The sequence below is a fragment of the Cryptomeria japonica genome, chromosome 8, assembly GCF_030272615.1.
Source record: "Cryptomeria japonica chromosome 8, Sugi_1.0, whole genome shotgun sequence".
In the NCBI taxonomy this organism is placed as follows: Eukaryota; Viridiplantae; Streptophyta; class Pinopsida; order Cupressales; family Cupressaceae; genus Cryptomeria; species Cryptomeria japonica.
In genome coordinates this window covers 190,083,040-190,227,218 of record NC_081412.1, presented here as the reverse complement: position 1 = coordinate 190,227,218, position 144,179 = coordinate 190,083,040, and the positions used below count along the sequence as shown (strand labels likewise).

Genomic DNA, 144,179 nt, shown 5'->3' with positions numbered 1-144,179 from the left:
GGATGAATCTTGAGAGGGGTTTGGGGTGAAGTTTACAAAAAGGGAATTGTGGATTTGATTTTGAATATTTTAATTTCATTTGGGTTTTCATCTTGGAGGCTTTCTAGTTCATTTGATTTGTCGTTCTTGCGAGAAACATGCTTCAATTTCATAGTCGAATCTTTGTTTTTGATTAAGGAAAAAGCAGGTTTTGAAGGGGCCCCGAAACCCTTTACAATCAAAACTTAAACAACATAAACAATAAAAGCGATGAGAAACAGAAAAGAACAGAACCACAAAAAACCATCGAAAAACCAGAGAAAACCCAAAAAGCCCCATTAAGCCAACAGGCCTTCCAGAATTCAGATTTTTTCTAGGGCTTTTGCCAGGGTGTTGCTAATTTCGTGCAGCTCTTTGATGTTGTCTTTGAGGTTAGGGGGATCCTTTGCGGAAGTAGCCACAACTTTCTTGACACTGGCCCTGGTTCTCTTCGCAATACCGCCCACCGGAGTAGCATCACCACTTCCAGTCTGGATGGTCTCATCATCCAAGTCAAGATCCACAACCAAATTCGGAGTGCAGGTATGATCAAAGACTGTGGCGATGTCCTCCAGGTTTTTAGTGACAGCAAAGAGGATACTTGGGATAACGCCCATCAGATTTTTCATTGCTTCTTTTCCCTCTTCCAGCAATTTTACCTTATTCTCCATTTCTTGCTTCCATTTAATCTGCTCTTTGTTTTCATCCTCCCTCTTCTCATCCGAGTTTATTCCCTTTTTTCCAGGTTTTTCAAGATCTCATTGGTCCATCTATCGTAATCCATTCTCGCCTCAGAGTGTTTCTTGAGGTTATCCAAGATAAGGCCTTTACCAGCACATTCCTTATCCTCGCTATCCCTATCCTTGGTCAGGTCCTTCTCAGAATCTTTGTTTGTTTCCTTCTCTGAATTCACTTTGGTTTCCTCGTTATCCTTGAGATCCACTTCTTCCATCAGATGGTTGTTGTCCTTACCAAGGCAATCGCTGAGGATAGGGCTTTCATGACCAGGCTCATTATCCCCACTTTCTTCCTCATTACCCAGCTCCTTGTCTTTCCAGCTATCTTCACCGTTGGAGTCGTCCATCTCCATTTTGCTGCTTTCCTTAAATATTTCCTCTGTTTCCAACCCAGGAACACTTTTCCTTTTTTTGTTGGAGGATGCCTTCTCCTTGCTGGTTTCTCCCTCTTCCATCTTTCTCTTGCCCGGAGAGGTGGAAATCCTCTTATTTTCCAACAGGGTGAGGGTTTTGCAATGCTCGTAGATGAGCAGCAAAAGCCCGCAATGGAGAATCAAGTTGGAAGGGTTATTCCTGTGTTTATTGAGGGACCTGGAGAGGGACCGAAAAAGTTAGTAGGGCAGGGATGCCTTTTTGTCGTGTCTGAAATGGTTTAAGAGCACAAAGTGGTAGGTGTGGGACTTGGAGTATCGGCCTTCAACCATGATGTATTCCATAATTGCATTCAGAACCCAGCCCCACAGCTTCTTGATGTTTGCAGCTTTGTAGTAGCCCCCAGTGGCTTTGCCAATTTTAACCCTCTCTTTCTCTTTTCACGGGAACAGATTGATCGCGTTGTTGGAGAATTTAAGGTCTCGAAAGAAATTAAGCCCAGTGTGGGGCATGTAGGTCATAGTGGATATGAGCCCAGTGTCTAGCTTAAACTTAACTCCATAAATTTTAAAATAGCCATTAGACCAGTTTTCAAAAATCTTAGAAATAGCTAGGTTAACCCTACCTTTGTCATAGTCCACAAGCTTCTCCATGAAGCTGGTGAGAGAGTCCTCCATTTTTGCCCATACTTTTGGCATCGCATTCCAAGTCGACATATTATCTAGTTCTTCCCGCCTTAGGTCTCCTCCCATCTTCGTATACGGGCTATCTACTCTGTTTCTCTGCAAATTAAAACCTTCTTTCCCGATGTTGCTCAAGTTTTTGAACTGAGTAACCCACAAAGCGTGCGTCAGATTATTAAAGGTTGTTGAAGGTCTGCCGCAATGCTAAGTAATGATGGCCTTTCCAACAAGGCATAAATGATACTTTTTACTTGTCATGATTAAATTGTCCTTCTCTCCCCATATAACGGTCCTTTCTAAGGAACTCTTTAATGTTTAAATTGAGATCCTCCTTGTGCAAAATCATTTGGGAATCAAAGTTAACACAAGAATTCGCTAAACAATCCACAACACTGTTTTGTTCTCTGAAAGCATGTTGAATAATAATTTCTTTGAAACTTGCAATGATCTCCCTAGCTTTCATGATGATATTTTCAATAGACCAAGAAGGCTCTGATTCCCCCTTTAAACACTTAATGATATTAAGTGAATCTCCCTCGAGCCATAATTTATCATAATTTAGATTTTTAGCTATAATTGAGGTGTTTAGGGTGGCAGAGGCTTCGACAAAATGGCTAGTTTGATTCCCCAGAGGTTCAGCCACTGCCTTAAGACAACTTCCAGCAAAATTCCTAACAATGCCCCCGTATCCAGCTTTACTCGGATTCCCTTTAGAAGCCCCATCAAAGTTATCCTTAATCCATCCCTGAGGAGGAAAGCACTAGACCAAACCTTCTCTTCCAGTCTCCTTGCTAGAAGTAGTGGTAGAAAAGTTCCACCTGTCTTTAAAATCATCTTTAGCAGCAGGTCCCTGATCAGTGCAATAGAGGCATTCAAAAATACTTCTAAAGATTTTATCAGCAACCACTTTAGGAATAGCCCTTTTATCCCTAAAAATCCTGTTGTTGCGCTCTTTCCAGATATTCCAGATAACAATCGATAGAGTAAGTCTCCAAGTCTAAACAATTTTAGGATTAGAATTAGGGCAATGCCATTGCTGCCAAGAGTCCCCAAGGGAGTTCGGGAAAACCCAGCTCAGGTTCCACCTGGTTAGGATGATTTTCCAGATATCCTGGCTAAAAGTGCATTGGTTGAGAATGTGGCAAGCCGTCTCTTCTTCCCTGCAGCAAAGAGAGCACCTATTAGGAAAAATAATACCTCTTTTATGAAGATTGTCTAGGGTTAATACCTTATTTTGGATGAAAATCCAGAAGAAGATATTGACCTTTGGAACTAACTTCTTGTTCCAAACTTTAGCCCAGATGGGAATTTCTTCCACCGGGTCATTGTGAATAGCCACAACAGAGGAAACAGAATAAATCCCATCCAGGGTTTCCCTCCATATCAATCTGTCATCTTTGTTGTCTCTAGGGATTTTAGCAGAGAGAGCAATCTGAAGGAACTTGAGCCCCGGACACTGCTAGCTAAAATCAATCCAGTTCCCATTTATCCAGTAATCTCTGACCTTTTCACCATACCTTCTTTTGAACTAGTCTTTCCAATCTTTAAGGATTGGAATTTCCTCCAAAGTTTTATCCAGGATCCATCTATCTTCCCAAAATTTTATTCTCCTCCCATCCCCAAGGTTCCAAGTTCTACTAGCAGTAGCCCAGCTTTTAGCAGATTGCACAGCATTCCATATAGCAGATCCTTCAACAGTGAAAGAGTTATCATAGAATTCTTCCTCAGAAGGTTGTATATAGAGATATTTGTTTTTCCAGATAGAGTTTCATTCTCTTTCCTCCCCTTTGAATCTCCATATTTGTTTGGCTAATAAAGCTTTGTTCATAGAACCAATGTTCCTTAAACCTAGCCCACTTGAGGCCTTAGGGGAACAGATTTTATTCTAGGCAATAAGGGGAATTCTATTTTTGACTTCCACTCCCGACCAAATGAATTTTTTTTGGATTCTTTCAATGGCTTCCGTAAACTTTGTGGAGATTTTGAACAAGCTAAGAGCATACACAGGAAGGTTTTAGAGAGTGGCTTTGAGCAGAGTGATTTTGCCCGCTTGACTAAGGATAGCCCCTTTCCAACAAGCAAGTTTTAGGTTAATTTTGTCTATCAGCTTGTTCTAAAAGGAGTCCTCGGGCTTAAAACACAAAGGAAGCCCTAGATAAGTAGAGGGAAACTCAAAGATATTGCAGCCAAGAATTCTTTCAATCCTTAGTTGCCTTTGGATCGAGGTATTGATGAAAAATAGAGAACTTTTATCCCAATTGATTTTTTGGCCAGAGGCAGATTCATAAGTATTCAGAATATTCTTCATATTATTAGCTTCCATGATGGTGGCTTCCCCCATAGTAATAGAGTCATCAACGAATTGTTCATGAGAACAGACAACATTGGAAGAAGAAGGTTTCAGACCCTTAAGATTGTCGTCTTCCACATTTTTGAGAATGAATCTGCCCAGGCATTCAGCAAGTATGGTGAATAGGATAGGGGATATGGGGTCCCCCTGTCTAAGACCTCTAGAGCTTTTGAAGAAACTGGATGGGGAACCATTGACAATAACAGCAGAGGAGGAAGTTTCCATAAGTTGAGCAGAGTTGAATAACTTTGTAACCAAAACCAAACGCTTTCATGATCCTAAGGAGAAACTGCCAATTCACTCTATCAAAAGCTTTAGCCATGTCTAACTTTAGGAAGAATCCCTAGTTATTCGCCACTTTCAGGGAGTGGATATTTTCATGAATGGAGATAATGGAATCCAAAATCTATCTTTCGGGGACAAAGCCATTCTGCTGGACAGAGATAATCCTAGGGAGAATTTCCAACAACCTGGAAGTCAGAACCTTGGATAAAATCTTGTAAACAGAGTTACACAGGCTAATAGGTCTAAACTTGTTAAGAGAATCAGCTCCAGGGATCTTTGGGATAAGGACTATGAAGGTAGCGTTTAGTTCCTTGAGAAGTCTTTTGGAGCCAAAGAATTCTTTAACACCATTGCATATGTTTGCCTCCACTATGTGCCAAAAATTTTGGAAGAAAAACATAGGGAAGTTGTCTGATCCAGGGGATTTATCGCCCTGAAAGGAGAACACTGCCTTTTTTATTTCTAGATTAGAGGGAATATGGGATAAGAGGTGGTTATCAACTTCCATCAGGATAGAAGGAATAGCTTGTAAAAGGGTGTTTTGATTGTTGAAATCCAGGTTATCCACTTCGCCCAGCAGGGTACTGAAATTCTCGACAGCTTCCTTCCTAATGTCGCAATCCTCTGTTAGGATACCTTTATTCCAGGATAATCTAGATATTTTGTTGGCTGCCCTATGCTTAAGAGCAGTTAAGTGAAAGAAGTGGGTGTTTTTGTCGCCTTCCTTCAGGAACAAGGCTCTGGATCTTTGTCTCCAGAAAGTCTCTTCATTAGAGATGATGGTGTGGTATTTAGATAAAAGATTATTTTTAGCCATCCTAAGATCTTCAGTTAGCCCAACCTCTTGGATTCTTTCTTGAACATCCTTAATTTCAACTTTGACTTGAATTTTTCTCTTGAATATGTCCCCAAAAATCTCTTTGTTCCAGGTTTTAATTTTAGCTTTTAGAATGTTGAGCTTTTTAGCAATTCTAAAAAGAGCCTTACCCTCCACTTCAGAATTCCACCATTCAGCAATACAAGCTTCCAAAGAAGGATGGGAGAGCCAAGCTTTTTCAAATCTGAAAGGGAAGTTTCTCTTGGCCGAAAAAGAATTGGCAGTGAAGGAGATGGGGTAATGGTCTGACCCAATTTTGATAACGGAAGCAAGGGAGCAGCTATACCTAGAAAACCAGTCAAGAGAGATTAAAGATCTATCAAAGTTAACTTGAATCAGATCGACTCTGGTTCTTCTATTGGTCCAGGTGTAGTTGATACCCTGAAGATCCACGTCAATAAGAGCTTGGTCATTAATGAAGTCCATAAGGTCTTGTTTCCCATCAAATTGTAAAGGGATACCTCCCATCTTCTCTTCATCTTTGAGCAGAGTATTGAAGTCTCCCATAATAATCCAGCTTTGATCAGCAAACTGGAGTCTATCAGTTGCAAGGCTTTTCCAGTATTTAGCTCTCCCAGATTTGGTATTAGGAGCGTAGACATTAGATAACACCCAAATAAAGTTGTCCTTAATATGCTCAAGTTGAACTGAGTTCCTATTAAAAGCAGAGATGATTTCCTTTCCTATTATAGTTTTTTTGTTCCAACAAATCGCAGTTCCTCCAGAAGCTCCCTTTGAGTTAGATCCTATTGTAGACACCTAAAAATGGTCAACGCTTGTGGGATCATACTTTATCATTTGCGCATTGCCTCATTTTAGGTTTTTGCGTCGCATTAACATTTCTCCTATGTCACGCACTTGGTCTTTATCATTTGCGAGCATCGAGTCCTTCTTCTGCATTCTTCAGTTTTTCTCGCTTTCGAATTAGGTCTTGTCGATAGCAATCTTTGATCATGATTTTGGTCAATCTTGTCAATCTCTTATCAACTTGTCAATCTCATCAATTTTGCGATCGATTTGTCATCGATCCTTGTCCTCTTCAATCATGTCAATTGGTGCATATCAATTTGGTCTCTTTATCAATATTGGTCAATTTGTCAATCAATCTCAATTGTTTATCAATCAAATCATTCAGAATCATGATCAAATCGAATCTACATCAATTATCTTTTGTCAAGACCTAATTGTCGTATTTGCATTTCTAATTCATCTTCCAAGGTTTTATGATTTATTCATTTAATCCTGTTTGTCATTTCCCCCTCTAGGGTTATTAAATTATTTATTTATCCTAAGTCTTCTTATCACAATTAAATATTTATTTAATTGGCTAATTAATTCCCCCTCTTTTTGTGAATTAATTAATGAATGAAAAATTATTAATTAATTCACCTAATTTTCTAATTTCATCAATTTCTAATTTCCTAATTTCCACATCATTTCTAATTTTCTAATTTCTAATTTTCTAAATTTCCTAATTCTTAATTTCCACCTATTTTCTAATTTCCTAATTTTAATTTCCACCTAATTAATTTGTCTCTAGTTCTCCCTATTTTTGTGCTTCATGCGTCATACTCTTGACATAGCAAGATGTCATAAGGTTCTAGTTCTCTAAGCTTTGCATTGGCAATATGTCATAATTCATGACATAGAAGGTGTCATAACCTTCTTCTTTTCACTAAATTTTGCCATTTTGAAATCAATTGCTTCTAATATCCATTTCATGCTAATTTGATATTTTTTCCAATTTTTCTATAAATTGGATGATCTTCATCAATCAAAGATAATTGGTTATTACTTTGTTGAAATAATCACTTTGTCAAAACAATCACATTTCGAGTACTCTTGATCAACCATCTTGTCTACTTGCTTTCAATCATGTGTGTGCACTTGTAGGTGAGATCCACAACAAAAACTATTTGAAGAGGAAAGAAGAACAATGGAGCCGCATGAAGGAAGCATTCAGATCTACATATGGTTTGCATAGTATTTACTTTTGAGTGTTTTATCTTTATGTCTCTATTGAATGTGTTTAGGATAGATCATTACTTTTAAGCTTTCGTGATTGAGCTAATGAATAGTATGTTTATATTTGTTTGTGATGATTTCCTATTTCCTATGCTACACCTATGACTCCATTTTCCTTGAAAATTCTAATCTTTTCAACTTTTTCTTTAGACATCTTGGTTTCCTGAACAAGGACCACATTCGGTTTATGATCTCTGATGATGTTTCGTAACACATCATGCTTATGAGGGGTGTTCAACCCTCTAATATTCCAGGATATTATCTTCATACTTTAACTAGGGATAGGGCTGACTCAATGGAACACTGTGTTCCATTAGCTCGGTTCTTCCAGCTTTCTTGTTCCCTTTGATGTTTTAGGGATGGCCTTCCCTGCTTTTTATTCTGACTTCCAACATTTGCCTTTTTCTTGATCTTGCTTCTAGTTGAGATTCCTCCATTGAGTTGCTCCTTGTTCAATTTTCCTTCTCTCGAACCGGGTATCCAGAGATTCCCTTCCAGCATATCCACACTTTGAGAAGGGGTATTACAGAGGAGAGGCTTTGGGCTTCCATTAGTTACAAGCAATAAGGGCTTAGTATCAAAAGGGTCTTGAGCTTCATTAAATTTTTCCTCGACCAATTTAGAGAGTGAAGAGGCTGGAATGGTTTCTTCCTTTTCCTGACTAACTGATCCATCCTCCTAGTCCTGAATGGTTTCTTCCTTCCCCTGACTAACAGATCCATTCTCCTAGTCCTCTAGGTTTTTTTAATTGTTCGACTCAGTTCCTTGCTCTGCTTCTTTAGAGCTCTCTAGTAGGTCGTCGGAGCAAACACAATCTTGTTTATCATTACTACTACTTACAATCCTCTTGACTTCATTCATAAGATCCGTTACATCCTTATCTTGGTTACACTCGGTTGTTGATGAGTCTCCTTTTTTATTTATTGTTTGCCAGATCTTTTTGTTCTTGGTATTGCTATCAGTCTTGATTTCCTTGCATTTCTTGAGCAGACATGATTTTGTCCAATGCCCCGATTTTTTGCAGTGGAAACAGGCAAACGGTAGAGATTCATAATCAATAGCTTGGGACCATTTTCCTAGTTTAGATATGATATCTATGGATTGAGGCATATCTGTCATTTGATTAACATTTACGCAGATGCGAGCAAAGACTAACCTTGATTTAGTCACCGTCATCGGTCAATCGATAGGAGTTCTCCAAAGGATTTCACAATGCCCTTGAAAACTTCCTCATTCTAGTATTCCAACAGAAGACCCGGGAGGCGCGTCCAGACTGGCGCAGAAACAAAGAAGGATTCATCAAGGACGAGATTCAGGGCCCATTTCTGAAGAACCGGGGATGACTTGCCAAACATCCAGGGGCCTTCGCAAAGAGCTTTATTCATGTCTTCTTCATAATTGAAAGCGAAGGTAAAAAACACTCTAGGCAACACTGCCACTTCCACTTGTCCTTTTACAAGCCATTTTCTCCTTATGAAATTCCTAACATCATCAATGTTAGGCCTAATGCCAGAGAATCATCCCACTAATGTCATAGATAGGCCAGCTATAGTCATATCAACCACTTTGTTTGGAACGGAAATAGCAACCAGTCCAGAGGCGGGGTCTGAAATATTTGTTACTTCCAGAAGCCCAGATTTAGCCAGCAGCTTCACCCCAAAGAGCGAAGACCATTTTTTGCCTTTACCTCTATCGTGTGGGTCCTCGGGGTTTGAATCTTTAGCCTCTCCTAGTTTTTCTTTTTCCTTGTCCTCTTCTAACCCTTGAGATGCCTGACCTCCTGCCTGATTGCCAGTTCCAATCCTAGAAGAACTGCAATCTCTAGGAATTCCGCCTTCCCCAGGAATTCCACCATTTCCCAATTTGAAATTTGGGATTCCATCATAGTCCAATCTTTGTTACCCAAGTTGGATTTCTTGATTTTATTTTGTTTAAAATAATTTTTTATTGAATATAATGAAAATAAACGTTATTTTATGTTTTTATGGTATTTTAAAAGTTTTGGAAATGTTCTGGGTTCTTTCTTTGTTGTTGTGTTGAACAGTTGATTTGGGTGCTCTCATTTCACTCATATTTTTGGTGTTTGATGTCTTTTTAATTGATTTTTGGTGTTTTATATGATCCAATTACATTTATGAGTAGGAAACTCACCCATCTCAAATGGGTTTTTATTAGTTTTTGCATTTTTGGTTGTTTGGGTGTTGAGATTTGATCCCCAAGTCAACCCAAGTATGCAGTCCTAATTTTGTTGCAAATGCGCTATAATAAAGTGAAAATACACAAAAATATGTTGAAAATTCACCAAAATATGATAAAAAAATCTTTAAAATACTTAACATATGCGACACTTCATGGGGCAAAAGCGCTAATTCACTATTAATGCTCTTTATATCAGTTTTGGGAGTCCAAGTTAGCTCGGGTTGGTCCAAAGGGTTGCTTTTGGGTTTGTAACTCTTTGATGCATATTTATAGAGGTTGAATGATTGTTTGTGACTGTTTCATGTGTCCCATTTTAGTTGCATGTGTTTGTTCATTGATTCTACATTTATGAAGATGTTTTGAGAGCATTTGGATAAAGGAAATATTTGTGGATCAGAAGTGATGTTATGGTTCAGATTATGTCATGGAGCCAATGATTTATGATTCTATGATGTCATCATGTATGGATTTTTTTATTTGGATTGGTGTTTATAGGCTCGATCCCATTCTTTTGATGTTAATGAATCAGTGGCTATGTAAATGTTAAGAACCTTAGAGAATGTAAGTTAGATGTTAGAGTTTATTTCCGCTTGTGTTTAATGTTATGCAATCATGTTAAAAAGTTATATGCATATTCCTTAGGTTTTTAATGTGAGGTTGTATCTCTCTAATAAAAAATCATCTCTCAGATGTTAGATAGGATTTTAGTTGGCCTAATTCTCTAAGGTTTCTTGGTAGGCATTACAGTCATTGGTAGGATAAAATTGATAACTCAATGATGAATGAATAGTACCAAACAGGTACTAAGAGGGGGGGTGAATCAGTACAGGCAAAATACTGTCCAAAACCGGTTTGACAGCAAATACTCCAAATGACTGGCAAGCAGTGACACTGGTTGAAATAGAGTGCAACCAGTAAGACCTAGAACAACTAAAACAATCATAACCCAGTTACTCACTTAGCTTTCCTCTTAGCTCAATACTATAGTACCATTACACCCTCATGCATGAACAGGTAAACTATCATCAGATCTTCACAATAGTCAGTTCAATATGTTTTATAGATAGGCATAAAACACAGAACCATCATATGCTTAACAGGTAATAACAAAGCATCACAAGATAAAAGCATCACACATGACACACATATTTTTCACATGGAAACCCAACTAGGAAAAACTATGGTGGGGATGAATACCCACAAGCTACTTTTTGAACTCTTTAGAAGTCTGCTCTGTTAGGAGCCTTGTCCGGTTAAAGACATTACAATAGGTTCTACTAGGAACCGATCCTGTTAGGGATCACTCGGTTAAGGGTTAAACTCAGTTAGGGTTACCTTGTTAGAGGATTTCAAGAACACAATAGCTAAAGGATCTCCAGAGCTCTATAGCTTCCCAGAACTCAATAACTTCGAGTTACCCTGTTAAAGGATTTGTATCAAGTCGATTAAAGCTACCCTATTAAGGGATTCACAACTGTTGAAGTGGTTAAAGATCAATAGAAATTACAATGATCTGATAACAACACTCAATGCTAATGTAGATCCATTTTGGCTCCTCTTCACCTTCTGCACATTCACTTGGTAGGTATCTCTTCTCTCTTTTGTTCTGGCAAGAATCATGTATCACTTCCCTTGGATACACACATACAACTTTAGAAAGAAACAAAACATCGACTTTATAGGAAACAGACAGGTCGGTAGCAAAAAACCTAAACCCTAAACCTGTTAGGTTAAGCAATTCAAATGGTTCAATCCTGACCGTTGAATCATACTGCATTAAATGCAACAATCTTGAATCAATCTCAAGACATTCTCCATCGTCCATTATCCACTGATTTCATGGCAGCTGATAACCCATCACGCGTTATCACCATTTAACAAACTTCGCACATTCCCAAGGTAGATAGGGATAGTCTTCTTCATGCAAGATCCTTCACGCGCACAGGGCTTACGTGGCAACACGATTTGTTCTCTGTTATACTACTAACTCATCACACAGGGATCATCGATTGAGTCACACAGGCTTGAGGTACTCCAACTGGAAATCCTGAAGTGGAAACTACCTACCAACCGCTAGTCATACAATGCTTCCATGTGCCGGTTCCCGTAACTACATGTCGGTTCACCTTGAACAAATATACCACTTCACTTTGGCATTTATACCGGTTCACACATATGTCGGTTCTCTCTTCCCACATATCACATATGCCGGTTCACTTCATATCACATATTGACATCAATGACAACATACAATATCATTATGTCCTTATACCGGTTCACATAATGCCAACAATCTCCCCCTTTGGCATTGATGACAATATACAAAGATATCTCTCCGTTTCACATCTTCTCCCCCATTTTCTGCATATATCTTTTCCACTTCACTCCTTCTCCCCCTTTGACAACAATGCCAAAGTGGAGGCACAAGCATCACTGTTCCATTATGCTACTCCCCCTGAGGAGTAGCATCCTTCAACACATCAATCAACAAAAATTTGACTATGCAATACCTGATTGATGTGGAACAAATAATTTTAGTTCAACTCCTGAAGGGGCAGTACCCCCAATTCACCTCTTAAATGCACAAATGTAGTCTTTGGGAGAGGCTTGGTGAATATGTTTGCTAACTGCTCCTTACTGGAAACATGTTCCAGTGCAATCTCTTCATTCTGAACCTTTTCCCTCAAGAAATGATACTTAAGCTCAAAATGCTTGGTTCTAGAATGTAAATCTGGATTCTTTGAAATATTGATAGCACTTGTGTTATCACAGAATATACTTATCGGTTCAGATACAGGGATTTTCAAGCCATTTAAAACATGCTTCATCCAGATTGTCTAAGTGCAGTTCATGAAAGCTGCAACATACTCTGCTTCCATTGTAGACTAAGAGATACAACTCTGCTTTTTACTCATCCATGAGACCAGTCTACCACCAAGAAAGAATGCACCACTGGTTGTGCTTTCCCGGTCATCCACATTACCTGCCCAATCAACATCTGTGAATACTTTCAGAATGAAATCATTGTTGTATGGGTACCACAATCCATAGTCAATTGTTCCCTTCAGATACCTAAGAATCCACTTGACTGCAACCAAGTGGGATTCTCTTGGACTTTTCTAGAACCTTGCAGTAATGCCAACTGCATGTGCAATATCCAGTCTGCTATGCACTACATAATGCAACTTACCAATCATTGATCAGTATTCTTTCTCATCAACCAGTGCAGAATCATCCTCTTTTGACAATTTGCAACCAGTCACCATCGATGTACCAACTAGTTTGCTATCTTCCATGCCAAAGGTCTTCAACACCTCTTTGACATATTTGGACTGAGTGATAAAGATTCCATCTTTCATCTGCTGAATCTGCAGTCCAATAAAGAACTTAATCTCCCCTATGAGTGAGATCTCAAACTCTTTCTTCATCTCATCAGCAAACTCATGAATCATCTTGTCATCTCCACCAAAGATAATGTCATCAACAAAAACCTCACAGATCAGGATCTGATCTCCTTCAGACTTCAAGTAGATATTACTATCTTCACTTGTTCTCTCAAATCCAATCATCACAAGATGAGAATGTAGACGTTCATACCATGCTCTAGGTGCCTGCTTTAGACCATATAAAGCTTTATGTAGCCTGCATAGCATATCACTATCTTCAGATAGGGAAAACCCATCTGGTTGCTCTATATACACCTCCTCTTCAAGTACACCATTTAGGAATGCAGATTTTAAATCCATTTGATATACCTTGAATCCTTTAAAAGCTGCATATGCAAGAAGCATACGAACTCCTTCCAATCTGGCTACGAGAGCAAAGGTTTCTCCATAGTCTTCTCCTTCTTCTTAAGCATATCCTTTGCACACGAATCTGGCTTTATTCCTAATCACTGTGCCATCCTCATTCAACTTGTTTCTGAACACCCATTTGGTGTCAATGACATTTTTATGCTCTGGTCTGGGTACCAAGGACCATGTACTATTTTTCTCTATCTGGTCAAGTTCCTCTTCCATTGCCTTGATCCAGTCTTCATCTTTATGAGCCTCTTTGAATGATTTAGGCTCAAATTCAGAGATCATACATGAGTTTTCTTTTATCTTTCTTCTTGTAAGGATTCCTGCATCCTTATCTCCTATGATCTGCTTAGGATCATGATTTAGCTTGACATACCGAGGATGGTCTTTACTGGTTCTTCTTGCTTTTCCTCTTCATCCTCATCTTCATCAGTATCAGCATTCACCGGTTCAGGAACACTATTACTGGTACTTGGTTGACTGACAACCGGTTCCCAGAAGGTTGCAATCGGTTCATTTATAGCTTGCTCACTGCCGGTTTCCTCAGTTTTCTCAGAGGATTCATCAACTCTTACATTGATACTTTCCATAATTCTCTGAGTCCTATTGTTGTAACACTTGAGAGCTTTACTCTTGGTGGAATATCCTAGGAATATTCTGTCATCACATTTAGCTTCAAATTTGCCCTGATGTTCACTCCTCTTGATGTAACATTTGCTACCAAATTCCCCAAAGTAGCTAACCACGGGTGTCTTACCGGTCCAATACTCATAAGGAGTTTTGTCCTTACCTTTCTTGATGAGTACCCGGTTCATTGTGTAGACTGCAGTGCTCACTACTTCTCTCCAAAAGGTGTGGGCTACCTTTCCTTGAATCAACATGGTTCTAGCTGCTTCAACCACAGTCTGATTATTCCTCTCTGCTAGGCCATTCTGCTATGGAGTTCGGGGGGCAGACAGTTGCCTCTTGATGCCAAATTCTTCACATTACTTGTTGAATTCACCGGAAGTGAATTCCCCTCCTTGATCAGTTCTGAGACACTTGATCCTTTTACCGCTTTCCTTCTCCACTAATGCTCTGAAAGCTTTGAATTTCACAAAGGCTTCAGACTCATCTTTCAAGAATGTGACCCACATCATTCTTGAGCAGTCATCAGTGAGAATCATGAAGTACCTATCACCCTGCACACTCCTAGTTTTCATAGGACCACACAAATCAGTATGCACAAGATCAAGCAAGTTGTCAGCAGTGAAAGATTTACCTTTAAAGGTTGAGGAAGACATTTTCCCCAATTGACACTCTCTGCACAAGGTATTATCCGGTTTGCTTAGCACCGGCAACCCTTTAACTGCCTTGATCTTACTAGCCTTCACAATGTTATCAAAGTTTACATGGCAGAGTCTCCTATGCCATATCCAACTATCATCAAACTTAGCCATAAGACATGTACTTATATTTGAATTCAAATGAAATAGGTTACCTTTCATCTGCCTTTGACCATGCATGGTGCATCATTGCCAAAGCGAACCACACCACCATCATACTCCTCCAAGGATAGAAACTTGCTCCGGTCACCTGTCATATGGTGAGAACAGCCACTGTCAATGATCCACTCATTGGAATTATCAAACCGGGAGACAAGAGCCTTCTTGTCAGCCACATCTTCCTTTACAACAACAAACACAATGTCTTCATTCTCTTCATCTTCTGATTCCTCATCTGTGACACCTCCATCAACTGCCACAAAACAGTTTCTCTGGTTTCCTCCTTTGAATTTCCTGAACCTTTCTGGTTTGTCCTTGTTATCGCCATTAGGACAGTTTATAGCAATATGTCCTATCCGGTTACAAGAAAACCATTTCAAAGGTAGCTTACCTTTGTATTTACCGGTTCCTTTAGGAAGCTTCCTGGCAAGGAGAGCTCCAAATGCCATCAAAATCCCCTCATCATTCATTTCTCTACTTTGTCTAGGTTCACCACTAGTGCTAGCTTCTTTTCCTTTTTTGGATGGTATAGCAGAGGCTTTAAATGCTGATTCGGTCTTTTTAACACTGCCATTAAAACTATTTAGCTCATAGGTTGTCAACTTGGCTATGATGGAGTCTAAGGATATCTTAGTCTTGTCTATTGATCTCAGCTCCTAAATAGCAGCAACCCTTATTGCATAGACCGGCAACAGGGATCTCAGGACTTTGCTTACCACAGTGGAATCTTCTATTTTACCACCTGCACTCTTGATTTCTCCAACAACTGTTTTGATTCTTATTCCATACTGCTAGATGGTCTCACCTTCAACCATCCGCATATCTTCAAACTTCCTCTTAGGCTTTCTTCCTTAGCCTGTTTTACATGTTCATCACCACCATAGATATTTTCAAGAGCATCCCATACCTCTTTGGGATTTACCTTGTCCTGAACATCAATAAACTCAATGCCAGATAGACTACTAATAAGGGCTTCCATGACTTGCCCATTTTCTTGTATCTCTCTCTTTTGGTCATCGGTGAGAGCACCGGTAGGGACAACATAGACATTCTCAACATAACTCCAGTGTTGAGCACCCATGCTTCTGATGAATATCTTCATCCTATCTTTCCATATACCAAAATTCTCCCTATTAAACTTTGGACCTTCCCTCTTCATCATTTGACTGGGATCTTTACCTCAAGCGGTTAAGCTTACAACACAGAGGACCTAGAGTGCTCTGATACCAATTGATAACTCAATGATGAACGAATAGTACCAAACCGGTACTGAGAGGGGGGGGTGAATCAGTACAGGCAAAATACTGTCCAAAACCAGTTTGACAACAAATACTCTAAATGACTGGCAAGCAATGACATTGGTTGAAACAGAGTGCAACCGGTAAGACCCAGAACAACTAAAACAATCATAAATTAGTTGCTCACTTATCTTTCCTCTTAGCTCAATACTATAGTACCATTACACCCTCATGCATGAATAGGTAAACTATCATCAGATCTTCACAATAGTCAGTTCAATATGTTTTATAGACAAACATAAAACACAAAACCATCATATGCTTAACAAGTAATAACAAAGCATCACAAGATAAAAGCATCACACATGACACACATATTTTCCACGTGGAAACCCAACTAGGAAAAACCACGATGGGGATGAATACCCACAAGCTGCTTTTTGAACTCTTTAGAAGTCCGCTCTGTTAGGAGCCTTGTCCGGTTAAAGACATTACAATAGGTTCTTCTAGGAACCAATCCTGTTAGGGATCACCCGGTTAAGGGATGGCTATAATACCCGATTAAGGGTTAAATAGGGTTACCTTGTTAGAGGATTTCAAGAACTCAATAGCTAAAGGATCTCCAGAGCTCTATAGCTTCCCAGAACTCAATAACTTCGAGTTACCTTGTTAAAGGATTTGTATCAAGCCGGTTAAGGCTACCCGGTTAAGGGATTTCACAACTATTGAAGTGGTTAAAGATCAACAGGAATTACAATGATCTAATAACAACACTCAATGCTAATGCAGATCCATTTTGGCTCCTCTTCACCTTCTGCACATTCACTTGGCAGGTATCTCTTCTCTCTTTTGGTCTGGCAAGAATCATGTATCACTTCCCTTGGATACACACATACAACTTTTGCCAACAACTTTAGAAAGAAACACAACATCGAATTTATAGGAAACAGACAGGTTGGTAGCAAAAAACCTAAACCCTAAACCTGTTAGGTTAAGCAATTCAAACAGTTCAATCCTGACCGTTGAATCATACTGCATTAAATGCAATAATCTTGTATCGATCTCAAGACATTCTCCATCATCCATTATCCACCGATTTCATGGCGGCTGATAACCCATCACGCGTTATCACTGTTTAACAAACTTCGCACATTCCCAAGGTAGATAGGGATAGTCTTCTTCATGCAAGATCCTTCACGCGCACAGGGCTTACGTGGCAACACAATATGTTCTTCGTTATACTGCTAACTCGTCACACAGGGATCACCGATTGAGTCACACAGGCTTGAGGTACTCCAATCGGAAATCCTGAAGTGGAAACTACCTACCAACCGGTAGTCATACAATGCTTCCATGTGCCAGTTCCCATAACTACATGCCAGTTCACCTTGAACAAATATACCACTTCACTTTGGCATTTATACTAGTTCACACATGCCAATTCTCTCTTCCCACATATCACATATGCCGGTTCACTTCATATCACATATGCCGGTTCACTTCATATCACATATTGACATCAATGACAACATACACTATCATTATGTCCTTATACCGGTTCACATAATGCCAACAAAAATAGATGCTTGAGATGATGAGGACTATGAAGATCTAGATGGATGCTTTTGAAGAAATCCCAAAAAGAATCTCTAACCTTAGAAACAATAAAAGTGAAAAAGAATAAGAAGTTGGCCTTGCCAAGGAAAGCGAAAGTTAAATAGATGATAATGAATAATGGATGTTGAAGGCAATATTAAATATTGGTTTAAGAAAATTAGAGAAAATATTGTAAATCATGCTAGTCATCTAAACCCTAAAGAATTGATGGATCGGATAATTATTTTAGGTTACAATTTTAAGTATAAAGATATAGAAGGCTCGTATGAGGTAAAATTTGTTAAAACTAAATTGAAAGGTTGTGTTTCCATTTGGTAGAAAGAAGGATAGTTGGAAAGAAATGAGAAATGTAAGTCTAGTGATGGAAATGGGACATGACAGTTAATAAATTAAAATTTAAGTCCATTCCTGTAAATTATCAATTGCAGTTGCTAAAAGAATTGCATAACCAAAGAAAAGGGATATGATTATGAAAGACTCCACTAAATAATAATATAAGCTAACAACATATCTTGGGCATCATTTTGATGGAGCAAAGAAAGTAGAAAATAACTTGGCATAGCATTATATTGTAATATATTTCAATTTTTGTAATTGTTCATTTGTTATCAAAAGACTAAGGCTTGATATATTAGAAGATCATTGTGACATATTTTAATTATGGTGAGACTATAATGAACAAAGAACCTATCATTATTTTGTGTTTCATTAAGTTTGGTTGTGTATTTATTCAATTGTTTGCATGGTTGGATAATCCTTCATTAGAACCTCTAGTTGTGAGGACCTTGAGTACCTTTATACGTACTCCATACAACACTCTCTTGTTACAAGATTCATGCAACACTTCCTTTTTAAGATTCATGCAACACTTATTCAAATTTTATCTATGGAAGTTGTCCCCTTGGCAACACTTACCCCAAAAAAAAAAAATTAAATTACATTCACTGATAGTATGTTTATTATTAGATATTTATATTAATATTTTGATGTATAAATAATTTCAATTTTTTTAAAAAGGTGTAAAAATTTATTAATCAACAAAAATCAGTACAAAGCAATATGAGCCAACAAGCTCAATAATAGGCCAACAACAAAGAAGAAGACAACCAACCATAAGAACACCGTCAAACCCCCAAATAACATCTCATATCCCCCATAATCAACTCTTATAATAATTGAGAGTACTTTGTAGATAAATGTCCCCAGTCTTAAACATTCCACATTCCCAACTGTTTGGATTCTCATTTCACCAAATAATCTGCTACCTTATTAAATCCCTAAAGAATGTGACAGAGGGTAACAAACTCTAGACATCCACAAAGTCACAATTTGATTGACCACAAAGGCTAGTTGCTAGTTTGATCCGTCCACCTGTCGCTTATTCAACATATCAATCACAACTCGTGAATCAAATTCACATATGACATTTCTCCAACCAAGAGCACAACTTATTTCTAGAGCATGAAGGACAACAAGAGCTTTCATAAACTTGATAGTATGATGATCTCAATACAAAAAAAAAGAACAACTGGATCATCCCACAATTATCTTGGCCAACTTCACCAATCCCAACATGCCCAAGATTACCCCTAAAAGAACCATCAATATTTATCTTCAACACATCAACGAGGGGCGACCAACAACCATCCCAATAGACCTTGTTCTTGGCCTATTGATCCACCCTGTAAGAGGGGGACCTCATATCACAACTTGCCAAACCCAACCTTTGAATGGAAACCAAAGCACCCAGATCCACATGTGTAGACATATCACATTTTTCTAATAAGATTTCTTGAAGAACAATAATAATTTGCATCCATAATCGATGACTCGACTATTTTTTGATCTTATAAAACCCTTTTTTTCCTTTCCAACTAGATTTTCCAAAGAATAAAAGAATGACCTATGTTCCAAGCAATGTGCATAAAATGAGTTTTAGCTAGGGAATTCCCTAAAAAGACTCCAAAACTCAACCAAGGACGAAGCATGAAAACAATCCTTGTTCTGCACCCCCACTATAAATGCTAAGTTTTCCTAGAGAAGGGGCACATGAAGAAAACATGTGAAGAGAATTCCTCAATGTTATTGCATAGGAACACACATAGAAAGACCCTGAAATCCTGTTTTTCTCAAAACATCCTAGGCGAGACATCTATTCTAAATAACCAACCACGTGATGAAGTTACATTTAGGCCAAGAGAAAAAATTTCACACATGTTTTTGCCAAGAAACCTTAGTTCTCCCATAAATATACCTATCAAGCACCTGATAACCTAAAGGAACCAAGAATTTTCCTTTCGGATTCAAGATCCAAACAAGAATATCTCTCCCCTCTAAGAAGTTACAAGCTTTGCCAACAAAAACCTTTCCAAGTTCTTGGCAGTCCTCCTCCACTGGAGGCCACTAATGAAGTTATTTCTATCTAAACACTTCAACATAACCCAAATTCTAAGAAGTTTTATTGTCTTCCACCTTACTCCAACTTGATTCAGGAAAATTGTTACACAAAGATCACATATGTGGATACATAGACAATATAGGAGGGGCCCTATTGATGCAGAAAGTCTTGGAGCTTGGTTCAATACACCTTCTTGAATGACTTGTCCTACTCAACCCTTAAACTACTCAAGTCCTTCCTATGGCACTTAGTAGGGGTTATGATAATGAGACCTCCAAGGTATAAACCTTCTTGGCTTGCCTCCTAGGTATAGCCAATGGTTTCTGGACAATCAACTCCACTCCTTGAGGTTGCCACCTCAAGCACTCACACTCTTCTTCAGGCTCTAACCACTCTTGCAAGGATCTCAAAACACAACCACCCCCAATGGGTTCCCAATGCATCTATCAGGTGTCTTTGAGGTATTTTTAGGCTTCAGGCTCACAAAGCCCATCGCTTTAGCTTCCTAACCTTTATAGGTCTCTACCGGTTCCAAAATAGGCCTAATTGCATTAGCCCTCCCTTGGCGGTTTTAGGGTCTTAGTTTGCAAAAGTCCCAAAAAAGGCTAGAAATAAATCATGGATTCGTGTACCCTTTTGGAAGTTACAGACAATACTGGAAAAGTGCATATGGGTTATCCATACAAGTGGGGTTTCCAATGCTGCACTATTTTGAAGGGTTTAGGCCTCACCGGGTGACTTGGCAAGATGGGACTAAAACTCTTCACTAGTCAAATCTCTCGCTCCAAAAAAATTGGGAATCTTCAAGGGAACTTAGAGGTATTTTCATTCATGTGTCACTTGGTCCTTCACCAATCCCCATGTGCTCATAAAACACACTTTTCTTGTTGTCCTAACTCACCTACTCCCAGCAGTGAGCCTAGGGCTTCATTGTTTCTCCTCCTCAAGGACATGCAAAACCACAAATACTATCTTAAAGCTATGTACATGCCCTAACCTAGCATTCTTAGTGATTTCAATAGGTGCCATCAAAGAATCCCTAGGTTAGAGTCATTTCTTGCTCTTAAACCCTACTTGCAAGGGTTTTGCTCCTAGTTGCAAGGAATGGAAGAAATCTCTACAACCTAGGAAAATCAAACCTGAAAATCAACCTTAAAGAAGAAAATTATGATGAACACTCAGAATTGCAATGAATTTACACCATCTAGTCCATACTAGACCGTACAAGCAATGAAAACAAGAGTAAAATTATCAAAAACTGGTGGAAACAAGGTTGCTTCACAAACCAAAAGCTTGCTCTTGCATTTCCAATTATCCAACCCATACAATTAAGTGAATTTTGGATTTTATGCTCTTGTTTCAATTGGTTCAACTAACTTTTAATGCCTATAACCAAAAATGCAACTTTTGCAAGAAATTGCAAAATGTTGCTCAGCAACATTTTACAACTTTTGGCTCCATGATGCAATTTTGCATTCTAATGTATTTTAAGACCCCTTGAGGTCCTTAAACACCCTATAAGACCTAGAAACAACACAATTGACCCCTAATACATGAATACATTCATCTGGAGTACTTTACCTGTGAACTACCTAAGCATCTCACTTCTTAGGCTATCAGCATCGTGAACACAATTTGACTCAAACCAAAACTTGGACAACTCAACCATGGCTCTATTGAGTCCTAAATGGTTGGTCCATTATTAAATCACAAAGATAACACACAAAATTAAAAGAAAACAAATATTTCATACTTGGAGTGTTAGGTGCCCTACACCATACTCCCCTGGGACAAAGAACTGAAGTCTCTTGAGTTATAAGGTTTGCAATCTCCACTCCATGCTGAAGTATATCTACCTCTGACATCCACATGGCATCCGAATTAGGTAACCCTTTCCACTTGACAAGATAGTTCTTGTAGACCCCTTTCCTTGTCTTTTTCACTATCTTGGTATCCAAGATACTCTCTAACTCAACAAGTTGACTAGGTGGCAAATCCTTTATCCAATCTTCATGAACCGGTGATGGCATGTCTATCTAATTTGTTGGTGACTCTGCCTTTTATGGGTAGAGATCACATACATTAAAGATAGGAGATATCCTCAAGGTAGGAGGAAGTTCAACCTCATATGCATTCTGCCCATACTTGTGCACCACCTTGAGAGGTCCAATTTTCTTCATCATGAGCTTGATAGGCTGCCCTTTTGGAAGTCTCCCCTTCATAAGGTATGCCAACACTAAGTCTCCTACTTTAAATTGTACTTTCCTCCTTTTTTTATCAGCTTGAACCTTGTACTTCTCGGATTTTTGTTGTAAGGACTGCCTTACTTTATCATGCACCTCTTTAATACCTTCTGCAAAGTTCTCCCCTTGTGCACTCTTGGGTGCCATTGAACTGAGATCTCCGAGATCTAATATGCCCCTAGGATGGAATCCATACACTATCTCAAAAGGACTTTTACCTGTGTTGCGGTTCATTGAGTTATTATATGCATATTTTGCCTGTCCAAGTACTAGATCCCAAGTTTGCCCATGTTGTTTTGTAAGACATCTTAACAAGTTACCCAATGACCGATTGACTACCTCTATCTGACCATCTGATTGAGGATGATAGGTAGATGAAAAAGATAACTTGGTGGCCAACTTCCTCCAAAGTGTCCTCCAAAAGTGGCTCAAAAACTTCACATCTCTATCACTAACAATGTTGATCGGAAGACCATGAATTATGACTATCTCCTTGAAGAAGATGCCTGCAATATAGGTGGCATCATTGGTGCTCTTGTAAGGTATGAAATGTGCCATTTTTCTGAACCTATCTACCACCACATACACACTATAAAATCCTCTTGGTGTCCTAGGCAAGCCTAGCACAAAATCCATGCTCAAACATTTCCAAGGCCTCTAAGGTATGACCAAGGGTTGATATAGACCTCCATTACTTGAGGTTCCTTTTGCTATTTGGCAGATGGTACATTGCTCTACAAACCTTCTCACTTCTGATTGCAACTTGGGCCAATAATAAAACCTACCAACTTGATCCAAAGTCTTATCAATGGCAAAATGACCTCCTAGACCTCCTTGATGCTTCTCTTGGATAATATTTTGCCTCATAGAACATTGAGGTATGAAAAGAAGATGTCCTTTGAATAGAAAACCCTCTTGTATCATGTATTTTGAATAAGAGACATGTGAGGTGTTAGAAAAATCAGTACAAACATTATATATCTTTGCAAAATCCTTATCATCCTTATACAGGTCTTTTAACTCACTCAAACCCACACTTTGCAATTGTATCTCTTGCATAGTCATGACTCTCCTACTTAGTGCATCAACTACTTTTTTGGTTATCCCTTTCTTGTGTTTGATAGTGAATGTATAGGATTGTAAGTACTCAACCCACTTTAGGTGTCTTTGGTTCAACTTCTCTTGTCCATTGAGGAAACTAAGGGCATGGTTGTCAGGGCAACAGATAGTGACACCATTTTTTCAATGCTTGAACCATTTCATACAACTCCAAGTCATATGTGGAGTACCTTTTCTTAGCTTCATTTAACTTTTCTGAGAATAAAGTTATGGGATGTCCCTCTTGGCTTAAAAATGCCCCTATCACCCTTTGGCTTGCATCACATTCTACTGTAAAAAACTGATTGAAATCAGGAAATCTAAGGGTTGGCAGCTCTGCTATCTTGGTTTTCAACATCTCAAACCCCTTATTGGCTTCCTATGTCCACTTAAAATGACACTTAATCCCTCCTTTAATGGTATTGAGAATAGGAGCACAAACATGGCTAAAGTTTCTCACAAACTTCTTATAAAATGATGTCATTTCATGAAAGAGTCTAACTTCACTTATGCCCCTAGGGATAGGCCGATTAATTATTTCTTCTACCTTACTTGGATCCATCTTTAAACATCCATGAGAAATAACAATACCAAGGTATACCAGCTTTGTTTTCAAAAACTCACATTTTTCAAGGTTAGTCTTGAGTTGAGCCCCCTTCAACTTCTTCAAAACCATCTCCAAATGCTTGAGGTGTTCCTCGTTGGACCTGTTGTAGATCAAAATGTCATCAAGATACGCAATAATAAATCTACCAATAAACTCAACTAAGACTTCATTCACGAGCCTTTGGAAGGTACTAGGTGCATTGGTGAGGCCAAATGACATCACCAACCACTCATATAGGCTTGCATTGGTTCTAAAGGCTGTCTTCCATTCATCTCTAGATCTGATTCTGATATGATGATAACCAGACTTCAAGTCCACCTTTGTGAAGTAGCTTGCACCTCCTAGATTGTCCAATAGGTCCTCAATCCTTGGCATGGGAAACCGGTGCCTTATAGTAATCTTGTTGATTGCCCTAGAGTTTGTGCACATTCTCCATTTGACTCCCTTTTTAGGCACTAACACGGTAGGAACAACACATGGAATCAACTCTTCTTGATAAACCCTTTGTCCAAGAGTTTTTGCACTTGTTTGGCGATCTCTTCATTTTGACTAGGTGTCATTTTGTAGGCAGCTTTGTTTGGCAAATTGGCCCCTAGTATTAAGTCTATATGATGATTCACATCTCTCATTGGAGGAAAATAATCAGGCATGTCATCCCCTATCACTTCTGCATATTGTTTGAGTAGACCTTGCACCTCTTAATGCACTTCACTCATTGGATCTGCCTTAGCTTCCTCTTTAGGCTTCAACACTATAGCATGGCCTTGATGACCTTCTTGTTTCAACACTTTGAGAAACTCTTTACCTCTCATCAACATCACAGTTGAGCTTGTTTTCTTTTCTTCCTTTGGATCAGGTAGTGGATCCATTTGATACTTCTTCCCATTCTTGGTGATGAGATAGTTGTTCTTTCCCCATCACGAGTAGCTCTCACATCATATTGCCATGGATGGCCCAACAACAAATGACAAGCATCCATAGGCAATATGTCACATAGTAATCTGTCCTTATACTCACCAATTTAAAAATCCACCCATGCTTTTTCATCAACCAAGACATGCTGACCCTGGTTGAGCCATGATACCTTGTAAGGAGTGGGATGAGGTAATATTTTCAGTTTGAGTTTGTCCACCATTTCAACTGAGACAATATTCTCAGTGGAACTTGAATCTACAATCACCTTACAAATCTTCCCATGTGACCTACAAGTGGTCCTAAACAAACTTTTCCTCTGTGGTGGCTCTTGAGCTTGGGGTATCTTGAGCATTGTTCTCCTCATCATCAAGTTTTCTCCATCTGTCATTGGCCCTACCTTGCTGATTGAAGAAGTTACACTCTGAGTGTCCTCCTCTTGCAACAATTGAGTTCGTCTTTCCCCCATGTATGAGCTTGTTGAGCTTGAGGCTTTTCCTGGGCACTTACTCATGGTATGCCCAACTTGATTGCAATGATAACACATGTTGGTGAAGATTGTGTTTCCTCTTCCCGAGTTTCCAAACCTGCCCCTAAAATTGCTCCTTCTTTTATAGGATCCTCTAAATGCTCCTCTTTGAGAGTCCCTGCTGCCTTCTTGGCCTTGTTGCCCTTCATTTCTTGGTGATTGCTACCCTCTACCAAAGCTTCCTCTTCCTCTGAAGTTCTTACATCCCCTATGTTTCTGATTTTGTTCACTCCTCCTTTTGATCTTCTCTTCTGCCCTTAGGGCCAACTGAAAACACTTATGGACAGTGTCTGGCGTGAGGATACTTATCTCATCTTGAATATTCTGTCTAAGGCCATTCATGTACATGGCCAACTTCTCCACTTCATTCTCATGCTTCCCAGCCCTCAAACTAAGTTTATGAAATTCCTCAGTGTATGCATTGACATCTAACTCCCTTTGTTTTAGATTTTGCAGTCTCTTATGGATTTGAACTTCATAATCTCCTGGAAGGAATTGTGCCTTAAGTCTGATCTTCATACTCTCCCATGAAGTTATCTTCTTCTTGCCTTCTTGTATCCTTTCTTCTTGCATCATATTCCACCAAACCAATGTTGATCCTCTCAATCTTGATTTGGCCACATTGACTCTTTTCTCTTCTGCTACCTCTTTATAATCAAAGCGATTATTGAGAGCCTCTATCCAATCTAGCAACTCTTCTCCATTGAGGTTTCCTCAATAGGTGGGTAATCCATCCAAGTTGTCTTTAGAAATGGATTTGACAGCATCCAAGAATAGCTTTTGGTCTTGAGGCATGACTATTGTTGTTGGTTCCTCTCCATCTTCCACTTCTTCATCAATCTCATCACCCCATTCTGTCTTAACCTTCCCCTTCTCCTTCTTAACCTCTCTGGTTCCTCTACTTCCTTTTGCATCCTTCAATCCTTCTATCATCTCTGCCACCAACTATCGGATGGCTTTTGGAGTCATTGCCTTTGGAGGCATTGAACTTGCTTCTGATTCTTCACAATCTGACATACACCAAATCTTTCAAAGAATGGCTCTGATACCACTCTGATGCAGAGAGTCTTGGAGCTTGGTTTAATACACCTTCTTGAATGACTTGTCCTACTCAACCCTTCAACTAATCAAGTCCTTCCTGTGGCACTTAGTAGGGGTTATGATAATGAGACCTCCAAGGTCTGAACCTTCTTGACTTTCCTCCTAGGTATAGCCAATGGTTTCTGGACAATCAACTCCACTCTTTGAGGTTGCCACCTCAAGCACTCACACTCTTCTTCGAGCTACAACCACTCCTGCAAGGATCTCAACAGACAACCACCCCCAATGGGTTCCCAATGCATCTATCAGGTTTCTTTGAGGTATTTTGAGGCTTTAGTCTCACAAAACTCATTGCTTTAGCTTCCTAACCTTTCTAGGTCTCTACCGGTTCCAAAATAGGCCTAATTGCATTAGCCCTCCCTTGGCGGTTTTAGGGTCTTAGTTTGCAAAATTCCCAAACAAGGATATAAATAAGTCATGGATTCGAGTACCCTTTTGGAAGTTACAAATAATACTGGAAAAGTGCATCTGGGTTATCCGTACAAGTGGGGTTTCCAATGTTGCACTATTTTGAAGGGTTTAGGCCTCACCGGGTGACTTGGCAGGATGGGACTAAAACTCTTCACCAGTCAAATCTCCTTCTCCAAACAATTTGGGAATATTCAAGGGCACTCAGAGGTCTTTTCATTCACGTGTCACTTGGTCCTACACCAATCCCCATGTGATCATAAAACACACTTTTCTTGCTATCCTAACTCACCTACTCCCAGCGGTGAGCCTAAGGCTTCATTGTTTCTCCTCCTCAAGGACCTGCAAAACCACAAATCCTATCCTAAAGCTATGTATAGACCTTAAACCATCATTCTTAGTGATTTCAATAGGTTCCATCAAAGAATGCCTAGGTTAGAGCCATTTCTTGCTCTTAAACCCTACTTGCAAGGGTTTTGCTCCTAGTTGCAAAGAATGGAAGAAATCTCTACAACCTAGGACAACCAAACCTGCAAATCAATCTTAAAGAAGACAATTATAATTAACACTCAAAATTATAATGAATTTACACCATCTAGCCCATACTGGATCGTACAAGCAATGAAAACAAGAGTAAAACTGTCAAAAATCGGTGGAAACAAGGTTGCTTCACAAACCAAAAGCTTGCTCTTGCATTTCCAATCCTCCAACCCGTACAATGAAGTTAATTTTGGATTTTATGCTCTTGTTTTAGTTGGTTCAACCAAATTTTAACGCCTATAACCAAAAATGCAACTTTTGCAAGAAATTGTAAAATGTTGCTCAACAACTTTTTACAACTTTTGGCTCCAGGATGCAATTTTGCATTCTAATGTATTTTAAGATTCCCGAAGGTCCTCAAACACCCCAGAAGACCTAAAAACAAAACAATTGACCCCTAATACATGAATACATTCATCTGGAGTACTTTACCTGTGAACTACCTAAGCATCTCACTTCTCAGGCTGTCAACATCCTGAACACAATTTGACTCAAACCAAAACTTGGACAACTCAACCATGGCTCTACTGAGTCCTAAATGGTTGGTCCATTATTACATCACAAATATAACACACAAAATTAAAAGAAAACAAATATTTCATACTTGGAGTGTTAGGTGCCCTGCACCACCTATCCTAGGAGTCGCTAGAATAAAGCCTTTATGCCTCTGTTATGGATCCAAAATAGACCTTGCTTAATTGATTTAGTGCCTCTTTTGAGGGTGCTCCAAATCACAAATATTTTTCCCTCGAGGCTACAATGAGGAACATCATTTCTCTTCACTCCAATTAGATATTTCATAGTAAAGATCCTAGCCTAATCTTGGTCCCGATGACAACACCACCGCTAATAGAGTTTAGCCACCAAGGCCTGGCCATTGAGACTTATCTATCAAAGATCCGAACCCCCTTCTTGCCTCGGTCTATAAACAAAATCCCACTTGAATAAACTCCATTTTTCAACAAGTTACTAGCCCATAATAATTGTTGGGAGAGGACATCAATTTATGAATGAAGATAAAAGGATGTGCCTACACAAAATACCTATATAAAGGGATAGCCTAAATTATTGAATTTAGAAGAGTCACCCTCCTAATAGTAGAAAGCCATTCGCAAGTCCAATGAGTAACTTTATTCTGGAGCTTATCCAAAGTTTTATTCCAAAATTTGCAAGGAAAAGAGCCTATAGCAATGGGGATACCAAGGTACACAAAAGGAAGAGCACCAATTTGGAATCTAAGAATCCAAGCAATCTTGGTTTGGATAGTGTCAGGGTTGTTAAAATAATATGGAAGACTTGTCCTCATTCATCCTTTGCCTATATGCCACCAAGTAAATACCCAACACCCTTCTTTGATTGACTACCTCATTAACTCTTGCAAATCCTTATCAAAGCGCTATCATCCACAAATCGTAAATGATAAAGGCACCTTTCCGCCCCAATTTTAGCCCTAAATCGACCCTTGCCTCGCATTAGACTTTATAAATCTCATCAATCCTTTGGCTATTAAAATAAATAATTAAGGTGTAAGAGGACCCCCTTGGCAAAGACCCCAAGAAGCTCCAAATAGCTCATAGAGCTCACTATTAATGAGAACACAAAATGAGGAGGAGGTGACACAACTCATGACCAATTTGATCTACTCTTTGTTGAACCAAAAAGCTTCCAAAACCTTATGCAAAAGAATCAATTGACATGATCATAAGCTTTGGCCATGTCGAGCTTTATAAACATAGCCTTCTCTTTGGAGGTTGCCATGGAATGAATAGCCTTTATTGCAATCACAGCCCAATCCAAAATTTGTCTACCACAACAAAACCACCTCGCTCCTTTAAAATTAAAGAGCTAAGCCATGAATTAAAACTCTCAACAATCAACTTAGTAATAATTTTGTCTACATACAACATTGCAAAAATAAATGAATCTAAAAAGATCCAAATAATCAACCACTTCTCTTTTTGGAACAAGAGTATGAAACACAACACTCATGGATTTCAACATTTATTTATTCCTTTGAGATTCTATAACCACTTATAGAAGGTCCAATTTGATAATATCCCAAAACTCCTGATAAAACTCAATTGGAAAACCATTAGGTCCAAGAGATTTCCCTTTTTCATGTGGAACAGAATCCCCTATGATTCATCCAAAGTGATAGGATTGTTCAATGAATCATTCATCTAATTAGAAAGCAACGAGGGAATGCTCTCTAGAATAAGGTCTAATTCTTCCCTTGCCAGAGGGGTGTCCTTAGTAAACAAAGTGGATTAGTTATAAACAATCTCTCTTGAAATCAACCCGAAAGAATAGAATTGATTTCCTTCAGAGGACCCGAGAGAGATAATGAGATTCCCTTGCCTCCTATCCTTAACAGAGTTATGGAAAAAGTTAGTGTTTCTATCTCCTTCATATAACCCATCAATATGAGACATTTGCTTCCAAAAGATTTCTTAACACAACTCTTTGTCCTCCATATCCTTCATAGTTGTTGCTTCTAGTTGAGAAGATTCTTTTGTTAGACCATGGTTTTGGATTTGATAAGTTATGTCATCGAGACGAGTTTAGGTAGTTGCTCTAGCCATGAAAATATTGTCATAACACAATCTATTCCATCTTTTATCATATACTTAACATATTGAAGCCTCTTGGTGAATGAAAAAATGTTGTCCCAAACGTAGAATTCCCTTTGAACCACCAATTTATAGACTCCTATATAGAAGAGTCACAAAGCCTCATAAATTGAAATTTGAAAGATGTTTTTTTAGAGGTTTCAAAGAAAGTAGTTGAAAGTTTGATAGGCCACTGATCTAAGCATTTCTAGTCAATAATCTCTAAGCTGGGATTCCAACTATCACCAACCCCAAAATTAGACACAAGGAACCTATCTAACCTCTCAGAGACAGCATCAACATCCCACCTCATATTATCCCAAGTAAACAACCTTGTAGATGGCTTTTATGTCTACCAAGTTTAATAGATCTATATTGTCCCTTAAGAGTCTAGAAGAATACTCAAGCTTAACATCACCCCCCTTTTTTCCTCCATACTTAAAACAATATTAAAAACCCTTGCTAGGATTTGAGGAAGATATGGGGCTAACCATCTTGATACGAGACTAGAGAAAAAATTTCCTAAGAGATTAGTCAAAGCATAAACATTGTTGAGGAGATTAACTTCGCCTAATTTCATACTTGAGGTGACCATAGACATCAATGACCTACTGGCAATCCACCACACTAGAACAATTTTGCATGGATCCCAAAGATAAGCTACAACACCCGAACTACCTTGAGCCCCAATGCATCAGCTCGACCTCTACCCCAAATCTTGGGCACCAAACTCAACATGCCTTCCATAGACATCTTTGTCTCCTGGATGAAGACTATATCTAGAGAATGAATTTGGATCAAATCTCAAATATATTTTTGTTTGGGGATGCTATTCAAACCCCTTACATTCAATGAAAGAACTATCATTTTTTGGACGAAGAAAAATGGGAGTCAATTGTTTTCATTGAACCAAACTCAACCAACGTCTCACCAATTAAATTCACCTTTTCCTAATCTTTCCTCCTACCCACTTTAGGAGGATTTTAGGAGCACCCTTTTTGAGGATTTGTTGCTATAATCCCAACATAGGTAGGGTTCCCTTAATTTTATTAGCACCTTGAGAATCCTTCTCCAAATTAGTCGTTGAACTGGCTAGACCTAGACAATCTTTCACTTATTTGCACCCGCTTACATCTCCAATACATCAAAAGTCAACAAGGGAATATATGTGTCTATTTAAGCATCTAGGCCTCCATCTTGTGACCAACAGGAAGAATATTGTCCTTCTAAACAACAATTTGTTTCATCCCCATAGGTGCCTGACCAACAGGCATACCTACAATAGCCTCATCTAACCATTCTAAATCTTCAAGCACATCAAATTTGTTAAACACCTCATCAGTCTGCCTATCCTTTAAAGTTCTCTTATGTATTCTTCCCTTGTTTAAGTTCTTGACCAAGATAAATCCCTCTTTATCGTCCATCATAGGTGCTTTCCCTTTTTTTTGTTTAGGAATTCGTCTAGGCAACCCATTATTTGAAGGCCCTGTAGGATTAGATTTAGGACACATCTATTGCAAATGACCATATTCATGATAGATCTGACAATGAATGGAAGAGTTTCATAATCAATTTGCTGGATCCAAGAAGTGGATCTCAATTGAATTTCCATAGAGTCTAGTAAAGGCTTGCTTAAATATATTTCAATACAAACACATGCATAAGTGATTACCTTTTTGCCCATAGTTTATTGCAACAAGCCCACTGGCTTACCAAGAAACAATACTATTGAGTGAAAAATGTCTCCAAACTTCCAACGGGAACCACGAAAGTCTCACCCAAACTGGAATCCTTGAAGGAAGCTCCTCCATAAGGTTGAACCCAACATGCCATGATTGAATGAAAAGTCCAACTTGATTGTAAAATTATGACCCCCCTTCAAAGGCCTTGTTTCTATTTGAAATACACGAAGAAACCACTAGAATATAGTTGTTAGTGGTCATCATCACTTCAATTTCGCCCTCTCGGTTCCATGTGTGGTGAGACCATGATTCCACTAAGGGGAGTGAAACCCATATGCCCATGAACTTACAAATCAAGGTGTGACTGGACAAATAATTGACGTCCTCCTCTCCAGTTTCCAGTCGAATCACAAGCACAAGCCTGTGCTCACTCTTAGCAAGATACCCATTCATCTTTGAAGGCCGAAAACCGCCATTAAGATAAACACTTTCCCCCGACTAGGGTTAGTCAACCCAATGCCCAAATTTTATTGCATGATAGGGGATGAAATAACCCCTAACATCACATCTTTAAAGGGGAGATTTTATTTCAATGTAGAACCTTCATGCAGAGCCATGCATGCCTTATGGAGAAAAAAGAAAAATATAGGGAACCCTACACCTCAAATTGAAAAAACTACCACCTAGATGAAAAAACCCTCTCAAATCCACACACAACTAAAAGGAACTACCCCTGCTCGACTAGGATCATCACCCATCACAACCCCAAGCTGCAAAACACAACCAAGAAAACCCTAAACTCTTGTAGCAAAACCCCCAACCACCTAATACACAAAACACCTCGACCACACAAGGTTGAAAGACCCCTTATCACACCTACTGTACACTCAATACCCACGCAAAGGCTCTCGTACAACCAATCGACCCTAGCACAAGCCACAACTCCCATCCACAACCATACTTTGCAGCCAATTTGAATCCAATGATTGCCAAATTTAAAATAAAAAATAGAACTTTATAATTTTAGTGTAGAAGCCTCTCAACCTCAAAAAACAAGAAAAGAAGCCTGGGAGGAAAGAGTGTGCATTTTTTGAACCTCAGGTAAACTGAAAACAGAAAAAACAATTCATTTTCGAGTGTGTCTCTTTCAAGGACAACAGTGGCAATTATGTAAACACCTTGGCAGTCAGTTCTTAGGATAATTTATTCAGTGAGGGGATTGTGGAGAAGTTGTGGGTACTCATCATCACATTGCATAGGAAAAGAGCTGAAATGCAAAAGTTAGTTTGTAAGGTGGTCTATCCCATAAACTATATTTTGCCTCATAGACGTTAAAATAATTTCTTTTTTTCTTTCTTTTTGATATACTCATTTGGGAAAAAAAAATACAAAGTTAAAAAGTCTAAAAACAAAAATCTTATGAAATATTGCAATCTGCCCCATAAGCATATAAAATATAAAATAAAACAAGGAATTTCAACCCTTCCAACATTTAACTCATCAAGGATTCTTGAGATGATTTAATTTTAACGCGCTCGAGATTCTCGTAATTGAAAAACGAAAAATTGGCGGTAAGCGGCCCCAGGAGTTCTATGAGTATTTTCTCATAAATTTGTTAGCCTCCTTTGCTCTTTATCGATTTTAAAAATCCTGGATTTTGACTACCCATTCTCTTGCACGGTAATGTAATACGGCTTTCCCCCCTCTATTCCTTCTTCATCAGTTATTATTAAGGATTGTATTTTACAAATTTTCATGGTTTTACAGGGGAAGTGGAGGTTTTCAACTATACAGAAATCTAATACTGCTGCGAGGGTTTTAAGGTAAGCTCAGGTTTTAATTTTTAAGGTGCTATATCTTAACCAATGTTATGGGATGCCTAGGTTTGGGCTACATTTTTTAGTTATAAACCTGGTTTCAGAGTAATGTACCTTTTTTTTTGGTATGTTTTTTAAAAATTGTTTCTTCTCTTTTTTCGGGTAGCTATCTGCTTAGTTTCCACGATTTGGGGGAATCGTTTCCATTAATTTCACTTAAAACTTGCATCCAAACTCATCTTTTGGAGTGTGCCTAACACAGCATACCCCGCGCATAAATTTGGATACTATATCCCGCGCTGTAAATTTGGATCTCCAGTTTGAAAGTCTTTTTGCTTTTATTACTTGGGTTCATTCTATTTGAGGTAGAATATGCCACACCACATGTAGGTTGTAGTTTTAGATACCTTATTGTTTGATTGCAAGAAATGTGACTGGAGGCTTGTGATTCATATTTCTGGTACTGAAAATGGTTTTGAGCTGCCAAGCGGTCATATCTAGTTGCAAGTGAATTTTGATTATTTTATATATTAATCAACATGAGATTTTCACAGTCCATGATAACAAACAAGAGAATTTCTGGTAAAATTTTGTGATTTTTGTTATTGAACAAATATAAATATTTTGGATCACACTCTATTATCCATTATCAGAGTAAAAAATAGGTAAAGTGAGGATCCCAAGACTAGACCTGTATGGTATGTGATGGCAAGAGTATGTAGAAACCAGGAAATAAAATAAAATAAAGTAAATTAAAGAAAGGTTATGGGAAGTTTTATATATTGTTGAAATCTACCAGGTTTTTTTTGCAGTATTTATTTGTTGGGTGTTGACTCATCATTTAGGTTGTTTAGGCATTGCTAAGTATGACTTATATAATGTACTAATTTATGAAATAGAGAAATGACCATGATTGATGAATCTTTTAAGTTGTCTTGGTTAACTTCTTATAATATTACTATTTATGTCTAATAATGTGTCTTGAGCTAAAATTGCCTGAACCCTATTTCCTGCCATGCCGTCATCTTGATTTCCAATTTCTTGTTTCTGGCAACTGTGCTTTATTTTGCAGTATTTGTTAGTTGAGTGTTGACTCATCATTTGGGTTGTTGGTCATTGCTAAGTCTGAATTATATAATGTACTGATGTTTGAAACCTAGCAATGACCATGATTGATGAATCTCTTAAGTTTTCTTGGTTAACTTTTTATAATATTACTTTTATGTCTAATAATGTGTCTTGAGTTAAAAATGCCTAACCCTGTTTCATGCCATGTTGTCATCTTGTTTTCCAATTTCTTGTTTATGTCAACTGTGCTTTTTGCGGTTAGGAGACTTTGGACTTGGGTTAAGCTGTTATATGTGTCTGCCATTTTGTCACAAACAAAACAACAGTGGCTTTGTATGTTGGCAATAGGTTTTGGTCTGGACAGACATGGATGCCATGGTGGTGGACTCAGATTCTTATCCTCTCCAGAGAAAACAAGCTGATTACATGTGCCAGGTTTTTTATTGTTCATCTTATCATTTTCTGTTTTGCTTGATCTTTAAGTGTCTTGTGCATAAATTTGTGTTTTTTGATTTCCAGGATGAAAGATACTTATTACGCATGCAGAAGTACAAGGGGCAACAGTACAGCCATCTATACTATTCTCGTCTTCACAAGTTTAAGGAGTTTCTAAATGGTCTTGTTAAGAAACGGTGGCCCAATTTACCAGGTATGATTTATAGATTGACCAACTCTTATTTGTTTTATGTAGCAATATTTGACCACATGCTGATGTAAAATTGATTATGAATTTCTTACCACCAACCAAAAGGAAAAAATAAGTTTATTCTCAGCAAAAAATTTACAGGTTCCCCATGCATACTTTTCGGGCTTCAGGATTGTGGACTTTATCACGTTGAATGATAGCCAATTTAGGAGCCTGATGCAAGGATCTTAAGACCATGAGGCATGCCACAAAAGATTGTTTGTGATTATACGCAGTGTTGCCAGGCTGAGACTTGGAGTAGACTCAGCAGGCTGATTTTTGAATTGGATTTGCTACCCAAAAAATCAGAACAGAACAAAGCTAAATACTAAATATTAAGAATTCCCAACAATGATTTCTAGAAAGTTTTTATAAGGACCAGTGTTACAGACCTGGACTTGGCACAGACTTGGGAGGCCTTATTTGGCACTGCTTGGACTAGGCTCAGACTTGGACTCAGATGAATTGTCAAGTACTTGCAAAATCCTGCAATCCTTGTTCCACTTGATAAAATGTAGAAATGCTAAGGTAAAACTAAATTGCAATCCATCAGGAAACATTGATTTTTTTTTTTTGAAAATTTTGATGACTCAGTACCTTACTCTTAGTAATGTTGAAGTCACTTGAGAAGAGAGTGCATTTTTCATGTCCAGATACACCAGTTTGTGTGACAACTTCTGACTCACTCATGGCTTATAAACATTTGTAGCTCATGAACAGTCTGGTCAGAAAGCATTCGAACAAATCAAAATGGAGATGTAATAGCATTTCTGTACCAAGTCCAATGTGCTGTATGTATTCTGTGTTTCTTTAGAATGCTATCCGTGAGCACAATTCAGGAAGTATTCCTTCCAATTGTGTCATACTGTGTTACTGGTTCGCTGGCAGCAGACCCTGGGTCTCGGTCCAGTCTGACCCGGGTTTTGTGTGTGGATCTGGTCCCCTGTGGGGTTGGGCAGGGTCCTGCCCACCACCTGTACCTTCCCAGACAAATGCGGGTGAACCTGGGCAGAATTCGGGTGGCTAATGCATAGAACTGGCAAATTTCTCTGGAACTTGCCTGCAAGTAAATGGCGGCCGTGAAAAAACCCATGAGTGCTTAGTGATTTTTAAAACTGTGGGTAAACTATTAGACAGATGACAGATGCTGTAGGGGCCTGTAAGAGGCCTTTTTTTATATTTGTAAGCTGCCATGAATCTCACGTTAACAATAACCGGCTCTGCAACCACTGTGCATGTAAGCTGCCCTCCTGCAGACTCCATTAAAGAGACATCCTTCTCATCTAATGGTACACTTCATGAATTTCAGATACCATTAATGTTTAATACCTTTCTGAGATGGATAATAAAAAATTAAAATCAAAGGATTAAGAGACAATGTGCAGCTGTTAAGGCTCAGGCTGTGGAATCAGAAAATCTACTTTTTCCTGTCAAATAGTTGTAGATTGGAGATATCTATGATTATTATCCTTGTATTTCAATAAATAGAAATAGGGATTGATAGGGTGTCTAGTTGGGCATGAAGACCAAATAAATAAATATGGTTCTTGTGCACATAATATAAACATCTGAGTTACTGTATGGTTACGTAATAGGCCTTGTTATATGTTTCCTTGAACCCCTCCAGTGACAATTTTTGTGGTTCTTATATTTTGTCACTGCGCACATCATCTAATATGGATAGTGATGATGAAATTTTTGACGACCCATATGATATTTGATAAATGATGGCTGATTGTTGACACTGACATTACTATTTTTGAACTTTAATAAATATCATGAATTCGAGTATGACTAATATTTGACTATTAATGTGGTGTTGTATTTTGAACTTAATTATGGCTGCAAATATGTATATATCTCTGATTTTTATATGTTTTTGTATGGACGGACCCAAAACGAACCTAACCGCATACAATCTGTGTGAAATTTGTGTGAAATCAATGAATAGAGCACAAAGAATGGTAGGGATTCATAGAAGGATATTTGTTGGTAGACACCTTTGTTGTTTGTGTTACAAATTGTAAGGTCCAAAGTTTGAATTCAGCCTGTATTTATTTAGTTTTAGCAAGCATATTTGTGTTGAATATCCTTTAGGTGGTTCATATACTAGGTAATGGTTTAATGACAATTGTTCACTTTACAAATCCTTCCAACATTGGCTTATGAAACTTTAAATTCAAAAAATGCAGTTATTCATAGCATTTTAGAGTTGTTGGCTTTGCCAAAGGATTAGAGTGATAGGGATGATAAGGGCTCCTTATGTGCAAAAAATACTTTGGGCAATCGTGGTGCTTTTCTGCCTTGATTGCTTATCATATTAACTAGAAGTAGTGCAGTTAGAGCGAGAGCCACGAGCCCAATATGCCTTTACCATTTTGCTTAATCAATTGCAGGATATGCATATGTTTGTTTATGTTTCAAGTAGCATGTATTTAAACATAGTAACATTAAGTTGATTATATTGACTAAAAATATTTTGCACAAAATGATCCATAACGGATTCATGTTCACATTCTATGAAGTACACCTTCATTCCCACATGGTAATCTATCACAATTAATAACAACTCTCATTTCTCCATTTTCTTCTCAAAAACACAAAAACCAGGAAATTTCATTGAAACTCCATTTAAATAGCTTCGATTTTCACTAAAAATTGAAATTCATGAAATCAAAATTCAAAGAGTACCCTTTTGGAAAGAAAGTGCCCAACACCCTCTTTTTGACTTAAAATACACGTTTCGATCATTTTTAGAAAATTTTGGCATTATAACCCTGTTTTTGGAAAATTTCTACAACTAAATTCTAGTCTATCAATTTTGATAAAATGAGAAGCATTGAAGAATATTAATTCTCTAATGATTCCAATCTAACCTTTCCATATTCAAAATATGGAGCATATGCAAAGAACTAATTTAAATACCTCAATTTTAGCAAAAGATTCGAATGAGAAGTTCTCCACACATGATCCACAAATGCTTGAATGACTGCATGCACATGTTCCCCTTCCCATTCCTAATCAGAAGCAGCTGATCTCATGCAATTTGGTTTCCAAATGCTATCCCAATCAACAAATCAATTTTCCTCCAAAGGAGGCTTTTCACCATGCCCATTTTTCTCCCAAAATGCTAAGTATCAAAATGAACAACTTTTTTTCTATTTAACCACCATTTCCAATTTTACTCTTTGAAATAAAATAAAATAAAACATTTATTTTTTTCCCAAATTGATTACAAATAATCCTAATTTTGCCCAACATAAACAGGCATAAATTAAATCATCATTTAGCATTTAGCATTTAATTTTACAATATGAAACCAAATTAGGTTATTTAAATTCTAAATTTATGGAAAACATGAATTCAACCAAAATATCAAATCATGCAGTTATTGGGTGTTCACATAGGGTCGTGGTTCTAGAATTATACCAATCATCAACATTCGGGGCAAATTATGGAAATAATATAATAGGAAACTATACTCGAACTAAGTACAATGGGTAAGGCTACACGGTTATGGTCAACGTGTCATCTCCCATATAACCACTGTTGGGGTATAACTTAGACTTGTGGAGCCAGGTGAAAAAGTACCCTATACTTGTAACCATAGATGCACTACGTTTTCAGCGAGTTGCTGAATTTTCAAAAACTCGCGAGTTTTTGGCTTAGGCGAGTAATAATGCCATTGACTTGCCGCCAAAACTTCTCGAGTTTTTGGCGATTACTCAGCCAGTCTATTTAAAAGAGGCCCAAACACGTCAAAAGTTATATTTCATGTATATATTGGTAGGATGTTTGAGAGTGGTTTCAGATCTCAAGGAGTTATAATGCAAATTCTAGGTTTTAGAAGATCTTTTAAATTTTTAGATAGTCAAATTTCAGTAATCAGTAGACCCTTGTCAACATTCTCTCTCTCTCTCTCTCTCTTTCTCTCTTTCTCTCTCTTTATATATATATATATATCACTTCATCTGCTTCGAATTTTAGACCTATCTATCTCCCTATCACTCATCCTCTATCCCCTCTCTCTACCACTCTATCTCATTCTTTGCTCTCTCCCTCAAGATCTAGACCTATTGCTCCACGCCTTGCTCTCTCACCCTCAGACCCTTGCGAGGGGTGCTACCCTCAACCTCATTTTGGCAAGGCGGAGGAGCCATATCAGACTCCTAGGACTAGACCCTCAAGTTCTATCTCGCCCCTATTTTTCGCTAAGCTGGGAAGAGGAAGATGTAAAATGTTTTGATGTAATATTTACTTTTAGTTTTACAAAAACAATTTGCTATTTCATTTTGTTTCAGTTTGTCAACCATCAACATTCCACAAGAGGATGCCATTTTGTACCCAATTTGCATTTGAATCAATCAAATATATCTAGGCTCAGCATGTTTCTTTTGTGTACTCATTTATTGACTCATTGGATGCATCTCCTCATTGAATTTAAAAAAAAAGATATAATTCTAATAAAATTTAAGCAATTTTTTAAGTTGCCGAGTTTTCACCTTTTTTTTTTTTGGGCCTGTTGGTGTTTGTTTTATCATCTACCAAACATTAGGATAGGATACCCGAAGGCATTCTATCCTCTCTTGAAAAATTCCAAGGTCTATATGTGCGAACAAGCAACTGTAGTGGAATAGCTTCTTGGGTAGTGTATGCTGAAAATCTCAAGGGGGACTTACGTTTAACAACTGTCTTGAACTGCTGGACTTAGATGGATTTAGCAATTTTAGGCTCTTCTTTTTTTTATAGATTTTCCAAGATTTAGACTTTCGAAAAGGAGAAAAGAGATAGGGTTCAGGAAAGCTAATCTAATCCTACAAACTTCGGAGATAGTATCAATCGGGTGCTCTCGAGAAACCAAACTTTGCTTCGCCACGCTAGGGACAACTACACAAAGCTGGTGCAATCTTCAATGGATTGTGCTTATGATTAAGATGTTGGGATGCACAGAGGATGGGCTCAGACTAACTTTGCACGGTGAAATGGAAATCATCCATTCACCAAAAGTATGAGCGGAGGTACACCATCAATTGACACTTATCAAATCCTTCATTCAAATTAACAACAATGAAAGCAAATCTAGATTAATTTTAACTAAGTGTTGAGGAAATTGAAACTATGCAAATCATTCAAACAATAGGGATTACAAAGCAAGCGCACATGCAATATATTATTTGGAAATCACCTTACGCAATAATACATCAAAAACCTCACACTCTCCAAATGAGAGGAGGTAGCCTTATACAGTTTTCAAGAATAAATGAACGATCGAGATCAAACAGTGATCAAGGGCCAAGATTGAAAGTTATAAACCCTAATTAGGGTTTCCCAAAACACTATCAGCTTGAATGAATAAGAAAGTGACACATGACACAACTGCTAATCTCACTGGGGTGAGCGCCTACTTTCCTCCTTCGTAGATTCGATGTACTTGGACACAATAAGCCTGACTTTCTCCATCGTGACACTTGACAAATTGCTAATTTGGAAGTCGATGATGTCCACATCATCGGTACATGTGGCGAGGATGCTTCCCACTCAACCGCCTGAGCAAGAAAGTTTTCATCAATGAAGAGAAAGTTTGCAATTTTTGAAAGATCGCCTTTGTCAATCATCCCTGAATCCTTAAAGAAGCTTGACTGAATCCTGGCTCTTAGGTTCTTTGCCTGCAAGTGTTTCTCCCTTATACTCTCTTTCTTCCAAATCTTGGATGTTACACGAAACACCTTGCTCAAAATCTCCTCGACACTCTCCTCGGTCTCGAAGCACTTAGTCTCGGATTTCTTCAAAACTTCAATCCGGGTGACCAAGGCATAATACCATGTGCCGAAGTCGTACCTGTCTCCGGCCTGTATGATACCTGCATCTACTAGGCTTCTCTTCGACAAGCCTCGGATAACCTTCAGATGTGGGAGTATTTCATCCTGAATTTCCTCCACATCCTCCCAATTGGTGGCTAGATCTTGGATATGGTTGACAAGTGAAGAAGCCGACTCATGTGCTGACACTAAAGTCTCTACCAGTATATCTGCACATGCTGAGGCATCTGAAATCCACTCCTTAGCCTGTGTGAATGTTCCCTTCATATCCTCATAATCCTTCATTGATTCTTGCTGAAGAGGCCGTGGAGGGGTAACCGGGATCTCATGGTTGAGTGGCCTGGTGAGATGGAGAACATACTTTCTCCATTGCTGGTTCTCTTCTTCGACCTTCTTCCTCTTTTCTTTCTCATGGGCCAGACTTGTCTTCAGAGCGTTGCAAGAGTCGTCGAAATACTGGACCTCTTGGTCTTGGGTGGGCTTGCCCAGCTCTATGGTAGTGATCTTGTAGTCATCTGCAGCGACGTTGTCCCTAGTTTTTCCTTCTTTAGGCATTGCTATCTGGGCTGTCCTGTATCCTGCATTGTCTCTCTGGATTAAGGAAAACTTTCTGGTGGGCTTAGGCGGTTTAGCTACAACTGGCTCATTTGCCTTCTCTAGAAATGCTGCTGTAATTTCCTCAGAATAGGCCTCCTTGGGGACCTTGGCTTTTATTCTTTCCCTTAGCCAATCCGGGATAGTTGACTGCTCCATGGTGTTTTGGTCAAATCCATCATCTGTCCCTCTCGGGCAAAGAAACGGGACTCGGACTCGGCAAGGCCGACTCGGACTCGGACTTGGGACTCGGCGTTAGACTCGGCTCTAGACTCGGGAAAGTGAAAAACTCAAGAAATTTAGAGATTTTTAAAGATTTAAAACATGTTTCAGACATCCTTTATTGAATACACCTTAAAGACACAATAACATCATCAATCTTGGCTCATTTGATTACATACACAAGCATACAACAATCACATAAGCATAAATGCAAATTGTAGCTGAAGGAAATAACAAACATAGATATATAAATATTGTCAAATGTATACAATATTACAAAACTCATGGAATAAAAAATCCATGTCATCATATGATCATCATCAAATGTTTCATACAAATACCAAAGGTAAATACAACTACAAGCCTATGGCTCAGAGGAGCCTGCATGGCAGCACCCTCTGGCCTCGACCCCCTGTGAAGGCGTCTAAGGTAGGTCCTGGATGATTGGACAGCCATGGCCACTCCTCGTGACACCATGCCATGCTCACCAACATCAGGAACATCCGTGTCACTATCTGCCTTTGAATCTCTTGTTTGTGCTCGTGCTCTCCGCTCCTCCTCTGCCATGGCTACAATCTCAGCCTCTATATCTACCTGGTCGATCCAATCAGTGTTAGACTCGGAGGTTAATTTTTCCCTACTTCTATCGACGTAGTTTCCCCCCATATTTTTTGACGGGGGTTTGGGGGCAGCGCCCCTAAGGTGGGGTCAAGGGGCAGCACCCCTTGCGCGCTCCCTCTCGCGATACAGGGCGGGGTCGAGGGGTAGCGCCCCGTGAGGCCAAAAAAACTTATTATTTAATAAAGGCGTCAGGTGTTATTTTTCTATTGGCTGACATGTTGTAACCATAATTTTTCTCATTCTCAGGTGGAGGTTGTAGTGAACAAAGACGAGACCATTCATTTTAAAAAAACTTTTTAAAATTTTTTTATTTGTCATTTTACTTAACCCAGGCAGTAGTCGAGTTTGGGGCTCAGGACTCGTCGAGTTTGGCTAGTTTGAGCCAAACTCGCCAACTCGGCGAGCATGACTCGGACTCGGACTTGCCAAGTTTAGGCGATTCATGGCGATTCTCGTTTCTATGCTCTCGGGTTCGCAGGTATGCCATCCAAGAAGATTGTAGGCGCTTCTATTTGCTCTTTGTCCGGACTTTGGACAACTTCCTTTATTACTTCTTCAACTGAAGGAGAAGGCATTCTCTCTTCATCATCAACCATGCGTATGTTCATCCCTGTTCTTCAACTGGATTCTGGTCGGGCACAATAGAAGCGACACTTAGGATGGACTGGCCTTTGCTGGACTCCCTTCTTTCTCCTATGATCTTCTTTCCTGTAATTTTTACAGAGCTCTCAACTAACTCCTTCCTCTTTCGAGACCCAACACTTTTTGGATTCCAGGCATTACCTGCAGAAGTACAAGGATTGGAGGGCAAAGAGTCATCCACTCCCATCAGTTCATAGGTCAAGGTCACACCTTTGGACTTTAATTGCTTTGTCCTTTTAGATGTCCACCACTTGGAATACTCAACCACTGTCCTCATGAGGTCGGCTAGATCTGACTTTTCTCCCTCCGTCCAATCTATCAAAACCAATGGTTCATTCTTCATTTTTTCGAAGCCCGGCTGTCGAAGCTCAAGGCTATCATCTACTTGGTCAGCTACTTTGAATATCTCGGTTGCTCTTACCATGCTTAAAGGAATTCTCGACCAAAATCTCTTCTTGACTTCGAAACTATCGGTTGCGTTAGCCCAATAATCTTCTAATCAGGCCTGTGCTCAAATGTCCTTCCTTCGACCTTCCTTATTTGGTGGAATGGATCGAAATTCCTTCTTGTCTTGTATTGATAAAAGGGATACTAGGCCAGCTCCTTCTCAGCCGTTGCAGGAGCTTGTGACGATGGACATGTCTCCAGTCCACTACCAATTGTGAGTGAGGAAGTCCTTGCCTTCTTTTGTTTATCCCTTTGAATCACCATATATTCTCCAATTGCCTTACAACCTTGAGCAACACCACTCGATTGGTAGGGTAAGCTGGAAGCTTGTATGGAGGCCCAGAGAATCCCTGAATTTGGAGGTAAGTGAACTTTGGACATTGGATGTACCAATACTTGAACTGACTGATGAAGTCCATAGACTCTTGAGAGAGTCTCTGGTGCAGTCCACCTTGCAATGTCCGAGTGATGTGCATGAGGAAGGTATCATTCACTCTTTTGAAATAGAATTTCTCTTCCATGTGGAGCTGGGGATAGCAATCATACGTTGGAAACTGGTTCTCCTTGTTCCCTACTTCTCCTCTGCAAGTGAGACCTCTGTATCTGTAGGTCCTGGCCAAGGAATAAGACAGGTAAGAACTCATGAAGAAAGTCCTATTCGCCTCTAGGTTCCTCAGCTGGTTGTCTAGGTTGTCGCTAATCATCCTGGCCCAGTCTATCATTTTTACTCCATTCATTATTTCATTAATGAAATAATACATCCAAGGTTCGAATGGAGCTCCTTGAGGATTTCCCATTATTCTGTTGAGTAGAACGATCATGTCCCCAATGTCCTCCTTGAAGTATGCCCTCACCAGGTTCTTCCTTTGGAGTTTGGAGGCGCCCTTCCTTGGCTTGTCCAGCCAGGAATGGTTGACTATGGCATCATATTCCTCCAAGTGGTCCTGATACAGACTGTCAACTTCTTCCTTTGTCACATATACCATGTTGTGATACTCTGGGATCTTGAAGGCCTCTCTGATGGCCTCATCATTGATGTTTGCTAGCACTCTTCCATCAGGTGCAACAATGTCCTTACTAGTGGGGTTGTAATGTTTAGCACATTCAACCACTAATTCAGTGCATTGCATGGTGGGGAGAAAACCAGCAACATGCACGATCCCGCTCTTCATCATCTTTCGTGCGATTGTGGTAGGCACAAGGTTGTCCAGACCAAACATTTGCTTCTTAAATTCCCTTAGATTGATGTGTCTGAGGTTGGTGTTGCTAACATTTTTCCATTTTGAAGTCATCCTTGACTCCGGAGGAGCATCTTTATCCACTTGAAATTTCATAATGCCTAGGATTTGCAAGCAAACAATGAAAATTCAAGTTAGGAATTAATTTGAAGAAAATGATGGGGCTGCGAAATGGCCGAGTGTCGGAAAATTTCACTTTATTCTCATACTTAGCCATAAAAACTGAAATTTCATCTTAAACCCTTCAATCTCCAAGGATGGTTGTGATCGTAAATCAACACCAATTGTTATAATTCTGAAAATTTCTTACTTAGCCAAAAAGAATGATTTTCTTCGCCTAGAAATTTGAGTAAATTCACTAAAAATCATTTCTCAAATTCTGAAAAATACTCAGAAAATACATAAATCTGCATTATGAATTCAATTTCACCTTCGAATGGATAGAAGTAAGGCTGGAATTTTCTCAAGAATACTCAGAAAATCCAAAAAAGATTCGATAATTCTCCCTTACACTTGCTGGCTTCACTCACAAATCTGCGAATCCTTCGTCACGAAATTTGTTCAACCTCCAGCAATATCGAAACTTTCTCCAGATGAACTCCAAACTGAAAGTATTTTACAATGCTCTCCTTAATAACTTCGAACTTCTTGGTGTAGAAATGAAGTTACAACGAAGTATTTGTAAATAAAGTTGAATCTTCAATTAGAAACACTTAAAATCGTCCAACTCGTGTTTCCAAATCCAGCTCACATTTTGGGAAAGTATTGTCATGTCCTCTAGTTCGAAAATCTTTCAATAATGCAAGTTTCTATTTTGTTTTCAGTTGGTTAACTCAAACTAGGCTTGTAAAAAGAATGTCTTCAAAAGATTCTAATTTAGAACTTAGTTCGAAATCTTTAGTAATCCTCAACATTCCCTTTAAAAAAAACTTTCCATTTTGGTTTTAAGTTCGAAATCCTTATCAATCTTCCAATATTCTCCTTTTGAAAACTTTCCATTTTGGTTTTAAGTTCGAAATCCTTATCAATCTTCCAATATTCTCCTTTTGAAAACTTTCTATTTTGGATTTAAGTTTGAAATTTTGAAGGATTTTCATGACATCACTTACATTTTCGTTGATTTTGTTTGACTTTCATGTTTAGGCGGACTTTTGAAGACTCACCTTCATATTCATCAAACTTGGGCGGACTTTCCTTACGTCTCCAAGGCATGGCGGAGTTTGAGAAGGCCTTCACATGGCCTAGAGCGGAGTTTTGAAGATCTTCTTTGATGCTCTTCCTTTGCATGGTGGAGTTTTAAGACATCTTTTACAACCTTTGAAGGCCTAGGACGGAGTTCTATCTTCCTCAACATGTCGGACTTTTGCTGGTCTTCAACCAGCATGGCGAACTTCTAGAAGCTCTCTATCATCTCCTTGGATAGGGCGGACTTTGGTGTTAACCTCCACCAAGGCGGAGTTTGAACTACCTTCTCCTAGAGCAGACTTCTATGGCATCTCCTCATGGCGGACTTTGGAGGGTCTCATGGATAGGGCAGAGTTTAGGCAAGACTCCCATACTCCACAAGTCATAGGGCGGAGTTTTGAGCTCCCTCTTCTTAGTCTTCTTAACCTTTGGCGGACTCTTGGTCAACCTCTTTATGGCGGACTTCTAGACACCTCTTCAACATTTGAAGGCTTAGGGCGGAGTTTTAGAGGGTCTCCAACATGGGTGGGCTTTTGACAAAGCGTGACCACCACTTGACATATGCTTGGGCGGAGTTTTGATGGCCCTCCCACATGGCATGGCGGAGTTTGGAAGGCTTTCTTGATGATTCTCTATCATAGGGCGGAGTTTATTTTTAGGCAAACCATTTGAAGCGATACAACTCCTAAAATGTAGGGAACTAGCTTTTTAGGTCAAAACTTGGAAATTTTGGGTCCCGGTCGAAGCTGGTCAGTGGTGCTAGTGCAAACCCTGGATTCCCATCCCGAAAAAGCAAAAAGCAGGCATCCCTAAAAAATAGGGAAACTTTCTAAAAATAGCCATATCGGGGATTGGGTTGAAAATGCCAAAAACAAAACTTCCTAAAAAATAGGGAAAAGCAAAAAAGCAAACTTTCTAAAAATAGAAAGTTGTCTAAATTCACCCAAATCAATTGCGATCTTCGTCCTCTGGCCTTTCTAATCACTTTGGTGGTGTTTGTACTTTGGAATCACATGATTTGCAAAAACTAACTTTCAATCGTCAGAACCTGAATTGCTCAAAACTAGGCAAGGCTTGGTAAAAATGAAGTGGAAGGCCATAGGACACTAACAAAACCCTAGAAAGCAAGAAAAGAGAGGGTCCCCATTTGCAATGGGGCGATGTGTGAAAAAGGTCACAACAGGGCCTTGGTGAGTTTTTGTTTTTGGCGAGTAGTTCAACTATGCCTATAACCACTCCACAAATGTCAAGGGTACTTGCTCAATCTATATATAGCTAAAGCATAGCAAAATCACTCAATGGGGTACAACAACATATACATAATTCATTGCATTTAACTTATATAAATCATGTTAACATTTAATTACAACATAAATAGTAATGCCTCAAAACATCATAAAGTCGTAACCACATTTAAATAATGTCTCGCAATTCATTGAATTGAAGCATAATAATAATCAGGTACACTACAATCTCACATGCATCATAGGAAATATCACCCCAAAAGAATGCATCAAGTCCTCGCAAAGCATTTGGTACAATAACACACACACATCACAATGTAGATAATACCAACATTTGACATGAAGAATGTTCATCTTGAACATGCAGGTGGTCCAAACGCACCAAGAGAGACAAGACCATAAACTACCATGAAGACAATGTAGCAGAAACATCAGATAATCACCCAAAAGCAGTAAGCACAATGACGAACTATCCATCCTTCAACACATTGTCAAAAAACAAATGCCAAGATCTATACTTCTCTAGGCTGCAAATGGGAAGGCATTACACTTCTTGTCTTGGGACTCACCCCCACGATTCCATGATTTACTATTATATGGTATTCTAGAATGACAATTATGATGATGATAAAAGATCTAGGTGCTCCCCATATGGATCAAGATTGTGCTATGAATGTTCCTCAAAGATTGCATATGGATGATAGGAAAGTTTGATTATCAATAATTGAGATTGCATTTTAAGGATTTTTAATGAGTTTTTATTGGGATTTTAATTTTAATGAGTTTTTATTGGGATTTTAATCCCAACATGGTGCGATTTTCCCCCAAGGGTTAATTTTGATCTAAATTTTGGAACATTTTAAATAAATTGACCTCAAATTTAATTGTTTTTACAAGTGTTGACGATTATTTAAAAATTAAAAACAATTATTTAATGACTTGCAATGTTTTAAAAAATTAAAAAATATTATTTCTTAGGCAAGTTGATTTTTCCCACAACAAGTGTAAAAGTGCAAATGTTTTATCCCACATTGCTTGTGTGATGAAAACTCAAGGTGAAAACATGTTTAAAGAGAGGTGACCAACATTAAAATATCATTATATTTGTTGAGTGTGATTGCTAAGTTGCTGATTTGGGTGATTTTCTCTAGCTGGGCGACTTTGGTGAAGTGTCTACTTGACACATTTGGAGTTGAAAGTTAGTTTTGTTGTTCATTTTCTGCCTATTCCTAGTTGGGCGATATTTCTTGGCAGCCATTGGAGCAAGTTTTTGAGAGTAATTTTCAGATTTGGAAGGTGGCGCCATGGCTGAAGTTGGATGATTTTATTTGGGAGGCTGATTCCTCCATATCTTGATGAATTTTGGTGATATTTTTTAGTGTTAAGGGGCTGCCATTATTTTTAGACCTTGCTGGGCGCCATTGCTGGGAGTGATTTGACCTTCATTGTTGGCTGGGAACACATTTTTCAGAATTATTCTTCATTGCCCAACTCATCCACACTAAGGCGATTTTGGTTAAGGGCTGTTTGGAGGAGTTTGCGGTGCATTTTCAAGGGCTGCCATTGTTGTTACAGTCTGAAACTCTATAGTTGCAGGTTGTCTTCAGACTGATTTTCATTTCCAGCCACTTGCCAACTTGGAAAATTTTACTTGGGTGTCATTTCTTATGAGTTTTTTGGGCATTTGGTGGAGCTTCCATTGCTGATCCAAGTCTGAAACTCCATTTTCAGATTTGTCTTCAGACTTAGATATTTTTTACCAACCCTTTGTTTGTGCCTAGATTTGACAAACTTCACTTTCGAAAGGTGAAATCCATCAAATACAGGTGTTTCCTATGACTGCGACAATTTTAAATGACTGATTTATTGAAGTTGCAGGTTGTCTTCAAACATTGGGCAGCCATTGTTGGACCTTGGAAGGGTGTTTTCAGACTTTAAGAACTAAAAATCAGACTTTTCCACACCCTTTTCCAAGCATTTTCAGAATTGTGGTATACTTATTGGCACTAATTTTGATATTTTTCTGAGTATACAAGGTTGTCTTCGGACTGAAACTTCATTTCCAGCCACATAGTTGTGCTCAGATGTGACCATTTCTGAGTTTTGAAGGTCAAAATAATTCAAATGCAAGCATGTGACAAGACTGTGACCACTTCCAGCCATTGATATTCATCATTTTCAGAGTGTCTTCAGACTTTTTGGAGCCATTTTCAGACTTTCGGAGGGTGTATTCAGACTTCAATACACCATTTTCCGAGTATTTTCAGGCATTGGAGGGCGTATTCAGACTTTGTCCTCAGAAAATCAGACTTTTATTACAACTTTGATATAAAAAATGAGTCACTTTTTGAGTGTTTTCACACCTCCAAGTGATATTTCCAGACTTGGACATTTTTGGGCTCTAAATACTTGATTTTTTGAGTTTACATGGGTGTCTTCAGACTTAGCAATTAAAATCAGACTTATCCTAAGTCTGAAAATCGTTTTTTCTTAAGGAAAATCTTCCAGATTTCAATCCGGACCTTCATATTTTCCAGAATTGGTGTTACAATATTCTAAGATTACCTATCACATGTTGGAGTCCTGATGGTGTTCGGATTTCCACTCCATGGAATGGTGATCAAGTCAACACAAGATTTTCAAGGACAATGAGTCCGGATGAGGGTCGGATTTCCACTGCAGAGCGGAATTACAAAGGAAGGAAGTTGTCCATATAGGCATCAAATTTCCACCAAGTGAAGAATGGACAAGGATAATGCAGATGGTTTTGAGGAATGATCAGTCCATATGCGGATGAATTTTCCACCAAGGTTGAAATTAAGTTTATCATACTAGTGTTTGATTCAATGCTTATTTGTTTTGCAGGACTGTTATGAGGAAAGGAAGCATGATGATCAAGGCTTGAGGTGAAGGAGGATGCACGCAATGCGGATAAGGAAGATCAATACTTCAAAGATTGGATGAGGAATTCAGGATAGAGATTCCAAAAGGTGAAGATGAGGACTAGATCGATCATGAAGAAGATTTCACTTTGATGGTGAACAAATGAAGGAAAGCAAACCTGAGAAATGAACACAAGGGATTTCACATCAAGAAATCTGTAACTACATCAAGGAATTTCAATATCAAAGAGCGCCAAGGAAGGAAATATTTCAGGATTCCAAGATTGAGAAATTTTCCAAACATAAGGAGGGAACAACTCATGGAATTCCTTAACATAAGGATGGAATGTAAAGTATCATAAGGGATTCCAAACATTGTGAAGATGAAGAGTGTACAAGGCAAGATGAGGTGGCATCCTAGTCACCATTCGTTCAATCAAAGGGTCCCAAGTCAACATTCATTCGAGGGAATAGGTGACACATGGCGCTACAAAAAATATTATTTATCTTACCTACCCTCGTTTCTTATTGGCCAATGTAATGGTGGTTGTACAAACCCTAATTAGGGTTTTATCTTGTAATCTTTGCCATTGATCTCAAATCAATCTGAGCCATTCATTTCTTTTGAGGCTCTATATAAACCTCATTGTCTCTCATTTGTAAGGGGGAGTTTTTGTAGAATTGTTGGTATATGCTGCAACTATTTGAATCATAATTGTTGTTCAATTGTTGGTGATTTTGCTCTTCAAGTGTTGTATTTGCATTCATGGTTCTCAATTCCTCCAAGTTAGATTAGAATTTATTTTCATGTATGTTAGATTGAGTGGAAGATTTGTTGAATATATTTGTGTGGAATCCTTAATCCATACCACTAGCCTCTTGCGGCTGGTAAGTTTGCCTTGTGTGGTCAACTGGAAATTTAAGTAAGCTTAACTTCAACTATTACGCGTCCCTTGATAAGCATCAACTTGGATGGTGTCAACATTTGATGGTGATAGCTTGAAAATCTTTAAGTATACCTTAGACGATTGCACTAAACTTGTGTCAATACCTGTTTGTGAGACCTTGCCTAGTTTGATTCCACTAGATTTGTTAGTTTGATTCCACTAGATTTGTTCATCATTTCTTACATTCCGAGGCCTAGAATAGATTTCTTGAAGCCTATTCCTTTTGCCCATTTTTTTAGTAAGAAGTAAAATCCAGAGCCATATTGATAAATCTTAAGTTGTCAACACACCTATTCCGCATCATTCATGATAATCCAAACATTTGCGTAAGTCCCCAAGTGAACACAACAATTCACATTGACGATTGAGTTACTCACTCGTCAAGACCTGACATGTAGAACTTTGGAATCATTTTAGTTGATCTCATTCGTAGCATCTGAGGTGATTTTATTCAAGAGAGGGTAAATCATTTTGGTAATTTATTTTGTAATGTTATGTGCCTAAAACACACATCAACAGTACCTTGTGGGCCTTCTTGAGGTGCTTGGGGTAGTGTTGTGTTGTAAACACACACAACCCATTGCAAATGGGGACCCCTTGTTTTTGGCTTGTTTGGTTGTTAGTCTTAGGTGTTTGCTTAATTTTGCTTGGATTAAGCAATACTTTTAGAGTCTCCAACTTTAGAGTGACTAGAGTTTCTTTTTGTCAAGCCTTAAGGCTGGTTAAGGTTGAAATTGTGAAATAATGTTGTATGTAAAGGCGAATTAAAAGGATTTGGATCATGAAATTCTTTGACTTGGTGAAACAACAATGTGAAGTGCAAAATTGAAAGTTGAAGAGCAAAATTGTGAAATGAAAAAAATTCATTGTAGTAACAAAATTGCAAGGATCATGTGTATTCCCTCCTAAAATTGCTAAGAAAATCATTACAGGAGAAAAAGTAAATTGCAAGAAATGTGCTACAATTTGTGCAAGAAAATTACAAGTCTAGTGTTCAAAATTGCACTTTCATTACAATGAAAATGTTGAAACCATTGCCCTAAAATATTAAATTGCATGTCCACTTTGCAAATTTCCTATTGACCTTGCAAATTGCATGTCCACTTTGCAAATTTCCTATTGACCTTGCAAATTGCATGTCCACCTTGCAATTTTCCTATTGACCTTGCAAATTGCACGTCCATATTGCAAATTTCCTATTGACCTTGCAAATTGCATGTTCACCTTGTGAATTTCCTATTCACCTTGCAAATTGCATGTACACCCTGCAAATTTCCTATTCACCCTGCAAATTGCATATCCACCTTGCAATTCCACCCAACTCAAACAAAATTTCTTGACCACTTCTACATCGCGCCTAAGGGGTGTATGATGAGTTTAGATGTCAAGTCGGCTTATTAAAGGAGCTATAAATTCAAACTTGAGAGGGCTATAAAAGAGATCAAGGTCTCTCATTCTAAACATCAATCTGCAATTCATTCAAAGCAAATTATAGTGAGCAGACTTCTAAATGAGCAGATCTAGGAGCAGATCTGAGATGAACTACATCAGATCTTAGACAGTACTTCCTCCACGTTGGAGCAGATCTGATCCGCTTGAGAGTACGAATTATAGCATCCATTGGAGGACATTTGTACCAGATTTTGAATCAGGACTTAGTGCAAATTTTATCAGCAGACTCAGATTTGTCGAATGGAATTTCCAGAATTCTCAAGTCATTTCAGATCATTGGAGTGAAAATCAGTTGATGCTAAGGTTCAACTTTGAAGGGTTTTAGGAGGGTTTATGAAGTTGAATTTGTGAAGCAATTGTTGATAAAGGATTGCCATTTAAATATCTTTCGAGTCCTTCAACATAAATTCAGGAATGCAAGATTCTAGTTTCCATTTTCCTATCAATTTCTTGCATTTTACTTAGGATTCATCTTGCTATCATGATTTAAGGAATTTTCTTTCTTTTTCAGATTGATTGCATATGATGAGGAACACTTCCAAATCAAGGATTGCTGGAGAAAGACAAGATTCACAAGATAAGTTGCGGATACAAAGAAGACAATAGTGCAATGAGAAGAATTCAAGTGCAACAAGAGGATCAATAGTTGAGGAAATGCATTTCAAGATCCAAGCAATGATGGAAGGAAATGTGGAATGATGAATGACGATGAGTGATATGAAGACTCACATGTGCAAGATGAAGGATGTCATAGCCTAAACAGTGCAAGATGCGACATGGAAGGACAACAAGAGGAATCTGAGTTCAAGACATTCAAGAGAATCAAGTCGTGCAAGGAAGGTGGTGAGTTAGCTAAGTTAGGAGACAAGGGCGCAATTTCTTCTCCCCTTTGCAATTCAACCCCAAGGAAAGTAAACATGCATAGCCGCTATTTCATTAGCCTATTGCAATCATAGCCATCTCACTTTTCAAAGGTGCTAATCCACCTATATGATGCAATTGTGCCTTCTTGAGGAAATTTCCTCTTAGTAATGCAATCACAACATGGGGGATTCAATGGTGCAAGTTTGCTCTATGATGGAAGAAGACTCATCAATAACTACACAAGTCTTGAATTTCCTTCATAAATTTAAGATCCCAAGATCAAAGTTAGAGACATCCAAGATATCATTAAGATGATACTACTACAAGGAAATCATTTATATCAAGGAAATGTTCCACAAGCCAAGAACTACACCAAGGAACTCAACAATTCAAAGAAAAGGAACTCTACATTAAGGAAATCCAAGACAAGGTATACATTCCAAAGTGAATAAATGTTTCAAGATTCAAAGGTTGAAAGTGGAAATGAATCACAAGAAGAAGGGTTCTTGAATGTGAAGATGGAAAAGGGAAATATGATCAAGGAAAGAAGATAGTTCCAGACGAGTTAATCAAAGTTAAAGACTTGATCAAGATGATGCAATTTGGGAATATGAATCATCACAATCCATCAAATGACTTGGAATTGTTGAGTATCAAGATATATTGCTTGAAATGCAAAGACTTCATTGCAATGAGGTATGAAAGTCTACAAAGAGCATGCTAATGTGGTGCCTAATCATTCTCAACCAACCAAGTAATTCCAAGTCAAGGTGTCTGTTGACATGCATTTTGTGATCACGTACAACACAGAATAAAGTTTCCCAACGACTACCTTATCCTCTCTTGATCAAAATCAAATGTATGCTAAGATTGCAGGAAGATCATACATTGACTCCAAGGTTCCAACTACGTACTAGCAACTTTATGTGGATATAGGCCCGTTTGGCTTGATGTTTGTTGGTAATCCAAGGGGACTTATGTTTGGATCATTCTTCACTTCTTTGCTGTGGTTGGAACTTCATCATCGGATATAGGAATTCTGTGATGCTTCTGCTTCAAACGAACTAAACTGGAATGAATTGAAATTTAAAGGTGAAAGGGTTAGAAGGATCTAAATCTACTCCTAAGGGCAATGATATCAATAGATACTCCTAAGGGCAATGATATCAATAGATAGTTCTCTAATGGATGAATTCCAAATAAACCAAGTTCTGCTTCGCCAAGATTAACTACAACTCCACAAGCAGTGGTGCAATCTTCCAAGGATGTTGAAGGATTTTCACATTGAGAAAAATGCATTTGAATACCTAAAATGACGCAATTCAAACGACTATCCACAATCGAACTTAGCACAAATTTAGTGGCTCAGGCTAACTTTACACTGCAACTTATAATCAACAAGATGCAAAAAGTATGAACCATGGAAATTCAACAAACATCATTACATTCTCCATTGAAATCAAAGCACTACTCTACTTCTACTGTAAGTGAGGATGGTGAAACCATGCAAGTTTTGTAAAATAACTTGAGTGGACACCATCAAAGAACAAAGTTTCACTGTTATTATCTCAATAACTTATTGGCAACAATTTCATACAAATCTCTCTACTTTACGAATGAAGGGGTCACCCCCTTATATAGGTCTCAAGCCTTGATTACATGCAAACCCTAATTAGGGTTTGACCCAAAAGATTCCACACACATGATGCAATAAGGTGGGAATAAATATTAAATGCCCATCATGCTCATTTACAATAAGTTCTTTCCTACCCAAAATGGCACCCACTGTGCATTAAATGCACCACTTCTTTCAAATTTGCCCTATGTGTAATAACTAATAAATGCACCATCACCTCCAAAATTGGTTACATGCAAAAGATGCTCCATCATTGCATTAATTATGATGGTTGCCGTGCAATGAATTAGCCGCCACCTTGGTCAAATATTCCAGCAATGAATGCACCACTATGCCTTCATGTACTCAATAGATTCTCGCCATGCAAATGGACCCTATTGTCATCTATAATTTTCTTGGTTGTGCTTCATTAATATGGAATATTCTCTTTGCATGTTGCCAACTCATCCTTTACAAGAATCTTTCCATTCTGGGCTCACAAAAGACATTTTGGAAGATTTTCTTGCCTTGGAGGAATTTTAACAATCTTTTCCACCTTTGAAGAAGGATTCTTGTACGCTTGGAAATTTTGGAGAGGGACAATCCTTCCACCGAGATTTTTTTATCTTGAAGGAATATTTCTATGCACACTGTCCTGTAGGGAGATTTTTCCATCAACTAACCACTTCTTCTGCACCTGAGGAATTTTATCAACCTGAGTCCTAGAGAGAGAAAATTCAAGTGTTCCACGGAAATGCGTTTCCCCCTCCTAGGCCCAAGTCCCCTTGTCCTCGAAACCCAACCCCAAGACTTTTTCCCTTTGTCCCCCTGTCCTCGAAGCTCGTCCCCGCATCCCCCCGTCTCCCCGTCCCCAACGATCGTGGAACATTTGGAAATTTTCTCACTTAGCCAATTTTTCTTTGTGCCTTGAAATTCTTCACCTTGGGTGCATTTCTTCCTTGAGGAAGCAATTTCTTTTGTGAAATTTTGAAATTTTCCTCCCAAATCATGTATCTGCATTTTCTACTTATCCTGGAGCGCATTTGCTAGGAAATGGAGGAATTCTGGAAAACTAGACTTTTCTTCCTTGATGTCATTTTGGCGCCCGTTCCTTTCCTAGAGCACATTTTCTCCAAAGTTAAGGATTTTTTGATGTGGAGGAAAAAAGTTCCCCTTGAGCTCATTTTGGTGCCCAATCTTGACCTTGATTCTACTTTACCCCTGAGTTTGGAATTTCTTCATGCCTGAGCCAAATTTCACATTTTCCAAGAATTTTGTCTCGAAGGAAGGAATTTCCAACACTTAGTCAATTTTTCACTTTCTTGGAATTCTGTCTTGAAGGAATGAATTTCCAACACTTAGTCAATTTTTCACTTTTTTCCAAGAATTTCTTCATCTTGGGTGTAATTTTCTCCTTGGAAGAAATTTTTAATCAATTCATCACCTTTACTATTTTTTAGGAATTTGTTCAAATTTGAGTTCCGGAGTTTAGGGGAGAGAAAATTGTCTCCCTTGACCAATTTTGTCATTGCCTTGAAATTTCTTCAACTTTTGGGCGATTTTCCATGCTTCAGGAGGATTTTTGATTTTCTTTCCTGAGGGGATTTCCTTTCTTCTCCTTGGGCGCCAATCCTGCCTTGCCTTGGAATTCAACTTTCAATCCATCCTTGGGTGGAATTTTGACTTCATGGAGGAATTAGTCTTGTTTGGAATGTATTCCTCCCTTACCCCTATCCAACACTCTATTTCTACCTTGGGCGCCATTTCCATGGTGTGGAGGAATATTAGTTGAGGAGGAAAAATCCTCCACAAACTTGCTCTAGCACTCATTACCTATCCTTGGGCATCAAAACACTAGCCTACAAAGAATTTTGGGGGTGGAGGAAAAATTCCTCCACCATCCCATTCTAGCCTCCCAACTCCTATGCTTGAGCGACCACATGGGACAAGAATTTTGGGTGTGGAGGAAAATTCCTCCACAACCCAAATTTGGTGCTCTCCCTTGATGCTTGGACGCTAATCACATGTGCTTCAAGAATTCGTCTTGAGGAGGAAAATTCTTCCATGAGCCCTATTTGGCGTCCTACAACAAGCTTGGGCATGGAATCCACGTGCTTAAGGAATTTTGGTCATGGAGGAAAATTCCTCCATGATCCCAATCTGGCGCCTTCTTCCAAATTTGCATGTTGCCTTGTCATGGTAAGGATTCTTGCTTGGCTTTTCTCCAGACTTAACCATTTTTGCACTTTCCAAATCGGGATGCCATCTTGGATTTGAAGAGGAGATTTTTCAGTGTCTTTCCACTTTTGGAATGAATTCAAATAGCCATTTTTCGATCAACTGCCTTCTTTTTCACACTTTATGGATATAGGCAAATATTCAGGAATACTCAGTCTTCAGTGTTGGGATCCTTGCCTACGAAGAACTTGCCAAAACTAGACTTACCAAAAATAGTAAGTACCTCAAAACATCAAAATTTGGGCAAATCGGGACAAGATGACACTTACTAAAAATAGAAACTGCTAAAAATAGTAAGTTTGATTTTCGACAAAATAAAGACAATCCGAGAGGCAGTGAAATCCCTAAAAATTATGAACTTTCTAAAAATAGAAAGTTGCTCAAAATTTGCTCAAATTTAATTGGTAGGTTCCTTGAAGGGTCTTGATTTCAATTCAATGTTCAGTTTTTCCAAAACCCCAAGGAATAGACCTTAAATCTAAGTCTGAAAGGCAAAACTCTAAAATAGACAAAACAAGTCCTAGACTTAGCCAAATTCACTCAAACGACTTGCAAACTTGATCAAATTCCATCAAAACACTTGCAAACTTAGGAGATCGAAGAGACTGCCGCGAAAAGACCCAACGAACCAAAACCAAAAGACCTAGAGGACCTAAAAAGTATGGGGTCCCCATTTGGAATGGGGTGATGTGTGATTAGGTCACAACAGTGTCCAAGTGCATTGAACCTAATTCATTAACAACGACACATGTGGAGGGCATTGAATTCAATATACCTAACCTTATTTCTTATCGATCCACATTCAAAAGGGACATGTGTCCAAAATGTTGTATTGATCTCATTGGTCAATCATTCAATGTAAGAGGAGTTAGTCGTAACTAACCCTAATTAGGGTTATATAGTTAAATCTTGGCCATTGATTTCAAATCAATCTTGGCCCTTGAATTGTAATTGAGATCTCTATAAAAGGCTTTGCCTTTTCATTTGTAAAGTGTTAATAATTGGGAAATTAGGAAGTAGTAGAGTAGAATAGAGTAGTGTAGGAGGAGGAGAAATTGTTGCCAAGACTATGTTGGAATAAATATATAGCTTTCATTGAAGATATGGTGAATCCCTATGTGTTGCTTCTACATTTTGCATGGTTTCTTTCTACTCAAATTTAGATAAAGTTCATTGGTCTTGATGGAGGAATGTGATAATATGTGATGAATTCCTTGGTTCATACTTTTTGTGGTTTGCTGATTGTAAGCTATAGTGTAAAGTTAGCTTAAACCTTGTTATTGTGGCTAAGTTTGATTGTGAATACTTGTTCAATTTGTGCCAGCATTGGGTATTTGGATGAATGTTTATAATAATGAAAATTATTCACTACCTTAGGAGATAGCATCAGTTTTGTGTAGTTGTTATCACGACAAAGCAAAGCCTGGTTTGAAGGAATTCGTCTATCAAAGCATCACTCATTATTATCATTGTTCTTAGGATTAGCATAGATTCTCTAAACCTTTTCCCTTTTGAACTTTCTTTGTTTGGGAGAAGCTAGTTTACAAGTTCCAGTTGCAATTCATAAATGTAATTCCCTTTGTGATACCAACATACCACATCATATCAACTGAGTCAATCCATTGCATTGTCAAGACCCGACTAAAGAAACCTTGGGGTTACCTTGATCATGTCATTTAGCATATAAGGTTTCCTTGTTCAAGAGAGGAGGATACTTAGTATTTTATTTTCTGTTTGAGGTGTCATAAAAAACACATCAACAGGTAGACCTTGGGTGAACTTGGGTAGGATCATAGCACACATTTAAATTTTTTTTTAAAACAAAAAAACATATGGCCCCCTAAGTTTTCGAGATGGTGATGGTAGGGGATGGGGGGATGCGTTTTTGGGATGGGTTTTTTGGGAGGCTGTTGTTTAGGGGATGACTACTAAAAAATAGGGAAAAGTTTAAATATAGGAAATTTCAAATATACATGTGATAACTTTGACAAGGAATTCAATATATACATTACAGTACCATAATACATAACATTATTGTTGAATTGAGATTTCACATGAGAGTTGACAAACAAGTTAACAAAATTCAATTGCTGTTATTCTCAAGGCCCTTATATACTATATAAAAATTACAACAAAATGCCCAAAGGCTGCAAGTTTAAACTACAAAATGACAAAAAACATAGAAAATATGTTGTTGCCCCTAATCACCATCTACTAACATTGCATCAAAATTGGATTATAAGTCATTAACACTATGAGGGATTACCTCATCCAATGGAACTCTGACCAATCCCTTTTGTGACTCCTCATCAATTTGTGTGGCATCTTTGAGATCAACATCCCAACATGTGGTTGGATTGTGATGATACTTAGGAGTTTGTTGATCTTTAAGTCACAAGGCACCATGCGCAACCACCAACTTCTCCAACTATAGAAGTAATCTCAAAACCCTAACTGGTAACAAAATTGGTGTTACTTGTAGCTTCAATGACCATGGAGAAGATGTTTGCATGGAAAATCCAAATAGAGATTAACATGGAATGTACTAGTGTAATTACTTCTCTATCTTTTGTAGAAGATGACTTGAGAGGTTGAGAGAAATCTATGTTTGCAATGTTTGAAATCAAGAGCATTTGTTAGTTTATTTAATTTTCTTGACATGTGTGAAATAAATATGCTTCTTTATGACTTGGAATGATATCTACTACAAAGTTTTTAAGGTTTCAGGCCTACCAACACGTTTGAAGCTCTTTGTGTAAATTTGTATATAAACCTTGGATTCTCAAACTTTCCTAAATACTTGCGAGTTTTTGAGGTTTAGGATTGTCTTTGCAATTTTCATGTTGATATGCATTGGAATTGTAATAATTCAAAATTTCCTTATTGAAATTAGACCTTTGGGGTTTATGAGAAAATTTACATATTTCATGCAAGAGTGTTTAAGGAGCTTAGAAACCCAAAATGTAAAGAATTTTCATTTCCCTTGGAAACTTTACTTAGAGGAAGTTCAGACTTTTCCCAAGTCACCTAAAACATAGAAATTCACTTTTAGACACAACAATTGCTTAAGACTTAGTTATAAATCTAAAACTCAAAAAAATAGATAGGACTACTTGACAAACTTGGAAGTCATAAAGTTTGAAAATGTACTTGAGAATTTCATGACAAGTAGCTCTAATTGGGGACAAGGATTGCAAGGATGGAGGATGAATGTAGAGTTTTAGTGTAGGATTGGTTCCTTCTCCATTGGGCAATAGAGCCGGCAAACTTTGTGAAAGCAAAACGAAATATAAAATGAAAAAATGAGAAGATAGAACAAACATGGAAATGAAAGAGATGTGTACTATCAAGATATGCTAAATAATGTGTTCTCTCCACAATAATGTTTGAACTTGAAAGGTCCCATCCATAAAGAGCTGAATTTGCCTTGACTTCCTCAAGTTTCTCTCCTTTTATCCCTCAACAAAACTAAATCACCAGCATGAAAATTCCTTTACCTAACTTTTTTGTCAAAAATTTGCTTAACTTTGCTTGATGGTTGACAATTTTATGAAGAATCTTCTATCTCACTTTCTCAAGTTTGGTTAAAACATGATCCTCGTTTCCAGGGGATCTCTAAATTTTGTCTTTAATGGTTTGAGATAGTTGAAGAATTGGTAGCTCCAAAGTGATCAGAATTTCACTACCCACCCCATATACCAACTCCGAAGTAGATACTTCAATTGATCTTTTTTCGGGTAATGTGGTCAGCCCTTAACACATCAAACAATTTTTTAAGTCAATTCCTTTGGTTTTGATCTAAGGTTTTTATTGCTAGATGCCACTTGACCATTGCCTTGTTGGTATTAATTAGAAGAATGAGAGAGAGAATCCATATTCATAACAAAATAATGTGATTTTAGCAGAAGAAAAATTAGAGGCATTGTCGGTAACAATCTTCTTGGGAACCCCAAACCTTACCAGAATGTTCTTCTTGATAAACTTGCAAACTGCTTCGGAAGTAGTTTGTCTCACTAGGATGGCCTCTGCCTATTTTGTAAAATAATTAGTTGCTTTTAACACACAAGTATAGCATTTGGGATGCAGCTTCAATGGTCCAATGAATTCTAGACCCATTGCTGGAATGGCTCATCTATTACCACAGGTTTCAGTGGTAGGGTGGTAAGTTTAGGTTTTCCTATGAATCGTTTATAGGCTTCACATCTATAGACCCAATTATAATCTTTCCTGAACACTTGAGGCCAATAGTAACAATTACATAGAATATTGAAAGCCGCTGTCAATGAAGAGAAATGTCTTCCACATAAAGAAAAGTTTGTAGTAATTTTTTTTTCTGTTCTTCAGCAACACATTTTAAGCATGTATCATCAATTACCTTTCTATACAAAATGAAGTCCCATATTACATATTTTGCTGCATGTAGCTTATTGCACTTTTTCGTTTGCTGTAAGACGGGGCATTCTAAATAACTTGGAAAATATGAAATGTTTGAATTTTAAATAACTTGGAAAATTTGAAATGTTTGAATATTGTGGAGGCCTAAATTTTCTTTTAGAACAACAGCCTTATGGGAAGTTCAGTGAATGGGGGATTTTTTGTGCTCCATTGAACGGCCTCCAGGATTTTAGAAGCTGACTATTCATCTACCAAAGGGGAAAGGGAAGAGAAAAAATACTGAAATTAAACTAACTAAGGCGATACGCCAATGATTCACGATTTAATCTTTCAAGAGCACAGAAAACTACACATTGTATGCATAATTAAAACGCTCGACAATAATAATAAAATAAAAGATGTACTTCATTGATCCATTCAAAGCATAATATGATTTTAAACATACCACTATTGAACAGAAAGAGTCTCAAACATGGTTCAACCAGCATAAGTTATATTAAAATCTTAAAAGCTTCTACAAATTGCAAATCCTTATTTTCTACTCCAAATGACATGGAACATAATTCAATCATAAATGTAAAACAATAAACATAGAGGCCAGAAGTTGGCACAGTCTGATCATTTATCTTGCATAAAAACGGAGACAATGCTAAAGTTTGAGTAGAGCTAAAAAAACTTGTTTTTTGAATGGAACCCTCTAAAACTGATAATTGTTGCCCTTTTATAAACCTCCCCCGCTGCAAAATAGAAAACCTAAGAAAACAAAAAAGATTCCCTCGAAAGCTGCGTGGCAATACATCTTCAGGATGCCATCATGTTCTCTTCATGAGAATACCCTGCTACCTTGGATCATCATTTCGGCGTAACTGCTCCAACGGACTAGTTCTCTACATTTGCTTGCACAAATTTCCAAGCGGACGCTTGGCACCAGATCATGCTTTTGATTGGTCCCTGAGCCGTAGTAATCCCTCGGCATCTTTTCATGCCAATGCATGGCCGATTGTTTGTTGCTGTATGCGTGGCAGTGGAGCAGAGACTCTTCTCGCCTTTATTCCCCTTTCTTTTTTAAAACCCGCAGGCGATTTTGATGTGTCTTGCCTTCTTTCCTCAAGAAAACCCCGTTGACGTGACACGTGGCAGGCTCGGCCCGAAGGAATTGACTTGCTCGAAAGCCCAGGCAAGAACGCGGGAAAAGGACACTCGACAGCATAGCGGAGCCTAGTGAGGTTAACGCAAGGGCGCCAGTCTGAAAAATGTGCCTTGCTGACATGTGGTGGAAGTGGAAGGAAAGCCTTCAATAAGCCGGGGCAACAAAATTGAACAAGGGAAAGGGTCTGAAGGGAGGCTAAGAATTTTGATGCACAAATACTATTCATTGTAGAACCAATAAATAATGATACTGGAAGTTCATTTGATTCAGTTCTTTCAATTACTTCTTCACTACAAACCTGATTTTCTGCAATAAGCTGGCATAAGCCGAATCCCTTGACAAGCTGGGTTCGTTTGATTCAGGTCATATTCTTGTACTTCGGTGATCCATGTACTCCTCTTTCAGCCAAGATCCTTTTGGGTTAAGATTGACTCAACAGCTAAATTTGGAACAAAAACAATAGAATGCAAATTCATTATATAAAAAGCTTGTATCGTCTAACTGCTTTGACAACCACATATGCATGTTTTTCAATAGATGAATAGTAAAATTCGTGCTTTCTCAATGGTCCACTCATGAAGGAAATGGGTGATTTGATGCCTTAATTGTTTTCTCAAATTAAGATGGCTGACATGGTATGATCTGAAGCATGACAATATATCAGAAATTCCTTCTGAAAGTCAGGGCACATGAGGACGGAAGGATTCACAATTGCTGTTTTAATTTGCTCAAAAGCTTATTTACCTTCTTTACTGCATTTAAATTTAAAATTTCCACTCATCATGGCTGCAATATACCTTGTTCATTCGACAAATTTAGATACAATTCTTTTTAGAAAATTCAACTTAACAAAAAATGAATGTACACTTGGCTTGCTAGTTGGTAAGAAAAGTTGTTGGATACTTTGATCCTTTCAGAATCAATTCTAATCCCTTCTTTATACACAGAATGATTGAGTAGTTTCCCTTCAATCGAACTGAACATTGATTTTTTCAGGTTCAAAGAATTTTCATTATTTCTACACCTTTGTAATGTTGTTTCTGAGTAACCAATGTTATCTTGCTTTTTAGAGAAATTTTTTAAGTTGTCAAGTTAAATTACTATTAGTTTATCTCTGAGATCACTATTTTTTTTTCTTAGGAATCTGTAAGACACTATCAAAAATTATTTAAAAAGGGCATGCAGAATACCACTAATGCCTTGCTATTTTGATATTCTTGACGAGTCTTTGCAACTCTTCATGCATGCGTGGAAATTGTTGTTTATAATTAGGGCCTGGTGGATTCCAATTGCCTTGGGCAACATTGGAATCCGCCTAAGGGGGCCAGCCCCTTCTCCAATATATAGGGCCAGGCCCTATACACTTCGGCTACTCCAAAAGGTCTCCACGCTACACCTTGATAGGGCCGACCCTAGCCTCTACAAACAAAAGAAATTAAATAAATTAATTTACAAATTAAAAGGGTAAAGCCGACTTGATTAGGGGGTTTGCTCTCCTATAAATAAAGCATACACTCCTCACAATGGCAATCAATGCAGTTCAAGTAAAATGCGAAATACAAATGCAAGATAGTGAATTCCTTTGTAAGAAGCAAAATATAGCGAACTTCTTGGTGAACAGCAGATCATAGTGAAATCCATCCACACACAGCAGATCACAGCGAACTCCATTCATGCACAGCAGATTACCAGTTAGGTTACAGCGAACTCCATTTATGTGCAGCAGATCACCAATTAGATCACAGCAGACAGCAAGTTATCATTAAAACAGTGATATCCATTGAAGGCTCAAGCAAAGGACTCTGAACTAGTTGGAAGGTACAATTAACCCTTGTTATGCACAGCAAGACAATGTAGAAGGGCTGCAAATCATGATCACTGCCAGCAAGATAGTTGTGTAACCTTCTGTATCATCTTCCTTGTGACTGCAACCTCTATACTCCAGATAAGTGTGTAATTATCAATTGAATCTAAAACCATAATCAGATCTGAGGATCTTTTCTGGCTGGGTTTTTCCTCCTAGGAGGTTTTCCCAGGGTATCTTTGTCTTGTCTTTATGCATTCATTTCTTACTATGCTTAAATCTGGAAAACAATAAATCTAATTAAACCTAGTTAGAAACAAATTCTGATTTTCTGAGTGTTATCTAATCTGAAAATACTAAAATTAACAGAAATAAGTCATCTCGAGAGCAAGGCTTGAAAGGCATGAGCAGAACTTTACAGAACTCATCCAAAATATCTATCATCTGGAATCTGCTCCAGGAGTATGATCTTGGAGACTACTGACAATGTGGGAAAGACTTCCTTTTTCAAAATTTGTTGCCAGCTGATGTGTGCGGTGTGGGGGATGGCAGGAAAAACAATGACCTCTGCGGTAATCTTTGTTATGGTTGGCACATCATCCTTGGCCAATGCAGTATTTTGACCTACCAAGGCTTGAATTTGCTTGTGAATGTTAAGCAATTGACCATTATTGTTTGCATCCCCCCTTGCATTTTGGACCAACTGTTTGACTGGAGTTTTGAACTTCTCTTTTTTTTCTTTATCAATGCATATTTGATCAGTGACCTTGTTGGAAAAGGCAGCAATATCATTGGGAGTGCTGGAGACTAAGGACTTGTCCTGTAGCTGATCCAGTATTTTGATTTTTGCCTCTAATTGTGCATCTATCCATGCTTTCAGCTTCAAGATCAAGGCAAGAACCTTACACATACTCGTTAGGCAATGGTACATGCTATCACAATGAACCTTTGTCCTGGTTAACTCTGTCAATAAAGCACATCAAAGGGCTAGGACATCTTCTTTGGGATGGTTTGTGTGGTGCTGCAGTTACTGCTACTTTGTCACCAGTAAGTTCTTGAACCTTGAAATCATCAATATTGAGGGTATCATTTGATTCCACCACAATTAATGTATTGGCTTCATCATCAATAATGATGGTATCATTTCTTACTTTGCATACTAGTCTATGGGTAATCCCTCATTTAAGTTTCCTTTGTGCGCTTGCATACAAAGTTACAAACAATGTCTCACCTGAAGCACATGCAGGGTTCAGAACCTTCACTGGAAACTAATTTGCCACTGAGTTAGTACATAAAGTGACTACTAAACTAGATGCAAATGCATACAAAAACTTTAATGGAAGCAAACATATGCACAGACAAACGTGAACAAAATTTCATTCATTCAATTGTCTGTGATTGATTCTATCAAACCAGAGCAGTCAGTTAGCACTTGCAATTGCACATGAGAATCAGTTATCACTTACAATTTTACAAATGTACACAAGAACGAGTTATCACTTACAAAGCAAATTCTGCACACTAGATTCAAATCCCTTTACACTTGCATTGGTTAGCTATCGCACAAATCATGGGAGGGGCATCTTTGGTGCCAACATTTGGCTATCACTTTGAGCTAATTTGTAGAAAACGTAGACATTTTTGCAGAATATGCACTCTCAAGGAGATAGTGATAAGGCTGTCTTATATTTAATGTTTGTACATCAACTTGATTGTACTAAAGCGAAAATGTTAGAGAGGCAGCAAGATCTTTTCTCCATTACAATGTAAGGATACTTTTGGTTTTAATTTAATTGTTTATGGGGTAATAGCCTATTTCTCAAGTATTACTTGATGAATTTATAACTTTTTTGAATCTAGCTTTTCCTCTTGCTCTCTTTCAAATGTGTATGGTGGGCAGTTATACCCGTGACCATATCAATGACTAATTATTCTACTAACAAAAAAAGCAATTGGATAAGAGAAAATGAGAAACAAATGCTTGGAGGTACATCATAGTAAAAGTAAAAAAAAAAACAACATAGAAAAAATAATATAATTTTACACTCAATGCTTAGTTCCCATAATACCTGGTTCACACCATCTTAGGTGTGAGACAGGCAGATGGACAGTCCCAAAAGAAGAGTGGGATGATAGAATCTGCATTTTCTGCAATAGAGGGATGGTTGAAACAGAATGGCACTTTATCATGGGTTGTGCTGCTTATGAAGACAGCTTAAATGAGCTATTTGAGGAGGCGAGACTTTACAAAACTGCTGGCTCCTTGATTAAGATTCACTACTGAAGAGTTGACATCTAAAGCGAACTTGAAAGTTTTTAAGGGTTTCGACTCTTGGTCCCTTAGACTGCTGGTATCGTGGACGTTATTATAATTCCTTCAATTCAATTCAATAATTCTTTGAAGTCTGGTCAGTTTGACTGGTGAAATTTTCATTGTACTTTTTCTATTTTATATTGCAGACAAAAAATGCCTACAGAAAGATTGTTTTATGTTATACTGGTTTACCAGTGATTTCTGAAGTACTATCATTTTCAACATTTTCCATGGCACTTAAAGAAGTTAAAATCAAATTTATTTATCGTATAATGAGTTATTGAATGTACTCTGTGAGAGATGCAGAAAATTAAGCTTTTTTTGTGATGTCGCAATGGAATCATTCATTGAGGTTCTAAGATATCTACATTTATATGTTCTTTGTTGTTGTCATGTAGTGTGTACGGTTTTAGGACTTGAAGATGGCAAAGAATGTGTGATAGTTGGAACTCTGTACAAACAAATGCAACTCAAGCCTTCAATTTTGGATGAGTATTCAAAGGAGGTATGACATTGGGACTGAATTAGGGATTTAATATTCCCTTGTTTTCTTTAAAGTTTATTAAAAAAATCCTATAGTGTAGGGAGATTTAGAAAATTGGTCAATTTACATGGAAACAAAGGCAGCTGCTGTCACTTGATTTTCTTGCTTCTATGCAATATCTGGCTCATATTATCTGGGTCATCTTCTTTTATTCCATAAACTAAATTGAATTTAACAAAGCCCTATTGTTATTCCACAATGCATATATCATGGCATTTTATTATGCTCCGGACGATTAAGCAAAGATTTTTTAGATTTAAACTGGCAGCTCAAACAAGGGGCACATAAGTTTAATGCATCTGTTTTTGTTTAAGTATTAGTTTTGTACTTGAGTTGTTAACCCATGGTCTTGATTTAACAAGGAATGTGTTTGATAGCTTAATTTATAGTTGGGATATGGAGATTGGGTTACAGCACATGGTTTGCTCGTTCATCAAAAGATTAGTTGTAATCCAAGACTTTTTTTTTGTGAAAGGACAGTTACATGATCCCTTTTCTTAGACCAGTTTTATTTGTTCTTTGTTTACCACAGTAACATCTCTTTCTGTCAACATGCTTCTCAGGTTCTCTTATGCATGGGTTGGTCAGAAAATATATGATGATTCTAGATTTAATGTTCTTGTCTTTAATGAGGCTAGCTACTTGGGGGTTTAGTTGTAATTGTAATGCTGAGACAGTGGCCCGCTTCACAGTTTCGGTCTAGACATACACAGATCCCTTTCTGCACAGTTCTGTATTAATGTTTTTTTATTATTTGTTGAATCTATTAATCTTTTTTCACATTGTTATTTGGCCATGCTAGGAGTCACTGACCTACTCTACCCCCTTCAAATGGCCACAAGCTTCATTTTTGGCAGGAAATGGCTGTTTTCTTTATGATTTTCCTATCTTAGGCAGATGCCTTTGCCAACCATTTACCTAGGGGAGACATAGGAACAGGAGAGGGCTACAAAGCTGTAGGCTAGCCATGTTTCTTATTATTAGCTCCAAGTCAAATTGACAATCATTTTTCTAGAAAACAACAGATTGGAAGTGTTGTGACGTCTTCACACATCGCCCCATTGCAAATGGGGACCCCCACTTTTTCACTTTTTAGGGTAGATGTTTTGCCTAGATTGCCTTGGTTTAGTAATGATTTCCTAGTGTTTGCCTTTGCTAATGAGAGGGTCTAGGATCAAACGTGTTTAAAATGTGAAATTGTTGTGTGATCCTAAATTTTGTCCGAGTTTGAGGTTGCAACAAGTGTTTAATTTGGAGTGCAAATATGCCTAAGTGAGTCTAAGTCGGAGATATTTTTGTGCCTAAGTGTTAAGAGGTCCTTTAGGGGTTATTTTCTTGCTCCTAGGAGGTAATCCAAGTCAAAATTGCACTTTATCCCAATGGAATCCTTGTTTTCTCCCTCAAATTTTGATGAATTTGGCCAAGTCCCAATGCATAATAATGAAATTTGAGGTGTCCAGATGTTTTTGAGTGGAGAAATCATTGCATTCCTGATGAAAATCCATGTTTTAGTGGTCTAAAGGTCAAAAATCTTGATGGGAGGTGCTTTTCCCCTACATTTCCGATGACCCATGATTTTCCCCCACTCAAAATCTTGATGGGAGGAGAATTTCCCCCACAATTCCGATGGACCTTGTTTTTCCCCCATTCAAGTTCTTGATGGAGGGCGATTTCCACCAGGGAGGCTAAAATTTTGACTAAGTGTGGGAAATTATCTTGATGACCCACGTTTTCCCCCTGGAATTCAGATGACTTTGATCCAGATGAAATTTCCTATCCTGATGATAGTTTGTGAACAAATTTGATGGATTTTTATGCAGATGATTGTCCTAATGAGTGGCGAATTTCCCCAAGTGATTTTTGATGATTTTTCATCTGGATTTTTATCTAGATATGGGGTGATTTTCCCCAATTGGCTCAATTTTGGTGAAAGTGAATTAAATTTGATAAAGTGGCCCAAATTTAATTGTTTTTGCATTGGGTAATGATTATTTAATTACCAAAAACAATTATTAAATGATTTGCAACAGTTATTAAAGATTAAATATTTTCTTAATCCAAATCGATTTTCCCTAAGCAAGTTTAAAAGGGCAAAGTTTTATCCCACATTGCTTGTGTGGTGAGTTGACAAGGTGAAAACTAGTTTAAAAGAGCCTGCCCAACATTAAAATAATATTATAAGTGCTGATTGTGATGGTTAAGTGGCAGATTGAAGGCAAGTTAGTAGTTTCCCAGCTAGGTGATTTTGACTAAGTGTCCATTGGACACCATTCTTGAGCTGGAGTTGCAGATTGGAGGATAATTTCACCTAGGCGCTGCCATTGGAGGAGGCTACAGCAAGCTTTTGTTGCTGATTGAGCCATATTTGTCGATTTTGAGAAGTTGCGCTACCATTGGAGAGACCACGATTTTGATAGATGGTGCAAATTTCAGACTTTGGGGTGATTTTAGATGATATTGCTGAATACCATTGATGCTAAGGGGCTGTCATTTTATTAAGATCAGAGCTAGACGCCATTGCTGGAACTTACTTTGACCTCATGGTTGGCTGGAAACTTTATTTTCAGACTTCATTTTCAACTTACCAACCATTCCACACTTAGGCGATTTGATTGAGGGGTCATTTTGGAAGATTTTTTGAGGTTCACCATTGCTGCTATAAGTCTGAAACTCCATTGTTGCAGGCTGTCCTCAGACTAACTTCCATTTCCAGCTCCTCCACAATTGGGTGATTTCACTTGTGCACTCATTTTGGCGAGTTTTGGAGACATTTGTTGAAGGTTCCATTGTTAATATAAGTCTGAAACTGCATTTTCAGACTTGTCTTTAGACTTAAATTTTTATTACCAGCCCTCTACTTGCGCCCAGATTTGGCCATTTTGGCCTTGGAGAGGTAAAACACATAAAAAAACAAAAATTTCAAATGGCTTCAACTACTTCAAAATGCTGATTCATGTTAGTTGCAGGTTGTCTTTAGACTTTTGGGCAACCATTGTTGACTTGGAAGGTGTATTCAGATTTTGAAATTTGAAAATAAAACTTATCTACAGTTCTTTCCAAGTATTTCCAGGCTCGTGGTATACTTTCGGACCCCATTCTTGACATTTTACTGAGCATACCAGGTTGTCTTTAGACTGAAACTTCATTTCCAGCCACATAGTTGTGCCCAGATGTGACCATTTCTGACTTTTGAGGGGCAAAATTATTCAAATGCAAGCATGTGACATGGCTGCGACCACTTCCGACCACTGATTTTGATCATTTTTTGAGTATTTTGAGACATTGGAGGGCGTATTCAGACTTAGTCCTCAGAAAATCAGACTTTTTTTACAACTTTGATATAAAAAATCAGTCACTTTCTGAGTGTTTTCAAACCTCCAAGTGATATTTCCAGACCTGGGTAACAATTTTGGGTTCCAAATACTTGATTTTATGAGTTTACAGGGGTGTCTTCAGACTTATCCTAAGTTTGAAAATCAGGTTTGCTTGAGGATGATTTTCCAGATTTAAATTCGGACTTTCACATTTTCCAGAATTGGTGTTACAATTTTCTAATTGGAACCTAAGTCAAATTGATTCAAGTTGGAACAAATGTTGGGAACAAAGTTTTTACGAGGTTTGTATTTCCACTCCATCGAATATTGATCAAATCAACACAAGATTTTCAAGGACAACGAGTCTCGATGGGGGTCGGATTTCCACTTGAGGACAAAATTACAAAGGAGGGACGAATCAATTCAAATGAAGATCAATTACAAAGTAGTCCTTATTGGCATCAAATTTCCACCAAGCGAAGAAATGAATGGGGATAATGTGGATGTTTTGAGAATTGATCCGTTCGTATGCGGATGGATATCCCACCTAGGTTGAAATCAAGTTTTAAAACAGTGCAAGACACGCAATGGATTTCAAAGAATTGATTGATTTACAGAATGAGCAAGACGCTCATAAATAATACAAGAGTATTTACAATAATAGCAAGTTTCTAATAAGAAATTGTTGAGAAGATTGTAGAAGATCTTACTAAAATAGAATATACACTATTGAGCATTAATACTAAAATTAACATTATTTTAATATTCTAATACCCTCCCTTAATGCTCAATCTATTAACTACACCTATAGACCCCTTGAATTTTACAAATTTATCAGGACCAAGGGGCTTGGTGAAGATGTCTGCTGGCTGCTCCGGTTTAGGAACATACGGCAACTGGATGAATCCGTCTTCAACCAGCTGTCGAATATAGTGACAATGAGTTTCCACATGCTTGGTTCTTTCATGGAAGACTGGATTCTTGGCGAGTTTGAGCACTCCCTGATTATCACAGAACAAGGGAGTTGGACCTGCCTGGGAGACATGCATATCCGCAAGCATTCGTCGAAGCCAAACCGCCTCACAAGATGCCTTAACTGCTCCCCGATACTCTGCTTCTGTCGAGGAGAGAGCCACTGCCTGCTGCTTCTTACTAGTCCATGTGACAACACCAGATCCCAAACTAAACACATACCCTGCTGTAGATTTACGGTCATCAACCGAACCTGCCCAGTCAGAATCTGTGTAACCACTGAGTGTTGGATCAGAACTTCGAGTGTACAGAAGTCCATAATTTGGAGTGCCACTCACATAACGCAGCACACGCTTCGCTGCTATCCAATGATTAGCCTTGGGAGCTGTCATGAAGCGTGAAATGTAGCTCATTGCAAAACTAATGTCAGGTCTAGTGGCAGTAAGATAGATGAGGCTGCCCACTAGTTGCTTGAACAAAGATTCATCCACAACTGGTGAAGATGACTGAGCTGAAAGTTTGAGCCCGGGTTCCATAGGAGTAGAGGCATGTTTGCAATCCTGCATTCTGAACCTGTCCACAAGACTTCTGGCATACTTGGACTGAGAGAGAAAGATACTGTTCTCAGTCTGCCAGATTTCAACTCCTAAGCAGTAATGTAGAAGTCCCAAATCTGTCATATCAAAGGTGTGGCACAAATCCTGTTTGATCCCAGTGATCAAATGTGCTGAATTGCCAGTAATGATTAAGTCATCCACATAGACAACCACAAACAGAACATCATTACTAGTATGCTTGATATACAGGTTTGCATCAAATGGACTCCACTGAAAACCATGATCCGTCAGGTACTTATCAATTTTCATGTACCAAGCCCGAGGAGCTTGTTTCAGACCATAGAGTGCTTTGACTAGTCTACAGACCTTCTGTTCTTGACCAACAACCTTGAATCCTGGGGGTTGCGTCATGTAGACTTCTTCCTGTAAGTCACCATTCAAAAAGGCACTCTTGACGTCCATCTGATGGACTTTCCAACTGAACTGGGCTGCCAAGGCAAGAACGAGCCGTATGGTACACATTTTGGCTGTAGGAGCAAAAGTCTCTTCGTAGTCAGTGCCTTCTTTCTGTGAGAACCCACGAGCAACAAGACGAGCCTTATACTTGTCTAGGGTTCCATCAGCTTTGTATTTTACTTTGTACACCCATTTGCAGCTAATGGGCTTCTTCCTTGAAGGAAGATCAGAAAGGGCCCAAGTGTGATTCTTTTGAAGACTCTGGAACTCAGCTTCCATAGCTTGTTCCCACTCAGGTATACCTTTAGCCTCTGAATATGTCTGAGGCTCAAAAACACTGTGTATGTTAGCCATGAGAGCAAAATTGACTGTATGCTGCTGTTTGCTCTTATTACGGGAGGTTCTACCCTCAATGAGCTCAGTATCCCTGAGATCACCAATGGTCTTGGCCCACCATTTAGGTTGGAGAGTAGAAGTGCTAACATTTGGAGGAGCTGGAAGAGGCTCAGGATTAGGAACAGGAGCAACAGGAGGAGGATTATTCTCCGGAGGGAACTCAGGTAGTGCATCATTGAAAATGGATTTTGCATTATCCTGCCCATCAGGCGAGCCTAATGGAAGAACACTGTGAGGCTGATCCTCAGAACACTGCTCAGAAGAAGGGGATTGAAAGAATCCTTTGTCTTCATCAAATACAACATCACGATTGAAGATAAGACGTTCAGTGTCTATATCTATCAGTCTGTAGGCCTTATGGTGATCACTGTATCCTGTCATCATGAGTTTCTGACTTTTGGAATCCAACTTGGAGCGCTTAGCATCTGGAATCCAAACATAGGCAACAAAGCCAAAAACCTTCAAGTGGCTGATCTTAGGCTTCCTACCAGACCAAACCTCTTCTGGAGTCTTCCCCTTAACAGCCTGAGTAGGTGAATGGTTAAGCAGGTAGACAGCAGTAAACACTGCTTCAACTCAATACTTATTCGGAACACTCCTTTGTTGTAACATTGAACGAGCCATCTCAACAACCGTACGATTGCGACGCTCAACAACACTGTTTTGCTGAGGAGTGTAGGGTGTAGTCAATTGGTGTTTGATGCCATGGGTATCACAGAAGTTGGAGAATGCAAAAGAACAAAATTCCCCCTCGTTATCTGTCCTAAGAGTAATGATGCTACATCCAGACTCTTTTTCAACTAAGGACTTAAACTTCTGAAAGATACTAAATACATTTGATTTGTGTTTAAGAAAGTACACCCACATCTTTCTACTAAAATCATCTACAATAAGCAAAAAGTATTTGCAACCAATAACAGAAGATGTATTCATAGGACCACAAATATCAGCATGAAGTAATTGAAGTACCTTAGATGCGCGCCAAGACTTTCCATGTGTGAATGAAGTCCGATGCTGTTTGCCAGCTTGACAGGCGCCACATACTCCAAGATGCTGAGTTTGAATATCAGGTAACCCTGAAACAAGTCCCTCCTGAGATAGCTGAGAGAGATACTAAATGTTGAGATGTCCATATCTCTGATGCCACAAAGTGCTTAGAGGGGAAACACGAGCTGCCAGAGCCACTTCAGGAGAATCCCCAGTGTCAAGAAGCCTGTATAGGCCATGATCCTCTAGACCAACAGCAACAGTAAGACGAGTCTCCTGATCAATGATGGAACACTTGTGAGCACTGAACACCACATCTAGCTGAGGAGAATTCCTCATAATCTGACTGGCAGAGAGCAGATTAAGTTCCATACCAAGAACATAGTACACATTCAGGAAGATGAGATTCCTGCCACTAGATTGTATCTGAACAGTGCCTCTGCCGACAACTGTATACTCCACCTCCGCCAAATACAACGGAATCACTGAAAGATGAGAAGTTTGTAAACCAGTCACGTCGATGAGAAAAGTGACGTGACGCACCAGAGTCGATGTACCAAGCAGAAGACCTGGCATGATCTGAAGACCTCTTAGCCATAAAGGCAGACTCCTTCTGCTCGGAATGTTCAACAACATGTGCCTTCTGGTGTGACCCTCCCTGCTTCTTTTGTTCAGAAGCGAGCCTCTGACGGCAATCTTTCTTCATATGGCCGTACTTGTGACAGTAATTGCACTGCACATTCTTCTTCTTAGCACCATCCTGTGTCTGAGAAGAGCCTTTCTGCTGAAAAGACTGAGAGGACTGAAATTTGCCTTTATCCTTGTGAAAGGATTGGGTTGTAAAGGCATTTTCCGAGGAGGTTGACGTAGTACCACTACCAAATTGTTGTTTCCAGCGATCCTGTTGTAGAAGTTTGGTGCACAATTTTGAAAACTTCAGGTCAACATTAGTTGAAGTAATATTGAGGGTCTCAATGAAGTGTTCATATGATTTCGGAAGACTTTTCAGAGTGATTACTACCATGTCTTCTTCCTCCATAGTCCGACCAATAGCTTCGAGCTGATCTTGAATGTCCTTAATCCTCGTGAGGTGTTCCTGTAAGGACATGCGTTCGTCCATCATAATGGAGAACAACTGATTCTTCAGAAAGAATGCTTGGCTCTTGTCGGATGTCTCATGCAATTCCTTTAGATGCTTCCAGATGTCGAAAGCTGTCTTGTCGGAAGGAATCTGTGGTAACTGATCATCAGTCACGGAGAGTTTGAGAAGCATAACTGCCTCACGATTGCGTTCATCAAACTTATCTTGATCTACACCAGGTGTACCAAGACTGAGCTCTTTTCCCAAAACAAGCTGGTCAAGACACCTATATTCAAAAATGGTCAACATATGCTGTTTCCAGATGTTGTAATTGTTGCCATTAAAGCGTTGACTGCCTTCTAACATCAGGTTGGTTAGAGAAGCCATTTGCACGTTTCCCAATGCATTGAAAATGACAGGAAGAGACAGGTACAATTGCAACAAGCACGGATTTCAAGATAAGTCCTGGTTGATGCAGAAAAAACGGACAGGTGCTTGAAAGATGAGAGAACCCAGAAGGAATTTGAAAGCCAAATTCAAATCCGTTGGCTCAAAAATTGAGGCATGGAAAACGATGCACCCAGAAAAATCAGACAACTACCCAAATTAGGTTTCGAAAAACCCACCAAGAATCTGCAAGAAAAATTTATTTTCGATGGAAATTGAAGGTAAACACCTTAATCAAAAAAAAATCAGAGGGTCGTGGGAGCCATGAAATGCCCAGAAAATTTGCAGACAAAAGAAACTTGGCACAGGAAAAAAAAAACGGGAGTCGTGCCACCAATATAGACGTCCACACGGGTTTTAGAGCTCACAATAACAGTTTGCAGGTCGCGACTAGTCTGCAGGTCGCGCACAGAGCCATGAACGCTGCCGAAAAAGAACCAGAAAATAGCCGCCGTAAAAGTAAACGTGATGTAGAATCCAGAATGCGAAAAAAAATTCGCAACACCTGCACTCCGAATCGCGAGCAGATAATACCGCGGAAGGAAAAAAATCTTTCATGTGCAACCGAGAATGACAGAACTCAGGTTAGCAGGAAAAACCACGGGTCGCGAAAAATCGCGACTGCACAAACCCACAAAGTAGACACATGATCGAAGAAAAAAAAAAAACTGAAAAACCCTAGATGGATTTTTAAGATTAATTGGAATAATTTCGAAAATTTCCACTAATTGGAAATTAGAATTAAAAAATTTCCAAAAAAAATTCTCCTAAAGCTCTGATACCATAAAACAGTGCGAGACATGCAATGGATTTCAAAGAATTGATTGATTTACAGAATGAGCAAGACGCTCATAAATAATACAAGAGTATTTACAAGAATAGCAAGTTTCTAATAAGAAACTGTTGAGAAGATCGTAGAAGATCTTACTAAAATAGAATATACACTATTGAGCATTAATACTAAAATTAACATTATTTTAATATTCTAATAAGTTTATCCCATAAGTGTTTAATTTAATATTTGTTTGTTTTGCAGGTTTGCTACAAGGAAGAAAAGAACGATGATCAAGGCTTAGGTAAAGGAGGATGCATATTGCAAGGAATCTCAAATAATGCGGATAAGGAAGATCAACACTTCAAAGATTGGATGAGGATTTCGAGATAGAGATCCCAAAAGGCGAAGATGTGGACTAGATCAAACATGAAGAAGACTTCACCTTGATGATGAACAAATGAAGGAAAGCAAGTCCAAGACATGAGCACAAAGGATCTCACATCAAGAAATACATCAAGGAATTTCAAAGTCATAGAATGTTAAGGAGAAAATAGTCCAAGGAATTCCCTAACATAAGGATGGAATACAAAGTATCATAAGGAATTCCAAGTATCATGAAAAAAGTACCAAGGCAAATTGAGTAAGTCTACAGGGTGAGCTGAGGTGACATTCCAATCACCATTCCTTCAATCAAAGGGTACCAAGTCAACATTCATTCAAGGAGGGGATAAGTGACATGTGGCACTACATCAAATATTATTTATCTTACCTACCCTCATCTCTCATTGGCCAATGTAATGGTGTTTGTAACAAACCCTAATTAGGGTTTTATCTTGTAATCTTGGATTCTTGGCCATTGATCTTGAATCGATCTTAGCCGTTCATTTCTTTTGAGGCTCTATATAAACCCCAGTGCCTCTCATTTGTAAGGGAGAGATTTTTGAGAATTGTCAGATTTGAATACAAGTCATTGTTCCATTGATGGTGATTTTGTTTAAGTGTTGCATGCATTTGTGGTTCTCATTGCCTCCAAGTTAGATTAGAATTTGTTTCTAGTATCTTAGATTGAATGAAAAAATTTGTTGAATGCATTTGTGTGGAATCCATCTAATCCATGCCATTAGCCTCTTGCTGATTGTAGTGTGCCTTGTGTGGTCAACTAGAATTTTATGCGAACTTAACTTCAATTGTTATACGTCCATTGTTATGCATTAATTTGAATGGTTTCAATGTTTGATGGTAATGATTTGAACATCTTTGAAATATACCTTAGATGATTGCACTGAGCTTGTGTCAAATTGTTCGATTTGATGGCGAGGCCTTGCCCAATAGGATTCCATTGAATCATTCACCCTTTTCTTGCATTCTAGGCTTTAGAATAGAATTCCTAAACCCTATTCCTTTTGTCCTTTTTTTAGAAATCTTTGTCAGATTAGATCAAGAGCTGAATTACAAAATCTTAAGTCATCAACATACTTATTCCAATTCCAAATCCATGAAAGATTTGTTAGTTTATTGTAACTTAGTGAGGAAAATAAATAAGGATTCGAATCCTTATAGGGCTGGGGCCTTCTTCTTGATGTAACGTGGAGACTCAGTTGGGTCCTATTCTCATGTATTTGAGTGTTATAGGGCCGACCCTATCCCATGTAGCGTGTGACCCTTAAATAGGGCAGAACAATTAAGGTAACGTGTGAAGGTTAAATATAAAATATGGGTGCCAAAATATGGGGCCGACCCCAAAGGAAAGCTTGCACGTTAGAACTCATATATAACAAAGTCATTTGCCATTCAATAAATACACAAAACAGCGAAAAAGGATATCTGCTTTAAAGGTGCGAAAGTTGTTACTGAGCTTGGCAAATCTGTTCAAGATCATAGCGAATATTGTTGCTGTTGATAGCAAGTTCTTGAAGGTGCAGATCTGATACAGACCCGAAGCAAATATATTCACTTGAAACTTGAAAGGGCAGACCTATTCCCTATGGAAGTAAGAACCTAGTAAAAACCTGTTCATGATAAAGAAGCAGATCAGATTTACGGAAGTGTGCAGAATACAAATCTCAGATTTGAGTTGCAGATAAGTACACATTGTTACCTTTTGGAATTGAATGCATAATCAGACCTGTGGGTCTTTATTGCTGGGTTTTTCCTCTTACGAGGTTTTCCCAGGGTATTTGCGTGTTGTGTTTCATTATTGTTCATCTTTATGTTTATGCCTAATTCTGAAAGTCTCTAAACTAAACAACAAATCAATTAAGATTCAGTTTCTAAGTTTTCCATTAAATCTGAAAGTCTAATTTCAACAAGATTCCCAAATTGAACAATTACGTAAGTCTCGAAGTGAAAACAACATTATCACATTAAGCCATTGAGCTTATCCACGAGTCAAGTCTTGACATTTCGTAACCTTGGAATTGTCTCATTTGATCACAAAGCATAGCATTTGAGAGACTTTGTTCAAGAGAGGATAAGATGCCTTGGTATTTTATTCTATGTTCGTATGTGCACAAAAAACGCATCAACAGGAAGCTATCTACCATGAAGCTATAGACAAGCTGTTTTGTTGCTAATGTCTGTTATATTTTTGAGATTGGAGTTTTTGCAACTGCCTGTTTAGATATGCTAACTTTTCCTTTTTGGCTTTATTATTGAACATCATAAGTGGGCAATGATTGGTTTGTCTATGTGTAGTTCCCCTTCCTTCTTCGGGTATCATATTTGTTGTATTTTTGTTCAAGTGATCATCTATATAAGTTGTTTAGGCGTCTTTGTCCTCAATTAATCGAATTTTCTTTTGGAGTTGCCTTTACATTGCCTTACTCCTTTAGACCAATCACAACCTATAGATGTTCATTGTTTGTTAGCGGACATGAATAAATATTTTATTTCATTTTATTCATGTATTATTTTGTTGTATACAAGTTAAAATCATTAATATATGTAGATGCTAGAGATTGTCAAAATTAGTATATTTTGTTTTGTTTAAATTTGTAAAGATAGCCCATCTAGAAACACATGCCTTTCCCAATATCTCTAATTATGGCATTTACTTGTTACAACTTCAATAAGATGACACAATGAACAGCGTTGCTCCATTTTGAAATACCCAAATGCGTAGGTAAGCATCAGTTTGAAATGCAAATTGGAAACACAAATGCAAATGAAAGTTCTTGTTCAAACCGAAGAAACCTCAAATAAAGCATACCGAGGAATTCAAAACAAAGCAATAACACAAGCAATCAAAACAACATTATCGATGAACTTCATTGTAAATTTAATTTGCTCTGATGATGATTGAATTGTGGATGCTCTTGTTGCCAAAAGGAGTACCTAAATTGATAGCATACAATTAGCTCAAATGGAATGGATGAAAAGGATGGAAGGATGCCTCGATTTATAGATTGTTGGTAGAGGCAATGAATGGTGGAGATGTGATGGGAAGATCAATGGTGGAGGATAAATGAGAAGATTTTCTAGGATTAAGGACAGAATGGAGGGTCATGATGGAGGTTATTGGAATGTGAAGGGCCATGGTGCACTTTACCAAAAATTGTAAGTTGTTACAACCATGAGGAATGTGGGGGAGAAGCCTATTCAAGGTCCCTTTATTCTTCAAAGTTTGTTGAGAGAATATAGCCATAATTAAATAATACTAGGCGTGTGAGGTGGAAAATAGGTAATTACATGAGGTGGAAAGGAGACAAATTAAATAATAGGATTTTTAATTAGATAGGGGACGTTAGGTGAAGGGGATTTGACTAGATGATGTAATTATTTAGTTGATTGGGACAAGGGTGTACTAGGAAAATATTCGGTGTCTACATTTTTCCTCTCTTTGATACAATGTCATGGTTAAGTGGCATTGTGTCAAAGAAGAACAAAAAGTAGGATGGTATGGAGCTCGGTGATAAGTTGCTTCAGTAGCTTAAGGATGATGATGGAAGTGATGCCCCCTCAAGAGAGTTGTTTGACGAAATGGAGCTTAGAAGGTCTCTTGAAAAGATAAAGGGTGATAAGAAGATGTGCCATGATTGATAAAATATTACTTGAGAAAAATCATGTTGAGATGATGTATAGGCCATGGATATAGAATTGATGAGGGATAAGGATTAAACATATTGGTTGATGTCTCTTGGATGATTGGATGATATGATTCTAGAATGAATGGATGTACATGTTTGATGTTGATATCTCACAAGGATGTAATGAAACTATGACACCTTTTGGTGGAAAGAAAAGGATGGATAAATGAAGGGAATGAAGGATGAATGTTGTCAAATTAACTTCAAGTGCAAAGAACAACCTATTATTTATTGTAGCATTGGTGTTATGCACCATGATATAATGGATCATGATGATGATGTGCCATGTGCATATGGATTGACACAAAAATAAAGAAGTTGCAAATAGCATAGGGATCCAAGTGACATGTTGAGGCATGCGATCATATGAAAAACGAGGGTGACTGTGATGGATGGAGCACTAGGACTATTAGGCAACATGGATTGACACATAAAAGCAAAGAAGCTGCAATTAGCATAGTGTTCCAAAAGATTGAGGCACACCATCATATGAAGGATGAGGGTGATTGAGACAATTGTTAGATTTTAATGATCAGATTAACAATTAATGAGCAAAAAACAAAAATGCACAGTAAGAAGGACACAACACAACCATACCTTGGGAAAGTCTCCCTCTTGGAGGAAAAACCCAGCAACTAATGTCTCAGATCTGCCGTAGATTAATCACAGAAATAGGTTACAACTTTGCCCAGCTAGGGCACAAACACAAGTGACAAGACACGACTTATCTGATCCTGGGACCTGAGATCAGATTTGAAGGATTCTCCAAAATGCAGGTACTACTGCCTGTAGCAGGTTCGGCAGCCTCAGAACAATCTAGGGTGATGTTCGCTCAGCTGGTAATGAAGTTCGCCCAGCTAGGAAGAGATTCGCTAGGGCTTAGATTGAGATCGCAGACCTTCAAAGTATGTTTGCTGACCTTTGGAGCAAAACAGATCACATTAAGGCAGATGATATTCGCTTTAGTTATATCACTTGAGACCTCAAGTCACTTCCTTTATATACACGCCCTTAACCCTTATGCCTAGGTCGGCTTTGGCGCTAAATTACAAATTCACAAGTTACATTATAGGGTCAGACCCATTTATAACCACAAGTTACATTCGCCATTATAGGGTTAGACCAATATCACAAGTTACATCGGTTAGGACCTGACCAATAACACTTTACAAGTTACATATTAATAGGTCCTGAGCAAGCTATATTTTACATAATGTTTACACGCTACATGAATTCCTTTACATGTTACAGCTATAGGGCTGACCTATAACCCGCTCAAATAAGGCCCAATACAAAGGCAAATTGCTAAGGCCGAAGGCCCATTAGCAATTCGGTTGATTAGGTCGGCCCACCCAAGGGATCCGACCAAGCTATACATCAACACTCCCTCTTAGCTAGGGAGGATTCCTTCTAAGTGACCAAGTCACATAGTGACTACCACCATGGCTACTCCCATGGATAATACGGTCACCATAGCTACTCCCAGAGGGTGAACGAACTCATCATGGAATTTCTTCCATGATACCCACCATACCTACTTGCAGAGGGTGGGTCCACCATGCCTACTCGCATAGGGTGGGTGGAGGGCTTTCAGCTCAACCTTGTCCCAGAAGATTGCCTTAATCGAGGGCTTTCACCTCAATCTTTTGTCGGAAGATTGCCTTAACCAAGGATGTGGCTTCCTCTGAAGCTGATGAGCTTCCTCTGAAGCTCTTTCTGACATTTACTTCCTTTTAGAAAAGGAAGTCTTCATTTGACTTTTGTTCCTTCGGAGGAGTTCCTATAACAACTTTTGCAGAGGAAGCAAGAGAAGTCTCGATTTTGCAATCCCGAGCAAAGTGACCTAACTTATTACACTTAAAGCACTGGATGTGGGATAAGTCCTTCTTCCTTTTTGCTTTAGGAGGAGAATCAAATCCTCTATCTCTATCCCACTTTTTTCCTTTACCTTTCTCCATATGCGAAGCTAGAACTTGATTTTCCACATCATAATGATCACACTCAAGTCCTCTAGCAATTAGCTGTGACTCTTCTTGTAAACAATCTGTCCTCAGGCGATCAAACTGTGGAAGTTCAATAATTGCGCTGATTCCTTGAATGAATGCTTCCCAAGATGATGGAAGACCATTGAGAGCCATCATGGATAGGTCGCTATCTTCAACAACTTTCCCAACGGAAGAGAGCTGATACTTCAGATCATAAATCCTCTTGAAGTATGCAGCTACACATTCTCCTTTTGCCATCTTGATGTGGTGAAGCTGCTGCTTCAATGATAGGATGCGATTGGTGTTGTTGATCTCATACATTTTCTCTAAGGTGCTGAACATTTCTTTTGCTGTCTTTAGCTTGGTGATGAGAGGCACGATATGATCCTTGACGGAATCCACTATTATCCTTTGAGCTTGAAAGTCTTTCTTTCTCCAAGCTTCCTTTTCTCCTTCAGCTGAGGGCTCGAAAGACTCTTTGTTGATGAATTCAGAGAGATCATTCAATGCCATCATGATTCTAAATTTCCATGCAGTGAAATTGGATGCACCATCCAATCTATCTTCAGCTCTAATGTATGATGCCATGTTGACTGAAGAATGGAATGATAGACTAAGGATGAAGACTTCCTGATAATCTGATCACAGTTAGTATGAACTTGGCTTTGATACCATGTTAGATTTTAATTATCAGATTAACAATTAATGAGCAGAAAACAAAAATGCACAGTAAGAAAGAAACACAACACAACTATACCCTGGGAAAACCTCCCTCTTGGAGGAAAAACCTAGCAACTAATGTCTCAAATCTGCCTTAGATTAATCACAGAAATAGGTTACAACTTTGCCCAGCTAGGGCACAAACACAAGTGACAAGACACAACTTATCTGATCTTGGGACCTGAGATCAGATTTGAAGAAGTCTCCAAAATGCAGGTACTACTGCCTGTAGCAGGTTCGGCAGCCTCAAAACAGCCTAGGGTGATGTTTGCTCAGCTGGTAATGAAGTTCACCCAGTTAGGAAGAGATTCGCTAGGGCTCAGGCTGAGATCGCAGACCTTCAAAGTATGTTTACTAACCTTTGGAGCATAACAGATCACATTAAGGCAGATGATATTCACTTTAGTTATATCACTTGTGACCTCAAGTCACTTCCTTTATATACATGCCCTTAACCCTTATGCCTAGGTCGGCTTTGGCGCCAAATTACAAATTCACAAGTTACATTATAGGGTCAGACCAATATCACAAGTTACATCGGTTAGGACCTGACCAATAACACTTTACAAGTTACATATTAATAGGTCCTGACCAAGCTATATTTTACATAATGTTGACACGCTACATGAATTCCTTTACATGTTACAGTTATAGGGCTGACCTATAACCCGCTCAAATAGGGCCCAATACAAAGGAAAATTGCTAAGGCCGAAGGCCCATTAGCAATTCGGTTGACTAGGTCGGCCCACCCAAGGGATCCGACCTAGCTATACATCAACAACAATATGATGGATGGAGCACTAGAGCTATAGGCAACAAGCAAACATAGACACATGCAACCAATCAATCAAAATAATGTAGAGAACATGATGTGCTATTTGATGAAATATTGAAGCCAAAGGTGTATGGAATGATCAATGGGATGAATTGTTGGATTTCGAACAAGGATTGAGCATTAGTGAGAGGAATGTGACAATAGATGGAGGTGAAAATGTCGTGATCCAATGGAGATATATGTATTAACTATTCCTCTGGAAATGCTAGCAAGGGGATGCCTCAAATTGAGTGCAAATTCAAGGAAAGGGCTTGAAGTGAATAAGGATAAAAATGAAATGGAAGGGATGGGGGGAGTGGGGAAGGATGCAGATTAGATGGGGTGTTGGTAGATAAGCAATTTTGACGAAGGAGGATGGCATGAGTAGGTAATGTATGTGGAGGGGGTGATAGAAAGGGATGGGATGAATTCTGCAAGGATAAAAACAAATGATGGATAGGGAACTCGAGTGAACAATTTGAGATAAGGGGGATGATGGGATGGGTGGAACACAATGAATGAGATAATACAAACTGATGCATACACATAGACTAGAGTGGTTGTTTGCTACACATGATGCTTGTTTTCTAGGTTTCCATCATGATATTTTCCCAAGGCACCACAAGGAGTGGTATTCACTATTAGATGACTTTATTTCCCTTTACTATTTTGTTTTAATTTTTGGAAGATTAGTGCAAATGGTTTAAAGATAGAAGTAGAAGTACTTGAGATGGATAATATTCATGGGTTCATTTAGCTCATGGCCTTCGAGAGTAGCTAGCCTGTATGCTCTTGATTTGAACTTAGCAGTGATGACTTAGGGACCTGCTGTGACGTTTTCACACATCGCCCCATTGCAAATGGGGACCCTTGTTTTTTTTGCTTTTTAGGGTTTGTTTTTGGGTCTTTTAGGGTTTTGTTAGTTGGCTTTTACATTTTTTGAGTGCTGTCGGGGAGATCAATAGGATAGCAGGTCCTGCTGGAGTGAAGTCCTGATCTTGAAATTTGGCTAAGTCTGAAAGTCCTGATCCTGAAATTTGGCTAAGTTTGAAAGTCCTGATCCTGAAATTTGGCTAAGTCTGAATGTCCTGATCTTGAAATTTGACTAAGTCTAGAAACTGAAAAACCTCAAAAAACTAGATTTTGCAATATAACTCTTGGAGGTCTGAAACCACTCTCAAACATCTTGAAAGTATATATGGAATATAACTTAAAGTATAAGACTTATACTTAAATGTTATATTCCATAAAAATTATCCTGATAGAGAGTTCAAAAAGTCAAATTTCGCTCCTGTCCTTCACTGAGGATCCAGAGCGAATTTCGCTCCTGTCCCTCTCCAAGGGACCAAGGCAAGGCGCTCCTGTCCCTCACCAAGGGTCCAGGGCGAAAAGGCTTATTTGAGTCATTCCTGACCTTGTTTGGTCAAATTGGAACATCAAAGGCATGGTGAAGGACGAAATAAACATGATAAAGCATCCAGACTTGATCAAAGACAATGAAATGATGAAGTTTTTGCCTAGAAGGTCAAATTCGCTCCTGTCCCTCACTGAAGGACCAGAGCGCTTTTCTTTATACGCACAATTTTTAGACCTTTTTTGGACGTTAACTTTTATTCATAGCATGAAGTAAGGTGAAATTTTCCCTAGCAAAGGAATTTCGAGATGAAAAGTGAAGCATTTTGGCCTAGAAGACAAAATTCGCTCCTGTCCCTCACTGAAGGACCGGAGCTTGAATTTCAAATTTGCACTGTTCTTGCAGGATCAAGACAATTTTATGATTTGAAGAGACCAAGGAAAACATGATTTATCCATTGAATATAATTTGGAAGGCTAACAAAGGACAGATAAGCTTGGATTTGCAAAATCGCTCCTGTCCCTCTCCAAGGGACCAAGGCAAAACGCTCCTGTCCCTCTCCAAGGGACCAGAGCGAAGTTATCAAAATTCATTATTTTTTTGCCTTATTTTAGCAAATCGCACTAGATGCCAAGTTCGCCCAAAACTTCGAAATATTTTAAAAAATTCTAATTAAATTGGCATTTAATGAAAAGCGCATAGCATTTAATAATTAATTTTGAGCCTTGGAAAATCATTTTTTTTATTAATTGAGGCATTTCGAAATTAATTATTATTAAAATTTAAAAAGAAGAGTGCTTGAGGTATCATTTTTTATTGCTTAATTAAGTCGGCCTTCTCCTTTTATTAATCTTTGTTTATTTTTTCCACCAAGTCGGCCTATGGAGAGATGTAGAAGGTGAGCGCTCTATCTATTGGAGGTGTTGTTTCACAATTCAAATCATTCAATCATCCTTTCAAGTGCGAAATTGGAGAGCAATTTGAGGAGCGAAATCCAGAGGAGTGGAGCGAATTTCTACTAAGTGTGGAGAAGCTAGTGGAGGGCGAAATTCATCTTGAAGGCTATTGGAGAGGCGTATTTCTTGCTAGTTTGGAGGATAATTTCTAGATTTTTGAAGACATTTGAAGGCGAATTTCCAGATTTTTGAAGAGGAAGGTGGAATTCTTTTCCAAGCTAAAGGAGGTGCATTTTATCCAAGGGAGAGCTTTGATCTACGCTTTGCCTAGCAAAATTCATCTATTTTTACATCATTTCTTAGAGTTAATTCTCAAGAGGAGGTATGGCAAAATCATCTTGACACCCTTATTCAAGGTTTGATTTTTTAGACATTTTTTGGAAAAATCTAAGTATTACATGGTTAATTAGGAAATGATAACTCAAGATTTATCATGAGGTTTCCTAAATTAAAATCTTGAATCTTCCTTTTGAAGTTTAATTTTTAGATTTCAAGATATATTACTAATTTTGAAATGTTGTGTAGGCATCAAATGGAGATCCCGGAGTTGGAAAATCAAGCCAGATCAAGGACGGTCTCCTCCAAGACGATCAAGCCAGGACAAGGGCGACCTCCTCCAGCCTAGCATCGACAAGGATGGCCTTCTTTGGACTAACGTCATCAAGGGCGACTTCTCCAATCCAGTATTCCAAGGCGAGGTACAACAATCATCCTGCACATCAAGGACACAAGAAGTTAGAACAAGGGTTCGTTGAAGAAGCAGATAGTTCCAGATGAATTAATTAAAGCTAGCTTCTCAACAACATCAAGTTGAATATCTACCAAGTTACAAGTGTCAGACGAGGTGGCATCCTAGTCATCACTTCTCCAATCAGTGTGGTCCACCTCAGCATTTCCAGATTCAATGTACCTAACTAATGGAAGGTGGCACAAACTCCGATGTACCTACCCCAGCTATCCATTGGTGGAATTTTCTAGAGAGGACATGTGTCCAAGCAATACAATTTTATCATTGGTCAAGCATTAAATGTTATGTAATGGTTGTAACAAACCCTAATTAGGGTTTTCATTGTTGAATCTTGGCCATTGATCTCGAATTGATCTAAGCCATCGAATTGTATTGAGGGCACTATATAAGCCCTGGCATTTCATTTTGTAAAGGCAATAGTTAGAATATAGTTGGAAGCAGTTAGAAGATAGATAGAGAGTAGTTAGAAGGTGATTAGCTAGTTGATAGAATAGCAATTAGAGTAGAGTAGAGAGAGAAGGCAAAGATTGTTGCCAAGATGTTGTTGTAAAAGACTTGTAACTTCATTGAAGAAATGGTGAAATTTATGGGTCGATTCGACAATTTGCATGGTCTCTATACTTCTCGTATTTGATTTCATGTTATTAGATGAGTGGAAGAAATGTGCTTGATTGATGGTGGAATTCGTATATCCATACTACTAGCAGTTTGTTGATTGCAGACTTGCCTTGTGTAGTGAATTGGAATCATTCAGCTTAAGCTTAACTTCAATTGTCGCTTCTTCATTGATATGCATCAACCTGATGGTGTCTATGCCTGCAGTGATGGTTTGAACATCATAAAGCTTTCCTTCGAAGATCGCACTAACCTTGTGGAGATGGTCCTGTGATGTCAAAACAAGACTTAGTTAGAATTTCATCGAAGATCAATCATTGCTCCTACATTCCTTAGTATTAGGATTAGATCCTCTCCTCGCCCTCGTTTTTTTTCCTTTTTTCAAATCAAAGCTAGCAAGAGCCTGTGTTCCAGCAATATTCAAAGCAGATCAGACGTTCAATCATCAAATGTAAGTCCCCTTGTGATTCCAGCAAATCACATCATACCACAAAGAGCTTATCCACATGTAGAGACCCTACATACAAGAACCTTGAAGTCATCCTGATTGATCCTTTTTTGCGATATCTTCAGCAATCAGAGGCTTTATTCAAGAGAGGATAAGGTACCCTTGGGTATTTTATTCTGTGTTTGATAGTGTACAAAATACACGTCAACAAGACCCAACCAATTTAGCTCAAACTTTCCTTCTCTTTATCTTGTGTGGTGTTTTTCTGATTTTCTTTAAGGATAAGGTCTCTAGCCTAAACTTTGTAGTCTAGATGTGTATGTTATAGCCACAACACAATCTATGATGGTATGCTTTAAGGTGATTGAGAGTAGTGACACAATGCTCATCAAGGAGTTATAGACACTGTCGTACAAATTCCTAAGAAAACAACAATAGTGATCTCAGAGATAAGCTAATAGTAATTTACCTTGACATCTTAAAATTTTTCTCTAGAAAGCAAGATAACATTGGTTATTCAGAAACAACATTACAAAGGTGTAGAAATAATGAAAATTCTTTGAACCTGAAAAATCAATGTTTGGTTTGATTGAAGGGAAACTACTCAGTCATACAGTGTCTAAAGAAGGGATTAGAATTGATTTTGAACGAGCCAAAGCTATCCAACAACTTTTCTTACCAACTAGCAAGCCTAGTGGACATTCACTTTTTGTTAAGGCGAATTTTCTAAAAAGATTTGTATCTAAGTTTGTCGAATGAACAAGGCATATTTCAGTCATGATGAGTGGAATATTTAAATTTAAATGCAGTAAAGAAGGTAAAGAAGCTTTTGAGCAAATTAAAACAACAATTGTGAACCCTTCCGTCCTTACGTGCCCTGACTTTCAGGAGGACTTTTTGATATATTGTCATGCTTCAGATCATACTATGCCAACCATCTTAATTTAAGAAAACAATGAAGGCATCAAATCACCCATTTCCTTCTTGAGGATTTTTATTATGGTTTTGTTTTATGCCTTGGCTTGGCCATTGCCTTGTGAGCAATATGGGGTGGACCACTTGTGCTTGATATGGAATTTCTTGCATAGAGATTGCACTTCATGGTTTTTGAAAGATTGATTGTTGTTTGTGTTGATGGTGGATGGAATGCCAATATGACAAATGAGATGATTCAGGATAAATTTGGAAATTTGGATGTTGGTGGTGAAAGTGAGTGGAATTGTTTCAACCCACTTGATGAAATATTTTGTAGCAGTAAAATGAATTCATGGCTGTTTGAGGAGGTGGGATTTGTCTTGCTGATGAGGTCAAGGCTCCATGTAGGGAAGGGTCATGGATTGGTGATTGGTTGGAAAGTTTGCGATGGTGCATGAATTAGATCGCCTTGTTTTTGACAAGCAAGGCATTTTTTCACATATTGGTAGGCATTTGATTCCATGGTAGGCCAATAATATCTTGTGCAAATGAGTCTCTTGTTTAGGATCATGTTGTTCCTATGAGCATCACAAATGCCATTATGGACTTCTTGAATTGCTAGGTTAGCCTCATCTAAGTTGAGACATCAAAGCAGAGTGCCATTGTAGCACCTATGATAAGGCGTGCCGTCAAGGAGGGTGTAATGAGAAGTGTGTTGAATAAAGGATTTACATCTAGTGGGTGACATGCTTTGAGGAATAGTATGATTTTGGAAATAGGCATAGATGTCGTAGTACTAGAAAGTGTCAGAGCCAACTATATCACACATTATGTTGAAGTTTGGGAGATCATGACTAGGAATGAGGCATTGTTCTACAAGGAAGTGACGCTCATGAATTTCATCAAGCATATCAAAAGAGATCCAATAGTGGGCATTACATTGACAACTTTGTTGTTGATGCGAGAGACTTGTTCAAAAGATATATCTAATAAATACTATTTTGAACTCTCCACCATGTATTTATAGGGTACACGCTTGTCATCCTTTGTATAGAACTCATCATTGATATGTTTGACCACTAACTGTGAATCACCAAAGACTTGTAAGTGTTGGATGTTTCACTATATTGTTGCTTTTGAACCAAATATCAATTTCTCAAATTTTGCTATGTTGCTTGTACAAGGGAAGCCAATGTAGAATGATTTTGGGATCAAATCCCTTTAGGGAGTGATGTAAAGGATGTCAACACCATAGCCATTTGAGGTAAATGATCCATCAAAGAATAATGTACATGGTGTAGATTCTTCAATGTGAAGGATGGATTCATTTGGAAGTTTTGTGGTCAAAGGATAATAGTTCTAAATGGGAGCCTCTGCTAACTAATTTGGTATAACTTGCCCCTTTATTGCCTTTTTGATTGACATTCTCAATATGAAACTCACTAAGGAGCATAACCCACTTTGCCCTTCTACTAGTAAGGGTTGCCTTGGACAACAAGTATTTCGAAGGGTCAATTTTGGTGATAAGATGGGTATTAGGATTAAGCATGTAATGTCAAAGTTTTTGTGTGGCAAGCACTACTAATGGGCAAGCTTTCTCCATGGATGAGTAATTGAGATCAAATCTGATTGAGGTCCTACTAAGATAATAGATGACATTCTCTCTTCCTTGATCACTATGTTGAGCTAAGAGGGCACCTAAGCCATGTTGTGTAATTGAGATGTAAAACAATAGAGGTCTATTTGGCGTGGGTGCCACTAGAATTGGAGGATTGGACAAGCATTCTTTAATCTGGTCAAAGGCTTTTTGGCATGATTAATCCCACTCAAAGATGATAGTTTTTCAAAGTAGATGTGAAAAGGATGGTACTTGTCTTCTAACTAGGTTATAAATTGCTTGATAGCCTAGAGTTCTCCTTGTAAGCTGCGTAGTTGTGGAAGTTTCTATTGTGATGTATTCAAACATCGCCCCATTGCAATGGGCACCCCCACTCTTTGCTTTTTGGGGTTAGCCCTTTTGGTTTTGTTGTTAGTCGTTTTAGTGTCTTAGCATTTGCATTGAAGGGATTGAGTTAGGTGGATCTCCTCAAGAGGTTAGGTCAATTGAGTGATTAGGGGTTATTTAGATCATTCCTAGGGTGTTTTTTGTGTACTATCCGATCGCACTTCAAGTTGCTAAATCAAATCTTGGTTGGATGCTTAATATCCTCCTAGGTCCCATCCCTTACATCAAGGACAGAGCGAATTCGCCTTAAGGAGTCTGGAATGTCATCCTGATCCTCAAATGTCCTGAAATTTGGCTAAGTCTTTACAATTCAACGGCTCTGAGTGGTTTTGGAGCTAGAGCCTTATATAGAGAGCTCTTTACAATTCCAGTAATCCTAGCCATTGATTGTAAATCAATCAGAGCCGTTGAATTGTAAAGAGCTCTCTATATAAGGCTCTAGCTCTTCATTTGTAAAGGTTAATAGTGGGTTAATAGTTGGTTAATAGAGGTGAGAATAGCTAATAGTCAGTAAAATAGAATAGCAAATAGAATAGCAATTAGAATAGAATAGGAGGAAAAGGCAAGAAATTGTTGCCTAAATTGTAAATGAACTCCATTTTCATTGAAGTTATGGTGAAATGTGTCGTTTCTTTGCAATATGCATGGTCTTTTAATGAATCTTCATTTTAGATGATAGATAATTAGATTGAATGAAGGAAGTTACTGAATGCACTCGTGTGGAATCTGCCTAGTCCAAACCACTAGCCTCTTGCTGATTGTAAGGGTGCCTTGCGTGGTCAACTGGCATTGAATGAGCTTAATCTTGAGTCTTTACGCGTCTATTGTTCATGCATTAACTTGAATGATGATCAGTGTTTGACAGTGATGATTTGAACATCTTCAAAACTACCCTAGAAGATTGCACTGAGCTGGTGTTGAATTGTTCAGTTTGATGGTGAGACCTAGCCCAATAGGACTCCAACTAGTCATTCACCTATCTTCCCGCATTCTAGGTCTTAGAGTAGACTTTCTGAGCCTTGTATCTTTTGATGTTTCTTTATCTTCCAGCTAGTAGATAGGACTTGAGTTCCAGCAAATCAGACGCTCAGGCATTCGAATGTAAGTCCCCTTGTGATTCCAACATAATCACATCATACCACAAGAGCTTATCCACACGTAGAGACCCTACATATTGCGATTGATCCTTAGGCAAATCTTCAGCATTCGGATAACTTTGATCAAGAGAGGATAAGATACCTTGGTATTTTATTCTGTGTTCGCATGTGCATAAAAATCACATCAACTGGTTCCTAGGAGGTGGCATTTTGGTTATCACTTTTACCTTATCTAGATCTACTTCAATGTCACGTTTAGAAGCAATGAACCCTAAGAGCTTGCTCATTGTGACTTCGTAGACACATTTTTTGGGATTTAATACGACCTTATTTTCTTTGAGCCTTTGGAAGATACGATACAAGATGGTTGGGTATCTTCTTTGAGTTTTGGTTTGCCTAGGATGTCATCCACATAATCCTCCATAATGTCATGTAGTATATCATGGAATATGATGGTCATGGTCCCTTAATATGTTGCACCAACATTTTTTAGGCCAAATGGCTTGACTCTGTAATAGAATGTTCCCAAGGTGTGATGAAGGTTGCCTTATGTTGGTCCTCAAGTGTTATTAGAATTTGGTTGTATTTTGAAAAATTATTCATAAGGGATAACATCTTATGGCTAGCTATCAAATCATGTCAATATTAGGGAGTGCAAAATTACCTTTGGGGCAAGATTTATTGATATCCTTGAAATCGACACATTCTTTGATTCCTTAGTTCTCTTTTCATTGGGACTACATTAGATACATATTTTGAATGGTCAATAGCCCGAATGAACCTAACGTCCAACAACTTTTAAAGTTCTTTTACTAGGAGGGCCACCTTAGGGTGCATTTTCATTAACTTCTGTTGAACTGGTTTGGCATTGGGTTGTACCACAAGGTGGTGAACAACCAAGGAGGGGTTTTGTTGATGTGTTTCTTAGGCACATGCAAACACATAATAAAATACCCAAAAGTAACTTATCCTCTCGATCAAAATCTCTCAAATGCTGAAGATTTTCATAAGGATCATGCAATGTCCCCACATTGGAATATAATTTAATAATAAATAATAATAATATTACAATAGAAAAGAATAAAAGTAAAATAAATATTTAATTATATAATTAAATATAATTAAAAGTTAATTAAGTTAATGAATGGTGAAAAGACATGGAAGGAAAAGTCGTGACTCCCTCAAACATGGGATATAAAAGGGAGAAGAGAACCTCATTTGAGAAGGGGATGCTTGTGGAATCAGAAGTGCAGATCTGATTTGAATAAGAAGTGCAGATCTGATCATGAAAGGTTGTGACCCTTTCAAAGGGCAGATATAATGAAGAGTTGCACTCTTCCAAAGGGTGCTAATGGTGAAAGGGTGTGTCTCTTGCCAAAGGGCATATATGATGAAGAGGTGTGATCTCTCCCTCACATTGAGAGATATAAAGGAAAAGAATCAAAAGCATGCAGAGACTTCACCGTGGATCAGATGAGATAAAAAATGTTCTTAAGTTACTGGCAGTAACATCCTTGTTCTTGGTGATATGCATAGGAATGTGCTTAATATATGAAGTCTGATGATATTCTTATGCAGAATTTAATAGTAAAATTAATATAGACTGCAATATGAATGGCAGTCATACTTAATTCCACCTACATTCATAAAAATGGACATTATAGATCACTTGAGACAACTCCAGGGTTCCTCAATGTCGGGTCACAACGTGTGGATAAGCACAGTTGTTTGTTGTGATTGCTGTTTCTTCAAGGGGCCTTACATTGTATATTGAATGCTTGAATTGCTGGAACTTAGACAGAGACAACTCCAAGGCTCCTCAATGTCGGGTCACAGCGTGTGGATAAGCACAGTTGTTTGTTGTGATTGCTGTTTCTTCAAGGGGCCTTATATTGTACATTGAATGCTTGAATTGCTGGAACTTAGACTCTCACTACTTGCTTGGAGAATAAAAAGTGGAAAAGAGATGGGTTTAGGGAGCATAATCTAATCCTAAGAATGTAGGAACGATGGACAATTTTTGGTGAAACTCTACTAAGCCTTGCTTTGACTTGCAAAGCAACAACTCCAGAAAGCTTAGTGCGATTTTCTAAGGAAGGCAAAAATGATGTTTGAATCACTATTAACAACAAGGATACCATCAAGGTGATGCATATCAAAGTACAAATAGCAATTGAAGTTAAGCTCATTTAAGGATTCCAGTTGACCACACAAGGCAAATTTACAATCATCAAATTGCTAGTGGTATGGATAAATGAATTTCACCATTGATCATTCACAACTCATATCATTCATCTAATCAACATGAAAGCAAATGAATTGAGAAGTAGAGACCATGCAACTTGTTGAAATGACACATTAATTCACCATAGCTTGAGTGAAATCAAATGCTCTTTACAACAAAGTTTTGGCAACAATCTTTGCCTTCTCCTAATCTAACTTCTATTCTAATTGCCAATTAGCTATTATCTATTGACTATTCACTATTAACCTGCTATTAACCTTTACGAATGGGAAAATCGAGCCTTATATAGAGAGCTCATTATAATTCAAAGGCTCAGATTGATTTGAGATCAATGGCCAAGATTTTACAATAAAACCCTAACTAGGGTTTGTTACAATAAACTTCCTTTTGGCCAATAAGATCATTACAATGAATTGGACAGATGTCCATCTTGATTTCTAACCAATGAGAGAATAGGTTAGGTACATAAAATAATATTTGATGAGGCACCATGTGTCACTTGCTCCACCATGAGATGAATCAGGTTCATTGAACTTGGACTTGCTGATGTGGAAGTAACTTGATTGGCTTGAATGCGAATAGGATGCCACCTCAGCTTCTTCTGAAACTATCTTCATTCCTTGATCACATTCACTCTTCTTTACTCTAACTTGGAAATTTTACTTCTTGTGATGCATTCCCAACTTCAACCTTTGAATCTTGAGCTACTTCCTTCCTTAACCTTCTTTGATCTTGAACTTCTTTGCCTTGGACTTGGAACTTGAACTCCTTGATCCTGAAATGTATAGCTTGATGTAGTTCTTGATTTTGTTATCATCTTCATGTCATAAATTTACCTTATCCTTGATGTACTTGAATAGTGGAAAAAGTTGCAAAGGTGTAACTTGATATTTCTTTCATTGATTTCTTTGACCTTCTTTATTGTGATTGACTCCTCATGTTCTTGATTCTTACATGCACATCCTTGAATATCTGGATCATGTCCTTGTATTAGTGAATTCTTTCCACGCCCTTGAGATGTCCCTTATGAAGTTCTTTCAATGCATCAAACCTGAAAGACAAAAGATTTGCATCAAAACAGTAAGCAATTAATGAGAATAATACTAATACTTCAGCAAATTACTCTTCCTAAAACCCCTCCCAATCTGGAAATAACATTGTAAAATCAGAAAATGCAATTCTGAAAATGCTTCTTGATGTCTCATCTCAAAATCTGATTGAACTTTGGATAAGATTTGCTGGAAATTTGCTTTCAACTTTGGCTTTTAATGCTGGTAAATTTGACTGAATTCCAATTTCTACCCCTGATGGCTGCGAATTTGTGATCTGCACTTTCATTTATGTCATTGAAGGGTATTCTTTTTTCTACTTATACAACTTGGGGTTAAAAGTCGCACCCCTTCATATTCTTTGAAAGCCGACATGGTATCTTAATGGCTTAATGAATTCACCTTTATTCTCCTCCCTTTTAGAGGGCTGACTTGGCAAATAGGTAGAAGAAAGCGCTTAAGTTGGAATTGATCATCACCATACGATTCTAACCTCCAGCCGTCTAGGTTAAGGTTGGTTTCATTTTGGGCTTCAACTCTCATGCGTTGACGTTCGAATTTTGTTTTATTTGTTCTAATCCTCACCGTTGCAACTTAAATGTCTTATGCTTGGGAGATGTCAATTTTTTATTCCTTGATTTTAGTGAATTCATCCTTCATTCCTTTCAGCGAACTTGCATCTTTAGGAGTTTAATTTTAACTTGATAATATTCAACTCCCATCCTTGCGACTTAAAAGTCTCATATCAACATCTTCTTTTAGCGAATTCACCTTTCTTTTCTTTTGATACTCAAGTGTTTTTAACTTACATGTTTGGAGGTTCGAATTTCATGCTTGATATTTCAACCTTGATCTTTGGAGGTTTGATTTTCATCCTTAATCATTTCAACTTCCATCCTCGGAGGTTCGATTTTGATCTTAACCTTCATCCTTGGAGGTTCGACTTTGATTTTAATAATCTCAACTTCTATCCTTAGAGGTTTGATTTTGATTTTAACCTCCATCCTTGTGACTTAGAAGAGCGATTTTCATCTCCATATGCATTTCAACTTCCAGCCTTAGAGGTTCAATTTTCATTTTAACCTTCATCCTTGGAGGTTTGATTTTGATTTTAACCTTCATCCTTAGAGTTTCGATTTTGATACTTGATAGTCTCAACTTCCATCCTTGTTAGAAGTCTCATCCTTCTTACCCACTTAAATTGATAAGCACATTTTATACTTAGGCAATTTCGCCAACTTGCATTTCTAGAGGTTTGAATTTTGGACTTAACGATTTCCAACCTCCATCTATGTGACTTAGAAGAGCAAATTTCATCTTTGTGTGTATTTCCAACTTCCAGCCGTCTAGGTTGAATTTGCCTTGTCATTTGTTTTAACTCTCATGCTTAGAGGTTTGAATTTTGATCAAGTAACTTCAAACTTTCATCCTTGGGACTTAGAAGTCTCATGTTTACATCTTCCTTCCAGCAAACTTAAGTTCATTCTTCATGATTTTTAGGAAGATTAACTCCCGTAGATAGAGGTTGAACTGCATCTCCTTCTAGTTAATAATTCACCAATCCTCATCTTTAGAAGTTCGACTTTGATACTTGATGATTTCCAACCTCCATCCTTGCGACTTAAAAGTCTCACCCTTCTTACCAACTAAAGTAGATTCACAGGTAGCACTGTAGTACTTGTTTACTTCTCTTCAACTTAAGTTGGTGTGTAGGAGGTTAAAATGTTCTTCATCCATCTTCCTTACCAACCTGGATTGATTCGCAGGTCCTTTCCTATCATTAAAGGTTGACATTTTGAACTTAAGCAATTTTATCTTCCTATCAACCTAAGTTGATCCGCAGGGTTTATACTTAGACAATTTTGGTTTCCTATCAACTTAAGTTGACCTGCATGGGACTTCCCATCAATGAAGGTTCACTTTCCCATCAACCTAAGTTTATTCGCAGACACACTTAGAGACTTCCTACCAACCTAAGCTGATCCATAGGGTCTAGTACTTAGAAAATTTTTATTCATCATCAACTTGAGTCAATTCGCAAGGTTTCCTCGAGAACTCCTTATCAGCCTAAGCTGATACTTGCAACATATCGGCATTATTGACAACCTGTATCCTCAAGCAATTTTGCACATGACCTCAACCTGACATCCCTTACTCATTAGCAAAGGTCAACACCTAAAGAAACTAAGACAACTAACACACCTAATCTAAGCAAAAAGTGGGGGGTCCCCATTTGCAATGGACCGATGTGTGAAAACGTCACAACAGGTTCAAATTAGGCATGTCGGTGTAAGACTAGGTGAATGCATTTGGTTAATTTCTAAGTATCGTGGAGATGTATGTCTTCAATTCAGGATCTAAAGCAATTCTTATTTGTGTCAACTTGGGTGCCTCCGTTGTATCCAAATTTGTCTACAACTTCCTCAAAAAGGAGGGGTGAACCATCTTGAAGTGGAGCAAGATCCAATGGGAGGTGAAACTCAATGTCAAAGGGTGTATTTGTATCAAGTGTGGATTTGGTGGCTCCTTCGAAAGTTTAGCTTGTTCTCTTAAATATGCAAATCCATAGGGTCTAGTACTTAGAAATTTTTTATTCATCATCAACTTGAGTCAATTCGCAAGGTTTCCTCTAGAACTCCTTATCAGCCTAAGCTGATACTTGCAACATGTCGGCATTATTGACAACCTCTATCCTCAAGCAATTTTGCACATGACCTCAACCTGACATCCCTTACTCATTAGCAAAGGTCAACGCCTAAAGAAACTAAGACAACTAACACACCTAATCTAAGCAAAAAGTGGGGGGTCCCCATTTGCAATGGGCCGATGTGTGAAAACGTCACAACAAGTTCAAACTAGGCATGTCGGTGTAAGACTAGGTGAATGCATTTGGTTAATTTCTAAGTACCGTGGAGATGTATGTCTTCAATTCGGGATCTAAAGCAATGCTTATTTGTGTCAACTTGGGTGCCTCCGTTGTATCCAAATTTGTCTACAACTTCCTCAAAAAGGAGGGGTGAACCATCTTGAAGTGGAGCAAGAGCCAATGGGAGGTGAAACTCAATGTCAAAGGGTGTATTTGTATCAAGTGCGGATTTGGTGGCTCCTTCGAAAGTTTAGCTTGTTCTCTTAAATATGCAAATGAACTTAATAGAATTTGAAACCCTATTTATGATCTCCTTGCAGAATGTGATCATGGGATTGCATAAGATCTAGGATGGCCTCATTGCTTTGAAATGTATCTAAGGTAGGAGAGTTTTGTTGGTCCTAGTCGATGAGTTTAATGTATTGTAGGTCAAGATGGATGGAAAGAACATCATTATCAAGGAATAGGTTTGTGGCAACAAGCTCTTCGAAAGGACTAAGAATGACATGTGCTTCACTATTGTCAAGATTAGAAGAGCGTTGCTTGGCATTATTGAGAAACTTGACAAGTGCATCACAATACTCATTGTAAGCACCATATCCGAAGAAATTCTATTATTTACTCAAATCAATAGGGTCAAGGGAGCCTTGGTTGTGTAAACCAAGACCTTTGCCTTTGTAGTTCATTTTGTTGCTAATACACAAGGGAATGAGATATTTGTGCTCTTTAAAGTAGGTTACATATCGGTCATCTTTGTAAAGCCATGTAGTATCAAAGCCCTTTATGCCCTCATCAACAAGGTAACCATTGAAAAGAAGGGTAGTGGGCCCCCATTGTAGCATGAGGAGGGGATCTTGGACTTTTGGGTGTGGTCAATTGAAGGATTGAGGTGAGATGGGTGACTTGACAATATGAAGGGACTCATGGATTTGATATTCTCCACATCCTTTGTTAAGGATTTTGAATTTGGATTTTAGGGATTGTTGCTTGGTGGATGGGGTAGAAGACATGGAAGGCAAGTCACTAGAATCAACAGTGGAAAAAGTATAGTGGCTTTCATTGAGAAGTTGGGTATTCAAACCAATATTTTTGCTAAAACAAAGGCTTGTCTCATTGGCATAATGCTTGCATGTGAACATGGGTGTAACAATATAATGGTTGAAGAAACGCTAAGAACATAATTGGTATGTTGATCAATAACAGTCTCCTTTATTGGTTTTCTTGACTTGTATTCTTTTTATAAGCTTCTTCATTCTGACGATTATAGATGGGATCTTTACTCTTTTCATGGCTTGATAACTTCTTGCCTATTTTTATCGTTTAATGAAGGGAAACTTTTATCTTCTTTGACTTTTATTACCTGGTAAGGGGGTTGTAATTAAGAAATCATTTGTGTTTACCTGTTTATAATTGTAATTGCATTTTATTGCTATGGTTTTCTCTCCTTGGGGTTATGTCTGCTGTGCTTTTGTTGTTTTAATGTTTTAGCTTTGTCTTAGTCACTTCTGCAGCTACTATAGTTTATTCTACAATAGTAGCTTTCTATTGCAATTGGATGTACTTATGAGCTCCATTGACCTAGTTTGCTAAATTATAGGCAGCAAAATAAATTCTTTACTTATGAGCTACATTAACCTAGTTTGGTCAATTGTAGGCATCAATATAAATTCTTTCTTTCTTAGTAGACTCATAACATTTGGAATCCTTTTGCAGAGGACTGTTGTCCCTATAGTACAGCCACATAATTTTGTGCACTCAAATGATTATCTCATTCTTGAAGATGACAGTGGAAGGGTTAAATTGACAGGACATATTCTCTCTCCTTCAATGTTTGTCACAGGTAGGTAAATTCGAATCAGACCAAGGTTTTGTCAGGGAGCTTGATTTAATAAGCAGTTGATTTGTTGTATTGTGTATCATTTTATGTTAAATTTGTTTGCAGGTGTTGTAGTAGCTCTTCATGGTAAAGAAAGCAGTGGTGGTGACTTCTATGTACAAAGCATTCTAGAAGCTGGCCTACCACCTCAACGCTCTCTCCATTCTGGTACTGATTCAAGTATTTACTCGAGCTAGTCTGAGGGCCTTTGTTTGTTACTGAAATCCTTGGTTCTATTTGTTTTGTTTTCCTCAAGGCCAGGGTCTAGTTGCATTATAGTTCTGGTCAAAATGCTAGGATTTGGTAAAATGAGAAGTTGAGCTTCACAGTTGCAAATTCCTAATAAAACTGATCCAAGAATTTCTTTTAGGGCATAAAACATGGATGTATGCTTCCGATCATCATTTGTTTCTGAAAATACATACATTTGGTCTTATTACACTAGGTGCTGTATTAGTACTAATTTATATTTGTCCTCTGCAGAAGAGAACAAATATGTGGTTCTTGTATCTGGCCTTTTGGTTGGTAGTGGCAAGTCTAATCCTCTTCAATTTCAGCTTCTTGTTGATCATTTGTCTGGTCACTCAGGTGATGAACAGGTATGTTTAATTTTTGAAGATTATGGGAGTTTTTCTTACTTGGCATCATGTGCTATACTAAAAAAGAATATTTGTTAAACTATTTATGTGATCTTGCAGGAGCAAAGTATGACTTCTCAAATTGTTCGTCTTGTTATTGCGGGTGATTCAGTTGATATACGACAAGGCCTTCTTGCAGGTCAGGTAAATTGTATATAATTTGTAAGTTGGGTTTATGAAATGCTATCTTTCCTTTTAACTATGACATACTCTTCCATTCTTCAACTCTAGTTTATCTGGTATAGCCGCTTTATTTCTAAGAATGGCATGTTCTCGTTGCAGTCCCTTGCATCAAAAGATCAAGGTAGACTTGTTGAACCTATCAAGGAACTAGACCTGGCTTTGACACAGGTAGTTAACTATATTCTTTTGTCTGCTAGTTTGTTGGATTATTTTGACTTGGGGTAGAAATTTTTATTGTTAAATGCGCATTTGGGTGATTTGATGCTGTTGGAAAATGACGAAATCTTGTGCTTAATTTTCTTTTTCTTTGTAGAGTTCTTGTCAATTCTATGTCTGATTTCAAGTGCAAAGTTTGTTTTCTATTTAAGATATTATCTTGTTTGGCTTGCGATCCTTCTCTGTAGCTTGCAGCAGCTATGCCAGTTGACATAATGCCAGGGCCAAATGATCCTGCAAATTTTTCTTTGCCACAACAGGTATTTGTGCTAATCTTTCTGTGGTGAAATATTAGCTGTCATGTAGAATATGGTTCTTATAGGTCTTGTAGAGTTGACACTTGCCACTTCTAATTGAATCCTCTAGATGAAAAAATGCTATATTTCAGTTTATTGATGTGATTTGTTGATCAGCCTTTGCATAAATGCCTATTCCCTGGAGCATCGACATACAATACATTTGTTTCTGCAACAAATCCACATCAGTTTGAACTTGATGGAGTTAGGTAAGAGGTGACTGAAATATAATTAGTTGCTCAGGCCTTTACTTAGTTATTGATAACTAATTCAAAATCTATTTCCTGTTTCCTGTAATGGCATTGGTATCATCATATGCAGTTTTCTTGGTACTTCTGGCCAGAATATAGATGATCTGAACAAGTATTCTGAAGCAAAGGAAAAAGTTGATTTTATGGAAAGGACACTAAAATGGAGGCACCTAGCACCCACTGCTCCAGACACTCTTGGTAAATATGTGATTACAGGAATGGATTTGTTGTTTCAAGTGACCTGCTAGACGTTTTTTCAGGAACTGGAAATATTAGATAAAGAGACCCTTTGTTGCTGATAAGCTTAAATATGCTTAATTTTGAGTGTGTAACATGCCTATTTTGTAAGATAACCATATTCATATTCTGATTGAGTTGCATAAAATTCCGTCAAATATCTTTGCAGGGTGTTATCCATTTACAGACAAAGATCCTTTTGTTATTGAGGATTGTCCGCATGTATATTTCTGTGGGAATCAGAAAAAATATGAATCTCGTTTACTTAAAGGTGGTCTTCTGTTTCAAACACTTTTTTTATTTTTATTTTATCTCGATGGTCAGCTAATATGTTAGATATAATATTTGATTTTTTTTTTTGCCTTCAACAGGATCAGAGGGCCAGCTGGTGAGGCTTGTATGCGTTCCCAATTTTTGTGAGACAGGAACAGCTGTAATGGTATGTGTCAGGATTGTACTAAAAGGTCAAATTTACTTTTTCTTTTGTTTTTTTGAATGTTCATCACATCACAATTGATACAATCATTGGGTATGCTTATAAGAAGGTTTGTTTAATCAAATTCTCCCATATTTTTTGAAAGAAAAACAAGTTTTCAAAAGAATTTGATTTTCTTTGTTGCAGGTGAATATTAGGAGTCTTGAATGCCATATATTGACACTTTCTACGTCATCTTTGGTTGGGTGAATACCCAAGTGATTATGAGAGCAAATTAAATCATTTACAAGATGACAATAGAGACTGAAACATCCTTAATGGATGCTTCTGCTGTCCAGATCCAAATGTCATGCTGGGTATTTATCCTTACACAGAACTAATAATATGCTCCAAATATCCCTTGCAGTAATCACATCTTGTTTGTGTTTATTTAGTAGACCTTTTCAGTAATTACTGCCACAAATGTAATCATAAAGTAATCTTCTGTCAGCTTGCGGTGAAAGCTTCCAATTGGTTTGTTAGTGTCCATCCGCAGAATGTACAATTACTTTTTCTTGTACTAAAAAGTTTTTAACTAGTGAAGTCCCTGCAATACATATCTAGGTACTCTGGTTGATCTTACCAGTTTAATATAAGTGTAAAGACATCCAATTGTAATCCAAATTTTTGGTGAGTTTAGTGGGGACGTGTCAAGTCTTGAAGAGTTTACAAAAGTTGATGAGATCTTTGTCATGACCCCTGGGCAGACTGGATCTCAAATTCGCTGCATTATGGTGGATGATGGGCAGGCATGGTATTTCGATAACTGTTTATTTTTAACCAGTTTAGTCTGTGCAATACATAACTAGGTACTTTGGTTGGTCTTAACAGTTTAAATAAGTGTAAGGCATCCAATACGATTCAATTTTTTTAGTGAGTTATTTTGCAGGTATGTGTCAGATTTTGAAGAGTTTACCAGAAGTTTAAGACATGCTTGTCATATCCCCTGGTCCAACTGTGGATCTCAATTTAACTGCATTCTGGTGGATGATAGGTAGGCATAGCATTTATAATAACTATATATTCTTAAGCGTGAATGATGAATATTAATCTGCTTGCAACGAAGGGGAAATGGTCATCATACAGAGGCAATTTTCAAAGTTGACAATTGCCGTTTAAGAAGTTTGGTCTGCACAGTACAATATTAATCATTTTATATGGTATATTAGAATGTGCATTGCGAATTAATTGTTCTTTGCATGTTGGTTCCATTTCAACAAATGGTTTAAATGGGAATAGATTAGATCACGTGTTCTTGAAGCAAATGTCACTTTGAACAGGTATTGATGAGAAAAAGTGTGTTCTACATGAACTATAGTTTGAAAACTTAATATCAACAGTCAAGTATCACGGTGTACATGCTCAAGCAACTATTGTCAATCAGGGTATGAGGGAAATAAATAGTTGGATAGAGAGAAGTTGCCTTTCAAGGACAGGAAGTAGGCAATACTGAATGTTACCATTTATTAATCACATTTTCTAGGGCTCTTAACACCTTTCTTGATGTTGAATGGTCATCCTCTCCTTAAAAAGGAACAAATGATATCTTATCATGAAGGAAGAAGAGATTACAACACATTACATTATTTAATCATAATAATGTTGTATATTTTATCTATAAATTTGGGGTGGCTATATTGCATTCTGGTGCATCACATGAATTTTAAAATGGGATATCTCAAGTCACCCCTACAAGCATTTAGCCACCTATAATGGCTGCCTATGATATATGCATTAAAGGATTAAAATAGAAACATTTTAAGTGGAGAATAAATGCACATCACACACAAAAGTCATGCATCACAAGTAATTCTGGAGAAACTTTTAAATGGGCAGAAAACTCTAGAAAAAGTAAGCTAAGCTTCTCATGTAACTAATCCATTGTTGTATAGTTTATATTGCATCAATGGTGTTGGCTAGAAATGTTGTATGCCTCTAATTTTGCATTTGTGCCTCTATGCTTTAGTAAAGTTTGTTGATAATTGATCTAAGATATCACGAACTAGGGTTTTCATGTGTGTTTAAAATCTAGGTATTGATCTTGATGTTGTGCAAATTTTCTTGCTGTGTTCTAATTTGCAATTTGCCTATGAGTGCTTTTTCCTCTTATGCTCTAACGTTGGCCAATCCATTGCCATCATTGGATTTGGCTAACATTCTTTGGGCTAGTATCATGTCTAATGGAGGTGGCATTACGTGTAGTTCCATGTATGTGTTCATAATTTGGTGTCTTCGATTTGAGCTTTGATATCTTTCATGTTGTCTTGCAAGTAATTTTGTAATTTCTAAGCTTTTGATGTCCTTTGCTTGGTTCATAATCATAGTGGCATCTTTGTTCAAATGTATTGCCTACCAAGAAATTTCTTATGCACCTTTTCTCTAATTTTGTAGTGACTTGTTTGGCTAGTTGATAGCTTAACTTAATATACATGTCTTATTGTCTAATGCCCAATGCTATTGACTTTATCAGCTAGTGCATGATGCATAATTGGTTATTAAGGTCCCTTGAGCATGACACATGGTAAGTAAAACATCCTCAACAAGAAATGAAACAATGCACGATAGGTATGAGAAGCTATTTTTGCATGCTAGACTTATGACATAGGTCACTATACAATTTTCAATGTTCTCATTGATTGTCTTAGGATTGTAGACAAGATTGAGAGGCATCACAAAAAACCTAGAATATCGTCAACAAGAAATCATAGAGAACGCTTATTGTTTGGGCATCTAGATCCAACGATGAAAATGTGATTGTGAAAATCCAAGGACAAAATCCTTGTAGATCTCGTGTTAAAGGGCAAAAACCCTTTTATGGAATGAGTGGTCTCACATAGAGGTTTTGTTCTAACTTCAATGGTAGTCATCATTGATGAAAGGAAGGTACTTGATACTCACAGTTGTCAAGAGTAAAATTCTTGCACTCTTTGTCGTCATGGTCTATTGTTCCAATGAGTGGGTCACATGTTGACCTATTTTGTAAGAAAAAAATTGTAAATATGTCTCATGGTTGTTGGTGTGTAAAATCTTAAATTCTCTATTAATGTAAAATGGCTGTTTGAATCCATTTTGGCTAATATTGGTGAATGTAATCAAAACTGTGTTTTACCTTCTGTTATGTAAGTTATCCCATAATATTAGGGATTTTCATTATTTGTATAAAGATTGAGGAATTCTTTTGGGTTTTTTATATGTTGAATTAAATAGCCCAATGATTGCCATTTTAGGTTCAAAAGGCCACGTTTTATGATTTTTTTGGTATATTTGTAACAAAGAAATATCTTTTCAACTTAGGGGTTTAAGGTCAAGTTTGTATTAATTAAAACAAATATTTGGAAGATAAAGTATTTACCTTAATGTTTAGGGTTTCAAGTGTTTTTGTTGAAATATATTTAAATGGTATTCCATGACATAGGTGTTGATTTTAGCAAGGACATTATTATGGTATTAGAGTTGGTTTTCTTTGTGAAACTGGTTGATTGCATGTTGAACTTTTATGTATTTTGATGATAGAGCAAACTTGAAGAAGTTGAGTACATGCAAACCTAGGCTTGAACTATAAGGTTGATAGCTATCTCGAGAGATATGCAACATGTTTTGGGAAAGTTGAGACTCCACATCTTTCATTGATTTTAGAAATGCATTGCTTGTGCATGGATACAAAAGTTGGACACATTCCTATCTCTCACATCCATGATTGAGGATGCAACCACAAAGTTTGCTACATTGCATGTTGAGAGTATTGCACATGAATGGTGGTATCATGGATTGGTCATTGAAGATCACAACTCCAACTCTTATGATGAGTTTTGTGGATTACTAATTGAACGGTTTGATAGGAGGGATCCTGAGGTGCATTTTAGGGAGCTAGATAAACTCAAGTAGTTTGGTTTGGTTGAGAACTATATGGTAGAATTCCAAAAACTAGTTGTGGTGGTGCTTGATGTTTCAAAGAAAAGGTTAACAATACTTTTTGTTGAAGGACTTGTTGAATCTCTTAGAGGTTTGGTTAGAGCCGTTAAACTGACTTCTCTCCAAGAGGCAATCAAGAGGGTCTAAACCTTGAAGAGGACTATGCCAAGGAGCATGTTCTAGAAAAAAGGCCTTCCCTCTAAATAAATTCTTTTTAAGAATGTTCAATAGTCCAAAGGTAATTTTTTTGAAGTAATAATTGGAGGCAAGAAATAAATTGAGAACAAAGAAATTATGCTTTTCTTGCAAGGAGCCATAGTCACTGACAATTTCCTTAGAAAAGGGCAATCACACTACATTGAAGTAGTCTCTGAGTATGAGTTAGGTGTTGCAAAACTTGAATGATATAGTGAGGGAGAAGAAAATAAATTAAAGATGATGGAAATTTAGGAAGCAATCAAACTAAATTGTTAGGTACTCTAGGATATAATCCTTTTTGAATCTCGGGAGTCTTGAAGGGACAAAGAGTAGTGATAACTTTAAGAATCCCTCATTTAAATATATTTAAAGCTCTACAATTTTTTCATGTTTTTTTGGAAAAAATATTAATTTTTATTAGCAAACCTTTCCTTAAAAAAATAAATCTAGTGGTGATTTTTTTTATATCACAAGAAATTTGTAGAAAATCAACAAATTTATCATTTGTTTGGAAAAAAATATTATCACAAAAAATACTCCCTAAAAATAAATCTAAGGGAAAATTAGAGGTTTAATGGGTGGCAATGATCAACAAGTTTAAGGGGTAGTGTCACTTATGGGGTTGCTTTGGATCCAGGGGCAATGGTTGAGGGGGCAAAGCCTCTTGAATGCCTCTTGGATGCAACACTTAACCTCTTCTTGACTAGGCATTCTCTTTGCGTATAGTAGCAACAGTCATGGCTTGTTTCTTTGCATGATTTCCTCCAAAGAAAGTGACTTGGCTTTCAAGCTTGAAAGTTTCCTTAAAAAATGCTTTAGAGGATTGCCACTTTCCTTAGCTTGATTTTAGTATTTTGCTTGGATTCTTTGCTAGGTCTCTTACATAAGAATATGCCTTATTTCTAAGGAGAGGCTTGACGATGCTTTTGAATGGTTACAACTACCCTTAGACAATTGCAAGATGATTGTTGGCATTGAAGTTGTCATTGATGTCAACATGTGTCAATCATGTGTGTGTGTAGGGCGGATGAAGTTGTAGAGGAGTGCCATCGATGCCATTGATGTCAATCAGGAAGGTCAACTTGCAGGTTACAGATGAAGTAGAAGAGATCACAAAGATCAGGTTGTTGAAGAAGACAGTGTTGGTGCAGACTCCCACAATGCCATATGATGTGTCTATGAAGTTCCTGTTGGATGTCTTGAAGCCAATAGTTGTGAAAACAACAAATCTTGTATATCGGCAAAACCTCACTATGTTATACCGATCAAATGTTTGTTGTGCTGCTCAAGTGATCAGATCGGAATAGCATATGCCGATTGAGTGTTGCACAAGTGATATTTGCTTAGGTGGTCGCATCGGAATAGCTAGGCCGATATCGATTTGCGTGAAGGAAATTGCTATCGGCATAAGTCAGGTCGATGTCGAGTCGTGTGCAATTTATATCATATTGGGATAGCTGATAAAGGCGGTCTAACGAGTTTGTGTTATGCCGATAGAGTTAACTACTTCGATACCAATATATCGGAATAGCTATGTCGACCAAGAGACCGAGGATGTGCATCAAAATAGTTGAACATAGGCGGAGTAGCATTTTCGTGTAATGCCGATAGACCAAGCTATGTCGATAGAGGAAAAAGAAGAGTTGACCTTTTTGGTAAGATCATCGATATAATCTATGTTGATCTAGTTTATCACTGCGGTGTTTGATCATCAGAATAACATATGCTGATTTGAAGGAGGTCATTGGAGTTCGGTGTCGGAGTAGCTATGTCGATGTAGGTTCATGTTGAGTCATTAGAACAAGTTTGTACAAACGGTATAACATCCAAAATCTAATCCGATAGTGTTAGTTGTTTCGATGGGTGTGCATTTTAGAGTAACCTACGCTGATTAAGTCTGTCACTGCAGAGTGCATTTCAGGATACCTATGCCAATAAAGGGAGGTAGACAGTGTGGCATCAGTATAACTTATTCTGTCGATCTAGCATGATTTTTCTATGCTGATAGTTATGGTTAACTCGATGAGTGATCATTTGGCTTGACGTTTTTCAGCTCGGGATAAACTATGTCGATAAGGTCAGTCAACATGGTGATTCCTTGTTCGAGATAGCCTATGGTGATAAGGTGAAATCGAAGGTGAAGATTTCATCAAAATAACTAATGCCGACGTAAGGGAGCAAATGCTTCACAAGGTCATCGGGATAAGTTGTGAAGGCAGAGTAGATGTGATATGTTAGCTCGATAGTTAAAACTATTCTGATAGCAAGTGAGCAATGCAACTTCGGGATAACTATGGCGATGAACATGAAGAAAGAGAAATAAAAAACACAAAATAGACCGGGATAAGTGTTTATTGTTAACCCGATACGTGCTACATGTCTGCATAACACGAAGGTTATTCATAGCATAAAGTTCAATTGGTCTGGGCAGCCCAATAGTCCACAAGGATGCTGGTTAGGATTGACTGAGTGACTTGGACGATGATAATGAGGACACGTGGTTTCTAGAGGTCACAAAATAAATCAGATTTGCACAAGTCGGTGACGGTGGACTTCATTATGACAGTTGGTTGACCCAATCAATGCAAAAGTCGATAGAGGACTAAGAATGAATTAATGGCGGATCAGTAACAGTTGATTGATGTGCTTGAGGTGATCAATAGAGGTTGGATCAGATTTGTTGGGTAGATTGAGATTACTAAGTTTAGTAATCTATGTACAAATAATGCATTTATGGATGACGACTATCTATTTGAGTGGTGTACAAAGAATCTAATCAGTGAGAAAACACAATCTCTCAGAGGTTGAGGAGATTAGATTTTGAATCTATTCTCGGAGGGAAATCTTGTAGATATAGAGCTGACCGAATGGAGAGGCTTTTGATGTGATTTGACAAGAGTAGTTGAGGCAATTGAGATGGGAGAGTTGTGTGGACAAGTGGTAGAGCAAGCAAAGTAGAACTCAAGGATGATGTGGTGCGTGGAACCGCCACGATGACAATTATGATCAAGTCCTCCTGGTTGAATCTAGTAGATCAACGACTCAGACTCAAAGTTGATCATGAACAAACGTTAGCTGTTTGTGTGTCTGGGAACTCGAATTGCCAATTGGACCGATTGATTGAACGATCTGCATGGTGATAGGAAATTGTACAGACCATGTGGCATGACAACAAAGAAGAACGGTTGTCCTGCATGTGATGAGTTATGATCCAATCGACCTCTTGGAGGTGGATGTTGAATACAAAACATAGACTTGTCGACAAAGTTATGTGTGAAGAGAGTTGGATGAGTATGTGCAACTATGTAGAAGAAAAGAAGCTTAGTAGAGAACAAAGTGTTGTGCGTTGTGGTTGAAGGGTGAAAACGCAAAGAGCAACAAACAGAGATAAAGGCAAGAGAAAACAAAGTGTTATCAACAGAGAGAAAGGAAGATTGAAAACAAAGTGTTGTTTGCAGACACATGAAGAAGGCTGGGATCAGAGAGCAACAAGACCAAAGACTAGAGTGCAAAGAGAAGAGATTGAAGCCTAAGATCAGATAGCAAAAACGAGCCAGTTCAATCTCAAGAGAAGAATACTTGCGAGTTGCAAAATCTCATTTGCAACAAGGTGTTTAAACTGTATTCATTATATACTCATTGAAATCTCTAAGTGGGTGCTCAGAGTTAGGGGTTGGTGCCCATAAAACTGTAGGGGTTGGTGCTCTTTGGATTGGTGCCCTAAAGCTAGGGGTTGGTGCTCCTTGGGTTGGTGCCCTAAATGTTGTAATCAGTTCTACCTGTGAGGCTGGATTGGAGCAGTAGACTCCAACATTTCTCATCGAGGTTTCTCCCCACCGTGCGTTTTCCTCGTATACTCTATGTGTTATGTGATGTGCTCTTATGTGTGTGTGCTTATGTGTTAGTATCTCTGCTCATGGTTTTGTGATTATTGATATTAAAGCTTAGATCTTTTGGGAGAAAAAGTTTTTATTGATCACCACTGATTCACCCCCCTCTCAGTGGTCCATTGTGTTCCAACAATGACAAGTTGTAAGATGATAAGAGCTTGTTAATTATTGAAATTTGACTAAGTTTGAGAAATTATTGGATCCTCAAAAACTTAGAGTTTGCATCATAACTCTTTAGATATTTGAAACCATTTTCAAACATCTTGAAATTATATACATGAAATATAACTTAAAGTATAACAAAGGAAATGTCCATATGTAAATGTCACTTACACTTAAATACTTATTTCACGTGTATAACCCTAACCTAGTTTATAATTATGTATTATTAATGGCAAATTATTTTAGATTTGTACTAGAACCTTAAAAAGATTATTCTTCTATCAAAATTATTCACATAATATGTTGAAATAGTCAAATTTAAAATTCTAAAAATAAAATGTTTTGGTGATTTGATGATGACTAATTTTTTTAAAATGTGTCGATTTTGGTTGCCTTAAAGCTTGTACAATTTACGACATTTGATTATGTGATTTTAATTATTGGTCACTAAAAAAATTCTTGACAAAAAGTCATGGTGCTCATTGACTTTAGTGTCGCACACAACTTCATAGATGAAGGTTTTATAACCAGGTAAGGACTCAAATGGCAGTTGATAGTTTTTCCATCCAATGCACGTAAAATATTTACTATTCGAACTTGAATTTAGGAGAGTATGATTTGAAGGATGAATTCTATGTGGTTGGTATAGGAGACACAAACATGGTTGTGGGTATTTGGTGGTTGCACTCATTGGGAGAGGTCACACAAATTTTCCAAACTATGGAGTTAAGGTTCCAATTGGAAGGAAAGGAGAGTTTTTCGAGGGATGACTAATGGAGAGCCTAAGATTGTATCTACAAAGATGTTGGAGAGAATTTTTAGGCACGGTCAAGTAGATTGGTTAGTGCAATACATAGTAGTCATGACCACCTCTCATGAGAACAAGAAGGGGCACCTTGCAGATGTGTAGAATATTTTTGACAAGAACACCAAAGTATTTGACAACATTCCTCTAGGGAGGCTACTTGATAGGGGGTTGAAGCCTATTTTTGCATTGTAGGAAGGAGTGAAGCTTGTTATTGCCACTATTTACTGCCACCCTCAAAGGCATATGGAGGAAATTGGAAGAGCAATTAAGGTACTTCTAGACATAAGGCACATAAGGTTGGTGATGCTAGGATGTGGGTGTTTTTTAAGCATTTATAATAGGAATATTGAAATTCCTTATTTAACACATCTATCCACTTGTATTGTATGAAATGACACATAGGAGGGGATCTAATGTCATTGAACGATGTCTAAGGATATTTAAGACTAGATTCATAAGAGAATCTTAACACGTTTAAGTTACATTGTAAGAGAATTGATAGAGGGAGTTACATAAGATATAATGTTGAGCATCTTTGGCTACTAATATAAACATGCATAAGAATATCTTGTAAGAGGTTTGTATAGATGAAATTGGAGTACCAATTTTTTGTAGGTATAGTCTTTGACATGGAGTTTTGTTTTATCATGTGAGGAGTTTCTCTTGAAAAGGGGAAATATGGGTTCAAGTTGGACTAGTTGGACCAAGACTTGGATCATGATTTTGATCTCATTTTTTTTGTTGTAAAAATCATGTTGTTTTCTCTATATCTTTGGTCTATATGTTGGATTCTTGGGATTTTTTAAATTTTTTTTTTTTTATGATTTTTGATTATAGAGATACTATAGTTTTACTCAAGGTGTTAGAGATCTCCATGCTACATCTATGATTATATTGTAATACTATTTTCAAGATGATATAATTGATGTACTCTCTTCTTAGCTTTTCTCAAAAGGATTTTCCTAGGGTATATCATGTGTTGTAGTATTGCTATTATTTTGAAGTTATTTTGATTATGTTATTTATCCATTACTTTCATCAAAGATGAGTATTTAATTTCCTTTCATCTCTTTCAATTGCAAAATGTTATTGATAGCTACTAAGCATGCTTAAAAAAGATCTAAATTGGTTTCAAATTTTATGTTTAAATGTTATTACCTTACAAGAGATTGTGAGGTTGTATTGTGATAGAATGTTAATGGTTTGACCAAAATACTACTTTCTATACTAGGAAAATTCACACAAATATTTAGTACTGTTCTATTTATGACATGGTTAAGGATATGAGGGTGTTAATAAAAATTAATGATGTCTTTGTGAATGAAAAATTCTCCAACCAAGACTATAAGCACAATTAAGCTTTCATATTGTAGGACAATTATGGGGATTTCTCTCTTATATAGCTCGTTATTTGTTTGTGTAACTTGTCCCATTTCGTAATGTATATAAATTTAGGAGAGAATTAGGAAAGGTATGTTTTAAATCTTGAAGGGAATGACAAATATAACACTACCAATACTTCATAGTTTAATTACTACAGAGTTATATAATTGGAAAGCATTTATCAAATAAATAACAAATAAAATAAAATTCAACTTGGGAGACCCTTACCAGATTTTTTTTAGTAAACAATATAATTATTTAGATTACATTCACAGTAAGAGTATTGCACCATGTTAATAATTGATCATGTATTATTCATGACATTTTCAACAAGAAACTCATGTATTAACATAATGACCAACTTCCTAGAGCAATCCTAATAAAACTTACCTACTCCAAAATCTAAGATACAATATCCAAATCTAGCATTGAATTTATAGTCAAAATCAAATAATCACTAATGATCATTTAGCATCCAATAAATCAAAACTCACCTTTCAAGTATTACATGCTTTAAATGAGAACTTGACTTGCAAGTTAAAGTGAAAATGTAATACAAGCAACCTCAATTCTCGATAAACTAGGAATTAACATATTGCATAATTCTAATAATTATATAGAGAGCTATGACCAACTTTAGCTATACTAGGTGTGAGTTACAATCTTTGTAAGAATTACAAGGTATAGAATGCAACCTAGCCTAAAATTTTACACATTAGCATTGTACTGCTTTTTTATGTTGTGGTCCACACATTGTGGGATGCCACACTCATATTAAATAAACTATTTTTTTTATAATGTTACATGTAATATTATAATTATAAATTTATTGAGGTTAAAATGAACATAATAAAAAAAGACAAGTTCACGTAAGGTGAAAGGTGACCTTGGGCACTTGGGATGAGTAGGACAATAGGGAGACCTCAAGGAATTGTTTGATAATGATTTGGTGATCCCATCTCATAACCTTTAATCGAATGAATTACACTTATCTAAGTAATTTCATAGTTGATGATAAATCATCTATCCTTTTTAGCCCTTGGATAAACTTTTCCAACTTCTAAACTGAAATCCAAGTCCTTGTACATGTCAATATTATTTTTTAGATTCTCAATATAGTAAGGCCACTTGAGAGACCTTTGGGTTACATAGGTGACCTATCTTTATGTTTTGGGGTCATTTGCCTTAGCAAAAGGGGTGACCTTGTTCTTGAAAGGGGCGATCTTAGTGTCTTTTGGTATGCATAATTTCTTTTAGTTCTAGCTATCTAGCATCTATTTTTACTTTTGATTGAGAGTTATCTCTTATCTAACTAAACCACCACTCTTAACCATGTATCATATCTTAATTAGTCTATGGTTCAATCCCAATCATTTTCCAATAATCTCTTAATTTTTCTCTTGTTCTCTTCCCATTAGACTTATATGTTACCCAAATTAGCTTTGTATTCTATCCCAATCAGCCTCACCTATAGTGTTAATTTCTAAGATATAAATACCCCCATGGTCTTTTGTTTTAGGAAATGCTAGCTATCCTTTTTGCATTGTTTCTCCCATCAATATTGTCATGCTTATATATGGCTTTCAAAGTCTTTTGTTTTCAATTTTTATTAAGCTTCTAAAGCTTGTTGCATATTATTACCGGCTTGTTTTAGGGGAGGATGATTTTTATAGTTTGTTTCCAATGAATCACCTCTATAGGATCAATTTCATACATTCCAACCCCCATTAGCATTCCCATGCTTGTACAAGAATATGATAGCCTTTTCTTTGGTATCAAAGCTTCAAGTTTAATTCATTCTATTACTAGTTTCTATCTAGTACCATTAGTTTCTTTCTTGTCATCAAGTAGAGGTTTCAACTATTACAAAGGATACACACTATGTTGGATCCATGAGGACATGGCCTAGGCATTGGTGCATCTCATTGTTTTGCAGGTTCTTTTTATTTTATTTTAAATAGGTAGTTCAATTAATAATTGGCAAACATTCTCCTTGGGAAAGAAAAACTATTATTTTCCCTTGGTCAGATTTTTTTTTGGTATTGTTAAATTATATACATTTTGCTTGCATTAGATTAATTAAAAATAAAATTCTCTTAAAAAATTAAAAATAAAGAAAACTCCACTTGGGGAAAGCCATCTTAGATTCACACTCAAAATAATTTAATATTTAATAAAGTAGATGATAAGATTACATCTAAAATTCAAGAAAATACAAAAATAAAATTTTATTCATATAGAATTAATTTGAATTAGAAACATCATTAAAACAAAAAAACACCAACAAACAAGAAGAAATAAAGCCTTCAATTTCACCATGAGGCACATAGAATACACCATTCAACCAAACAAAAAAGAATTCCCTTGATCTCATCACAATGTACACAACATTTAAAATTCAATAAACAATAAAAATTAAATCATCCCTTTTCCTATTTCAATGACCCCCTTAATGTGCCTTGGAGTGAGGGAAGACTAGATAAAATCAATATTAAATGAAATGAGGGAAAACCTACTAGTTGAAGAAAATCCTACAAAGATAAATTTTTAAGAACAAACACAAGTCCTACAACAATTAGGGAAAAACACTGTAATTTTTAGAATATTCGAAATTCAAGGTTAATTCATCAATCATTTTCATGAATAAATGAGGCAAGATTTAGAGATTATAAGGGAGACAAGAAACACTAATTTGAATTCACCAAAATATTTAGTCTCTTAACTTAGTATATCAAATCAAGAAAACCATAACAACCATAAACTCAACCTACAAATAGATCATACAAATAACACAACCACCATCTACAACATTCTACTTCCTAAAAAATATAATAACCTGTTGGTCTCATCACTACTCAGCTATCTCTTGCCATGAGAGCAAAAGTGACTAGGTGGACACCTCTAGCAAGAGTGTGGTTGAATGTGGTATGCTAGAATTTGACTCACATTGTGCTTGGGTTAAATTTTAACAACACATGGCCAACCTTGGAAATTGGTATGAATCTTGGGGAAAGTGAAGATGTATACTTGGACACCCACCTTGTGAGATTGCTATTGGGGATATGGTTTTGGGAAATTATTTTTATCTTATTGCTTATCTCTTAATTATTTAAATAGAGTTCTTGGGTTTGTGGTTTCTTAGTTAAATTTAGTAATAAGAAAATGTTGTTGGACTGCAATCAAAATCCTTCTAGAATTAGGGCATATGAAATTGTAGTGTCATTAGTTGTATCCCCTTACAATTTCACATTCTATTTGGTCTCTTGCTTTAGTGTGTCCTCTCTTGGGTATTATGCATATTGACTCTCTCTCTCTCTCTCTCTCTCTCTCTCTCTCTCTCTCTCTCTCTCTCTCTCTCTCTCTCTCTCTCTCTCATAACCCTCTTTTTGGACCTTGATATGACTTGCTATTATTATTATTATTATTATTATCACTACTGCTACTACAACTATGCTTATTATTATTGTTTTGAATTTCATGATTAATGTTAATAAATGATAAATAGAATGGGGTTGAGGCTATTTTAAATAAAAATAATAATTAAATAGCGGTGACACACTCTTGAAGTCGTAAGTCTATTTGGAAATTTATATTTCCTGATGGAAATTGAATAAGGGTGGAATTATTTTAAAAGAAGAATTAATAAGTGGTGACTCACTCATAAAGACATAAATTTGAAAATTATTTATTTATTCAACATATTAATCAAGCACATTTCGTAGGAGAAAATGAGAAGATTCTAGAAGCAAATTTCAAATTCAGATTTTAAATGCATGGTCAAATGTAACTGCCACTATAACAAGTTGTAAGGAATATATCTTGCATGAAATAATTTTAAATTCAAATTTAATATGCATGCAACCCCCACTTTGTCAATAATTAATTTTGCATGGAGTTTATTTTGGAAAAAGAATCTCTAATCAATTAATTCCTTTAGTAGTGGGAAATGACTCCCTTTCTATATAATGGATTTCAGTTTTCGAAATAGTAGTTCATTATTTTTGGATGAAAAGTATTCTTGGATTCTTCATGTTAGTAGTAGTAGGATTTTGTGAACACTTTGTAAGGTAGAAGATAGGATTTTCAAAGCTTGTTGGAAGAGATTCTATCAAGCCACAAGGAAGCATTGAAAAACACTAGCTGAGAGATTGAACTCGGTTCCTATAACAAGTTCTTGGTCCAATCCAGGTTTCCCCTTTTCCATTCACTTGTTGTATGTATGAATCTTGTAATTTTCAAAAGAATTTTTCTTTTTAATCTCTTTTAGTTTTTTTTTTTATTATTATTTGAAATCTTCCTTTTTAAAATAAATTATCTCTCAATTATTTTTATAGAATAATAAGAGATTTTTTTTCCTATCCTTCTCAGTTTCTAGAATCTACATGAAGATTTGATAGTAGTTTTTTTTCTTGCAAATATGCAAATCTCATTTAAATCTATATTCTTTCTCAAAGAGAAAATAAATGATCTGATTTTTTAAGAATAAATGAATATAAGTAAATACCCTTGTTTTATTTAAAAGAAATCGAGATAGAAAGAAAAATCATGTGCTTTTTCCTCTGTGTGAAATCTTTCCTCAAAATATGCATAAATATGTATTATATAATTTATTTTCTGAGAAATCTTCCTCTTTGTGAAAACTCTACCTCAAAATATTAATTTGCCCCAAATGTATTGTACAATTTATTTCTCTAGAAATTTTCCTCAATGTGAAACTTTACCTTGTTTGAGAAATATTTTCTCATTGTGAAAACTTTATCTATTTATCTCAAATGCCACTTCCCCACTCCCTCTTCTTAATTCTTCTAACTGCTACATGATGCAAAAGGATTTTTTATTTTTATTTTTTAATTTTACTTTTTGTAATGTGATTTTATTCATTTATAATTACGTTGGTTAATAATTAAAATTTAATAATATAAATTTTGATTTTGATTAATAATTAAAATTTAATAATATAAACTTTGATTATAGTTTGTAATTTTGTTGGTTAATAATTGAAATTTAATATTATAAATTTTGATTATAATTAGTATTGTTAGTATAAAAATTGATTATGGATTAATAACATTATTTTGTATTTGTTTTATCAAAATTTTTATGTTAATGGCAAACAATTTTGGAGAATTATTTTTCTTATCAATTAATTGGTTGTAAATGAATTCTCTTTAATTTTGATAATCAAAGGGAATTTCATTTATAATTTTTTTTGCTATCTAAACATTAAGTGACCCATTAACTAACTATTCTTAATTAATTGATTTAAAGGGGGAATGAGAACTTAGAAACTCTTGCAAGTCAAATAATTTTATTCCAAATAGCGGTTCACCTAACACCTCCCTTGAATATTCAAAATCCTTAAACCTTTTGTATGCTTCACCTAGTTCTATCATCTCAAACATTTGGGTTCCTTCACATAATTCAAATTTTAAAAGGATTTATCTTTCATATAAATATGTGTAGTTCCTTCTTAGAAATAATTTATATATTTCAAGCAATATGAAATAATTGTTTGGTAGACATGTAGTTGAGTACTTGTCAATTTCAAAGAATAGATTTAATATACTTACTCTTTTAGTAATAATAATCCACCAAAATTTGCCTTGATACTTTCACTCTCAAGCAACTGTTTCTTCCATAGAATTATAATCTTAGTTAAAGCATCAATTCCTTGCACTTATTCCATAATATTGGTTCTTTTCAAGTATTACTAGTTAATTTCAAATAAATTTTGGTAGCAAATATTTCCCCTCATGCATTTCAAACAATTAAGTTATTTATTAGACATCAAATAGATTTTTGTATACTCCAAATTAACGTAAGTATTAAAAGTAAAAAGAATCTACCTATCAAGTAATATCGTGCTTAGATTCGGAGGTACCCTTTGTGTATTTCAATAAATATGAATTAATGTTAGTTAGGGATTTCCTTAATTCTAGGAATTGAATATATTTGATTTCGCTAGTTAAATTACAAGATATAGAGTATGTAAGGCATTTGAGGGTAATTGATCTCTGAATAGTCAAAGGCATATAAGACTATTAAAGGGTGGAGTCTCATTAATAATGCAAAGTAACTAGTATAGATGAATTCATTAACATCTAAATTAGAGATAAATTACATATGTTTAGGATTCAAAGAAACTTTATTTGAAACCAAATAGTTTTACCGAATTTGAAAATCCTTTAACATAAGACTTGACTTATCTTGTGAATCTCAAATCAAGTAGTCATATTCCTTGTATATGTCTAATGAACATAGTTTTGAAGACAAAATAAAGTTAGAATCAATTGTCCTAGATTATTGGATCCTTATCCTTATCAAGCAAATGAGTTTCAAGAAAACTTATCCTATGACCACTTAGAGAATTAAATTGAAATAAGGAAATTGAAATTTATAAGGATATTATTTGTAGGAAATATCTAAGGATAAAGCTAACATTACTTCAAGTGGAAGGAATAGTTAGTTATCTCTTATAATCTTGTGAAGGAGTTGACATTAGTTCTAAAGCAACTAGGAGTAAATTGATTAGAATTATTTAGGAGCTTTATTTATAATGGTTAATTGGCAAGCAATTAGACTCTCTTCTAATCTTATTTTCAAATTTTGGTAATTAAAAGTAATGTGGTTATTTTGAAATTCATTTCCAAAGTCTTTCTATTTAATCAAGAAATTTAATACCTTTCAAGTATTATGATTCATATTTACGTAAGGTTATCATTTGTAGAAAATAATAAAAGATAAAACTTATGCTACTTTTTTGGCAAATGCACACTCCAATGAGAAATTGTAGGTGATTGAAGGTATTGTCATTGATGGCAACCTTACAATCATATGCTACCGATAGACACCGGCACCGATAGACTCTACACTGACATATAGTTCACCGACACCAAAAAGAAAGATTACCGGTACCATGGTCGACAAGAATTTTTGTTTAATTATATTTTGTATTTAATTATAAAATCCTTTTGTAAGCTGACATGGCGGATTGTAATATGAATCATATAAGTATAAGATCTTGTAGATCATTTAGCAAGTAAGTATGGAAGGATTATTGCAGTCCTAATGTGCGAATTGTAAGGTAGATTTTGGATAAGGGTTTATGATTATTGTAGAGCTTAAACCGGTATTGAATCTGGCATAGTAGATGCTGATCTGAAGCAGTACTTGATATTGGATTTGTATAATCCATTTTTGTAAGTCAGTGTGACTTCTTTTGTAACTGAGCAATGAGCTCTAGGCACTTGGCCTTCTTGCATGTGTAGGCCCTTATTGTATCAGTAATATTCTCTTATTGGCTAGTAAGCGAATATTGTGGGTCACAAATCCCACTGAGGTTTTTCCCACACCGGGTTTCCTCATTAAAAATATTGTGTTATGGCGTGTCTTTCACGTTGTGTTTGTTGTTCTCATTTACTGCATTATTTTTGGTTTACCGATACATAGTTTTAAAATGCTTTTCATGTTCTAATTCAAGAAAATTCTTATACCGATCAGATACTGATTCACCCCCCTCTTAGTATCTTTGGGAATCCTAACAATTGGTATCAGAGCTTGGTCCTCTATTTTCAAAATCCTAACAACTTGAGGAAGATTCTGACACCGATAGAGATGGAAAACTTGAGAAAGCAATTGGAAACAACTCTTTCAGACTTTGATGCAGAAAAGGTGAAGACTATCAAACTTGGAGATGATCTGAAGGCTGCACATGATATCATTCGAGGACTTCAAGAAAATCTCACTATTGCAAGGAATAAGAGAAGAGAACTTTGTGAAAAGATGCAGAATGATGATGATGAAAAAGAAACTCTTAATGACCTGGTGAACAAACTGAGACAAGAAAACAATACAATGAAGAATGAGATGCAAGATATGACTATGAGATTTTGCAAAGAGACTGAAAATCGAAAGAAGAATGAAGATGAATTGGCTAGAAGAATTAATGGTGCTGCAAATTAAAATCTAAGACTCAGTCATGAGAATGATATGCTAAAGACAAATCTAATTCACTTAGAATATGACAAAACTGAACTCATGAGACAGAAAGATTTCTTGGAAAATGAGTTGGCTACTGCAAATCAAAACAAGGAGAAATTCAAGAAAAGTTCTGAATAATTTGATAACATGTTGAAGAATCAGAAACCTAATGGTGATACAAATGGCCTTGGCTTTGAAGTTGGTGAAAGCTCTGGTATTGTAAACAATCATGATCACAACAAACTAGTAAGACAACCTAATGCTTACAAATTTAATGGGAAATGCTTTAACTGTTACAATTATGGTCATAGAGAAAATCAGTGTAGATCTAGAAATTATCAGAATACTAATGCACCCACCGGTCAATGTTCTAAATGCAACAAAGTTGGTCACAATTCATAAAATTGCAGAATGAATGTAATATGTTATGTTTGTGGAAGATTTGGACACTTATCTAATCAATGCAAAACACATACCTACATAGGATATGGGAAAGCTATTCAGAAAAACAATGTGACTTGTTATGCTTGTAACAAAATTGGACATATTGCAAAATTCTGTAGAAGTAAGACATCACCGACAAACAACAAAGGACCCAGTTTAAAAGGTAAAGAAAAGGTTGAAGAAGTAAAGCAAGAATTCTCAAAGAAATGGATCAGAAAGTTAGATCAAAATGTTGATGGGAATACTCCTCCACTGGCAGAACAAAGTATCACTCCACCGACATGAGATTCTTCCTCTAACTGAAGTAAAATGCTTTGGGGGTTTGGCAACAAATTGAAAAACATGCTAATATACCCTCGGTTGATGGTGAGAAGTTAAAATTACTTCTTTATCGGCATATGAGTTAAGTTTGACTTAACTGGCAGGAATTAAATGTGGTAGTTGAAGAAAATAACATTATAAATTAAGTGCTTTGGCTCCTTTTTGCATTCACCGAGCATTCAAATCTTCGAGAGAGCGAAAATTTCCGAGCGAAGGCATCCTTAGCGAAAAGTGAAGCAGTTCATCCAAGCACTCATCCTAAAGGCAGATTGAGGTATTTATAACTATGGCTTCTTCATTTGCACCTGAATTTATTGTAAACCCTACTGTGATTGAGGTTATCAAGCGTCCTAGACCCATATTCAAACTGATTCCCGAAATTGCGAAGAAGGATGACACCCTAGGAGCATTTTCAAAAATACCTAAGGGAGTAGTTTATGTAGAGGATCCTATAATGTATATACATTGTCATATTGAGGAATTGGGAGATGATGAAATCAAGAACATGTATAGGATTGTAATCTATGATGAAAATGGTAATATCAAACCGGAACACAAGGTAGTGGAAACCCTAGGTTTGATGGATATTCTTAGCACTCCTAATTTTCTTGAAGATGTGATAAGAATAGTCCTAAGCAGAGTCCATGGTGAATTATTTTGGTTGGATTCCATCCATAAGATCAGTAAAGAAGCAGTTAGGGCAGTAACAAACTTACCTTCCACTGATAGCAGGCTTGACAGAACTAAGAAAGTTTCAAACGACACTGTGATGAACTTAACTGACGCAACATTTGACAAAAGATCCCTAAGAGTCAATGATGTGAAGGACGTCAATCTCAGATTTGTCATTATGATTCTTGGCTATAAGGCTACACATGCAAATAGGTTAAACTTAGTATCCAACCTATGTATTAAAAGTGCATATGACATGGTGAACGACAATAAAATAATAGATGTATGTGAATGACTTAAACATGAATTGATAGACAACCTGAAGAAAATCAAAGGTGATAAAAAGGGAACTTTCAGATTTGGAAATCTGCTTGTATGTTTAATGCTATACATTACCAAGGAAGTACCCGGTGTTGGTAGGAAAGACTTTGGTTTTGATATACTGGTAGGAAAGCAACTATTGGACATATTGAACAACATGGGAGATGACAAAGAGAAACATATAAATGAACATTTTCAAGCACTGAAGGCTTGAATGAAGACAAGAATAAGGCTATCTCAAGCAATTGTTGACAAATATCAAAAGGAGATATGCTTTGTAATTAAGAAAGATGAAATTTGGATGGAGGCAGTTGTCCCTAGAACTCTTTGGGTAACAGAGATGGGATATGAGACCGATGATAACATAATTGAGACCTATGCAAACGCCCTCCTTGAAGCACCAAAAGAACCATATGAGAAAGTTTTTGGCAATGCATAAACAATTGAGAGTGGCATCCAATCTCATAAAAGAGTCAAGAAAACTAAACAAATAGTGAGGAAAGGCACAAGACTAACTAAAGAAATTAAAGAAGATGTACTTAACAAAACTGGTATCAAGGAAAGTGAGTTGGAAGGACTTCAACCGGAAGCTCATCTTTCATCGATTGCAACTTCTTCTGAAAGTGATATACCGTCTGAGTTCAAAAGGGTAGTAAGGAAAATAAAACCCTCACCGACACCCTCACCTACACCCAGAAGAACAAGACAAAAGCAACAGACAGTTAGGCCTCCAGCTAAGAAGTTAACTCCAAAGAAAAAGAAGGTAAAGCAGGCTATTGCTCCACTAGACAAACTTCTAAATGAAATAACTGAGGATGGAATATTGAAATTTTTTAGCAAGTTGTATAACACACTTTCAAATGATGATAAAGAGAGCATAGAGAATAGTGTAATTTTACACTTAGACATTTACAAGAAATTTTTGATGGAGATTGTTGATGATATACCCAATGATTTATACAGAAGACTAGAAGCTAGAAGGGTAGCTATTGTTGAGTTAGATAAAAAGATAAAGATAGAAAAATTACTTACAGTTCACCCAGTGAACTCCACCAAAGAGATAGATGAATTTGTAATGCCCCGCCAGGAAACCCCTAAGGGTTTAAGTTAAAAACACTCAATTAGAGTGCAATTTTTTTTTTTTATAATAATTAAGAGAGTTAATGAAAAGTTACAACATTAAGATAGTTGATGTTAACTAATTCATAATTAGGCACGACATTAAAATACATCGGAGTTATCTGTCGACTTAGATATCATAGCGGAAGGCTCAAACAATCCTAAGGAGTTTCCTAACGCGATTACATAACCTTACACCTAATTCATCTTGCGTCATCATATCCATTAATCTGGATATCTTAATTACGAGATAATGCATAGATCTTAATTACATATGTATTCAATGTTTTGACAACTTATGACCTTAGGGAACATTCAATTACTTTGGTTGGTGAGGAGGCCATCAAGAGGTTACTTACTTAATGCACTTTAATTCATAGTTTCATTAGGAGGTCTCCAAATAGGTTCAAGCGTTTTAAATATAACAAAGTTCATTCATTAGAGTTTTTAAAATAACCATCCACACTCGACGTCATCCTTTATTGCTATAAATGTGCTTAATGAGATACGTTCGTTCAAGGTTAAGCTATGATTAGTAAAGCGAGGGTTCCATCCTTTGATCTTAAAATATTCACCCACATGTGATATCTCTTTTAAAATATTAAAAAGTATGGTTAATAAGGAGAATTTTCGTTTCTTAAGGGTTGACCACAATTAATAGAGTGAAACCCCTTTATTCGATTTCATGCGTAGCCAACTAATGAGCTGCAGCTCTTAAATGAAAGATAAAATGTGAGTAGACATAGGAGTCATTTGAAGTTTTAAAAAGATAATACTACTGGATTGGCTAGAATCATTACGTTGAAAATGTATTGAGCCACAAGAGTTCATCCTTTAACTTAAGGTATAGTTAGCAAGATAATATCTACCATTTCAAGATTAAAGTATAATTTCCAAGAGATGCTCTCCCACTAGGATTGAATTACAATTATCTTGTTGCATATCATTTTTTTTTACCGTTAAATGAATATAATGTGAGAGAGATTCTTTAATTAGATTTAATGTATCATCAACTAATTGGATCCCTTCTTTTTCAGTTCATCTTTAACAATCATAAAGAAATTCATTCGTTGGAGTTATAATTAGGGTGGACTAGTTGAGTTTCGCCAATTATCAAGTTAAATTTCGGTAGGGTTGATTTGTTAAGATTAAGCGTAATTGACCAAACAACTATATCCAATATAATGAAACATAATTAACATGACGTGTCCCATTCTAGTTCAATCTTAGCAACATGAGGGGCTCCTTTTATAAAGATTAACATATGGATTTTCTAGTTGGGTTCACCCGGTTATAAAAGTAATCTGGTGAGGGTTATGGATTATAATTACAACGTAAATTACTAAGTACCTTCGTTCAATATTCAACATGAATACTTGATAGAGTCCACACGATTATCAAATTAATCCGGTGAGGATTATTGTTAAGATTTAAACGTGAAATAGCTTAACAAATTTATCCAATGTAACGAAACATAACTGACATGGCGTGATTCATTTTATAAGGTAGAAGATAGTTATTTCTATGATGTTCTTCTTTTAAATTTCAATCTAAGAATTGTGACATAATTTTTTTTTAACTTTGTTTCCCCCTTTTTACATTCATTCCAATTAACATACTTTTTAACAATTAATCCAATGAAGTAGTTCTATCTAGATTTCTTCCACTACTACAATTCAAATTAACATTACCGATTTACTTTTTCCACACTTTAATTTCAATATTAAAATACCATGTCATATTCATAATTCACAACGTTTTATGAACTTAAATAACTGCGTTTATCCATATGAAAAATGTTATACATTTAAATTTGAATTCATTTAATTTAGACCATACACTTTGCAAGAGTACAACCATTCAAGATAATTTAAAACATAAAACAAAGTACGCAATAAACATCGCATGACACAGAATATGATCTCGGAGTTCACCCCGGATGGGCTACATCTCCGGGTCTGCTCAACTGCAAGACCCCTTTGGTATTATGTTGTTAGAAATACATAGTTTATAAATCTTTTACACCTTACCACTAAGGCGAATACAATCAATAAACAATAGACACCTCCTTCGAGGTTTACATATTGGTCCCTTCTAGAGTGGCTCCAACTGAAACACTACAAGCAATTTACAGGTTCTAATGACTGACGATATTTTGACTAGGGCATATTTCGGCTATGACCGATACAATTATCTAGATAACAAGGTCTGAAAAAAAACCAGATACACCAAGGTATGACGCCACCCCAAACCAGGCAATTATGGAACTTATACTTACAACATTTCCTTTTTTTAAATCGATACGATATCCAATTTACGTGCATACTACTAACATACTGACAAGTAATTACAAAATATACGAAAATAATTTCGATGCAAATTTCATACTCCCCTATACTTTAGTTTTCATTTGTAACATTATACGATATAAAATCTATTTAAAAGAAAAACAACGTCTTAATATGATATATTTTATGTCGATAGCAATGGTGTTTTATTTCAAGGGTCTTTAAAAAAAACAGTCAATATTTAACCTCTTCGCCGAGTATACTTTCCGATTATATTGGTTCCAAAATTAATCGTGATCAAAATAAATTTAACAATATATGACTAATAAAATGTTACCTCTCAATTAATCCACAAATTTATAAAAGCACCAACTTCGTATTTAATACATATATATATATATATATATATATATATATATATATATATATATATATATATATATATATATATATATATATATATATATATATATATATATATATATATAAACATATTTTAGCGTAATAAAAAAATTGAATAAAACTAATTTCCAATACCATGGACCTCTTAACCATAAATCCTCCTTTTTTTTTTCTTATTTACTTTCCCACGGCATATATCTCAATACATATTTTTTTTTGTGTTTTAAAACAATCACAAATGAAATACCATAACTTCATATTTTAAGCAACACGCTGTAAAACCTAAGTCCACACGCAGTAAGAACCCCTGCGCGGCGGCGCCACTGTGGTGCCCGCAGGCCCGCGACGCCCTGCGACCACTGCGGCCCCTGCGGCCACCGCAGTGCCGCGGCCGCGGGTTAGCCACGCTCACAAGCGGGAAGGAACGCACGGGGATGCGAGCGGGGGAGGGGGTTTACGCGGTGCAGAGTCCGGAGAGTTTAAAAAGAGCAGCGAGCGGGTAGGGGTGGAGGAGCGGGTGGAGCTCCGCTCCCCGCCCTCCAACCCCAACCGAGGGTTTCTTATTTTTTTTAAAAATGAAAATGCACAGTCCGTGTCAAACAAAAACGCACAGACCCATATCAACTTTTTATATATACATTTTTTTTTGATAATCTATGAATCCGACTTACAGTTGGATTTTTTATCAAAAACGAACCTCAAATACAGGGACAAAGCATACATAGCTCCCATCATTTTTATGTTTATTCCCTTTTACAGACCCATTCATTTCCAGAATGATACCAAAATCTCCATTATGGGGAAACATATTTCCTATCAAGTTTAAAATCACCAAATCCTTTAAGAGCAAGAGTTTGATTCAAGATCAAGCAAGTTTGGGAGAAGATTGAAAAAAACTAAACTTCAAAACATTCATGATAAATACTATTCCCTTTTTTTTTATTTTTCTTGTATTCAACAATGGATAGGTGAGAAGATTCGAATCCTACCTCTTAGTGCAAATTTCGGGCATGAATCTTGAAGAAGAGTTTTCCCAATCTGCTGCTCCAAGGCAAATCCCCCCATTTTTTTTTTTTCCAAAAAAAAAGCTTCCAAGCCAAAGAACCCCCCAAAATGTCTCCTAAACTAGGTTAAAAAGAAAAAGCCCTAATTTTGCCCTAATTTTTAATTTCGAAATTAGGCATTTATTTTTGAAATAAAATGAATGAAAAAATGAATGGAAGTCATTCATTTACCTTATTTAATACATCTCATTTGTTTTCCTTATTAAAATTATAATGCTTCTATTTCTTTTTAAATTTTTAATTTCCCCATATCGATTTAGTTCTACATTTATATTTTGGAACTATTGACCGGGTAAGGCATTTGATAAATTTAATTTTCTAAAAGTCAAACTTTTATATTTTATCAACTATACAAGTAAGAAGAAATAATTTCTTTTAAATAATAATAATTTGCCCCTTTTCCTTCCAAATGCGAAAATGCGTAATTTATTTCTACCTCCCAAATGACTTTAAATTTTTCCTTTCCAAAAATGCATAACTCATTAAATTCATTATTTTAAAATTAGCTATTAAATTAACTCGCTATAACATAATAAAGCGACATTTTTGAATAATTGACTAATCTAATGCAAGAGTCTTGTTTCTTCTAATTTCTCAACTATAAATGCATAAATGTTACAAATGCATAAATGAGCACACTAACCCCAGTTAAATACCTTAAGCTTGCTTCAATAACAATTTAAAACAATCTCTTTAAATTAATGATTTATCATACAAAGGAAGCTACCCATTTAAATTTCTAAATTGCTAATGTGCTCGTCTACTCATAAATTTTGAATTTAATACTTAGGACAACAAACCTCACTTACCTCGCGCAAGGCACGCAAATCGAGGAAGTCCTCCAAGTCTCTCGACACACATCCCAATGAAATGCAAGCCCCCACGAATCCACACACGATGCTCACCTAACCATGGCTAAGGCAAGACGAGAGTTATATGACCACTAAATCCGAATTCAAAAGATGAAGGAGCATACTCAACCTTGCAAATTCCAAAGGAGATGAACCTTGCCCTAAGCGGTGTTGTACCTGCAATCTCCTGCACCCATGAATTCATACAAGCATGCATATACATATACATATTCAATGAAGGCGTTAGCTCGAGATTTATCTCAAGGGTTAGGAAACAATTACATTTACACGAGAATCGATGCAAAAGCACAATAATAAGTATGCACAATTTATTTATATTATCTAAACTACACATTGCATATCGGTAAATCTACCATTCAAGAGTGCCACATATGAAGTCAATCAAGGTTAGATGGGTTTTAAAAGTCCGACTAGGGTATGGGCATTACAGAATTAATCAGTGAGGCCAATTGAATAGTATTTTCAACCGGTCACCGACATGTAGCACTAATGGCAGGCAGAGTGAATGAAATCACTGAAGAAACTGCAGATCAATGGGATATATTCTTTGTTGAAAAGGAGAAACAAGAAGAACTTAAAAGACCCAAGACTATCAGAGTCTACCAAAAGGACAAGGATAAGGGGAAAGGTAAGGTAGGTGGACCTCTGAGCCTAAAGATAACTGATAACTTGCCCCCACATCTTTCTGATACTCCACCAATAGAAACTGTTGACACACAACCGACAACAGAGAATGTGGAGACTCCTCATTAGGATACAAATCATGAGTCTAAAATTTTGTACACTATGAACATAGACACCCAAGAGGTAAATATTGTGTTAGATAAGGAATCAACTGAGAAGACAAATGTGGCAACAGAGCCACTGACAATTTTTTTTGGAATTGATAACATTGGAATTGGGGAACACCAACAAACTAAAGAATCAAATGATCTCCCAGACACTGAAAAGGCAGAGACCACAGATGTGCATACTGTTGCATCTATTGAGCCACCGATTGCAGATATTGAGATTGGGGTTGAGACACAAACTGAACAATCAGTTGATCCCCTGTCTACTAGAATGGTGACTGATACTAAACCCATATAGCTAGAGCAACCAGCTGACAACATAGAGAAACCAGCAGAGATATCAACAGTGGACAACACAGAGGTGAACAAAGAGAAACCGACAATGGATACCACTGGTAAAGCATCAGAAACACCGGTAGATAACACTGAGAAACAATCAGAAAAACCGACAGACGAGAGCACATTGAAATAGACAGAGACAAAAGCAGAGAAATAGTTAGAGTCACAGGTTCAAACAGAGACAGTGCCACCTTCATCTGAAAAGCCCAAACCTTTGGTAGTGGAAATGCAAACTCAAACAGATTCTCCTGAGAATGAGGAAAGCAAAGCTATCACTACAACCGACGGACTACAGATTGTGAGGACAGTTGGACAATCATCCAACACATCAATGACTGAATTCCGATCAACAAATGTGACAGAGGTACTCTTGGACTCAATATAGAAAATAACAGAGTGTAATGCACAAGCTTACAAGGCTATATATGACACATTACCAATTTTGAAAATGATAGCTCCAAAGTGTAACATAGATAATAAAGATTCTTTGAGCCAATTAGACACATTGTCTAAATATATAACCATCAATCTAATTACACTGGACCAGATAAATGAAGACACATTCAAAGAGAAAGTGAATAGGGAGAAAGAAAAATTCTTTGAGGAAATAGTGAAGAAGAATAAGGAACAAATAAACACCTTATTACCGGCACTAGGAGAAACAATTTTGGATTTCAAGAAACTGTACAAAGATACCTGCAAAATTGATATTTTGACAGAGGACATAGATTCAAAGATCAACAAAGCACAAAAGGAAATCAACAATATTGCTGACAATTTAATAGGAACATCAGATTCAATTTTGGAAATTGAAAAGAACATTGCAGTCCTTGAGGAGAAAATTGAGAAGTTAGAAAAAGATAAAGCATAAGGCAAAGGATTTAAAATGCAAACTAGGCCCTAAACTAGATTACCTCATTTCTTTGAGAAAAGAAATTTCTGAGGCTCTGGTTCCAGGTCTTATAACACCGGAAGAGAAAATGCACATACTCACCGGTACAATTCAGAGAACAAAAGCGACATTAAAGGACAACAAGAGGTTCAACGACAGACAAAATTTTGCATTGGCGGACATCTATTAGATTGTAACCCACCAATTACAAGGATCTAGGCAGGAACCACACTCCACTGACAGTGAATGACAACCTTTGTCATTGATGCCAAAGGGGGAGTAGTGGAGATGAGAAAAATGATCAGAAGAAAGACATCATCAGCTCAGGGGGAGAACACATTCTGATAACACAGTTTTGGTAAGACAATTTTGGCAAATTCTTTTTGACACTTTTTGGATTTTTCTCATGAGTATTGCCATGAATGCCAAAGGGGGAGATTGTTGGCAAATACACACTCCAATGAGAAATTGTAGGTGATTGAAGGTATTGTCATTGATGGAAACCTTAAAATCATATGATATCGGCAGGCACCGACACCGGCAGACTCTACACCGACATACAATTCACTGACACCGAAAAGAAAGATTACCGACACCATGGTTGACATGAATTTTTTTTAAATTATATTTTGTATTTAATTATAAAATCCTTTTGTAAGCCAACATGGCAGATTGTAATATGACTCATATAAGTATGAGATCTTGTAGATCATTTAGCAAGTAAGTATGGAAGGATTATTGCAGACCTAATGTGCGAATTGTAAGGCAGATTTTGGATAAGGGTTTATGATTATTGCAGAGCTTAAACCGGTACTGAATCTGGCATAGTAGATGCTGATCTGAAGCAGTACATGATATTGGATTTGTATAATCCATTTTTGTAAGTCAGTGTGACTTCTTTTGTAACTGAGCAGTGAGCTCTAGGCACTTGGCCTTCTTGCATGTGCAGGCCCCTATTGTATCAGTAATATTCTCTTATTGGCTAGTAAGAGAATATTGTGGGTCACAAATCCCACCGAGGTTTTTCCCACACCAGGTTTCCTCGTTAAAAATATTGTGTTATGGTGTGTCTTTCATGTTGTGCTTGTTGTTCTCATTTACTGCATTATTTTTGGTTTACTGGTACACCGTTTTAAAATGCTTTTCATGTTATAATTCAAGAAAATTCTTATACCGGTCAGATACTGATTCACCCCCCCTCTCAGTATCTTTGGGCATCCTAACAACTTCAAATGGAAGAATTAGCTGGTTTATCAATAATGTGGTTATTCTCAAGTTTATTATTAAATGGGTTTTCTCTTCAACAAGTAAATGTTAAATTCTTTTCCAAAGTCTTGCTATTAATCATTTAATTTTCTTTCAAGCAATTTTGTACCTTTCAAGTTTTAGAATTCATACTTAAAGTGTAATGGTCATTTTCATAAGCTATCTCCTATAAGTATCATAGCTTTCAAGCAATTAGTACTTTCATGTATATAGTCGAAGTTTTATAATTATAATTACTATTACTATAGTTTTCTTTCAAGAAAATACTATTTCCAAATAATGGTTGAATTGTTTAGCATGTAATACTTATATCTTAGTTTTAAAAAAAATTCAAGTAGTAATTCCTTGCATATTTTTCTTTCATGAATTCATAGTTAAATTCTTAGATAGACAACTAAACAAGAGGAGTTGAAACCAAAAAACTTAGTAGCGTTTGATATCTATGGTGCCTCTGGGTCACGCTTACGGGTAATGCCATTGTGTTGAACTACTGCACTTAACGCCTAATAAAGCTGCAACAACGACGTCTGCGACATCGATCCTATAAATCACTTGGAAGAAACAAGGGTCACATGGAAGTCAAAATCCAAGGGGCGGGTAATCCCCCTTGGATCGATAATATAAAAAGATAATTTTTAAAAATGAATTTACATCTGCTCAGTTAAACCTTAGAAAACCCCATTAGGGTTTGGTGGTGTGTGATATATTGAAATTTATTTATCTTGATGATTTTTTTTCAGAGGATGATAACGGATTAAGGGTGACGTATTAAATAGGAAATAAGACTTAGTTATTTTAGGCCACAAGCAGAAGGTCACCTTGACCCTTTGCTATAGAGCTACCATTGTGGGTAGAAACACAGAGAAACTATCTGGGACATTGAACCTAGAAAGGGTTACATACCCACCAAATAGTTTACATTAAACCATAGTTAGAAACCATAACTACATACTTTACGCCTTGATCCCATGCCAAAACGGGTATGTAGGCAGTCTAGGGGCAGAGTTGTCCCTTGTACTCACGCGTTCAGGGATGGGGATTAGGATTTGGTTTTGGGTGAGTAGTTGGTTCTCAAATCTCCTTCATATTTTAATCAAATGGTCCAGATACTAATTGGAAGATTAAAAAAATAAAAAAATTCAACACATACTTGGAAGGAATCCCGTATGGATTCGCTTGACTTCCTGAGGCTTTAGGCCAAATTCCAAGGTGAAATTGAAGCTTGTATTATGTTATGTTATCTTATTTACTCCTAAGGACGAAAACCTCAGTCTCTCCTAGTGGAGGAGTGTAGTTCTTAGAGAGTGTCGCAGGACCCAAATGGTCCCGATGAGTCTAAGTCTCTGGCTAGAGCACTTCTATCTTGAATTGGATAGATGCCTACCCTGTTTGGGTAGGTGCCTATCCCGAATTAGATAGATGAAACATCCTGTCTCGTATGGAAAGATGCTTAGCCCATATGGTTAGATGCTCATCCTAGATGGATGAATGCCTATTCCATTTGGATAGATTCCCAGAGTATGCGATTGAATCAAACACAATTAAGAATAAGTAAGAAGAAGAAATCAATATTTATATATAAAAAAAAATAGTTAAAATTTTAGGTTAAGTTTAGTGGGTTATTACTCTCCCTCTCTCTCTATCTAGGTTTCTCCCTCCCCCCTCTCCATCCCTCTACCTCTCCATCTATGTCTTATTACCCACCCCTCTCTACCCATCTATGTCTCCCACTTCTCTCTTCCCCTCTAGGTATCTAACCTCTAAATCTATCCCATATTTACTCCCTCTCTTTCTATTCTTACTCCTCTCTCTATTCTTTTGTCTCTTCTCTTCTCCCTCCCTTCCCTCTCTAGGTCATTATCTCTCCCTCTTATTTTAATGATTTATAAATTGTTTAGGGTATAGGTATTTGAGAATAGGGTGCAGGATACAGGGTTTAGGGTATAGTGTTGAAGGTATAGGGTTTAGGGTTGAGGATATTGATATAGGGTTTAGGGTACAATATTTATAGTACAAGGTTGAGGGTAAATTAACCATATTGATATTTCCTTCTGTCTCTCCCTCTCCCTCTCCCTCTCCCTCTCCCTCTCCCTCTTTGTTTTATTTCTCTCACCTCTCTTTCCCCTCTCTAGGTACTTCCCTCCCTTTCTTCATCTCTTGCTCTCTATCTTCCTCTCCCTTCTTACCCTCATATATATTTGCCTCCTCCTCGTCCCTCTCCACATCTCTACCTCTCCATCTATTTACTATTACCCACCTCTCTCTATCCCCCTCTACCTATCTCACCCCTCTCTCTCCCCATCTAGGTCTCTCACCTCTCTCTCCCCCTCTAGATATCTCACCTCTCTATTTGTCCCCTCTATTTCTCTCCCTTCCTCTCCACCTCTCTCCATCCTCCCTTACCACCCTCTCTCTCTTTCTCTCTCTCCTAATCTCTTCCCTCCTCCTCTAGGTCCCTCACTTCCTCCATGTCCACCTCTCCCTCCATCCCTTTTTACTCGCTTCTCTTTATTCTTTTGTCTCTCCTCTTCTCCCCCCATCCCCTTTCTAGGTCATTACCTCTCCCTCTTCTTTATATTGTATAGGGTATATAAACTTTTTGGGGTATAGATTTTTAGAATAGGGTGTAGGGTTTATGGTATAGGGTTGAGGGTATAGGGCTTAGGGTTGAGGGTATTGGTATAGGGTACAAGATTGATGGGACATGGTTTAGTGTATATAGGGTTGATGGTATTGCATATGTTGATACCTCCATCTATCTCTCCCCCCCTCTCTCTTCTCTCTCTCACCTCTCTCTTGCCTCTCTAGGTCCCTCCCTTTCTTCCTTTCTCCCTCTCTATTTCCCCCTCCCTCCTTATCCCCATCTCTCTCTCTCCCTTACCCATTGACTCATATTCTCTCTCTCCATTGTCTCTCCTTTTGATCCTCTCTCCCCTCTTTATGTCTCTCCCTCCCTTTATTCCCCTCTCCCTTTCTATCTCCCTCTCCCTCTTTACACCCATCTCTCTCCCTTATCCACTAACTCTTATTCTCTCTCTCTCCATTGTCTAGGTTGTCACCTTTCCCTTCCACCCTCTTCTCTCTCCCCTCTACGTTTCTCTCTTCATCCCTCTCCACTTCTCTTTGTCTTCATTAATGTCTCATTACCCACATCTCTCTCACATCTATTCCTCACCATATAGATCTCTCACCTCTCTCTCCCCAAACTTAGAGTTTTGCACCTCTATATCTCTCCCCTCTTTGGTTCTTTCCCTCACCCTCCACATCTCTCCATTCCTCCTTACCCATCTTTTCCTTTGTGAAACTCACACACTCTCTCTCTCTCTCTCTCTCTCTCTCTAGGTCATCACTTCTCTCATCTTTTACCCCCTCTATCTATCTCACCCCTCTCTCTCCACATGTTGGAAATATTGTCATCGATGTCAAAGGAATTCATTAATGCCAAACAAGTATGAAAAATATAGTTGTTAGTGATGACAAGTAATTACATTAGACCATCATATCAAGTAATGACAAAGGATAAAGAAAAGCATTGATTGAAAAACCAATTGAATATCTAACATGAAGATTACTATGCAACAAGGTTACACTAGTAGTTTAGAACAAACTAATATACATCAACATGTTGAAGATGTTAATGAATAGCATTGATCTTACACAACATAAATAAATACATTATGAAGACAATTATTGTAATTGATATTGCAGTGACTATAAGACAACAATCCAAGAAAAAGGAAGATTGATGTATGTCCAACAATATTGACTTTGGTATGAATGACTTAAATCACACATACTAAGCTTACACTTCTAGGCTTAAAAGTGTTGAACATTCAGAGTTGACTGACATTCTCTAGGCTCAATCCAATACAAAAATAGGTTGAAACTAATATAATTAAAACTTACACTTCTAGGCTTAAAAGTGTTGAACACTCAGAGTTGACTGACATTCTCTAGGCTCAATGTGTTGCTTAGTATGCATGGTTTAAGGCTGGCCACTTTGATATATGTAGCAATCTTCCATGATTGACTTCATGAAACATGAACAACGATAAAGACAAGTAATAGTGGAATTAGAGTGGAAGGAGTTCGACAGGAAAGACAGCCTAAGGATTTGCTATTCATGAAGAATTTGATTGTGTCTTGTTTCCAAGCAAAGACTGATAGGGAGAAGAGGTTATTGAACGGATATAGTATAATAATTCAAAAAGACTTGATAGACCAAAGTCTTATGCGAGATAACGATACAACATTTGCATTTTTTGGTATGGTGTCGAGTGGTCTTTTTGATGGGTTAGATAGATTCATCTTTGAATGCTTGACACTATTAATAAGGAAAACAATATAAAACAACATCTATATCTCATTCAAAAAAAAACATACTATACAATACAAACTAGTTATCAACATGTTAATCGATTATATAATATTAAAATATTCTTAAAAGGTTTTTGATAATTGAAACAATAACAGATAAAATCCGATTCATAATACAAATCAATTCTTATTATTATGTTATGGTTAATATTGAATAATATGAACCAGTGAATTGTTATGAAGCAACAATTAATTATTGAGAAGCAAGCCAATACAAAAATAGGTTGAAACTAATATAATTAAAGTCAGTAAACAAATATAGCGATACTTATATGAGCAACAATTACACAACAATCATGTCTTTAATGGCACATACAAAATGACAAAGCCAATTTTAGAGGGCCGACTATAGCAAGAGGCTCAACTACCCTAAAACAACAATAACATATTATTTATTTATTTATGAAGGCATTTGAAGTCGATGTATTAAGTAAAGAAGTAGATTATTAAAGGAAAGTAATACAATTTATTTTTGCTGCGATTCTATTGAGAGAATCTCCTTTGGTAGACAAAGTGATAAAGCTGCGATTTTCATAAACATACATTAATTCATATCATCTACTAAAAGGTGGAGCTCTTGTTATGAGAGGCAAATGTAGTCAATGCTAAAAACAATATAGAAATTAAAGTACATTAGAAGCAGCAATTCTTTATGAGAAGACAACAGTTCTTTCCTTCAAAGCTGCCGTTTTGTTTAGACTTAAATGGCAACGATTTATATGAAACAAATATGCACTAGTTTAGATCAAACAACAACCAATAAAAAGTGATTTATTACATGCTTACGTGTGCAGTTTGCAAGAAGGTTAGTTTCTTTTTGTTTAAAAAGATAGTTAACTAAAAGGTGCGATCTATTGTTATATGCAAGAGATGTGATGTATTATGTCCAAAAAGGTGCGATTGATTAAGTGTGGATTATGTCTAAAATAAAAGAAAATTTGTTTGTAAAGAGTCACCTTTCTTAAGGAAAGATGGATCTCTTGAGAGATGCGGTGTCTCTTAAAAGAGAGTCACGTTCTTTGAGAGAAATATGAAGAAATATATTGTTGTGATTAGAAATGGAGTTTTGAGTATGTGAGAGATATAAATAAATATCATTCATCACAAGAAGACTATCTTATACGAAGAGATTGTAAGATGCAGATTTGTATGTTTGGTAAGACAATAAAACATATGGAACAAGAGCCATCGATAAGAAGATAGATTGCAGGTTTAGTGAAGAAGAGTATGAGAACATTATTTCATAGCAGATTTTGAAGAATAAATTATGACACATTTATGAAGAGATCATAACAAATTTGTGGAAGATAATATAGTAGTTTCGTGGAATGTTAAATTGTGGATCAATCATCTGTTGAGATGGCAACATTGTTGGGGTGGAAATTCATATTGGTGAGGTTGGTGCCTCATATTGACAATTGGCGCTTCCAATGGGTTGACGCTCACAAATTGAATTAGGTGTTGGTGCCTCTAGTAGGTTGGTGCCTACACATTCAAAAGTGGGAGTTGGTGCTCACAAACTAAGTTAGGGGTAGGTGCCTCTAGTAGGTTGGTGCCTACAAACAATGTAAAAAAATAAATATATAAAAGAATTAAATTTCCATTGTTTTTCTCATTAAGGTTTCCATGTAAATATTGTGTTCTTCTTATGTGCATGATTGTTGAAAGTTAGTGAATAATGCTATTGTGATGGGTCAAGTTTAACTTGGTAAAATTTGTTGTTATACTGATTCACCCCCCTCTAAGTATAACTATGTGCTCTTCATCTTTTACCCCCTCTATCTATCTCACCCCTCTCTCTCCACATCTGGATCCCTCACCTCTCTCTCCCCCTTTAGGTCTCTCACCTCTCTAGTTCTCTCATTCCATATCCACCTCTCTCTCTCTCCTCTCTTACCACTCTCCCTTTATGATTTTTCATTCTCTTCTCTCTTCCCTCACCTCTCTATCTCCTCCTTCTCGGGGTCTTTCACTTTGTCCATCTCATTCCCTAAAACCTATACCTAAATAGTTTATATAATCTAAACCTTATACCATATAAAGTGGAAGGAGAGGTAATGACCTAGAGATGGGAGGGAGTGAGAAGAGGAGAGAGAAAAGAACAAAGAGAGAGAGGAGTAAGAAGGGATGGAGCGAGAGGTAGACATGGAAGGAGTGAGGGACCTAGGAAAGAATGAGATAGAGAAGTGAGGGGAGAGAGAAAAGAGGAGATAGTTTGTAAAGGGAGAGGGGTAAGGGGGGATGGGTGAGATACCTATAGTGGGAGAGTGAGGTGAGAAATATAGATGGGGAGAGGGGGTTAGATAGATAGAGGGGGAAGACATGGATGGAGAGGTAGAGAGATATGAAGGAAGATACCTAGAGAGGAGAGAGAGAATAAGAGAGTGTTGAAGGGAGATAGATATGGGGATAAGGAGGGAGATAGAGACGAAGAGAGGAAGGGAGAGAAAGATCCAGAGAGGGCAAATAAAGGTGAAAGAGAGAAGAGAGAGATGAACATGGAGAGATAGAGGGAAGTATTACAAGAAATACCCTCAACCCTATGTACCATAAATATTACTCAAACCTATACCTTAAAACTTATATCCTACACCCTATTACCTAATCCCTATACAAAGGAGGGAGACATGATGACCTAGAGAGGGGAGATCGAGAGAAGTGGTGAGAGAGAAAAAAAGTGAAAGAAAACACTAGGAGGGAGGAAGGGAGTGACTAAGAGGCCTAGAGAGGGGAGAGGTAGAGAGGTGAGGGAGAGTTCACAAAGAGAGAAACATGGGTAAGGACATAGAGTGAGAGGCAGAGAGGGTGGGAAAGAACTAGAAATTCTGGGAGAGATATAGAGGTGAGAGACCTAAATCTTAGGGAGAGAGGGGTGAGAGACCAAGGGGGAGAGATAAATGGAGAGAGATAGGTGGGTAATAAGATAGGGAGGGAGAGGTAAGGATGGATGGATGAAGAGACCTAGAGACGGGGAGAGAGAGAGAGAGGGGTAAGGAGGAAAGGTGAGACATAGAGGGAGAGAGGATAGGAGAGAAAGAAGTGAGAGAGAATAGATCTTGAAGGGGAATGGGTCTAGAGTTTTGGAGAGATAAAGAGAATCAAAGAATACTAACAAGAGCACACTGATTACTAAAATTTGACCAATTTTGAAAATTTATATGATCTTCTAAAACCTATAATCTACATAATAACTAACCTAGAATCTACATAACAACTCTTAGAGATTTGAAACCACTCTCAAACATATTGTCAATATATACATAAAATTTAACTTAAAGTATAAGTAGAAAAGAAAAAGAAATTAAAATGTGACTTATGCTTACATGTTTTATTTTATTTATATATTGCAGAGAGAGAGAGAGAAAGAGAGAGAGAGAGAGAGAGAGAGAGAGAGAGAGAGAGAGAGAGAGAGAGAGAGAGAGAGAGAGAGAGAGAGAGAGAGAGAGAGAGAGAGAGAGAGAGAGAGAGTCTCTAGGAAAAACATTTGACGAGCACCCTATTTGATGCTCACCAAACAGGGAACTCACCAAATGCCTTTATGGGGGCCAAAAAAGAAAGTGGCATCTAATTTGGTCCCCCATCTTGGTGCACATACCTATGTACTTGCATTTGTTAAGTAATGACATAATTGCTATTTCATTGTTATTATTTAGAAAACAAATTATTTCTTTGAATATCTCATTGTGTGAATAATTAGTTGGTTAAATTATTTTTACAATTAATTCATGTCATGAAAGTGATAGTTTCTTATCTCTTCTTATGACCCTCTATCCCTCTCCTAAATATCCTCCTATGTATAAGGAAATCTTTTGAGGAAAGATGATGATAACACTAGCACCTTTCTCAATGCTCTCCCTTCTAAGGATGAATCATTGATAAATGATGCTTGTTCCTCTCCCAAATTTGGTCCTACCAATGAGGATATTGTAGTGAAAGATGATGATACCATTAAGACTTCCCTTAATAATGAAACATTACATACTATTCACTTTAATGACATCTCTTCTAGAGATGAAGTATTAATGAATCATGCTTGTTCCTCACCTAGAATTGTCTCTACACATGAGGATATTTTGGCACAAGAGGAGGATATCACTAGCAATTTTTCCAAGCTCTCGCTTGTAAAGATGAATCTTTAGTGAATAAAGAGCCCAACTAAAGCCGATTTGATACAATTCATCTTTTCAGTCATGTGAAACATTAAATTGTTGTCCATATTTGTGAAGATTCCCTTCAACCTCAAAATAAACTTGTGATTGTTGTTAAAGGTATTAATAATCCAAATAGACCTCTTAATTATTGTTTAAACTTTGCAAAAAATTTATTCAAAGTACTAGGATTACTCAAAAACCTCATTATCATGTATTAGCTCACACATATAACACTTGAAATAATAAACAAGATTCAAATGTTCTTTCTACTCAATCATTTAATCATGTTGGTAAAGAGTATGACCTTGTTGAGAAACTTTGTTCCACTCTTGCTAAGATTTCCCTTTTAGATTTGATTCAAACTTCACTTACATACCATGGGATGCTCCATGAAGCCTTATAGAAGGTAGTTGTCTCACCTTTTGGAAGACTGAATGATGTAGCAACATTATTTGAGTGTATTAATGAGACAAATATATATATATATTATTTTTTCACAATAAGAGTTATTGACTTTGGAAATTCAAAATCAATATGAACCACTTATGATTATTGCACTCATTAATGGAATTGGGATAGGACACACCTTAATTGATGATGCATCAAGTTTTAGTGTTTGTAGTATTGACTTGTTACATCAACTCAAGATTAATACCTCCATTATTCAATTTGATTCTTTCTATTTGTGGCTTTGATAATGTTGGTTTAATGTAGTGAATATTGGAAATTAGGGTTTAAGATAATAAAACCACTAACTAGCCCAGTTAACACCATAGCATTGAAAGAGGATTGAATCCAATAGATCTAGGCTCAATCCTTGATGAAAAGGGCTAAGATATTTTTTATTGGATTCAATTGGGTTGTGTGATGATGGTTGATTAATCCTCTTTCTAAGTTGAATTGTAATGATTATAAAATTAGGTTAAAATGATGGATTATTGAAGTGATCTAATGAAAATAGTGAGCTACAGATGTCCCACAGAGCCACCAACCTGGATTTGAGAAAAATGAGATGTCTAAACTTGTCCTCCAAAGTTTGGCCCAATTTTTCAAGACCAAATAGCACAAATTTACCCCGATCCTTTGAATTTTCCACCGACGAAAGGTGAACTTGTTTGTCATTGTGAACTCTACTAGATTTCTTGAGTACAACTCCACACTTGTTTCTTGCACATGGAAAGAAAGGAAAATATGTTGGGAATAAGGGTTTGACCCTTTTCCTTAGTTCAAACTATGCTTTTGGAATTAACCATGAATTGAAATAATACAAATACTAAAATAAATGTTAAGGAAATATACCTCAAATCTGCAATTAATGATGATGATGCAATTCTCTTTGAATGTAATCACAAATGTTGAATGTAATGGCATGACAAACACATGGACATAAAAAACCCTAATCACACACACATTCTTGCATGAACATTGATATACATTTGCCCCACAATGATTGAGGATGGATATGTAGCCTTGAAACTCTAAAGATGCTTGATAATGAATGCTTCACAAATGCATGAATACTATAATTGATGTTATAGGTCTAAAATGCATTGATATATTGTATTTTTATAGGGTTCCCCAGGTAATTTACCAATTAGGCCAACCTCCAATAGTCATGTGTAGCCTCAAGGATCAAATTTGACGGGGAGATATAACACTTACCCCATTTCAAATTGGGGTCCCTTTGAGAGGGACCAAGGCACCAGACTAGGGCATTCCATGCCTTGGTCCTTCTACAAAGGGAACCAAAACAAGAAGCCAAGGAGGTGGGAATCTCACAGTGGGACCCACAAAAGGGTGTACATGACATAAAAGTTGGATAATCGGGCCTGAATGGGACTAGAGAGGGGATGAGGATAGGACATGCTAAAGTGGGAGCACATACATTAGGTGTAAATTAGACCAATGATGATTTATGGTGCTACATTTAGTCCCCACTTTAATGGGAGCATGAGCCTATGAAAATAATCACAATAAAGGAGAGAGAGGAGCAATTAGGAGCGAAATCACAAGGAGATAAGACATCACTAATTTCAAACCAAGCCCTCAATCTTAGGATCTTAACTCACACAATCTCATTTAGGGACACACAAACAAGACAAAGACAAACAAAGGAAAACAAAGACAAAATACACACAACACACAAGCTAAAAAATCAAAACAAGACCTCAAGCCAACTAGCCAAAGAGACCTCAATAATAAAAATGTCTCAACCACTAATATCATTCTTGAAATGCCATCACAAAGACAAGCAATCACATAAAAAGAGCATAAGCATGCATCAAACCATGAACCACAAATAACAAAGCTATAATCTCACAAGGAGAAGAAAGGAGGAACATCGATGCCACGGGCCAGTTGTGTTTTGTTAGGTGATCCATTTTGGGGAGGAGACTTGGAATAGTCTAGCTATATTTTTCTAGTTCCATTCATCCTACATATGGAATTGTCTGGTTTAAGGAGTTAAGCACCTCATATAAGACTTTTTGTGTCTAGTTTTGAGCATGCAACAACATGTTTAAGATTTGAAATTAAAATGAAAATGTGTGTCTGGTTTCAGGTGTGAAGAATATTGTATAAGACTTTGTTTTGTCTGGTTTCGAGATTGAACACCCTGTGTGTGTGAAAAGTGGTAATCTGCAAGCTTTAAGGAACAAACACTTCAATAAATCATTGCATGCATGATTATACAGATATAATCATGAATATAAAAAACCATAACAAAATCGACCTATTGTCTTCTAAAAGATGCGAGTATAGACTTGCTCTCAGATTTATCTAAGCAATACCAGTGACTAGACTACACCAAGACAAATGATTTAATCTATATGAGCACAAAATTAAGCTAAATGGATGCAAGATTAATCTAGATGAATATTAAGCTAACATGATTAAACTAATATGCAATAAACTAAGATGTAATATTCTCAATGCACAAAATCTCAATGAACCTAGAAAAAAAAAACAATATAATAACAATAAATCTCTAGGGTAATCTGATTAAGAGATGAGAGCTTGAATTTATAGAAAATCCTGAGAGAGACCAACGGTCAAGATCGATTAATGTTGAGCGACCAAGATTCTCCAAGAGGAAGCACAATCCGGGTGAATTGATGTGATTGGCTGCTTTTTTCAGCTTTGAAGGAAATTGATATAAATTTAAGATAAAATCAGAAAAACTGATTTATTTCATATTTTTATTCAATTTTGATATTTAATTGATTTAATTAATTTAATTGCTTTTATGAGATTTTTCAATTTAATTCCTTTTTCCAAATTTAATTCTTTTTTCAAATTAATTTCTTTTTGCAAATTAATTCCTTTTTAATAATTTAATGACAAATTGATTTATTAATTAAACATTCTAGGATATTTAATTAAATAAATAGGATAATTGATTAAAATAATTTACTTGGAATGATCAATTAATTAAATAAACATTTAATTAATATAGAATGATTTACTTTCCATGTGACATTGATGATTTAGAAATTAATTAATTAGGTGCTCACGATTGATTTAATTACCTTTGGTTAGGACCTTGGTGATGTAGCCGAGATTAGGGGCCCATGGTTTAGGTGACCATTTTTAGGGTGTTACACACCCCGTGTAAGACAAATATATGTCTATTTTTGAGAACATCTCATGTAAGACTTTGTTTTGTTTGGTTTCGAGAATGTGTAACCCCGTATAAGACATATAAATGCTGCGTTTGGTTTTAGGAATGAAGCATCTTGTGTAAGACTTTTTTTTGTCTAGTTTCAAGAATCAACACCCCATATAAGACATGCAAAAATATAGTACAAATAAGGCGATATGCTATGTCCCTCCCTTAAGATGTCAACAGAGTCCTATGTTGATGTCTTAAG

General features: G+C 37.1%; 1 protein-coding gene across 2 annotated transcripts; it reads left to right on the top strand.

The window, feature by feature from the left end:
• Positions 1-33,291: 33,291 nt before the first annotated feature.
• On the top strand, positions 33,292-103,535 carry LOC131048411 (DNA polymerase delta small subunit). 2 transcript variants are annotated; one of them, XM_057982368.2, is made up of 16 exons: positions 33,292-33,383; positions 33,580-33,635; positions 35,046-35,132; positions 35,217-35,346; positions 67,454-67,560; positions 100,200-100,326; positions 100,429-100,530; positions 100,846-100,961; positions 101,061-101,144; positions 101,283-101,351; positions 101,588-101,659; positions 101,813-101,904; positions 102,017-102,144; positions 102,353-102,454; positions 102,555-102,622; positions 102,806-103,535. In XM_057982368.2, the coding sequence occupies exons 3-16, from the start codon at positions 35,064-35,066 to the stop codon at positions 102,866-102,868; spliced, it is 1,329 nt and encodes a 442-aa protein (XP_057838351.2). In that variant the 5' UTR covers positions 33,292-33,383; positions 33,580-33,635; positions 35,046-35,063; the 3' UTR covers positions 102,869-103,535. The 2 variants fall into 2 exon arrangements, with proteins under 2 accessions (XP_057838351.2, XP_057838350.2); XM_057982367.2 differs by having other exon boundaries at positions 33,309-33,492.
• Positions 103,536-144,179: the final 40,644 nt, after the last annotated feature.

What these genes read in the sequence shown, in the direction of transcription:
- LOC131048411 (XM_057982368.2), top strand. Translation starts at nt 35,064, where the DNA reads ATGGATGCCATGGTGGTGGACTCAGATTCTTATCCTCTCCAGAGAAAA. An exon ending in CACTGCTCCAGACACTCTTG is followed by an intron (nt 102,145 to 102,352) that starts GTAAATATGTGA and finishes ATATCTTTGCAG; the next exon opens with GGTGTTATCCATTTACAGAC. An exon ending in AGACAGGAACAGCTGTAATG is followed by an intron (nt 102,623 to 102,805) that starts GTATGTGTCAGG and finishes TCTTTGTTGCAG; the next exon opens with GTGAATATTAGGAGTCTTGA.